The 109,383-nt window shown below is 44.1% G+C and overlaps 3 protein-coding genes and 1 pseudogene across 4 annotated transcripts; 1 reads left to right on the top strand and 3 right to left on the bottom strand.

The window, feature by feature from the left end:
- Positions 1-11,418: 11,418 nt before the first annotated feature.
- LOC121485285 (cytochrome P450 2C21) lies at positions 11,419-36,787 on the bottom strand. The gene is made up of 9 exons (XM_041745448.1): positions 36,595-36,787; positions 34,543-34,705; positions 32,691-32,840; positions 29,077-29,237; positions 27,109-27,285; positions 26,054-26,195; positions 23,059-23,246; positions 18,919-19,060; positions 11,419-12,794 (listed from the first exon to the last, which is right to left on the bottom strand). Exons 1-9 carry the CDS (start codon positions 36,760-36,762, stop codon positions 12,613-12,615), a joined length of 1,473 nt encoding a protein of 490 aa, XP_041601382.1. The 5' UTR covers positions 36,763-36,787; the 3' UTR covers positions 11,419-12,612.
- Positions 36,788-42,881: 6,094 nt separating this feature from the next.
- LOC121476932 lies at positions 42,882-43,976 on the bottom strand (annotated as a pseudogene).
- Positions 43,977-44,307: 331 nt separating this feature from the next.
- Positions 44,308-47,150, top strand: LOC121476921 (extensin-like). Its single transcript, XM_041731066.1, has 3 exons — positions 44,308-44,374; positions 46,137-46,579; positions 46,692-47,150. The coding sequence occupies exons 1-3, from the start codon at positions 44,308-44,310 to the stop codon at positions 47,148-47,150; spliced, it is 969 nt and encodes a 322-aa protein (XP_041587000.1).
- A 9,990-nt stretch (positions 47,151-57,140) lies between these two features.
- PDLIM1 (PDZ and LIM domain 1) lies at positions 57,141-103,531 on the bottom strand. Of its 2 annotated transcripts, none has more exons than XM_041745279.1 (7): positions 103,306-103,531; positions 87,213-87,364; positions 84,879-84,963; positions 80,058-80,257; positions 64,861-65,012; positions 58,093-58,210; positions 57,141-57,655 (listed from the first exon to the last, which is right to left on the bottom strand). In XM_041745279.1, exons 1-7 carry the CDS (start codon positions 103,399-103,401, stop codon positions 57,469-57,471), a joined length of 990 nt encoding a protein of 329 aa, XP_041601213.1. In that variant the 5' UTR covers positions 103,402-103,531; the 3' UTR covers positions 57,141-57,468. The 2 variants fall into 2 exon arrangements, with proteins under 2 accessions (XP_041601213.1, XP_041601212.1); XM_041745278.1 differs by lacking the exon at positions 103,306-103,531 and adding an exon at positions 102,674-102,880.
- Positions 103,532-109,383: the final 5,852 nt, after the last annotated feature.

The following is a 109,383-nucleotide window of genomic DNA, read 5'->3' as shown; positions in this document are numbered from 1 at the left end:
ACATAGACATCTAGACAGGTAAATATAGGATACATTTCCCTTAATTCCTAGCCCAGACTCTGGTGTTAAAATGTCCAGTAAATATTTACTGAATAAACATAGATGAAAGAGTAAGCTTAGACCTTTAAAGAGGGTTTTAGGATAAAAGAAGTTCCCTCAACTCCTGTGAGAAGTCCTCGTATATCTTTTTTTTTTTTTAAGATTTTATTTATTCATGAGAGACACAGAGAAAGAGGCAGAGACACAGGCAGAGGGAGAAGCAGGCTCCACGCAGGGAGCCCGATGCAGGACTTGATCTCAGGTCCCCAGGATCACACCCTGGGCTGAAGGCAGGTGCTTAAACATTGAGCCACCCAGGGGTCCCAAGTCCTTGTATATCCTAATTATTTTTTTTCTATAAGGAAAAATACCCAAATTTCAGTAAGCCTGTTTACAAAAGAACACAATAAACTACAGCCGCAAAATGGTGTCACTTAGGCTGAATTCCCAAACTGAGGCTAAATACATAATCTAATTGCAGTTTCAACCTCAGAAATGTAGTCTTCACTAGTCATCCAGAATTCTTCCATCAGCAGCAATGAGTCTGCCACCTGGGGTCCTCTCCACCCCCCCTCAAAGAAAGTGAATCCATCTGCATGGTCAGACTTCTTGCTTTTCTCCCTTTAGGAAGCAGCCACATGTTGAAACAATCCTTTTCTGCAGCTAGTAGCTCTCTTCCCCCACCCTTCCTCTAAGAAAACCTTCTATTTTGTGTATCTCTTTAGAGAGCCACCTATTTGGTAGATGGGATGCTGCTTGATTCATAAATCATTTAATAGGGGCAGTGGTTTAGCGCCATCTTCGGCCCAGGGTGTGATCCTAGAGACCCGGGATCGAGTCCCACGTCGGGTTCCCTGCGTGGAGCCTGCTTCTCCCTCTGCCTGTGTCTCTGCCTCTCTCTCTGTATCTCTCATGAATAAATAAATAAATTCTTTTTTTAAAAATCATTTAATAAAGCCAATTAGATAGATCCTCAAATTTCCTCAGTTGGATTTTGTTTTTTAACAAGGCTTGTTTAAACTGATTTTTTTTTTAAGATTTTATTTATTTATTTATTCATGAGAGACAGAGAGGCAGAGACATAGGCAGAGGGAGAAGCAGGCTCCATGCAGGGAGCCTGATGCGGAACTCAATCCCGGGACTCTGGGATCACACCCTGGGTTGAAGGCAGGCCCTAAACCACTAAGCCACCCAGGGATCCCCTAAACTGATCTTTTTTGGAGTTGTTCTTTAAAAAGAAACAGATGCAAATCACACCCAGACTTCCCAGTAATTACTTTCCCTAAGTTTATTAGATGTAGGATACCCATATCTTATTCTTCTGTTATATGAATATAATAGCATTTGGTGGTTGAGTCATGAGACTAATCTCAGAGTATCTAGGTAGACTTCCAAAACTAGAAGGTTTCGTTCAATCGTTTTTAATTTTATTAAAAATAATTTTAAAGACCTCTAATATGGTGTTTGCAAAGATCCAATTTCATCATTCAAGAATCTCTACTACTATGAAGTTCTAAATGAGGTCAAACTAATTTAATAGAGTTAGAAACCAGAGCAGTGTTTGCTTCTGAGGAGGAGGATTGCCATGAAGACATGTGAAAGGAGTTTTCCAGGGGGATAAGATTATTCTATACCTCGATAGGATGTGGTTACTTGGGTGTTGGTGTTTGTCAAAACTAAGCTGTAACATCAGTTCTTATCAGAAGGCCCCAGGGCCCTCCAAAATAAGCAAAGTGTTTAAGGCTATTTCTAAAAGGGAATGTGTTTCAAGTCCTTGAAATTAATTTCTTACATCTATTCTGATCTAGTCTATGTTTATACTTGTCCTTTGAGACACAGAAATTGAAGGGACCCCATGAAAAAAAAGCCATTTTTCCCTCTTAGCTGCTTTTCCTGCTTATACTCTTGCTAAGACCTGCACCCCTACCTTCCACATGCCTTAATGTGTGTCCTCCTTGTAAAGATCAAGGAGTTAATGATTTCCTTGGAGTCTTCCAGCATAATAGGTAACATCTAAGGAGTGATGACACAGGATCATCATAAACCTTCTCTAAGACCATTGACTCCAAACACCTTGACTGCAAAACCCCTGGCTTCAGGGAACAAGTGACATAGGAAGGACTCCTGGCCCCTGTCCTTCTTCTGAGCAGTTCTTGGATGCCTGAGAGGACATGTGCACCAGATCACAATCACCAATAAAAACTCCAGACTCCAAACAAGGACAAGACTCCTTCCTTTCCTTTCTGAGTCTCCTAGACACTCAATTTGTATCTGCTCTCTCTATATTGCCAATAAACTCTGCTTTCACCTCCTGTTGCCTCATGTTTGACTTACATCCTGAGTGAAGCCAAGGACCCTCTTGTCTGGTCCTACTGGATCCTCTCTGGGTCTCTGGACCCGGCCTGCTTGTATTACTTTCAAGATATAGTTTGGCTTCAGCTTTGCATTGTGGTTAAAATATTAATCTTGATAAACATGATTTCTGATGCCAAATAATAAAATATTTAAGACAAGATGGTAAGTGCATATGCAGAAACCTTTTTTTTAAAAAGTCTTTTAAAAAATCAAGCCATTCTTTCCAAGTAACTTACACTATTTTTTTCTTTTCAAATAAACTAATACATGTCCCAAGGGCACCTGACTAGCTCACTAGATAGAGTATGCAACTCTTTTTTTTTTTTTTTTTTTTTATGATAGTCACAGAGAGAGAGGCAGAGACACAGGCAGAGGGAGAAGCAGGCTCCATGCACTGGGAGCCCGACGTGGGATTCAATCCCGGGTCTCCAGGATCATGCCCTGGGCCAAAGGCAGGCGCCAGACCGCTGCGCCACCCAGGGATCCCTGCAACTCTTGATCTCAGAGTTTACATCCAAGCCCCACATTGGGTGTAAAATTACTTAAAGGAAATATTAAACTAATACATGTTCTGTGCTGAAAGTGTCAAAACATCAGATACTTAAAAAGAAGAAAAGTAAAAAAAAAAACTAAAAAAAAAAAGAAAAAAAAGAAGAAAAGTATCACACATAATTTCACCACCCAGTGACTTCTTTTAAAAACTTAGAGGAAAATCCCTTTTTCTTTAAAATGGAAGGTGTCTACACATTTGTTTGCAACATGCTTTTTGGCTTCGTACGTTCTGAACATTTTGTTGCTAACATAGTCCCCTGAGTAGAAAAGCAGTGAAGCCAGATTGGGAGCTGCTGGGAAGGGAGTGACAAGACAGGACTGACCCTGTAGCATGTTGCTGTCATTTGGCCTCTCCTTGCCACCATCTACAGAGAGGACTGTCTCCTGAGCTGGGTGCCTGGAGTTCTGTTAGACATGGAGGAAAAGTTGCTTTTTTTTTTTTTTCATAGAATCCTGGCTGCACTGAGCTATAGAAAGCAAAGTTTGCGTATGTATGGGGAGAATCTGCTTGCCTACAGAGTGTTTTAGCCAAATTTAAAATACTTTTTTTTTTAAACAAATTTAAAATACTTAAAGCCTTTGTCAGAGAGATAAGAAGCTTGAGTTACAAGCTGTTATAATCATCCAATGGGTGATGTTGTTATCTACACGAAATCTCTCTTTTTTTGGTTAAGATTTCATTCATGTATTTGTGAGAGAGAGTGAGCAAGCGAAAGAGCACAAACAACGGCAGGGGTAGAGGGAGAAGCAGGCTCCCCGCTGAGCAGGGAGCCAGATGCAGGCTCAATTCCAGGACTCTCAGATCATGACCTGAGCTGAAGGCAGATGCTTAACTGACTGAACCACCCAGGTACCTCTAAGTCTTTAAATATAAATTATTACAAGCCACCTGTGAAGGATAATTCCATGTCAGAGTTCAAGTTACCAATCCAATATGCTTTTATTTCTTTAAAAATCAGAGCATATCAAACAACAGCAGAATGATTCTCTACTACCAGCTTTTACTTTTATGAATTTTAGGGAGTGATGGAGATTGGTGCTGTCTTTTGACAGATTTCTACTTTAATTACTTCCTGATTTTTGTTCACTTTGTCTTCTGTGAATCTGTCCTTAAGTCTTATTTCTTTTAAAGAAATTGCATTGGAGCTGTATAACTGGTCAACCACTCTGTTTAGGCCTCCAGCTAAGTTGGCTCTTTGCACCAACTCCCCTCCCAGCATCATGACCTCTGTGATTACTGTGCCTGTGACCATCTCTCACTGGCCTGGGCTGAGTTTGGACTAGAGCCACTGAGTGGCTTCAATGGTCAGCTTGGCTTCTGAAGTGTCTCTCAGGCCTTTAATGAAAGGAAACCATTTCTTAGTGACTTTAGTCTTTTTCTCCAAAGAATACAAAATTCTGCTCCAAACTTAGAATGTGTATTATTTCACTTGAAAAGGAACTTTCTTTAGGAATTGGTTGACTCGGGCAGCCCGGGTGGCTCAGTGGCTCAGTTCCTGCCTTGGGGCAGGGCCTAATCCTGGAGACCTGGGATTGAGTTCCACGTCGGGCTCCTTGCGTTGAGCCTGCTTCTCCCTCTGCCTGTGTCTCTGCCCCTCTCTCTCTCTCTCTCTGTGTCTCTCATGAATGAATAAATAAAATCTTAAAAAAAATAAAAAAGGAGTTAGTTGACTCAAAAGATTTCCTATTATTTTTTTTTTAATTTTTATTTATTTATGATAGTCACAGAGAGACAGAGAGAAAGGCAGAGACATAGGCAGAGGGAGAAGCAGGCTCCATGCACCGGGAGCCTGACGTGGGATTCGATCCCGGGTCTCCAGGATCACGCCCTGGGCCAAAGGCAAGCGCCAAACCACTGCGCCACCCAGGGATCCCAAGATTTCCTATTATTGATAGTAGTGGTTCAGTAAATACACTTTATTTTATTTTTTAAAAAGATTTTATTTATTTATTCATGAGAGACACACAGAGAGAGAGACAGACAGACAGAGACACAGGCAGAGGGATAAGCAGGCTCCACGCAGGGAGCCCGACATGGGACTCAATCCCAGGACCCCAGGATCAGGCCCTGGGCAGAAGGCAGGCGTTCAACCACTGAACCACCCAGGCATCTCAGTAAATCCATTTTATTTTATTTTATTTTATTTTATTTTATTTTATTATTTTTTAGTAAATACATTTCATTGATGAGTTTTAACCATCCCATTTCATAAACTTTTCTTTGCCTTGGTTAAGTGACATGAAATCAGTGGAGGCCCTCTCAAAGTGTAAGCTGGAGGTTAATCTCAAAAGATAGTACTGAAATTTATACTGAAAACAATTATAAATGGCAATATACTAAAAAACCACAAAAGGTGGCATGATTTCTCCATTAAAACTGATCTTTGGGGGACACTTGGCTGGCTCAGTCTGTAGGGCATGTGACTCTTAATATCAAGGTTGTGAGTTCAAGCCTCACATTGGACATACTTAAAAAAAATTTTTTTAAATAGCTGAACTTTGGGGTTCTAAATATGATTTCAAGGAATCTTTCCGCATTATAGGACAAAAATCTCAATTTATTTTGCCTGTTGAAATTAAGTTGAAAGTCATTCTATAAATTAAGCTGAAAGGTATTCTATAATTTCTCTTTGCAATGTCTTACAGCTTCCTGTGTGTCTTTCAAATCATTTCTTAAATTATTTCTAAATCTTCTATTATTTTTGATGCTATTGATAGACGGAATTCTTTTTGAAATTTCATTTTTTTTAAGATTTATTTATTTACTTATTCAGAGAGAGAGAGAGAGAGAGAGAGAGAGAGAGAGAGAGAGAGAGGCAGAGACACAGGCAGAGGGAGAAGCAGGCTCCATGCAGGGAGCCCGACGTGGGACTCCATCCCGGGTCCCCAGGATCGCGCCCTGGGCTGCAGGCGGCGCTAAATTGCTGCGCCACCGGGGCTGCCCTGAAATTTCATTTTCTAGTAGTTTTCTAGTATGCAGAACATTTCTTGAGTTTTATACATTGGCCTTACATTTGCTGAGCTTTTTTTGTAGATTCCTTGGTGTTTCTTGCTTACAGGATCATTTCATCTATGAATAATGACAATTGTATCTCTTTCTTCCAGCTGAAATGCTATTTTTTCCTTGCCTTAATGAACTGATTAGGATCTCTAGTACAATGTTAAATAAAAATGGTGAGACTGGTATCTTTCCTCTATTCCTGATCTTTGGCAGAAAACTTGAGGCTTTCCTCATTTTATATTAATTGTAGGTTTTACATGGGTGCTCTTGACCAGGTTGAGAAAGTTTCGTTCCTAAGGAAGCTGGGACTTTTTAATCATGTGTTAAACAACAGAAAATCAATTGAGTCCCTTCCTTCTTTCCTTCCTTCCTTTGATTTTATTTATTTGAGAGAGAGAGAGAGAGAGAGAGAGAGAGAGAGAGGCCGTGGGGGAGCACAAGAGGGAGGAGAGTCAGGCTTCCCACTGAGCCTGATCCTGGGACCCTGGGATTATAACCTGAACTAAAGGTTAAAGCTTAACCAACTGAGCCAAACGTCCCTCCACTGAGTAATTTAAAATTCAAATTGGCTTTATCAAATGATTCATGATCAGGAGGCATCCCATCCAGTAAATAGAAAGGAGCTCAGTGGTGCAGCAGAAAAGTAAAGATTTGGGAGGCCTGGGTGGTGCAGCGGTTGAGCGTCTGCCGTGGGCCCATGGTGTGATCCTGGAGTCCCAGGATCCAGTCCCGCATCAGACGCCCTGTGAGGAGCCTGCTTCTCCCTCTGCCTTTCTCTGTGTCTCATGAATAAATAAGTAAATCTTAAAAAAAAAAAAAAAAGAAAAGAAAAGAAAAGAAAAAGATCTTTAAAGGCAGAGAGGGAGCTGGAAAAAACACATTGTTTCAGGCAAGGTACCCGCCTAAGGGGAACAGAAGCTGTTGATCAATGAATTTCCTAGTCATGACCAATCAATTCTATGTTGACTGATTAAAGATTACATTCTTGGGGGGGCTGAAAGTGCAGTTAGGCTAGGCATTAAGTCTCGAGTAGCTCATGTGAGACCTTAATGTAAGTGACTCCTTTTGGGGCCTCAGATTTTCATTTTCACACGGAAAAGGGGTTTTGAGCTTTGTTAAATGATTTTTTTTTCTGCATCCCCTGAAAAAAATCATGTACTTTTCTCCTTTAATATTTTGAATTATGTTGAATGATTTTCAGATGTTAAACCAGTGGTGCACACTGAAGGTAAACTCCACTCTTTCATGACATATGATTCCTTTAATACTGAACTCAATTTGATAATGTTCTGTTAAGGGTTTTTGCATATGGGTTCATGAAAGTTATTGGTCTGTAGTTCTTCTGCCTTGTTATGTCTTTAGTTCTGGAATCAGGGTATTAGTGGCCTCATAAAATGAGTTCAAAGTGTCTTTACTTCTTTTCTGAATGATTTTATGTAGTATTGATTTTTTTTTCTTTTTCCTTTACTTGTTAGTAGAATTAACCCATGAAGCCATATGAGCCTGGAATTTCCTTTGTTGGGAAGTTTTTATTTTTATTTGCTAATACAATTTTTAAAATTTGTATAGAGTTGTTCAAGCTTTCTATTTCTTGTTGGGTCAGATATGGGATTTTGTGTCTTTTAAGGAATTTGCCCATCTCAGCTGGGTTGTCAAAAGTGTTGTTTGTAATAATCTCTGACTCTTTATGTTCTGAAGGCATTGTAGTGATATCCCTTCTTTTATTCCTGATACTGGTATGTTTTCCTTTTTTTTTTCTAGCTAGAGGTTTATGATTTTTATTAATCTTTTTTTAAAAAGATTTTATTTATTTGAAAGTGAGAGAGAGAGACAGAGCACAACAGGGGTGGGAGGGTAGGGGGAGAGGCAGATGGAGAGGGAGAAGATTCCCTGCTGAGCAGGGAGCCCAGAAGAGGTGCTGGATCCCAGGACCCAGAGACCATGACCTAAGTGAAAGGCAGATGCTTAACTGACTTAGCCACCTAGGTACCCCTCCTTTTTTTTTTTTAAAGATTTCATTTACTTGAGAGAGACAGAGTCTCATTAATCTTAAAAAAAATCGGGCAGCCCTGGTGGAGCAGCGGTTTGGCACCACCTGCGGCCCAGGGCATGATCCCGGAGACCCGGGATCGAGTCCCACGTCGGGCTCCCTGCGTGGAGCCTGCTACTCCCTCTGTCTGTGTCTCTGCCTCTCTCTGTGTATCTCTCATGAATACATGAATAAAATCTTTAAAAAAAAAAAAATCTTAAAAAAAAACCAGCTTCTGCTTTCTCTAGTTTTTATCTTTTCTCTTTTTTATTTCATCCATCTCTGCTTTTATATTTTATTTCCACCTTTCTGCTTGCTTTAAATTTAATGTTCTCTTTTATATTAAGGTGAAAGATGTCATTGATTTGAGATTTTTCTTTTCTATTTTAGGTGTCCTAAGGCTTTAAGTTTTCCTCTAAGTGTCCTGGGTAGCTGCATCCCCATGAATTCTGATAGGTTGTATTTTCATTGTTATTCAATTAAAAATATTTTTCTTGTGACTTAATTCTTTTACCCACTGATGATTTAGATGTGTGTGGTTGAATTTTCATGTATTTGGGGTTTTCTTGTTATATATTAAAAATTACTAAAGTTTACTTGGTATGGTTTTCTTTCAACTTACATTAATTGGCTTATTATCTTTTAAACTAGTAATTTAGGCCATTTACTTTAAAGCACAGTTAAATTTTTTTGCTCTGAGTTACAGAGAAAAAAAAAAATTGCATTTAAAGTGTTAGAGAAGATTAATTTTTCTTTTCTAGAAATTTTCTTTTATTTTAAATTTATATGTTTATTCTTATTGTCAAAGTTTTGTTTAATTTAGGAAAGTTTATGATCTAATTCATTAGATTTCTAATTTGGAGATAAGGAAAAGTAAATTAATTTGTTGAGAAAATATTTCATACTCAGAACATGGAAAAATTTTATCAAACTCTTGAGCTAGCTAAGGAATTCATTGGGGATTCATAACCAGATTTCTATTTCCTTATTTGCTCTTATTTTATCTCACATAGGGTGTTGAAGTTTCAACCATGTTGTTTCAAATGGCAAGATTTTCTTTTTTATGGCTGAATAACACTCCATTGTATATACAGTTGAACCTTGACCAACATAGATTTGAAATGTGCAGGTCTGCTTATATGCAGATTTTTTGATAAAATACTGTACTGTAAATATATTTTCTCTTCCTTATGATTTACTTAATATTATTTCTCTATATTGTAAGAATACAGTACCTAATACATATAACATACAAAATAGGTGTTAATAGGGCTGAAGGCAGTGTTAATAAACTTTATGTTATCAGTAAGGCTTTTTGTGAACAGTAGGCTTTAATAGTTTTGAGGGGAATCAAAAGTTATACACAGAGGAGGCTTTCATGTTATCTCTGTATAGTATCATGTCATTTGCAAAAAGTCACAGTTTTACTTCTTCCTTGCCAATCTGTATGCTTTTTTCCTTTTTTATCTGATTGTTGTGCCTGGGATCTCCAGTACTATATTGAATAAAAGTGGCATGCTTATCTCTTTTGTGATCTTAGAAAAAAAGCTTTAAATTTCTCACCATTGAAAATAATGTTAGCTGTGGGTTTGTCATATGTGGCTTTTCTTATGTTGAGATATGTTCCCTCTAAGCCCACTTTGTTTTTTTTTTTTAAGATTTTCCTTATTTATTCATGAGAGACACAAGGAAGAGATAGGCAGAGACACAGGCAGAGGGAGAAGCAGGCTCCATGCAGGGAGACCAACGTGGGACTTGATCCCAGGTCTCCAGGATCACGCCCTGGGCTGAAGGTGGCACTAAACCGCTGAGTCACCCAGGCTTCCCTAAGCCCACTTTGTCGAGAGCTTTTATCATGAGTGAATGTTGAATTTCATCAAATGCTTTTTCTGAATTTATTGAGATGACCATGTGACTTTTTTTAATCCTTCATTTTATTAATGTAGTGTATCAGATTGATTTCTGGATATTGAACCATCCTTGCCTCCCCCAAAATAAATCCCACTTGATTGTGGTGAATGATTTTTTTAAAAAAGATGACAGATTGAATGATTGATTTGAGACACACAGAGAGAGGCAGAGACATAAAGAGAGAAGCAGACTCCCTACAGTCAGCCCAATGTGGGACTCCATCCCAGGACACTGGGATCATGCCCTGAGCAGAAGGCAGATGCTCTACCACTGAGCCACCCAGGTGCCACATGAATGATCTTTTCAAGGTATTGTTGAATGCATTTTGCTGATATTTTGTTGAGGATTCTTACATCTATGTTCATCAGGGATTTTGGCCTATAGTTTTTGTGTATTTTGTTAGTGTCTTTGACTTTGGAAACAGGGTAACATTGGCCTCATAGACTGAATTTGGGAGTTTTCCTTCTATTTTTTAGGAGTAGTTTGAGAATAGCTATTAACTCTCCTTTAAATATTTGGTAGAATTCACCAATGAAGCTATCTGGTCCTGGACTTGTGTTTATGAGGAGGTGGGTTTTTTTTTTTTTTTTTTTAAGATTTTATTTATTTATTCATGAGAGAGAGAGAGAGAGACAAGCAGAGGGAGAAGCAGGCTCCACGCAGGGAGCCCGATGTGGGACTCAATCCCAGGTCTCTAGGATCACACCCTGGGCTGAAGGCGGCACTAAATTGCTGAGCCACCCAGGCTGCCCTATTGGGAGTTTTTTGATTACGAATTCAATTTCCTAGTAATCAGTCTGTTCAGCTTCAGGCTTATTCTTGATCCTTGGGTGACTGTCATCAAGACCTTCAGGCCTTCAAATCAAGGGGTTTACTTGGTTCTTCTTATTTGGCCAGCTCTGAACGCATTTTTTTTTTTCTTTTAGCCCAGAGAATTTGCAAAAATTCTTTCCAGATTCTAAGGCTCCTAAATGATATTTTATATAGTTAGCCTTTCAGCCTCTCAGCACCTGATTTCATTTTTTTAAAAAGATTTTATGTATTTATTCATGAAAGACACACAGAGAGAGAGAGGCAGAGACACAGGCAGAGGGAGAAGCAGGCTCCATGCAGGGAGCCTGATGTGGGACTCAATCCAGGGACTCCAGGGTCATGCCCTGGGCTGAAGGCAGGCGCTAAACCACTGAGCCACCCAGGGATCCCCTCAGCACCTGATTTCAAGTCAGTAATCACCTCAATGGTAAAATCACACAAATATCAGGCTTCCAAATATGGATTTCCCAAGCCCTCTGTCATTTTGTCCCCACGAATCTTCACAGCTTCCATTGCCTTCCCATACTGACAAATATATATATGTACATTTGTGTGATAAGTCAGAAGGAGACACAGACATAGGTATAGATGTTATATTTGGAAAGTTCTGGTTATTTCAATGAAATGTTAACAGATGATAAGATTTCCTACTTGAAAATCTGAATTTTTAGTTAAAAATTACTAAATCTGTCAAAGAATTCAATCCTCAGTATAAAGGTTTGGTCAAATAGTCTTTTTATTACACTCATGATAGAAAACTAAACTGATACATAACTTTTCTTCTGTTATGCTTCAGTATCTATAAAAAATAAAGTTCACATATATGTGCAGCCACTTCATATCTATTCCTGAAGAATAATGAAAGATATATGCATATGGGACTTTTATATTAACAGAAGTTCAAAAATAATCTATTCTTGAATAAGGAGCCAATTTAAAAAATTATTATAGCCATTGCAACAGGGTATTATATTTATACCACTTGTAAAAATACCTATAATGTTATTATATAAATTTCACCACCAAATCATAGGTATATGATATATAAATATATAGGTATATACACATACATAAAACACATATTTCTGTATATGTATATTCAAATATAATCATATATACATATAATCCTCCCCTCTTCTTTGCCTTACTATGTCTATGTATGTATGTGTCTCCAATTGTGTGTTTAACCAGTAGGGGGAAGCAGGAAGGGCATCCTTGGACAGAGCAACAAATTTATATTTTATCACACATTATTGCCCCTGCCTGGAATGACCTTCCCCTGTTTTCTCCCTGCATAGACATACTCATATATACATACCTATACAAATGTGTATCACAATTATTTTTTAATAACCACTGGGAAAAAACAAATTACACATGCTAAACTATCAAGAGATAAGAGGAAGAAATGAGTGAATTTCATGCATTTAAAAAAAATTTGTTTTTAAAGATTTTATTTATTCATGAGAGACACAGAGAGAGAGAGGCAGAGATACAGGCAGAGGGAGAAGCAGGCTCCATGCAGGGAGCCCAATATGGGACTTAATTCCAGGACTCCAGGATCAGGCCCTGGGCCGAAGGCAGGCTCTAAACTGCTGAGCCACCCAGGCGTCCCAATTTTTCATTTTTAATGGAAGAAAATATGACATTAATAAAGTACCTTACATTGGTATACACTGCATATGAGATACAGCATGAAATCTTAGGACTGGATTACAAAAAAGAATTTTGTTTCATACAGGGAAATTTGAACTGAATCTTAAAGGATAAAGACAATGAAAAGAAAGGGTCAGGAATGTCCTTCCTGATGTGAAAGGAGAGGTGGATGGTGGCTGACACACAAGACAGAAAAGCATCTGGCTTGTTCAGGTGAGGTCAGTGTGGCTTTGCAATCTGACGGCCTGGCCTTTCTTCAGACTGGAACAAAACAGAGCTTATAGAAAGGTGGTGTAGCACCCAACCCATTGACAATTGGGGTGGTGTCAATGTCCTTTGGATCAACCAGAGGTTTCAAGGTGAAATGCTGTAAAATATTGGTCAGTAGCAAAAACAGCTCCATGCGGGCCAGGCCTTCTCCAACACAAACTCTCTTCCCTAAAAACAACACATAAATTCAATATTCATTTAATTCTGTTTCTGAATTAGCACACAGGGAAGCTTAAATAAATATGGACTGAGAAAATAAATATGTTAATAGACTAATTAATCCATGGCTTCTTTTATCTACACGGAAATTTGGCTTCCTTCACTTCCTCAGTACGTATTTTTGTGTGCACATGTAGGGGCAAGGGCAGCTTGCCCCTAGACGGGCCACTTTGGCATAAAGATTATTTTAAATTAAAAGCAATTAAAACCCAGCAAATTCAAAAAAGCTCCTTACCTCTCCTTCAACTGTCTGCCTGTCCCAGGAAGAGAGCAGTTAACAGATTGTTCTTTATCTAAGAGACTTCTCTGTATAACAGGGCAACCTTTGTTTTTGAAACCTCTCCTCTCACATGCTAATGGCTTCTTCCCCTGAATCCCCAGACTCCTGCGGCTCTCCTTAGCTCAGAATGTCCCAGAGGCCTATATTACTATCTTTGGAATTTCATGTCTTTATGGGTTCCCTATACCTGTGAAACTAAATTTGATTTTCTCCTCTTAATCTGGCTCATGTCAATTTGATTTTTAGTCCCAGTGGGAAGAATCTTAAAAGGCAGAGGAAAATTCCTCTTCCTAGAAAGCTGGCAGAATTGGTAGTATACTTTAACACACTGGACACTGCTTGCCACAGACACAGCTGCAGCCAGAAGATCCTTGGGACATCTGACATACAGCTGGCAGAAGGTAAAATTTCCTACCATGTCAGTCTTCTGGAATCTGAGGAGTCTGATGGAGCAAGAATGGTGAGAGTCCTTTTTCTGTCTTTCTGAATTTAGATTACCAGGAGAAAATACTTGTGGAACTAGTTCCTTGTTTTTAGCAACTCTTGGTTAATTTGGTAGAGTCCTCTTTGGGGGAAACAGATTAACCAGAGATGATCTTCATTTTCCTTTGTGTCTTTTATGTCGTTTGTAATAAAAAGCAATTACCATAGTGCAGAAAGTAGGCATAGGCCCTATAAGCCTGCTGTTTGAGCCAGCCCCACAGGCTGGTGAGTTCATGGTTCTCATCAGACTGGCACCTGTTTAGATAAAGTTTGCTGTAGGTTAAGGATTGTTGCCAAGGGACATCTTGGAAACCAAAGCTCCACAATTGATAGGCATGAGTGGAATAAGTTGGTCACAGAACAGGTTAGATTGACACTTGATCACTTACCAACCCAAGAAAATGAGGTGTGCAGTGAGGCACACTGTAAAAACACACTGTAAATCGTTAACCCTGTGGCACATCCCTCTTGGGTATTAGTGTGGATCCAAGAGACCCAAAGTTTAGCCAAAAGAAAAACTAGGTAAAGTTTTTCCTTTTGTCTTGTTCTATGTCCCAAGAGCTTAGCTTTGTGACCAGTGAGAATATTCTCTTTGGTCTCCACCATCCAGAGGATGCACTTGCCAGGGTGCACTTTGGTGGCCAGCCAAACAGAATGGGGATCTGAGTCTATCTCTCTCTCTCTCTCTGACCACGCCAGCTCTCAAGGGTATTTGTCATGAGAGGTCTCAGCCTATAGGAACCTTTATGTTCTCAATCTTTGTTAGTGCTGGAAAGTTCCATTACAGGAGCACATGCCCGGTGTCACAGATTTACTGAGTCTCTCTCTCTCTCTCTCTCTCTCTCTCCTCTCTCCTCTATCTCTCCCTCTCTTTCTCCAGAGAGAGAGAGAGGCAGAGACACAGGCAGAGGGAGAAGCAGGCTCCATGCGGGGAACCTGACGTGGGACTTGATCCCGGAACTCCAGGATCATGTCCCAGGCTGAAGGCAGGCCCTAAACCACTGAGCCCACCGGGCTGCCCAAGAAAAACTTTCTTAATAGAGACCTCTCAATTGTCCTACTTTTGTTTGTTGTTGTTTTTTCAATTGTCCTAGTTTAATGGCTAGCCTCAGGGACTCCATTGACAAGATAAAAGAACAGAAATTAGAAATAAGAAAAAGAGGGAGGTATTTGAAAATTGGGCCTATGATGTCCTCCCCACAAATATTAGTAAAAACCTAAGCTATAAAAATATTTTTAGGGCAGCCCGGGTGGCTCAGCGGTTTAGCGCCGCCTCTAGCCCAGGGCGTGATCCTGGGGACCTGGGATATATATATATAATCTTATTTGTGTGTATGTGTCCCATGCTGCAAATGTGAGATATTTTCTCTCATTTCAATTTGCTAAATTGAATTTGTAAAAGAGTTCCATTTAGTTGAAGGCAGCCCTCGTAAGGATTGGGCATTCTAAGAACTCAGAAAGATAGAAACTAAGATAAATGTTTTTCAAGTTTATGTGATCAGGGAAAATACTCAGTATTAAAACTAACTTAAGGGATGCCTGGGTGGCTCAGCGGTTGAGCCTTTGGCTGCCTTTGGCTCCGGGCGTGATCCTGGAGACCTGGGATCGAGTGCCACGGGCTCCCTGCACGGGGCCTGCTTCTCCCTCTGCCTGTGTCTCTGCCTCCCTCTCTCTGTGTCTCTCATGAATAAATAAATAAAATCTTAAAAAATAAAATAAAACTAACTTAAAGTTATTGGTTTAATTAAAATAGCTGTGTCTTTAGAGTTATCAGGATTAAATATAAAACTTGTAGCCTGCCCGTGTTTACTGAAAGTCAAATAAATTCATATTATCTCTCACAAACTTTATGAGAAAAAAATGATGGTTGACTTTGATGCCTCAAAATATTTTATACATAGTCTAAACTGTTCAGAACAAGTCAATTAGATGTAGATAAGATAAAAAGGTTTGTAGGCAAACTTTTATTATTATTATTATTTTCAAAGATTTTATTTATTCATTTGAGAGAAAGCGATCATGAGCAGGGGGCTGAGCAGGGAGCCCAACACAGGGCTCGATCCCAGGACCCTGAGATTATGACCTGAGCCCAAGGCAGATAGATGCTTAACCAAATGAGCCACCCAGATATCCCCTAAAGATTTTATTTACTTTTTAGAGAGCAAGAGAGCAGGGGAGGGAGGGTGATAAAGAATCTGAAGCAGACTCCACACTGAGCATGGAGCCCAACAAGGAGCCTGATCCTGCAACTTTGAGATCATGTGTAGGTAAAAATTCAGGTTACCAAAGATTTTGGTAGTTCTGTAAAAGTTTAAAGTTTTGCTAAATGTTAAGCTAAATTAATTGAATATCTAGATCATTTCCAAGTAAGATAAAATAATGAGACATTAAGTACTGAACATAAGTTTATCTCTGTTGGGCCGGCGGGATCAAGGGGGGTGGGGGATGGGGGGGCACCAACAAGAAAGCGGCGGACCCCCACCCCGTTGTGGCCCCCACCTCAGAACCTTCTGAGCAGCAGCGGACCGCCCGGAGGACACCGGACACGTCATCAGGGGAGCCAGGACCTATGCAGGAAGCCTGAACGTACTTTACCCAGACCCCATATAAGGGCACGGGCAGTCATCGCCCCAGGCTGATCTCACCAGTAATAAGCCTAATACCTGTCACCCCAGCAGACACCAACCCCTTAAAAAGCCCACTTGCCCTCCTGGCCGCCACTTCCCCGCTCTCTCCCCCTCCACTGCGGCTGTGGGGATTATGTGTTGTTTTACAATATATCTTACTGCCCAGAAGTTTTCCTGAGGCTGGCAGGTGACCTCCTGTCAATCCTAGGCAAGCGCTCATAAAGATTGGGCACTCTAAAAACTCAGAAAGATAGAAACTAAGATAAATGTTTTTCAAGTTTATGTTCTCTGACCAACTTATCCTATCACTGGAGCCTTCTTGAGGTGGTGAGTGCTCTAACAGCTTTTTTTTTTTTTTTTAAGATTTTATTTTTTAAGCAATCTCCATACCTAAAATGGGGCTCGAACCCACAACTCCAAGATTAAGAGTCACACGCTCCACCAACCAAGCCAGCCAGGTGTCCTAGTTCTAGCAGCTTTTAAGTGTTCAATCTGTGTCTGCCAGTTCTGCAGCTTTGGCTTCCAAGATGTCCTTAAGCAACAGGCTTTACCTCATGGGCCCATTAACCTATATTAAAGTTTGTATGACAAACAACATAAAAGACACAAAGGAAAACAAAGAGCATCTCTGGGAGGAAAAGAGATCAGTTACCAAAGAGGACTCTACCAAATTTACCAAGAGTCACTAAGCCCAAGGAACTAGTTCCACAAAAATTTTCTCCTGCTAATCTAAATTTAGAAAGAGAGAAATAGGACTTAGCATTCTCGCTCCATCAGACTCTAGATATTCTGAGAGACTGACATGGTAGGAAATCTTACAGTCTGTCAGCAGAAGGTGTATGGGGTGAGCAGTGTCCAGAGAGTTAAGGTATCCAGCTGACATAGCAATTGTTGGGAGCAAGAATCCCCTGTCCCTTTCAAGGTCCTTTTAGCTGGACTGAGAATCAAATTGACATGAGACAAATTAACAGAAGAAAATCAAATTTAATTTCATATGTAGAGAGAATATACACAGACCTAGAAATTCCAAAGACAGGCAAAATGAGGTATATATATCATCCTAACTAAGAAGGTAGGAAAAAAAGAAATATTACAAATTAGCCACAAGCATGTCAACTAATCACTTATCTCCAGTTTCTAATGTTATCTGGATTCCAGTCAGTCCTCCAGCCTTCCTCTCTGCTCTGCCTGTTGATATTTTCCATATCCTTCTAGATTTAGCTCAAATGTCATTTCGTCTACCCAAACTTATTTGATGTGCTCGAGTATATAACTCCCTTTTCTGTTTTCCACAACACTTGTTAATGCTTCTAAAATAGCACATTTCAGATGAAATTATAATTATTCATCTGTCTCACATACTGGAGCCTAAGCTCTTAAGGTAAGGCCTCAGATCTTGTAATAATACCCACAGTGTCAGGGCAAATGCAGGTCTACAAGCCCTGTGACTTGAGACTCCTTGAGGTTTCTCTTCATTATACAGTAATGGGCCCAAAATATAGGAAGAAAGATAAGGAGTAGTATAATAGTACCTTGCTTTGTGATCATCTCTGGGCATTGCTCATAATCTTGTGCAAGAGTTGCTTGATACTTATTTTTCTTTTCTTTTTTTTTTTTTTTTAAAGATTTAGGTAATTTTACAGATATTTTATTTTATTTATTTTTTTAATTTTTATTTATTTATGATAGTCACAGAGAGAGAGAGAGGCAGAGACACAGGCAGAGGGAGAAGCAGGCTCCATGCACCGGGAGCCCGACGTGGGATTCGATCCTGGGTCTCCAGGATCGCGCCCTGGGCCAAAGGCAGGCACCAAACCGCTGCGCCACCCAGGGATCCCTTATTTTTCTTATATATTCAATCAAAAGGAAATCTGTTTTTGTCTCGGTTTCAATTACTTCTACAGGAAAGGCCCTTTATCCTCCTCCCTCCCCCTTTTATTCTCCTTTGGAATGTGCTGAATATTCTCCTTTCTCCCACTTTCCAGCTCCATTTTGTGTTTAACTTTTGTGCCTACTCTGTTCAGGAAGCTGATTTCTATGGACTGCATAAACCGAAAAGTTAGTTCCCTTCTGGATTCTGAATAAATTCAGAGCATTAGATATTAACAAGGTCAGAGTATTTATTCCCTTATCCCACCCTGCCAGGCTACAATTTAGGCAGTGGCTATATTGCTCTGCTATAGATACATTTCCTGTTGAGGCATCCACTCCTTCTTTCCTAAAGTTCTATTTAGGTTCCAGTAATGCCCTCCTCTCATCCTTCCTGACCTAGGATGGTAACATCTTCCTGCGATGCTGGTCCTGAATGCTTTATCACACCTTGTCACCTACCTTACCTTGCCCATACCTCTGAAAATAGTCTCATGATTAAATTCTCTTTAATTAACTTTTGAATATGCCACCTGTTTCTGCCCAGGACTCTGACAAATTAAAGGGCGATACTCAAATTTCCCTTACCTTCTATCTACTCTACCCACTGCGCCTTCTTAGGAACCTCAGTGGTGGGTTCTGGAGCCAAACTTGGCAAGCGCCGCCTCCAATCAAACAAGAAATAACCTGGGCATTGGGAGTGATGCCTTTAGCCTCATGCAAATGACAATTTCTCTAGCCCAGAGTAGCCGCCCTGCAAAGCCCTTCCTCATCTCACTACCCTGATATATAGATAAAAATGAAACTTGCTTGCCTGCTGAGAAGGCCATGAAGTAGTCACTCTTCTTAAAGCTGCCATTTTCATCCAGGAAGTGGCCAGGATCAAACTGATCTGGGTTGGGAAATTCTTTCTCATCATGCAGGACAGAAGTCAGAGATGTTAATATGGTTGTGCCCTGATATGAAAAACAAAAACAAACAGATAAATTGAATTATAATGAAGGTCATGGAGCTTGAAATCCTTTTGTTTTATAGATAAGGAGAGAGGTACAAAAAGAACTTATTTACTCCATGTCACAGAACAAACTAATGACCAACTCTAACAGGTTTTAAATTCTGTAATGCCAATCCAAGGCACTATTAACTGATTCCAAAGTCATTCTATTCAGTTTGTGGCCTGACTCTAGCATGCTCTTTTAAGAAAATTAAGGGAGCTCCCTAGAATGCATTGTTCCTGACAAATAAATTGCAGTATTATCTAAAAGTGCTAATGCCACTGAAAATCAGCTCTTTCTCTTTGGAACCAAGTATGAGGTCTTCAAAATCATACTTGAGTATGATTCCCTTCACTTTCAAGGATAACAAACTGAGGGTGTCTGGCTGGCTCAGTCAATAGAGCATGCAATTCCTGTTCTTGGGGTCGTGGCTTCAAGCCCCACCATGGGTACATAGCTTACTTAAAAATAATTTTTTTAAAAAAAGATGACAAATGGTTAAGTATCCCCTCCTCCCATTGTGCTCTTTCAGTTGAATTATTGCATATCTTTATTGAAATGAGAGCATTTCTGGTTTCTAGTAGGGTTTTCTTAAGCTCACAGATACAGTGTAACATAACGATTTGGAGTTTAGTTTTCAAAATCAATCAAATCTTTCTATTAAATTAAGCTCTGTGATTATAGGTTACTTGTTTAACATTTCCATGCCACATTTTCATAACTAGTAAAATGTAAACAATAAATCTGCACTAGTAAACAATACATTGCACACATAAAATGATATAATACAAGAAATACTTTTGCACAAAGATTATTTTACCACATGCTATGGGTGCCTGGATAGCTCAGTCAGTTGGGCATCCTACTCTTGATTTTGGCTTAGGTCATGATCTCAGGGTCATGAGATCGAGCTCTGAATCTGGCTCTGGGCTTACATGGAGTCTGCTTGAGATTCTCTCTCCCTCTGTCCCTCCCCCTGCTTATGCCAGCTATAAATAAATAAATAAATTAATTAATTTTAAAAATCCTTAAAAAGAAAAAAAGATTCTCTCTCTCTCTGCCCCTCCCCACTGCTCACATGCTTTCACTCAAAAAAGATTACCACTATTCTCTATAAGTCCATGGTTATGGGTTGGGTGACACATACACAGGAGGGAACTCCATGAAGCCTGTCCCTGTATGACTGCTTGAAAACTGAAGCTGGATATAAGATGTTATGCAGAGATGGGGGAGTTGAGATTCCAACCCAGCTAGGGTGAAGAGAACTTTCTTGGCACCTCAGATTTTTTGTGGTAGCCCCCAAATTTGTAAATTGTTAGGTTAAAGAACCCACACTGGACTAAGGGTCATGCATAAAAACTAAATTCAAAAGTGAAACTAACCCACAATGAAAGAATTATAGTAAGCCTAACAGACTGAAAAACTTTTGTCAGTAATTTAGCTGCCTGCCAAAATAAGTCAATGTCCTTTAAAGGAAGATAGTATAATCAGATTCTCCACAAGGCATCATTCAAAATGTTCAGCATATAATAAATTTTTTTTTTTTTTTTTTTGTGAACACATCCCTGTTTAATGCGGTGAGGCGGGACTCACTCTGAAATAGATGAGTTTTGTTTTGTTTTTTTTAAGTAGGCTCCAAACCTAATGTGGGGCTTGAACTCACAACCCTAAAATCAGAGTTGCACACTCCTCTGACTGAGCTAGCTAGGTACCACAAGCATGCGAAAAATTATTAAACATGTGAAAAAGAAGGACATGTGACCCAAAATTAAAGAGCAAAAAACAAAAAACAAAAACAGAACAATAACTAAGATTGAATAAACAAAACTCTCTCAACAGACACCATTCCCAGACCAGATGGCTTCACTGGTGAATTCTACCAAACATTTAAAGAATTCTCAACAAAATCTTAGCAAACTAAATTGAATGGTACAATAAAAGGATCATATACTGTAATCAAGTGGGATTAATTCCAGGGATGCAAGGATGGTTCAACATCCACAAATCATTGTGATATGAAGGCTAAAAATCATATGATCTCAGTAGATGCAGAAAAAAAGCATTAAAGAAATGCTCAACAAAGTAGATATAGAGGGAATGTACCTCAACATAATAAAGGCCATATATGATAAGACCACAGCTAACATTATGCTCAGTAGGGAAAAGCTTTAGCTTTTCCTCTAGGATCAGGAACAAAAGAAGGATGCCTACTCTCACCACTTTTATTCAACATAGTATTAAAAGTCCTAGTCTGAGAATTTGTCAGGAAAAAGAAAGAAAAGGCATCCAAATAGGAAAGGAAGTAGAACTGCCACTGTATGAAGATGACATGATACTGTAAATTTGGTTTTTTTTAATATTTTTATTTATTTATGATAGTCACAGAGAGAGAGAGAGAGAGAGGCAGAGACACAGGCAGAGGGAGAACCAGGCTCCATGCACCAGGAGCCCGATGTAGGATTCGATCCCGGGTCTCCAGGATCGCGCCCTGGGCCAAAGGCAGGCGCCAAACCCTGCAACACCCAGGGATCCCTGATACTGTAGATTTGAAAAAACCCTGGGCACCTGGGTGGTTCAGTGGTTGAACGTCTGCTTTTGACTCAGGTTGTGGTCCCGGGATCCTGGGATTGAGTCCTGCCTCAGGCTCCCCACAGGGAGCCTGCCTCTACCTCTGCTTATGTTTCTGCCTCTCTTTGTGTTTCTCATGAATAAATATATAAAATCTTCTTTAAAGAGTAAAAATAAAAAAACCTTAAAGACTGCACCCAAACTGTTAGAATAAGTGGATTCAGGATAAAAATCAATATACAAAAATCTGCTGCATTTCTACACATTAATAATAAACCATAAGAGAAATTAAGAAAATAATCCCATTCACAACGGCATAAAAAAGTCTAGTGATAAATTTAACTAAGGTGAAAGATCTGTACACTGAAAACTATAAGACACTGATGAAAGAAATGGAAGACAACACATAATAAGTGGAAAGATATTCTATGTGCATGGTTTAGGAAAATTAATATTGTTAAAATATCTATACCACCCAAAGCCATCTATATATTCAATGCAATCCCTATGAAGATTCCTATGGCATTTTCACAGAAACGGAACAAACAATCCTAAAATTTGTATGGAACCACAAAAGATCCTAAATAGCTAAAGCAATCATAAGAAAGAAGTACAAAGCTGGAGGAATCACACTTCCTGATTTCCAATTGTATTATAGAGTTATAGTCATTAAAACAGCATGATATTGGTATAAAAATAGACACATTAGATAAATGAAAAGGAATAGAGAACCTAGGAATAAACCCATGCATAGATGGTCAGTTAATTACTAACAAAAGAGCCAAGATATACAATCAAGAAAAGACAATCTCTTCAATAAATGGTGTTGGGAAAACTGGACCATATCTTACACTCAAAACTTAACTCAGAATGAATTAAATAATTGAACACAAGACCTAAAACCACAAAACTTTCAGAAGAAAACAGGTAGGAAGCAGTCTTGCTAATGAATATTATGAAGAAAATCCTGTGGGAGTCTAAGCACTATTATTTATAAAGTTTTATCAAGAAAGTAAAAAGAATGGAGCATGTGGCCAGAGGGTAAGATGCCTGGGTTATGACTTTGTCATACCTGTACATGGTTAGGTAATCTATAATCCTACTGTTGTGACACTTGATAACCTAACATTCTTAAGGAGGGGGCCCTGGAGGGGCTCAGTGGTTTAAGCCTCCAACTCTTGATTTGGCTCAGGTCATGATCTCATGGTCGTGAGACTGAGCCCCTGGACAGGCTCCAGGCTGGGTGTAGAGCCTGGAGATTCTCCCTCTCCCCCTGTCTGCATTCTCAACTATATATATATACAGACATACATACATACATACATACATACATACATATTTTTAAATTTTTTTTTAAATTCCTTAAGTAGTAGCAATGAAATATCTCTCACCTTGGGAATAAGGTATTCTCTAAACTTGATGTCCTGAATCACTGAATGGGGCAGATTGTTGGGGACAAGATCAATGTATCTCTGGATCTCATGTATCACAGCATCTGTGTAGGGCATACAGCTCCTATCCTGCATGCAGGGGCTCCGATGTCTGCCAACTACACGATGAATCTCTTCCTGGACTTTAGCTGGCAAGACAGGAATCAGAATTTATGTGAAATGGAAATGTCTTTTGATTTGGTCTTCCTTTGTTTTTGTTTTTTTTCTGAAAGATTTTATTTATTTGAGAGAGGGAGAGAGCTCATGTGCACTTGAGGGGAGGGGCAGAGGGAGGAGAGAACCCCAAGCAGACTCTGCACTCAGTTCAGAGCCTGACACAAAACCAAATCTCATGATCCTGAAATCATGAGCTGAGCAGAAACCAAGAGTCAGACACTGAACTGACTGAGCCACCCAGGCACCCCTTGATTTGATCTTAATCATGGTTACATTGTTGGAGGATATTCGGAAAGGGGAAAATCACATATGGCTACTTCCACAGGGGAGAGAAAAAGAAATCTGTTTCCTGGGAAAATTGGAGTCTCATTAGAGAATTAAATAAATGTACATATAAAACAAACTATACCATGAGATCCAACTCTGATTTCTCTATTTTGTGTACTTTTGAAACTCATGGATATGGGGTCTTAAAAGCGCACTATAAACCATACTGTTTAACCACTTTGTATATGCCAGTTTTTGTTTTAAATAGGTAAGTTCCAAGAGAGTAAGAACTACCCAGTGCAATAAATGTTTAATAAATAGAACAACTAAGATGTTTGACTCAGCACATAGGAAGTTAACATTTATTTAGAATGCAAAATATGACAGGCATGCTGTACAATGTATTACATTACTTTATGATTCCTCAAAACAGTCCTGTGTGTTGGGTATTATCTTATGTGTCTCAAAAATAAGGGAACAGACTCATACAAGTAAATATATTCCTTAAGGCCACCCAGGTGATATGTGGTCTTTCTCATTGAGTAATATTACTGAAAGTAATTTTGTTAGCAAATTACAATTTTTCCTTTATTTGCAAAATATTGCAAAATATGCTCTTTTACTAGGACTGTTCAGTAGTTAAAATTTATTAGCTTTCTCCTATGAGGGAAAGATTCTGTGAATGTATCATCTCCCCTAAACAGATGAGAGACCAAGATATGCAGAGTAGTCATGAGTCAGAGATCACATAGCTACCTACTAATAAAGTCAGAATCTGAAGTCACTGTAGTTAGTCTAGAACCCATTTTCTCCAGTATCGTGTTGCTATTTGGTCAAATGGTATTTATCTACTACCTGAAGAGATGTCTTTATTAATGGAGCATGTGACAATTCTGTGGTTTGACAGCTATAAGGAAGACAGGAATTCTAGAGAAGTGTTAAACTTCTCGGATTGAGAAGCTGGAGTTTCATCTAGAAGAGAGTGACTATGTAAAGAGGTTTGGAACCTACTTATAAAATCAGAATGCTTAGAGAATGACGAAGGGAGGGATGAAAATGGGAAGAAAGAAAAAATATAAATGGATATGATGCAAGAAGAAATGAACATGGAAGCAATAGGGAGCTAGGACACAAAACGGGCTTTTGCAATGTACACAAAATGTAAAGGTCTAGAGACAACTGTCATACGGTATTTGTAGTCATAATCAACATGGGTCTAATAAGAGGGAAGTTACTTGACTTTCCCATTCAAAGAGTCTGTGTCACCTAAGGGAAACACAGTATTATATCCCATGAGTGAGAGCAAAGGAATTTCAAAGCTATGCTTCCAAATCGCACCATTTGGAGAGCACTTCTTACTTACCTTGGGAGGACAGGAGGACCTCACACAAAGGAGAGTAATGTGGCGCCGATGTCACAGGGATAAGCCTCCTGAGATATAACTGTGTTAAAGTGTCTCCGGGTGGCTCAGCGGTTTAGCGCCGCCTTCAGCCCAGGATGTGATCCTGGAGACCCCGGGATTGAGTCCCACGTCGGGCTCCCTGCTGGAGCCTGCTTCTCCCTCTGCCTGTGTCTCTGCCTCTCTCTCTCTCTCTGTGTCTCTCATGAATAAATACATACATTTTTTTAAAAAAAGTGTCTCAGTGTGCCAAAGCACAGAACATGATATAGTAGGAAAGGAAATATCCCCTTAGATGAGTACTCAATTTAAAAAAAAAGATGAGTACTCAATAAAAAAGAGAAGCAAAAGGGGAAAGGTTGCATTTGCAAGAGAAGTTATGTTTGTGAGGAAGAATTTATTTGCCCAAAAGGATATATTTGAAAATAATTTATTTGTATATAACTTTTTTTAGAGAGTGAGTCTCTTTGATAAAGACACTGTAATTTTTGTTGAGTCAATCCTTACATTGCAAGTGAATTTGAGTAGAAATATCTTCTGACAAAAATATACTTATCTGGACATGGAAAGTGTATCAAGTGGTATCTTCTTTTTTTTTTTAATTTTTATTTATTTATGATAGTCACACAGAGAGAGAGAGAGGCAGAGACACAGGCAGAAGGAGAAGCAGGCTCCATGCACCAGGAGCCCGACGTGGGATTGGATCCCGGGTCTCCAAGATCGGGCCCTGGGCCAAAGGCAGGTGCCAAACCTGCTGCACCACCCAGGGAACCCCCAGGTGGTATCTTCTTAGAGAAAGTGGAAGACTGATTCTTCCAGGCCCTAAGACAACTCTGCTATTTGCATCTGTTAGGAAGCAAATCAGGGACATTCCACCACAGCAGGGAAAATGGTGAGCTCTGCCCTTCAAATCTCTGCTGCTGCTTGAATATTTCATTTCCTTTTATGTACTATAAACGAATTTGAATTGATTTATCCAATGATGGGAAGATGTACCAAAGATAGAAAAATTTTTGTGTGTATTGTCAGGGCAGGTGAAGAGTGGGACAATTGTCAGTGTCACCTGTCACTTTCTATGTGGAATTGCACCCTGCCCAACACTTGTGACCATACCTGTGACCTCTGGGTGCTTTAACAGCACCAAGAGTCCGTATCTCAGGGTGGTGCTCGTTGTCTCTGTTCCCGCACCAAACACATCCCATATGGTAATGATCAAGTTGTCCATGGTAAATTCAGACTGTTTGTTGTGTTTTTCCTACAAACAATGTTTTACAATTACTTGGTAAATAAGAGTCTCAGAGGTGACTTAACTCAATATGACATAATTATTTGGTGTGAGTGCTACAGCTGCAGGTCAATTAGAAAGTTGTTAGGGTTCCTTCCAGTTAAAATATAATCAGTTATAAACTTTCAACAAGTCCTTTCCAATTCTTCACTTTCTCATCCCCTAGAATTGATCAGTTGCTCTACAATTTCTTTGAAACACAATTTTTATCAACTCCTCACTGCTACTCGTTGTCACTTCTAGCATCTATTGCCTATTTAATAATGTCTAATTTTCCCATTCAAGCCATCTGAACCACTCACCCCGCCAGTGCATCGTTATTCCCAACTCATCAATCATTACATCCATGACAATTCGTCAGTTACAATTAAGATCACCTCTCTGAAAATTCCACACACTTGATCACTGCGCTTATTGTTCCCTGGACCTACTATGTTGTCTCTGTTCATCTAAGCTAAAGTTTCTTCAAAACCTACCTCATCTGTGAAGATTTCCTACTGCTTTTCCAAAGTAAGCCTTTTAGATCCCTATCCATTCCTGTGTTACCTCTCTGGTTACATCTTCCAGTTGCTGAGCTTATTCAATGAAGGATGATGTGTTGTGTATCATTAATCTTGAAGTGTGTGAGTGTATATTTCAATCTGCCCTCAAATAAAGAACCAGCTTTAACATGATAAATATAAAACCTGCGAAGTCATTTTCAGTGAGAATTTAGCTATATCTCAAGATACCCAATATCGTTTGCACAAGCAAGAGGTCAGACAAGCAATTAATACATCTTTCGGAAGGACCATTTGTTTTAATATCGCAGTTTCACTGGGAAGAACAAATCTAATCCATGAATCACACACACCACCCACAAAGATAAAGGGTCACATTTTACCTTTTCCATTTTGATTAGGAAGTAGTCAATAAAGTCCCGAGGGTTACTAAAGTTTAGAGATTCTTCGTGTTCTTTTATTTTTTCCGAAATAAACTTAAATTGGTTAGCAATGTTTTTAAATAACACATGATGACTTCCTGGAAGGTAATGTATTAAAAGAGGGAAAGCATTGTAGAGCTGAAAGAGGAAAGAATCATTCATTAATTCACTCGGCAAAGTTTTACAGGCCTATGTTATGAATCAGACACTTAGTTTATGCTGAGGATATAAAGAGGAGTAAGATATGCTTCCTGTACTGACGTACTTGGAGTTTGAAGGACAGGGAACTGACACAATGTCTGGACTTACAGGATGCACGAGTCACAAAGTGATTTCAAAACCATTTAAATTTCTTTCCTAACCATAACTCTGTGAAGGAATCCAGGAGCATACCATCTTTTCCCAAAGGTGAATATTGAGGTTCAGAAAGGTCAGTTAACCTTCTGAGACATCAATCTCGTAATAGAGCTAGAACCTAGTGTTCATCCCAGTTTACCTACATGTATTTCTACAGAGTCACCTAAAAAAGTTTACAAGGCTTACAACCTTTTTTTTTTTTTTATAATGAAGAAACTGCACCAGAGAGATTAAAGAAATGCCCAAATTACTTAGTTATTTAGGGATTTTATACTCTCAGGAATATGCACACTGCCCTTATTCATCAGCCCATGGCCAGTCCTAGAATTTACAGATTCCACTTTAGACAGTACCTCATGAATTAATGCTCTTGGTGGCAGTGAAGCAATTTGTTCATTCCAGTAGCTTGTATCAAACTACGTAGAGAACTGAGAACTCTAGATTACAGGTCTAGCTCATTCCTTGTCTTGGCTAGGCTATTTTAGTGATAGTTTCTTGTTCCAAAAAATGAGTAGACTCTTTGTTCTCTAGAGTCCTTTCCAGGGGGAACACATCATGACCTTATGGTTCACACATGATTTTAGTTCTTAGTAACATAAGTTACTAACATTTTCTGAGACTGTACTGTAGTAAGAAACACATTTCATATCATCACCCTCTTCATCTATTGGATATAGAAAAGGTTTCTCAAAAAACACTTTGCTATAATTGATGTACTATGCTACATTTCTCTATCACTATATTTCATGGTTTTTTTTTTAATTTTTAATTTATTTATGATAGGAACACAGTGAGAGAGAGAGGCAGAGACACAGGCAGAGGGAGAAGCAGGCTCCATGCACCGGGAGCCTGACGTGGGATTCGATCCCGGATCTCCAGGATCGCGCCCTGGGCCAAAGGCAGGTGCCAAACCGCTGCGCCACCCAGGGATCCCTATTTCATGGTTTTTAAAATAATTTTTTAAAGATTTGTTTCATAGAGTGAGAGAGCAAGTGAGTATCAGGTGGAAGGGGTAGAGGGGGAGGGAGAATCTCAAGCAGACTCCCTGCTAAGCATGGACCCTGATGCCAGGACTCAATCCCATGACCCTTGAGATTATGACCTGAGCCAGTATCACCAGTCAGATGCTTAACTTGAGCCACCCAGGTGCCCCACTATATTTCATGTTTTAAATTTCATTTCAATACATTAAATTGATTTGATAACTCACTCACTAATTGGTTGCAAATGATAGTCTGGTAAACATTACTTTAGCCATTTGGAAACAGGACAAAGGGATGAGGTAAGCATGAGCAACAGATTAGCTAGAAAATTATTTTCCATTTATTTATTTATTTTAAAAGATTTTATTTATTTATTCATGATAGACACAGAGAGAGAGACACACACACAGAGGGGCAGAGACACAGGCAGAGACACAGGCAGAGGGAGAAGCAGGCTTCATGCAGGGAGCCTGATGCAGGACTTGATCCCGGGACTCCAGGATCATGCCCTGGGCCAAAGACAGGCGCTAAACCACTGAGCCACCCAGGGATCCCCTTATTTCCCATTTAAAGAGAATCTTGACCTTACCTGTATCCAGGGGGTGCTTGAAATTAGAAGGTTTTCATGAAAATACTTTAACAAGGTTAAAAAATCTTTATCATCATACTCAAAACGATTCTGGAAAATAATGGAGCAAATCACATTGCAGGGAGCACAGCCCAGAAGGAAAGTAGGATCACAGGGAGATGCTAAAACAACATAATTTAAAAGAGCACAATTTTAATATAAATCTCAAGGTGATTGTTTAAAATGATTGAGAAGGGTTGACTTTGGAGATTCATTTAAATATCGGAATTACTTGGATGTGTCATCATTGCCATAAACTCAACATGCCTAAAATTGATGGTTTGCCCAAACAAAGCTATCTAATCCAGCCAGCCCATTTATTAATTTTCTCCAAGTGTTCTATTTATGTTATTCTCCAAATAAGAGCCACTGGATAATTCAAAGGAAGGAAGTCACTTTAAAGTATCTTGAAAGCTGTAAAATTTAGCTTTTGGTGTGGATATTTCTTCATGATACCTGGAGGACGCTGAGCAACCAAATAAGAAAATCAGGAGCCTGGAGATACTTGAAACCGTATTTTATAAAACATAGTTGAAAAAAGTTGGGTGTGCATTTCTTGTAGAAGAGAAAAATAATTAGAGAAATTGGAGTTCCATTTGGATATTTGAAGAAATACATTATATAGTATTGGAACCTGGCTTCCTATATACAAAACATGACTCCATTTTTTTTTTTTTTTTTAAGATTTCATTTATTTACTCATGAGGGACAGAGAGAGAGAGAGAGAGGCAGAGACACAGGCAGAGGGAGAGGCAGGCTCCCTGCAGGGAGCCCGACATGGGACTCCATCCCCGGTCTCCAGGATCATGCCCTGGGCTGAAAGCTGTGCTAAACCGCTGAGCCACCTGGGCTGCCCAACATGACTCCATTTTTTGATGTTTGGCTGCCAATAACTTTTGAACCTCACCTTTTCTTCTTCTACTCACATCTGGACAAACTGATAAAAAAGCTCGTGTTCCTTCCTTTGGAAATAAGACATTTAAACTATACAACCACTGACTTGCACACAGAAACTCTCATTCCCTACCTCATCCCTTAACCACCATAAAAACATCAAAACATTTAGCGCCACCTTCAGCCCAGGGCGTGATCCTGGAGACCCGGAATCGAGTCCCACATCAGGCTCCCTGCATGGAGCCTGCCTCTCCCTCTGCCTGTGTCTCTGCCTCTCTCTCTGTCTCTCATGAATAAATAAATAAAATCTTAAAACACACATCAAGCCAGTACCCTTTCCCTGTTCTCTCAAGCTGTGGGTTGTTTGTTTTTTTTTAAGATTTTATTTATTTATCTGAGAGAGAGAGGGAGAGAGAGATAGAGAGAGAGAGAGAGCGCACCAGCATGGGAGGCCCTTAACCACCATAAAAGCATCAAGCCAGAACCTTTCTCTGTTCTCTCAAGCTGTGGGTTTTTAAAAAATATTTTATTATTTATTTGAGAGAGAAAGAGAGAGCACAAGCAGGGGAGAGGGGCAGAGAGGGAGAAGCAGATTCCTTGCTGAGCAGGGAGCTCACCGTGGGGCCAAGGTTCCAGGGCCCTGGATCCTGACTGACTGAACCACCCAGCACCGCTCGCAAGTCGTTTCTTAACCTGCTTAAGAGCCGCCCCGCTCTCCACAGAAAGCCTCACTTTGTGAGTCATCAACTTTTAACATCTAAATGGGGTATGTGTGGTACCATTAGTCTCAGCATCTAAACCAAATTGTGGATGGGAGGTACATCTTATCTGTTACAACACTAACTCCAAAAGGAAAAAAAGACTTAGCAGGGATCAAAAAGTCTAAGTTATAAGGAAAAATGTTCTGTCCAACATATAAAGGAAACTTTCGATAGTTAGGAGTTCCGCAGTGGTGAAATGGGTTACCCAAGAGTGTGAGGGCCCCCAGCTCAGTGGGGTCGGGCAGAAGCTGGGTAAGCATAGATGGGGAGCATCCAAAATAGTGGAATACTGCACTGGTCTGTTGATCATGCTCTTGACAAACATAAATTAATCACGTGAAAATAATATATTACATTGAAAGTGTAAAAAACAACATATGCTCCTATCCCTTCCTCTGCCAGGTCTCCCACCTATTCCTCAATAACACACATCAAAAGTCCAAATGAGGGATCCCTGGGTGGTCAGCGGTTGAGCACCTGCCTTTGGCCCAGGGAGTGATCCTGGAGTCCCGGGATCGAGTCCTACATCGGGCTTCCCGTGGGGAGCCTGCTTCTCCCTCTGCCCGTGTCTCTGCCTCTCTCTGAGTGTCTCTCATGAATGAATAAATAAAATTTTAAACAAAAAAAAAAAGTCCAAATGATAGTCACTGACACTCTACTGCCACTTCCAGAAATTTATTCCAAGGAAGAAACAAGAATCATGCAAATATTTGTAATAATTGCATTTTTTATATTAATAGCAGCAAAAAGAGGAGGGGGGACAACCTGTCGGGACAATACGTAATATTAGCTAAAAAACACAATGGCAGGGGCGCTTGGGTAGCTCAGTTGGTTAAGCGTCTGACTCTTGCTTTCAGCTCAGGTCATGATCTCAGGATCGTGAGATCAAGATCTGTGTCAAGATCCATACCGAGTGTTGAGCCTGGTTAAGATTCTCTCTTTCTTTCTAAAAAAATACATATGTGTATATATATTTGAAACAATGGCAATTCACCATATCAAAAATAGGATTATTTAGTTGGAAAATATTTAAATATTGAGGTTAAGAAACCACATATATCTTATTATCCTGATCTTCCTCCTTCCCTAAGCCTCCTGCCCACCCCATTCTCTTCCACCTCCTCTCACACTCCTGCATACACACACACACACACACACACACACACACACGCACACACGCACGCACGCACCAAGCCAACTCGTGCTACTGAAGCTCCCTCCATTCACGCTCACACTCCTCCAGGTGAGCTATAATGCAGCCCTAAGCACTGAGAAGGATTTGGCGTGAATCCTACCCCTGAACCACCAGTGCTTTCTTTTTCCCCCAGTTTTACGAATGTAACATTGACAGCCCTGAGTAAGTTTATGGTGCTCAGCATAACGACCTGACATACAGCTATAGTGAAATGTTTGTGATGTTCCCAAGAACTTACTAGAGAAATTACTTCATTTTGCAAGGTGTGGTGGCAAAAACTATTAGCTCATTACCAAAATCCATGTTCTCCTCATTGTCCTATGCACACAGATAACCACATTTCCCAGTTCCTCTTAGAGTTGGTGTGGCCCTGTGACTGAGTTAGAGCCCATGGGATGGGAATGGAGTTTGGTGTCCCATGGCCATACCTAGCCTACTGAAAACACAATTTACCCTTTTCTTGGGTCTTTGCTCCTTCTGCTACCATGCAAGGAGATAAATTCTGGATGACACTGGAATGCACATGTTGAAGAAAGACATCAGGTCTCTTATCAAGCTAGTGCCTGAAAAGGCTATCATGCCAATGACTTCACCTCTTAATACTGCTATGGGAGCAAAATAGCAACTTCTTTTGTGCTTGAACTGTCAGGTCGCTCTGTAACCTATCTGAAACAGCATATAGTCTTCCCAAACTATTACTGTTAACTACATAAAGAAATACACACCGTTGGTTTTTTTTAGTGCTTCCACTAGATGCAAAGCCTCTTCTTGAATTTTGTCTTCAATAGTCTTCTTTCCCATCCCCATATTCCGCAAAACCGTCAGGGAAAAACGCCGGGTTTGCTTCCATTTTTCTCCGTTGCTGAAAACAATTCCTATCAGAAGAAAAGTTGCGGGGGTGGGCACCTGAGTAGCTCAGTGGTTTAGCGTCTCCTTTTGGCTCAGGTCATGATCCTGGGGTCCCGGGATTGAGTACTGCATCAGGCTCTCCACAGAGAGCCTGCTTCTCCCTCTGCCTTTGTCCCTGCCTCTCTCTGTGTATCTCATGAATAAATATTTAAAAAAAAAAAAATTTTAAAGAGAATGACTTCCATTACCATGAATTCCAGCTGAGAGTCTTTATCTCAGCAAATAATAATCACTTGTAAACAGGGATGTAAATACAGTGGTGCCAGCCACAGGATTTTCCAATGAGCCCTGCTTTACCAGCCTCCTGTTAACCCAGCCTAGGATCTGTCAAGACTCTGGGTTTGACATATTGCTCAACCCTTCTTCATCTGTTGGCTCCTTCAAACCTCAGAATAACTGTGAACCAAATGTTTTGTCTGCATTTTACTGATGATCATGGAGACAAAATGCTCTGTGATCACACAGGTCATTGTGAATCCAAGTCATAGGGAAAATTTTCATGGCTGGTTTCTGTATGTTGTAAATGAATTGTAGGCGAGGCAACAAAAAGAGTCAGTTCTCAAGAGGAGGAGAGAGCACACTGGAAAGAAGTTCATGAAAATATATTCCTCCTCATTTTCACATTTCCTCTCTCTGTGTTGTCTTTTCCATGAAATATGGTTTCTTTTTTTTTTTTTTTTAAAGATTCTATTTATTCATGAGAGATAGAGACGTAGGCAGAGGGAGAAGCAGGCTCCATGCAGGGAGCCTGATGTGGGACTTCATCCCGGGATTCCAGGATCCAAAGGCAGATGCTCAACTGCTGAGCCACCCAGGTGCCCCCATGAAATATGGTCTTAATACCATGGAAGTTCAGTCAGACTTCCAGAGCCACGACAAAATCAGGAGAAAAAACAATTTTCATAGGAAACTTGTCCATAAAGATTTTAAAGAACAATGTAGAAGAGGAAGTGACCCCATTCAGGCCTTATCTCTTTTTGCAGAACCCAGTGACCCACCAGAGGGCCAGACAGCATAAGGCCAGCTCCAAAAACAAATGGAAGACAGTTCAATTACTTTAATTTAAAAAGGTTTTCCTATTATCACTTGCAGTCCATAGGTACTCACTATGCTGTTTTCCCTAAACCTCTTTTCAGAGCATATTTGTACTTTATGCATTGTATTCTATTGGATTCAAATATATCTTATGCCTTTTTTAGAAAAATAAAAGATTGAAGGCAAAGCTGAAAATATCTTAAACCTATGTTGGCTCCATGCATACTATATGAATTTCCTAAAATAGCCTCTTGGCCACCATGACTCAGGCCAGAAAGCAAAATGTTTCGTGACTAGGATAACTGAGTCATTTTCCTCTCTTCTCTTTTCTCTCAGTCTCTTATTATCTTAACTGAAATTAACATTAGCTTAACTGGCCATAATTTAAAATGAACACAAATTCATACAACACTAACAGTGAGATGATTTGCTTCCATTGCATCTACTGTTTCACGGAGACTTTGAGTCCCCTTCATAATCTAAAATATGGATTAATGATCCTTTACAGAAAAATGTTGGAATTATGACATTTTCATAAATTTCTCTAAATATTTACAATGTCTCAATCCCTTAGCCTGTTTCAGAGTCTTTGCGACATACAAACCCACATACGTTCCCCAAATTGAGACATACCTAATCCCTGTATGGTCCAGTCTAACAATGGGAAATGGCCTCTGCCTGAAAACTCTTCACTGCGATCAATTAGAGCTTCCTTCACCGCTTCATACCCGTACAACACCACGGTAGGCTTCATGCCAAAATACACAGTGAACACAGGGCCATAATTCTCTGCTAGCTGGGAAAGGAATAGGAGGTACAAGAGTAGTAGAATTTCAAAACTAGAAATGTAGATAAGTGAGGGAAATAGCTTTAATCTTACCAAAGAGGCATTTTAATATTCATTCACCCATTACAAAAGATTTCAACTTCTAGAAATAGTAATTTAATAAATCATATTAAGTGGTAATTATCATTATATTGTTAGAATGTTGCTATTATTATTATCATTACCAACAGTTATCCTTTATTCAGCTTCTACTATGTGACAGGGACTATATTATGGATTTTATTCATATTATTTTATTAGCTTTTATCTGCCAGACCTATAACTGCATCAGATTTTCTCCTTCCTTCCTATAGTTACAATAAATGATGTATTTTTTTGTCCTGTTTAAGGGAAATACCTCCTCTTGCCCCTGTGTAGACACATAATCATCCCTCATTATCCCCTCTCCACATCTTTTTAGTACACAGACTGCTACATAATAATACATAAGGATCTGACAATATAGTCATAGATATTTCCCAGCTTCCCTATGTGGCCATATGACTAAGTTTGCATGAACTGCTATTAACAGAAATGATGTGTGCAAATCCTACACTGGGTGTAGGGCATGCATTTAATGGTAAATGCATGCCCTCCATTTCTCCCCCTACCCATGGACTGAAATTTGACAGCAAGGAGATAGCTCCACTGTGTTCATACACATGAGAACAATAGCCCAGGCGCCCAGGATGGTAAACTACAAGACTGAGAAAAACTGGTTCTCTGAATGACCTCAAGGAAGAGAAGCACTCACCTCTATATCATTCTGTGAGACAGAAATAAGTTCCTGTTTTCTTTAAAGCCATTGTGTTATTGGGATCTTTCTGACATGGCAGCTTATTTGGTACACTAAATGATGTAGGACTTATACTTTTTCAACTTACCTTACAATTCATTCTCTATAAAGCAACCAGAGCGATATTTTCACAAGGCAAATGCTAACATGAGAGTCGATGACATCACACTGCTCTAATGCTAAGGACCAATATTCTTCTTTTTTTCTTTCTTTTTTTTTAAGTAGGCTCCAAGCCCACTGTGGAGCACAACACAGGGTTTGAACTCAAGACCTTGAAATCAGACCTGGGCTGAGGGATGCCTGGGTGGCTTAATGGTTGAGCGTCCGCCTTCGGCTCAGGTTGTGATCCCAGAGTCTGGGATTCAGTACTGCAGTGGGCTCTTTGTGGGAGCCTGCTTCTCCCTCTGCCTATGTCTCTGCCTCTGTGTGTGTGTGTCTTTTATGAATAAATAAATAAAATCTTAAAAAAAATCAATGTGTGCTTTTAGGAAAATTTAGTGTTGTGACTCTGTAAATCAGTAGAACTTTGTTTTTTTTTTTTTTTTAACTGAAAGCAGTTTCATTGCCATTAGAGTTTACCAAAGAATAATTATTAAATAATAATTACTAGTCACATTACAGACAGGGAATTCCTTCTTTTGGAAATTTCAACAATTATCTCACGGATTTATTTTCTGGCAGCCTTCCAGCTGTATACCAGTTAAAGTCACATCTGAATATACAAGGGACACTTGTCTTTCTTTCTTTTTCTTTCTTTCTTTCTTTCTTTCTTTCTTTCTTTCTTTCTTTCTTTCTTCTTTCTTTTTTAGATTTTACTTATTTATTTATGAGACACACAGAGAGAGGCAGAGACATAGGCAGAGGGAGAAACAGTCTCCTCATGAGCTCCCAGGACCCTGGGATCACGACCTGTGCCAAAGGCAGATGCTCATCCACTGAGCCACCCAGACATCCTGACACTTCCCTTTCAAACCACTTCTTTAAAACTGGTGTCTGGGATCATATTTTATTTAGATATTGGGCTGTAACTTCAAACAACTGGAAGGAAAGTAATCATACCTACCTTGCTTAGGGATTTGCTGACATTCTTAGTATTTATCTGTAGAATATTTCCAATGATTGGGAGAGGAGTGGGGCCAGGTGGCAGCTTCCCTTTGGTACGATTTTGATTCCATAGAAAGAAAGAAATCAAACAAGAAAGACATATCACCAGAACTATGAAGAGATCCATTGCTGAGCTTTGTGTAAATGCAGTTGAAAGCTTGGAATCCAAAGATTTTATAAATACAAGTTGATTATCAAATATGCACAAAGTCTTTGAACTTTTGGGTAAATAATTATTTTATCTTCAGTGGACTCTGACCCATTGGTAGAAATTAAAACAAAAACAGTCATCTTAGTGTTGATAAATATCTAGGTTTTCAGTAGTAATTTCAACTAAAACAATAACACTTCAGAGATGGTCATATTTTAATAGTAAAATTGAAAGCTATCAGATTTTCAAAGGGCTGGAATTCATGATTTTGACAAATGATGAAAGAATATCTTACGCCAAAATTTATCATTACATGAGCAGAAGAAAGAAGCACTCCTAGTGCCTTTTCCCAGAAAATCCAGGAAAAATGAGAATTAAGAGACAGAAAGGAGGAGGCAGGGTAAAAAAAAGAAAGGTATAGTGAGGTAGTCTCTCCTAGAGAAGAGGAGAGATATCCCAACTTTCTTGGCAGAGCCCTTTTCCGTATGTCAAGAGTTTTGACACTTAACTCCCAAAGGGGCTGCAGGATCCACAGATGGTAGATAGGAGACAGAAATCTACCAAGTCAAGGAAAGAAATCACTCAAACAGTGGCAAGTCCCTTCGGTGATATTACCCATCCTTCCCCCTGCACATCCATTTCCAGTGAGAGTCCTATAACCAGAGCCTACAATGCTGGTTCTCAGTTAGGCAAGGAAATATACTCTAGCGTTCAATACTATATTTGAAACTGTCTAGAAACTTACAGATATGAACAAAACTTCAGGACTCAAAAAAGTATTTGAGAAAATCCAATGAGGCATAACCAACATCACACTTAGAAATCAGAACACTAACTCCTGAAGAAGCTAACTTTGAGAAAACAGAAAAAAATATTAAAATAAGTTTAACATCGGAGGTATTAAAACTGTGCCTTCAGGGAGGAGTTAAGATGGCAGAGTATAAAAGGGCCCTGACCTTGCCTCATCCCTCAAACACAGATTAACATCAAATCATTTTGAACAACTAGGGAATTGATCTGAGGATTAAGAAAACAAATATACACGATTGAAGGGAGATGATGTAGCAGATGCAAGGCTTATCTTAACAAATCAAAGCACAACTAGTTAAAGTTCCAAACCCTCCCCACTGCAAACAAGGAGGAACACTGCGGAGGACTGACCTGTGGGAAAAAGCCATTAAAACGCAACAACGGGGTGCACACAGCTTATACCAGAACACTTCCTGAAGCCCCAGGCCCTGGACAGTGTATGACTCCTTCTTAATACAGTATTACTCTCAGGAGCAGGTAACATGATAAGCTTTCTTTTTTTTTTTTTTAAGATTTTATTTATTTATTCATGAAAGACACAGAGAGAGAGGCAGAGACACAGGCAGAGGGAGAAGCAGGCTCCCTACAGGGAGCCCGACGTGGGACTCGATCCCTGGACTCCAGGATCACGCCCTGAGCCGAAGGTGGCACTAAACCACTGAGCCACCCTTATCATGGGATTCCCCATGATAAGCTTTCTTGGTATACAAAAGACAGAAACTTAGACATATGAAAAGATGGAAGAATTCTCCCCAAAAGAAAGATCAAGAAAAAAATCACAGCTAAGGATTTGCTCAAAACAGATATAAGTAAGATATCTGACCAAAAATTTAGAACTACATGGGCATCTAGATAGCTCACATGGTTAAGCATCTGCCTTCAGCTAAGGTCAAGGTCTCTGGGTCCTGGGATTGAGGCCCACATTGGGCTCCCTGCTCAATGGGGAGTCTGCTTCTCCCTCTCCTTCTGCCTCTCCCTCTACTCATGAGCATGCTCTGTGTATGTGTGTGTGTGTTTCTGTTTCAACTGAATAAATAAAATCTTTAAAAAAAAATTTAGAACTATAGTCGTAAGAATACTAGCTGGGCTTGAAAGAAGCACAAAAGTCACCAGAGAAACCCTGGCTGCAGAGGTAAAAGACTTAAAAACTAGTCAGGCTGAAATTTAAAAAATGGTATAACTGAGATGTAAAACTGACCAGATGTAATCACAATGAGGATGGAAGAAGAAGATCAAATATATGATAGGGAAGATAAAATTATGGAAAATAATGAAGCTGAAGAGGGAAAGAAAACTATTAGATCATGAATATAGACTTAAGGAACTTAGCAATTCCATAAAGCACAATAGTGGGAATCCCGGGTGGGAAGGGTGGGGAGAAGGTTTATTCGAACACATTATAGCTGAAAACTTCCCTAATCTAGGGAAGGAAACAGATATTCAAGTCCAAGAGGCACAGAGAACTCCCCTCAAATTCAACAAAAACAAATCAACACCAGGACATATCAGAGTGAAACTTACAAAACACAAAGATAGAGTTCTGAAAGCAGTACAAGACAATGGTCCTTAACCTACAAGGGTAGACACATAGGGTTAGCAGCAGATCTGTCTACAGAAACTTAGCTGGCCAGAAAAGAGTGATATGATATATTCAATGTGCTAAATGGGAAAAACAGGCAGCCAAGGGGGGTGGCCCAGGTGGCTCAGCGGTTTAGCACCACCTTAGGTCTAGGGCCTGACCCTGGAGACCCGAAATCGAGTCCCACGTCGGGCTCTCTGCATGGAGCCTGCTTCTCCCTCTGCCTGTGTCTCTGCCTCTCTCTCTCTCTGTGTCTCTCATGAATAAGTAAATAAAATCTTTAAAAAAAAAAAAAAGGCAGCCAAGAATACTTTATCCAGCAAGGCTATCATTCAGAATAGAAAGAGAGATAAAGAGTTTCCAAGACAAGTGAAAACTGAAGGAGTTTATCAACACTAAACCAGCTCTGCAAGAAATACTAAATGGGACCCTTTGAGCAGGAAAGAGAGATCAAAAGCAACAAAGACTGGAAAGGAACAGAGACAATCTACAGGAACAGCAACTTTACAGTAATACAATGGCACTAAATTTATACCTGTCAATAATTACTTGGAATGTAAATGGACTCAATGTTCCAATAAAAAAAAAAATAGAGTATCAGGGCACCTTGGTGGCTCAGTGGTTGAGTGTCTGCCTTTGGCTCAGGTCATGTTCCCAGGGTCCTGGGATCGAGTGCTGCTTCTTCCCCTGCCTGTGTCTCTGCCTCTCTCTCTGTGTCTCTCATGAATAAATAAATAAATCACTTAAAAAAACAGCCAAAGTAATGTTGAAAAGAAAAGCAAAGTGAAAAAAGAAAGAAAAGCAAAGTGGGAGGAATCACAATTCTGGACTTCAAGTTGTATTACAAAGGTATAATCATCAAGACTGTATGGTACCAGCACAAAAACAGATACATAAATCAATGGAACAGAATAGAGAACCTAGAAATGGACCCTCAACTCTATGGTCAATTAATTTTCAACAAATCAGGAAAGAATATCCAATGAAAAAAAAGTCTCCACAACAAATGGTGTTGGAAAAACTGGACAGCCACATGCAGAAGAATGAAACTGGACCACCATAAACAAAAATAAATTCAAAATGGATGAAATACCTAAATGTGAGACAGGAAACCATCAAAATCCTAGAGGAGAAGGAAGGCAGCAACCTCTTTGACTTTGGCCACAGTAGACACATCTCCAGAGGCAAGGGGAACAACGGCGAAAATGAACTATTGAGACTTCATCAAGAGAAAAAGCTTCTGCAAGTAAGGAAACACTCAACAATACTAAAAGGCAACCACCAGAAAGGGAAAAGATATTTGAAAATGACTTACTGGATAAAGAAAGGGTTAGTATCTAAAATCTATAAAGAACTTACCAAATTCAACACCCCAAAACCAGATAATCCAGTTAAGAAATGGGCAGAAGACATGAATAGACACTTTTCCAAAGAAGATATCCAGATGGCTAACAGACACATGAAAAGATGCTCAACATCACTCATCATCAGGGAAATACAAATCAAAACTACTATGAAATACCACCTCACATCTGTCAGAATGGCTAATATTAACTCAGGAAACAATAGATGTTAGCAAGGATGCAAAGAAGGGAAACCCTCTTACACTGTTGGTGGGAATGCAAATTGGTGCAGCCACTCTGGAAAACAGTATAGAGGTTTCTCAAAAAGTCAAAAAATAGAGCTACTCAACAATCCAGCAACTGCACTACTATTTATCCAAAGGATACAAAAATGCTGATTTGGAGGGGCACATGTACCCCAATGTTTACAGCAGTATTATCAGCAATAGCCAAATTATGGAAAGAGCCCAAATGTCCACCACCTGATGAATAGATAAAGAAGATATGGTATATATATATATACACGATGGAATATTACTCAGCAGTCCAAAAGAATGAAATCTTGCCATTTGCAACAATGTGGGTGGAACTAGAGTGTATTATGCTAAGTGAAATTAGAGAAAGGCAAGTATCATGAGTTCACTCATACATAAAATTTAAGAAACAAAACAAATGAACATAGGGGAAGGGAAGGAAAATAAAATAAAAACAGGGAGGGAAGCAAACCATAAGAGACTCTTAAATATAGAGAACAAATAGGGTTGCTTGAAGGGAGGTGGGTGGAGGGATAGGCTAAATGAGTGATGGGCATTAAGGAGAGTACTTGATAGGATGAGCCCTGGGTGTTATATGTAAGTGATGAATCACTAAATTCTACTCCTGAAACCAATATACTACAGTCTATGTTAACTAACTTCAATTTAAATAAATAAATTTTGGAAATAAAAAAATAAGATTAATATCATAAAATAAAATTTAGCAGTATAAAAATAGTTATTAGAAAAGAAAAAGTTAATAGAAAAAGAAAAGATCTTGGAATTAATATGATTTCAAAAACATTTTTTTTAAGTAAATAAATACGCTGAGTAATAAACTAGAGTTAGCTGCAGTTCAATTTACTTAGCAGAAAGACATTGGGAAACCAGGGGTTTTCCAAGAATAGAGTACAAAATAATAATAATGAAAACTATAAACAAAGTTGGACAATAGTTCTAGAAGTACAAGTGAATTTATGACAGGAGTTTCAAGGACAGAAAATATAGTCAAATGTAAAAATAAGCAAAGGAAATCAAGAAAAAATTTCCTAAACTTGTGAAAAATCCAAAGGATCCACCAAGTTAGTAGCAGGATTAAAGTAAGACTCATGTTCCCATAATCTTTTGAGACCTTAGAACATTAAGAAATAAAAACAAAACCCTAAAAAAATTCTGGAGCAGAAAATAAGTTATAAAGGATAACACTCAGTTTAGAATAAGGCTTCCCATATATGATGCTTCTACATGACAGTTTACAGTGCGGTAAGGTCTTTGAAGATTCAATAGGAAATGATTTTCAAAATTGTTATTCTATGCCAAACTGGAATTCAAATATGAGGCACACCTGGGTAGCTCGGTGGCTGAGCATCTGCCTTTGGCTTAGGGCTGATCCTGAGACCTGGGATCGAGTCCCACATCGGGCTCCCTGCATGGAGCCTGCTTCTCCCTCTGCCTGTGTCTCTGCCTCTCTCTCTCTGTGTCTCTCATGAATAAATAAATAAAATCTATTAAAAAAATAAATAAAAATTAAAATAGGCTTGTTTTTCCAGAAATGCAGGGAAAAGAAATAACCATTAATAGGTTCAATGGTAATTTTGTGGCTTTTCCTTTTGCATCAAAAGCTATGTATCTTTTCTTCAAAGCACCTTCTAGCTAGGACAAACTAATTCCCCTCCACCCCCATCCCTCCTACTTTCAGCCATACTGTTTGAGTGCTGAGGACCCCTGAACTCTGACCAGTGAGTAGAATTGTCCTGTAAGCTAGTGACCCCAGGCAGTGGAACCTAAAGCCCCACTCCCAGTCCCCATAGCAGAGGCCAAAGAACTGGCCTTGTTTCCACTGTCTCAAAAAGAAGGAGCCGAAAGCTGACTGCACAAATGAAGGCCCCATATGGAGAGAAAACGAGGCTCCTAGGCCCAAAGGAGACTGTAAACTAGGGGCAGGGAAAGAGAAGTTTTGAGTCATTCCATCTTTAGAAACAAAGGGGAAACTGGACCTTTGTCCACTGCTCTCATTCTATAAGGTACTTTATTGCTCCTGAGCTGCAAGGGGAAGTGCAAACACAAAAGGGTCTAAATTAATCAGGAGATGCTAGGAACTCCAGCTCTTCACATGGCTGCCAGCCCTACAGAGGACAACACAGTGAGAACCAAGATAGCCACTCCAGACTAGTACAGCTGGGGAATCTTCAGTCCTCTCCCTGGGTCTCACATCAAGTGTCGGATCTCATTGCTGATATGATACGTGAGAGGGAAGAAAGTGCAAACCTGGCTGTGCAGATCGGTGACGGCCCTAGACACAGGAACTTCACAAATGAGACTCAAAGTTCCCAGGGGCCCTAAGGGATGACAAACCAAAAAGAGAGACCCCTGTACCCAAGGCCATCCCAGTATCACAATGACAAACAGATACCACTATGTGAAGAGACCAACTGTAGACAGTGATATGGGGAGACAGAGGACTTTTTGAATCTAAATATTAACTCATAATGTGGTAGTAAAGCTTAAAGAAATTAAGTTATTTTTTATTAAAAAGGAAGGGGCTACAATTCTAGATGTTTTAAATAAAATATTTAAGATAATACAGAATGAAGGGAGTGTCAGCATTCTGAGAGCTGTGTCCTGCCCTCAAAGTCAAGTTATATGTGGATTTTCAGCTACACAGGGGTTGAACTCCCTTGCCCCTGTGTTGTTCAAGGGTCAAACTCTATGACTTTACGAACTCTGCATTGGAAAGTATTTCAACTAAATTACCAAACATCTGTCGAGTAAATACCATGTATCTTGCAATCTGATTTTGACATTAAACAATTTGTTTAGTTAGAGAGTTGACAGTTTCACAGTGGGTAAATAAAAAGGAGAGTTCAGAAAAGTTTGTCCCTTTGCAATCTTTAGAACTCTCCCCCTCCTCCCAAGGCCAAGCATGAAGCCATGTGGGCACGTGCTGACAGCCAAGGCCTCTGCAGCTGCCCAGGTCAGCCCTGTCTCGTCCCAGACTGCAACACCATGTGCACCTGTAGCTAGCCCCTCCAGCCGTGCACCCACCTTCACTGCAGCGTGCACACCTGGTAGGAGAGTGTGCAGCCCTGGGACAGCACACACAGCCAGGGGCCCTGCAACAGCCAACGAGCCCTTCGTTGGCCTGATCCTTGCTGCCAGACCTTGCTAAGTGAGATAAAACAGTCATGGAAGGACGTACCGCATGATTTAACTGAAATGAAATATCTAAAATAGCCAAAACTCCTAGAAGCAGACTAGAATGGTCTTTGCCAGGGGCTCGGGGGAAGAGGAAATAGGGAGTTGCTATTCAATGAGCAAAGAGTTTCAGTTACCTAAGATGTAAAGTTCTAGATATCTGCTGTACAACATGGTGCAGATGTTGGGCATCTGGTCAGGGTGGCCATCTGGTTTGTCCCTGAAGATCACGGCCTTAACCTGTAAGATAATAGGTAGGTGGAAAGTTCCTTCACGGGGCCATCCCACGTCAAAGGTTGGCCATTCTGATATGCAATAAATTTGCAATCTCTCTCTCCGTATGTCTATGCTCAGAATACGAGCTCTTTCCCTAACATCCGAGAAGTCCGAGAGCATAAGAGACAAGGGTATGGTTTCCATCTGCCCCATATGTGCCCCGTCCACACCAAGGCACAGACAGTTATGACAGTTAACAAATAACACAGTCAAACGCACAGTTAACAAGAACACAGTAACACACAAACGTTCTACTGCGGCCACCGAGACAAGACAGAAAGTAATCCGAAGGGCTGGCAGCCGGCCCTCCATACAGACGAGGACCCCCGTCCTCCCTACAGACGAGGACCCCCGTCCTCCCTACAGACGAGGACCCCCGGCCTCCTTACAGACGAGGACCCCCGGCCTCCCTACAGACGAGGACCCCCGGCCTCCCTACAGACGAGGACCCCCGGCCTCCCTACAGTCGAGGACCCCCGGCCTCCCTACAGACGAGGACCCCCATCCTCCCTACAGACGAGGACCCCCGGCCTCCTACAGACGAGGACCCCCGGCCTCCTTACAGACGAGGACCCCCGGCCTCCCTACAGACGAGGACCCCCGGCCTCCCTACAGACAAGGACCCCCGGCCTCCTTACAGACGAGGACCCCCATCCTCCCTACAGACGAGGACCCCCGGCCTCCCTACAGACGAGGACCCCCATCCTCCCTACAGACGAGGACCCCCGGCCTCCCTACAGACGAGGACCCCCGGCCTCCCTACAGACGAGGACCCCCGGCCTCCTTAAAGATGAGGACCCCGGCCTCCATACAGACGAGGACCCCCGGCCTCCTTACAGACGAGGACCCCGGCCTCCATACAGACGAGGACCCCCGGCCTCCTTACAGACGAGGACCCCCGGCCTCCCTACAGACGAGGACCCCGGCCTCCCTACAGACGAGGACCCCGGCCTCCTTACAGACGAGGACCCCCGGCCTCCCTACAGACGAGGACCCCCGGCCTCCTTAAAGATGAGGACCCCGGCCTCCATACAGACGAGGACCCCCGGCCTCCATACAGACGAGGACCCCCGGCCTCCTTACAGACGAGGACCCCCGGCCTCCCTACAGACGAGGACCCCCGGCCTCCTTAAAGATGAGGACCCCCGGCCTCCATACAGACGAGGACCCCCGGCCTCCTTACAGACGAGGACCCCCCGCCTCCTTACAGACGAGGACCCCGGCCTCCAACAGACGAGGACCCCGCCTCCATACAGACGAGGACCCCCGTCCTCCCTACAGACGAGGACCCCCCGGCCTCCCGACAGAGAGGACCTCCCGTGCCTCCCGCTACAGACGAGGACCCCCGGCCTCCCTACAGACGAGGACCCCGGCCTCCATACAGACGAGGACCCCCGGCCTCCTTACAGACGAGGACCCCCGGCCTCCCTACAGACGAGACCCCCCGGCCTCCATACAGACGAGGACCCCCCGGCCTACACCCCTACAGACGAGGACCCCCGGCCTCCTTACAGACGAGGACCCCCGGCCTCCCTACAGACGAGGACCCGGCCTCCCTACAGACGAGGACCCCCGCCTCCCTACAGACGAGGACCCCCGTCCTCCCTACAGACGAGGACCCCCGGCCCTTCCCTACAGACGAGGGACCCCGGCCTCCCTACAGACGAGGACCCCCGTCCTCCCTACAGCTAGGACCCCCGGCCTCCCTACAGACGAGGACCCCCAGGCCTCCAACGACGAGGACCCGCCCCTCCACAGACGAGGACCCCGGCCTCCTACAGACGAGGACCCCCCTGCCCCTCAGACGAGGACCGGCCCTACGAGAGGACCCCGGCCTCCCTACAGACGAGGACCCCGGCCTCCACTAAGACGAGGACCCCCGCCTCCATACAGACGAGGACCCCGGCCTCCATACAGAGAGGACCCCCGTCCTCCTTACAGACGAGGACCCCGTCCTCTTACGAGGACCGGGCCTCCTACAGACGAGGACCCCGGCCTCCTACAACGAGGACCCCGTCCCTCCTACCCCCTACGAGAGGACCCCCCCTACAGACGAGGACCCGCTCCTAGGGCCGCTCTACAGAGAGGCCCGCCCAGAGAGGACCCGGCCTCCCTACAGAGAGGACCCGGCCCCTACAGACGAGGACCCCGGCCTCCTTAAAGACAGACCCGGCTCCTACGACGAGGACCCGGCCTCCCACGACGAGACCCCGCCTCTACAGACGAGGACCCGCCTCCTACAGACGAGGACCCGCCTCCTACAGACGGGCCGTCACGGAGGACCCCCCCTACAGACGAGGACCGGCCTCCTACAGACGAGGACCCGCCTCCCTACAGCGAGGACCCCGGCCTCCTACAGACGAGGACCCCCTCCCTACAGACGAGGACCCCGGCCCTCCCTACAGACGAGGACCCCGGCTCCTAAGACGAGGACCCCGCCTCCTACAGACGAGGACCCCCACAGACGAGGACCCCGCCTCCCTACAGACGAGGACCCCGCCTCCTACAGACGAGGACCCGCTCTACGACGAGGACCGGCCTCCTAAGACGAGGACCCGCTCCTCGCGAGGACCGGCTCCTACAGAGAGGACCCGGCCTCCTACAGACGGGACCCGCCTCCTTACACGACGGCCCGGCCACAGCGAGGACCCGCCTCCTACAGACGAGGACGAGCCCCCTCCTTACAGACGAGGACCCCGGCCTCCTAAGGAGGAGGACCCGGCCCTACAGACGAGGACCCCGCCTCCTACAGACGGACCCGGCCTCCTACAGACGAGGACCCGGCTCCTACGACGAGGACCCCAAGACGAGGACCCGCCTCCTACAGACGAGGCCCGGCCTCTTACAGACGAGGACCCGGGCCGCTCCCTACAGACGGGACCGCCTCCTACAGAAGGACCGGCCTAGACGGGACCGCCTCAAGACGAGGACCCCGCTCCACCAGACGCCTAAGACGGGCCCCCGGCCTCCTACAGACGAGGACCCCCGGCCTCCCTACAGACGAGGACCCCGGCCTCCTACAGACGAGGACCCCGGCCTCCTACAGAGAGGCCACAGACGAGGACCCCGGCCTCCTACAGACGAGGACCCCGGCCTCCCTACAGACGAGGACCCCCGTCCTCCTACAGACGAGGACCCCGGCCTCCTACAGACGAGGACCCCGTCCTCCTACAGACGAGGACCCCCGGCCTCCTTACAGACGAGGACCCCACAGACGAGGACCCCGGCCTCCCTACAGACGAGGACCCCGTCCTCCCTACAGACGAGGACCCCGGCCTCCCTACAGACGAGGACCCCGGCCTCCATACAGACGAGGACCCCCGGCCTCCATACAGACGAGGACCCCCGGCCTCCTACAGACGAGGACCCCCGGCCTCCATACAGACGAGGACCCCCGGCCTCCTACAGACGAGGACCCCGGCCTCCTACAGACGAGGACCCCCGCCTCCATACAGACGAGGACCCCGGCCTCCCTACAGACGAGGACCCCGGCCTCCTACAGACGAGGACCCCCGGCCTCCTTACAGACGAGGACCCGCCTCCTACAGACGAGGACCCCGCCTCCCTACAGACAGGACCCCCGCCTCCCATACAGACGAGGACCCCCGGCCTCCCTACAGACGAGGACCCCCGCCTCCTACAGACGAGGACCCCGGCCTCCTACAGAGAGGACCCCGGCCTCCTCCACAGACGAGGACCCCCGGCCTCCATACAGACGAGGACCCCCGTCCTCCTACAGACGAGGACCCCCGGCCTCCATACAGACGAGGACCCCCGGCCTCCTTACAGACGAGGACCCCGGCCTCCTACAGACGAGGACCCCGGCCCCTACAGACGAGGACCCCCGCCTCCTACAGACGAGGACCCCGCCTCCCTACAGACGAGGACCCCCGGCCTCCTACAGACGAGGACCCCCGGCCTCCTTACAGACGAGGACCCCCGGCCTCCATACAGACGAGGACCCCGGCCCCTACAGACGAGGACCCCGGCCTCCTACAGACGAGGACCCCCGGCCTCCTACAGACGAGGACCCCCGGCCTCCTTACACGAGACCCCAGCGAGGACCCCCGGCCCCTACAGACGAGGACCCCCGCCTCCTTACAGACGAGGACCCCGGCCTCCTTACAGACGAGGACCCCGCCTCCTACAGACGAGGACCCCGGCCTCCTTACAGACGAGGACCCCCGGCCTCCCTACAGACGAGGACCCCCCCCTTACCCTATAGTATCCACTTGAGCTGGCTGTTACTGTGGTCAGAATCGGCGCGCAGTTTTGGCGGGCACAAGGCAGGGTTACATTGTTATGAGCCGATTTCCGATTAGGGTGTGCCCAGCGGTTGACTAGGGTGGGGCAGCGCCTTAAGCAATAAGCAGGTCAGGTGGGGGTCATACAGGAGGCGGCGGGTGTAGCACAAAATGGAGTTAGTCCTGCTCTGCTTGTCCAGGGGTAGGGGATTTTTGTTAAATTTCCTGGGTCCCACAAAGGAAGGAGGGATTGAGGGAGGGAGGGAGAGAGGGGAAGGAAGGAAGGAAGGAAGGAAGGAAGGAAGGAAGGAAGGAAGGAAGGAAGGAAGGAAGGAAGGAAGGAAGGAAGGAATTAGCTATAATCAAATGACCAGTTGCAGAATCAAGGACTGTAGTTATTATGAACAGCTACACTTTGTTATAAGTGTGTGTGTGTGATCTTTGTTAGGATATCAATGAGAAGAATAAACATCACCCAAGGACTTGACATCTTCTTTTGTCTAAAGAGTTAGGTTTTGGTTTGGGGTTTTTTTTGTTTTTTGTCTTGTTTTGTTTTAGTATGCAGGATAGTTGTATCATGATAGATAGAAGTATGACTTTGTTATTTCTTTATTTAGAGATTACATATGATTTAAGGAGATGTGTATGGGTGCCAAATTTATAAGAGGTGGATTGTGATGGTTAGTATTGTGTACCAACTTGGCTAGGCTATAGTACTCAATTATTTAATTGAATACTAATTTAATATTACTGTAAAGGTACTTTGGAGATGTGGTTAATATGGACAATCAGCTGACTTTAGGTTGACACACTGATTCACTCTAGACACATAAACTCCCAATGAGGGAAATACTGTAATAATTCATTTCCTTGAAGAGATGAAAACATGGTATTCCAGATACTAACCAGTATGCCAATATCACATGGTTAGTAGGCGCCAGAGCTGGAATTTGAACTGATGCACTGGCTCCAGGGTCTGAGCTCTTAACCACCATACTATCCTGCCTCTGACTGAGGTAGATCTATGTGAACAGATGTGAAACAGTTTCCAAGTTATTCTAGTAACTCGAAAATCAAGGTGCAGATCAGGACATACAAGGTATTAACATTTATCATCAAAGATACCTAATTTAGTTTGACCATTATTCTCTCAGAATTTTATGCAGCTATGGCTGCGCTGTTGATATACCCAGTGATGATTATACATTCTGAAAGCACTCTGACTCCAAAAACATGATTGCATGTCTCTTTCTCTCTCTGGGAGCTTTTAAGATTTATTTAATCTAAGCAATCAAAAGTTTTATGATCGTTGTGTCTTGAGATTTTTCTTTCACTGTGCTGTGAGCTTTATAGTCCCTTTCTATCTAGGTATCAGTATATGGAAGTTTTTTCTCTGGGGATATTTAGTTTCCCTAGAAAAGAATCCTATAGTCTTCTGTTACCTGGCTCCTGGGTTACTGGAAGCAGAATGGAAGAAGGACCTAGGGATCCCAGAAATCAATATGTGAACCATTGTCCAATGCCCAGGTTTTCATCCTTGTACCTCATTCTGACTTCACTATGCCAGCTGTTCCAGGTCCAGGGGGTCTCGTTTTAGTTTCTCTAGAACAGATTTTAACCTGGGGTGATTTTTGTCCACCCACAACCCAAAGGACAATTTGGCAATGTCTTAAGATGTTATTTGTTGCCATTAATTTTGGCATCTGGAGGGTAGAGGTCAGCAATGCTGCTAAACATAGTACAATGCACAAAACAGCTCCCCACTACAGATACTTGTCCAAAATATCAAGTACTGAGGTAAAGAATCCCTACTCTAGAGAGTGAACATTCTATATCCTATAGGAACAAACATGATGTGCATCCTCTGCAAAGGATAGCGGAAAAATGGAGGTAGCAACAGCTATGAATGCAGAATTTCTTTTTTTTTTTTTTTTAAGATTTCATTTATTTATTCATGAGAGACACTTAGAGAGGCAGAGACACAGGCAGAGGGAGAAGCAGGCTCGTTGTGGGGAACCTGATGTGAGACTCGATCCCAGGACCCCAGGATCACGCCCTGAGCCAAAGGCAGAAGCTCAACTGCTGAGCCACCAAGGCGCCCCAGAACACAGAATCTTAATACACTGTACTCTTTTAGCTTCATCTATGCTTTGTCTTCCTTGAGAACTGGCACTTTCAAATCTTGAATCTCTGAAGGATTCTGTATAGGTAATTTGACTTCTTTCTCATGGGTAAACTTCATGAGAGATTTGGGTTGTAAATTCCTTCACTCTGCTAAATTACTTACGGTTCCGGGGCACCTTACGGTTCTTTTTCTTTAAGATTTTATTTATTTATTCATGAGACGCACACACACAAAGAGAGAGAGAGAGAGAGAGAGAGAGAGGGTGAAGCAGGCTCCATGCAGGGAGCCTGACATGGGACTTGATTCCGGGTCTCCAGGATCAGGCCCTGGGCTGAAGGCTGCGCTACACCACTCAGCCACCCAGGCTGCCCTCTTGCTCAAATTTCTATCTAATCAAATTAAAAATTTCTTCTTTTTTAAGATTTTTTTAAAAGTTTTTTTTATTCATAGAGACACAGAGAGAGAGGCAGAGACACAGGCAGAGGGAGAAGCAGGCTCCATGCAGGGAGCCCGATGTGGGACTCAATCCCAGGTCTCTAGGATCACACCCTGGGCTGCAGGCGGTGCCAAACCGCTGTGCCACCGGGGCTGCCCTCAAATTAAAAATTTCTAACTCTGTATTCAGGTCAGACCATAAATACCAAACTCCAATTCCTTGTCAGCCCAAAGTCCTCTTTCTCTCTACCCAGTCTCCTTCCCAGTCCACTTGTCCAGAGTTGAGCTTGTCTTTACCCCATCTGAAATTATCTTCCTTATCCTTCCTGGCCTATTTATGCCATCCCTAATTTCCTTTTAAGATCTATTTATTTATTTGGGGAGTAGACAGAGCAGAGGGAAAGAGAATCCTAAGCAGACTCCGAGCTGAGCACACAGCCTGATGTGGGGCTTGATCTCACGACCCTAAGATCACCACCTGAGCCAAAACTAAGAGTCTGACGTTTCACCGAACGCACCACCCCAGTGCCACTCTGCCATCATTTCTTTTAAGTACACTATGATTGCACTCTGGTCAGTCATCAATCACAGCTTCACCTTAGAACACGGTATTTTGTGTGTGCTGCTCCTTAAAAAGGACGATTATTTCATCCAAGATGTAAGAATGTATATATTCTGCCTTTCTTCAGTTACACCTTTACCGCTTACCAAACAAGGACCATGTTTTCTCTCTCTACCCTTACAAGACTGAAAGTCCCCCATGATGCTTAGTATAAGTCCCTGCACAAGGTCTCTGCTGCCACGAATGCTTTTCAAGTAGTAGTATTTGCCCACTCACCTCAATGACACCAGAAAGAACAAAAGGATGAGCCTCATAACCCAGTTCACATTTCCTTACACTCCTATATCATTTTGGTGTTTAAAAATCAATTCACAATTGATTTTTTAAAACTACATAAAATTATATATTGAAAATATGCCTCAATAAAAATGGCTATATAAAAAGATTTTCAGACATTCCAAAATGAAGTAAATTCATCACAGCAGACCACACTCATTAAGATTATGACTAAAATAAATTGTTCATGCTAAAGGAAAATGATCCCAAATGGAAGCATGGATCTGTAGGAAGGAATGAAGACCACTGGAAAGAGTCATGAAGGAATTACTTACATAAAATTGTTTAGAGTATTATAGACTAACTTTTAAATTTCTTTTAAAGACTATTGTTGGGTTTAAACACAGGTAGAAATAAAATATATAACAATATAAAATATGGTAGGCAAGAAATGACTATGCTACTGTAAGGTTTATATACCATGCTTGATAGAGTATGATGATATAAATTATAAACCACTAAAAAACAACAACAGAAAGAATAGATGGAGCTTATAAATAATTGAGATAAAATGGAACCATAAAAAATCAACAATTGATCCAAAAACTGCAGGTTAAAAAAAGAAAACAACAAAAATGACTCTGAGAAAATCAGTAGCAAGATGACATTTACCCAATGACATCAAAAAATTCAATAAAATAGGGGTGCCTGGGGGCTCAGATGGTTAAGCATCTGTCTTTGGCTCAGATTAAGATCTCAATGTCCTGGGATCAGTCCACATTGGGCTTCTGGCTCAGCAGGGAGTCTGCTTCTCCCTCTCCCTCTGCCTCCCCAACCTACTAATGCTCTCTCTCTCTCTCTTTCAAATGAATAAAATCTTTAAAAAAAGAAAAAGTAAAAAGTAAATGAAATAAAAATAGTCAAAACTAAAAAGTAGAGATCGCCAGGCTGAATGAAAAAGCAAGACTCAATCAAACAAATGCTTTCTACAGAAAATCAACTCAATACAAAGACTAGAAAAATTAAAAGGATGTGATATTCAAACACTGATCAAAGAAAGCTGGGACGGCTTTTTAATATCAAAGTAATTTCAGAAGAGGGAATACTACCTGAGATAAAGATGTTCACTTCATAAGCACAAAGGAGTTACCTCATTACAAAATAGAAGAATCTTAAATGTATATGCACCTAAAAAAGAGCTTTAAAAGATATAAAACAAAACTGACAGAACCAAAAGACATGATCATAGCTATAGATTTCCAGTGTCCCCTCTCAGTAAATGACTGAACGAGTAGATAGAAAATCAGTAAGAAGATAGAAGACTTGAGCCTAATTACCCTGAACCTATCAACCAATTTGACCTAATTAATGTAGTTTATAAAACACTTAATCCTAAATAGCAGAGTACACATCTTCTTCAAGTACACATAGAACAGTCACCGGTTTAGAGCATGATCTGGGCTATAAAAGAAACTGAGAGTTGATCAACTGAAAAGGATTTAGTTCCAATTCATGGTGGAATTGAATTCGATATCAGTAACAGAAAGACAGAAAACCACCAAGTATTTAGATATTAAACACAATATCCCAGAGGTCAGAAAAGAAATCACAAGAGAAATATTCCAGGGGTCAGAGAAGAAATCACAAGAGAAATTGGGAAACTATTTTGAAATGAATGAAAATGAAAACACAGCCTATCAAATTTGTGGCATGCAGCCAAAGGAGTGCATAAAGGGAAATATATACCACTAAACACTTGTGTGAGGAAAGAAAAAAAGTCTCAAACCACTGATCTAAATGTCTACCTCAAAATAACCAGAAAAAGATCATACTAACCCAAGGCAAAGAGAAAGAAGGAGATAATAGAGATGACTACAGAAGTCAAATAGAAACGAAAAAGAAGACTGATCCAGAGGACAGAAGACACAAATTACAATACAGGGCCCCTGCGTCAAGAAGGGGTAAGTGACTTGGCTAAGTTCTCATGGCTAGGAGTGGTGGAACTGGTTGCCCTGGGAGAAAAGCTTGGTTCCTTTCAGAGTGGGGTGAGTCCAGGGGAGTGAAAATCTGGCAGAGACAGGTCTCTCCCCATGAGTCCCCAGGTCTCCAGATCCCTCTCAGGAGGGAGGACTCTCCCATGGCAGACAGGTATAGTGGGAGAGGGGAGAGCAATAGAAACAGGACTCCAACGTGCCCAACACACTGGAGCACAAAAAGAACACGTCATCTCTTCAGCCACAAGGTGGAGCCTACAGCCCGGATTCATTCTGCTGGTGACTCGCTGTGCTTCAGTCCCTCCACTGCCCTTGGCCTTTGCTATCTGCACCCACCAACTACTGCAGGAAGGATAGACAGGCTCAAATCCAATCAAAGAGGGCCTCTGGGACAAACCAACAGAATCCCACCACAAAATAATTTACCTCATAATTTATGGTACACACACCACAGGAAACAGCCAGATGTGCAGCTTCTGTAACAGGCCAAGGCAAGAAGAACAGACCAAGATTACTTTATTTATCAGTGTTTAATGGCCCACATGGTTTTCTTTCTTCCCACTGCTAGGCTTTGCCCACCTGTGTTTCAGCAATGACTGACCCACATGCCAGGCCTTGACCAGCAGCCTCCGACCACATGCAGACTGGTTGCCCTTTCTCCTTGGACTCCAGGCCTTCCTGCAGAAGCTGGAATGAGGTGGACTACTTTTTAAGCTCCTGTTTCTCTTGTAGCATCTCACAAACCTCAGATTCTTGGCCTACACCAAGGTTGCCAAGAGTGTAATGCTTTCATCTGTGAAGAGTGTATGGAAATTCATGATGTGTCAGAAGTTAGAAACAATTCACCATGCATCTCCCTTCAGAAAACATTAAACACAAATCTCAGGATATATACATGTAGCCACAATGGAATAAACCTTCTCTTAATTCAACAGATGTTTTTGCCAAGGTTTTGAAGTATATTTATCACCAGAACTGGCTGTTGCTTCAATGCAGTGTCTTCTGCCAAATTGTTTCAGCAATTCAATTCCTTGTTGGCTTAATCCCATTGGCTAGAAAAGCTCTAATTCTTTTCCAATTGATTCAATGACATGGCACCAAGAGAATATTTAGAGGGAGGAGGGTAGTCAGCCACAACCTAACCACCGCAACAAATCCCCTGAAGCTCTCAGTCCTTGGCCACAGGCATTCTTCCAGAGCAGAAACCTCAGCGTTTGCTGTAACTTCCAGCACATGCTCATTCATGACTCAATACATTCTAATTCTCATTTGCACAGAGTCCCTGGTTCCCCACCCATGAAATCGCCTGTTAGTAGGGTTTATCATGCTCTCACAGCAACACAACAAATATAAGTGCATTTTGTAAAGTACCATCAGTGTAAGGGACCATCATACCTGATGTACTTTCTAGATGCTACTCTTTCCTCTAGAGCAGGGCTCCTGGAGGTGGATGATGGGGCAGCTGAGGGAGCGAACTCAGCTCATGCCTGAGGGATGGGGGACACCAGGCTGCACCTGCTACACTTCCTCCTGCCATTGTGCGCTCCTGGCATAGAGGAGTGGGGCTAGCAGAGTTGACAGGTCTCCTGCTCTAGGGGCCCACTGCAGAGGGAGACGCTCTCTGTTGTCTGGCCAAGGAAGGAGACAGGAGGAGGGTAGCCCGAGCCAGCCTGCTCTATGTTAAAAATCTGCCTCAGATCCAGTGATTTCTCCCCACTCCCGCCTCCACTACCCTGTGCCAGTCTTTCCATTCCCCACCTGGACCAAGGCAGTAGTCTGGGCCTAGTTTGTTTCCCTCTTGCCCATGATGGTGAGTTTTTGACATGGAATAAAACCATCCATTTGAATGGGTCAGTTTAAAGTATGCCCTTGTGAAAAAAAACCTCCAAATAAATCCCATCAAAGAAAAAAAAATTCAGTTTCTGTCATGGTTGTCACAAGTTGATTTTCCTAGGAAGCAAACTGTGACCTGGTGGTTAGTGTGAGGAAAGTTTACGAGGGGTGCCCTTGGGACCATGACCTGGGGTGGTGGGGGTGGGGAAGGGAGGGAAGTAGAATTGGGCAGGGGGAGAAGTTGGCTATGAGCAATACAGCCTGCATGAAGGCCTCAGCTGACACTTTCAAAGCTCTCCAGGGCTGGGGCAGGGGGCCAGGCCCAGATATGCCTGCTTCCCCAAGCACTGGACCACCTGAGAAAGGCGACATGTGCAGTCTCTTCAGCTCAGACATTCTGGAAGAAGCCTGATGGACGTGCCCTCTGCCGGCAACTCTCCTGGCACCTCAAGAACAGAGTCCTTGGGTTCTGAGATGGTATCTGAGTGATGCAGCAGGTGTCAACTTTCAGTGTCATGCAACTTCTGAAGGCAGCCCCGCCTACGTTCTGGTGGGCCAGCTTCTCCTGTGGGAAGCTTAGAAAAGGAAGATCACTGAGATACAGCCTCTGCCCCTTAAGACAGTTGGTAACTCAGGCTCGTTAACTCCAGTTTCCATCACACATTCTAAATTCCCTTCACCCTCACCCAGCGCCTGTGTGTCTGAGGCTTACTTGACAGTATGACCTAGAGCCTCATCCTTGCAGGTCCCTAACCACTGGTCCCATGTCCTCCTTAAGCTGTGACTGAAGAACTTGTCTATTTGCCATCAAAATGCTACAAGGGACTACCAAGAGGTGTCTGATACCATGTAGGTGATATCCATCCTCAGTTTGCTTCCCTTCACAAAGGAGAGGGGCCACGGTGGCAGCAACCAGCCTGGAGAGGGACTCATTAGGGAATATATATATATTTTTACACATTTTATTTATTCACTCATGAGAAACACAGAGAGAGACATAGGCAGAGGGAGAAGCAGGCTCCTGGCAGACAGCCTGATGTGGGACTCGATCCCAGAACCCAGGGATCACACCCTGAGCCCAAGGCAGACGCTCAACCGCTGAGCCACCCAGGTGCCCCTCATTAGGGAACACTCTAAGGCCAGCTGGTAAAACTCCCGTCCCAGAGCAGCCAGATAGAAAAGACATTGTTTCATTACAACATAATGAGGTTGATCTTATGTTAGCACCAGAGAAAGATCATCTGGAGCAAGCTTCTAAGAAAGGTGAGAATATGGCTCATTCAGATGTCAATCTTTTCACACCTGGAGAAGGCCTGTGAGGCTCAGAGAAGCGCAGAACCCAAAACAAGAGGGGAGGCCTCGGGAATCTCACCTGGCTTGAGACAGGAAAGAGGACGCATGGGGAAATGACAGAGACACCACACCGCCTTGGAATCTATAAATTTATTGAGTAAAAACAAATCAATGTCAGACATATTCAGTTCGGTTTGGTTCAAATGTGGCTGATGTCCATCTGCAGCAGAAATGAACTGAGGTAAAGAGAAGACCCAGGGATGCTGGCAAGGGGGCCACTGAACAAAACAATCCTCTGTTAATTGTAAAAGCAGGCGTCACACAGCCAGTGAGTCAGTTAGCAGAGGCAGGGAGACGTGGTGTTTAATGAGCAGGGATAAAACCAGAGTCAGCAAGAACTTTTAAGAGAGGAGAGGGCCAGAGCATTTAGAGATCGAGTTGCAACAGGTGTGGACCTGCCGGTTCACTTGGGGAACACTGTGACCACGTCGTAGCCTTCAGGGGGTGTGACCCGCTCCCGGGCATGCTTTTCACAGTAGATCTGATCCTCTACGAAGAAGTGGCCCTTCTGTTTCAGATTGGTGCCACAGTCAGTGCACACATAACACTCAGGGTGACGGTGGCGGTCCCGGAGCTTCACGAACACACCGCTGCAGGAGGGAGGGGGAGGCAGGAAAGGGCTCCGTTAGTGACAAGCACCTGCGAGAAGCATCATGGCCTTGGGGGCACGGGATGGGGGTCCTTCCAAGAGGCCCATCCACAAGTGGATCAGGGCCTCAGACCCGGTCTCCAGTCACAAAGCAGCTGCTCACTCCTGGGCTCCACAGACATTGCTCTCGAAGCCCTCCTGCTTCCACGGAGCAGCCCTTATTCTGGTGTCACATCATTCAACCCTTAAGGTTCCAGGGCCAAGGAAAACCTTCACACCTGGCTCTGGACAGAGGGCCTACGTGGCCTCCCTACTCCATTTTCCAGGCAGGAACTCTTCCCCATCACACCCAAAATGTACAGTATCTGGCACTTTCCACACCAGCATGGTTTACCAAGCCTGCAGGGCCTCCAATGCCTGGGCGAGGCTGATACTCACACAATGCCGGTGCCACATTTGTCACACATGGGCAACTTCTGGGCGTTTCCAATAGACGCAGCCACTTTGGTGACCGGAGCCTTAACACTTCTGAAACCTGATGGCTTGTTGGGATCCCCTATAACAAGGAAAACACTTGGGTTGGCCAGGAAGGGTGGGATTGCACAAATTTCATTTAGCTTTTTCCAGAGTCACTTATACTATATTCCAGCAAGTTCCTGGAATCCAACAGACCTGACTCTGCTGCGTGATCCTGAAAAAGTTACGTAACCTCTCTGGTCCCCAGATTCCTTTTATATAGAGGAGATTATTTTTCCCTTCACAGTGGCACAAAAAGATTAAAAAATACACAGAAAGCCCTCCCACAGTACCTGGCAAAAAGTCAGCCCTCAAAACACAAATTACATTTCATTCTAATTAGATGCACGCATATACGGATTTGGGAGCTTAAAAATGACTTATACAGTTGGAATAAATAAATAAATAAATTCTCTGATGATCAAACGACAGTGTATTTAAAAAAAAAAAAAGACAGTGTATTTAGACGCTGAAAGAAACCATATCACAAGAAGTACAAAATCATTACAGTTGAGCATCTACAAGCAGCCAGATAAAACTCACCTGCTCCACAGTAGAGAAAGCAACCTTCCTGCCATCAGCCTTGTATGCATAAAATAAGCTCCTAGTCGCTGGGTACTGAACCAAAGCCCAGTCCAGCACGTCTTCAGAGCCCTATATCATGGTAGCTATTAACAGTAGCAGGCTATTAAAATTATTGTATTTATTCAGCTGGTTAGCAGTACTGTTGTCAGCTATTTACACGTCTCTGTGACTGGACTGCTAATTCCCAGGACACCAGAACCCTGTTTTATATACTTCATAATACTGCACAGAGCCTAGCATGAGACTGATAAGCCTAGCATGAGACTTAGAGGCTAAATGAACAGTAAAATGCCGTGACAGATACTTGAGGGTCCCTACCTTAGTCCAACATACTGTGGCCCCAGAAGCCAGAGAAGTCTCTACACCAGTGGTTCTGAACAGGCATCTGTGAGCATGCCAGGCACCAGGAAAGATTTCCTAAAATTCACAGACCAGGCTCTTCCCCAATGCTGCAGAAGGCACATCTCCAGGTACAGGGCCTCAGGAGACCCTGCTCTATGTCCCTGGTTAAAACCCACTTCTTCAAACTGAAGCAGCAGTTCTAAAATTCATTCTGTGCATCAGAATGATGTAGAAGGCTGACTCAAGGCCCTGCAGCTTGCTAGGCCTCCCCACCAGTTTCTAATTCAGTCGCCTGAGGTAGGGTCCATGAATTTGCATTTCTAACAAGTTCTCAGGTGCCACTGATGCTACTGGCCCAGGAAACACACGTTGAGAACCACTGGACAAGAGCAAGAAAATGGTCTTCTGTATAAGGTGAGGGGGTGAAGAAAGTCATCCTGTAGCTGCAGCCAGGCTGGGCAATCCTGGGGCTGACAAATGAGGGGTCTGGTTCTCTTGTTCTTTTAGAAAATAAGTCCCCATATGTTGACCTAAAATTGATATGAATTCAAATAAGGGGCATTTATAATTGGTTAAGATGGTAAACTGTATATTTTGTCCACAATTATGTATACCGTCCCTACCCTTGCCACACATCCCAGTAGGATCGGTGATTCTCTACTGGGGGTGATTTTGCCCCTCAGGGAAGTTTTGGTTGTCACAACTAGAGAGCAGTGCTTCTGGCCACTGGGTGGAGGCCAGGGGTGCTGCTCAATGTCCTAAAATGCATAGAACAGCCCCACAACAAGGACTTATGTGGCCCCAAATGCCTATAGCACCAAGCTGAGAAACCTTGTTTGGTCCTGTCCCTATGTAGCTTCCAACCTCTGCCTAAAAACAGCAAGGCCCCAAGAGTGACACCTCCCTCTGCTGGGCTCCTGGAATGGGAAGACTCATGGAGCCACGCCCAGCCTTGCCAAACTGGGCCGATCCATAGCCCGATTGGCAGCCCCCATAGAACATGAACAAGAAATGCATCCTGCAGCCCACTGCTGGCTAATGCAAGCTGACAGCTCGCTGGGGATATTTTGATGCCTTATGGAGACTGGTAAGAGGGAATATTTAAAAGCAGCCCATTTTAAATGTCCTATCATGGATGTTGATGGCATGGTCTCTCAGGGTTCCCCCATTAATGCAGGGATGCATCCTGCGCCAAGAAACTGATCGACACAGATGTCCATCTGGAGACACAGGAGAATGGGCAGATGTCAGGAAGCTCCAGAGTTTCCATTGTTTTCAGCCAGAAGCTCTACAGTTAGGCTTAGCAAAGGCTTGGGGCCCAGTCACCATCCCGCCTCCCCCCATCAGGTGCCTTTGGTGCTTTGGTAATCCCAAGCCCAAGTACGTTTTTGCCTTCCCAAACCTTCCTCCCTTCCTTGGCCACAGTCCCAACTTTGTTACAGACTTTTTTGTGTTGTAATTTTAAAAAATATTGCATTGAAGTATCATTTTTGTCTTGATTATTGAGGTTTTTGGTGACTCCTTAAATTCTATACCCAAGGCAAATGCCTCCCTCTTTGTCACCCTAATCCTGGCTCCCTACAGGGATCTCAGAAAGGCCTGGGTGGCCAACATCATGACTCAGGCATCCCAAACAGTCTCATCCTCATGTGCGGGCTCCTGCTGCTGGAGCCACCCGGGCTGCCTACCCTGGGAAAGAAGGAAATGCAGCATCTCTGTGGCATCTCTGCATACCCAGATGGCTTGGAAGGGAAACTGACTGCCCAGGGAACCAGCTCAGTGAGGTTGTGGTTTCAGATGATGGGGCTGTTTTTCACATAATTCATTTGATCAGCAGAAAATTTATCAGGAAAGAGTTGCATTTGCAAGAGGGGAGGAGAGAAGGAAGGAAGAATATGAGAGCCCAACTTGGTAGGAGAATCCATATCCCTTCTTCAAATAAAGAGAAGTAACTGGATGAAACTGGAGCCAGAGGGCAGCCCCGGTGGTGCAGCAGTTTAGCAACGTGCCACCTGCAGCCTGGGGTGTGATCCTGGAGACCTGGTGGTGCAGCAGTTTAGCAACGTGCCACCTGCAGCCTGGGGTGTGATCCTGGAGACCTGGGATCGAGTCCCACATCGGGCTTCCTGCAAGGAGCCTGCTTCTCCCTCTGCCTGTGTCTCTCCCTCTCTCTCTCTCTCTGAATAAATAAATGAATATTTGAAAAAAAATTTAAAAATGACACACACACACACACACACACACAAAACGGAGTCAGAGCATGGTGCGGGGGGGGGGGGGGGGCGGCCACCTGGTTGGCTCAGTCAGTAGAGCATGGACTCTTGATCTCTGGTCATGAGTTTAAGCCCCAGGATAGGTGTAGACATGGTTTTTTAACAAAGAAAGAAAAACAAACAAACTGGGCACAGCTTGAGAAGAGGCAGCTGTGTGCAGGACACAGCCAACCAGCAGCAGTGTGTTCAGACCCACAGCTCCACCTGCTGGCTCCATTTTCTTTTCTCACTTATAGACAATACTGCAAACCCAAAGAAATTTCATTTTGTCCTTCTGAACAAGCTTAGAGTAAAAATATTAGCCCCCTTTAGACTTTGGGAAGCTATAAAAATTTCCAAATTTCTCTTTTTCTGTGGAAACTTGCACGTCAAAGCTTTCTGGGAAAAAAAGTGAAAATTCCTTCAGTAAAGCCCCCTTTTAATCCACTTTTTCTCTATCTACTTCACTGCTCAACCACCTTCCGTGGGTCCACATTATCAAAGAACCCAATTCATGGTCCTTAAGCAGCTGGTGGTCTTCCAGGATGGGACTCCAGGATGTGAGGATTCTCCTGCAGCCCTGGATACCTTGATACATCCTGAGCAAGTCATCTCAGAGCCCCTGGTGCCCACTGTGTTTTCTCAGTCCTTGATGCCTCCTTCTAAGTTTCCTCTTGTTAAAAGTCCCCTTAAATGGACGAACGGATGATAAACAAGATGTGCTATAGGCACATTGTAGAATATTTAGCCTTCAAAAGGAAGGAAATGCTGACACCTGTTACCACATGGATGAGCCTCCAGGACATGATGCTTAGTGAAACAAGCCAGTCACCAAAGGCAAATGCCATAAGATTCTACTCCCAGGAAGTGCCTGAAGTAGTCAAATTCATGGAAACAAAGTAGAATAGTGGTTTCCACAGGCTGGGGGTAGTGGCTCTGAGAAGCTAGTGTTCAATGGGTACAGAACTTCAGTTCTGCAAGACAGAGTTCTGTGGGTGGGCAGTGCTCATGATTGCACAATGGTATGGATGTAACTACTGCCACCAAACTGTACACTTAAATATGTTCAAGACAGTCAATCTTATGTTAGCTATAGTTCACCACAATTTAAAGAAAAAAAAAAGTATCCTTGTTCCCTGTAAATTTGGCATTTCATCCAGAGCAAGATGAAGTTTGAGAGACCTTGGGCCCTTTCACCTACTCCAGAGGCTGAATTTCACCCAAAATAAGAAGACCCATGTTTTCGGAGGTTTGTTGGCAAACCCTGCTGCAGCCAAGCCTCCCATGTGGGCCTCACTGACAGTGGGCCTGGTGCTTTCCATGCACCATTTCCCTTAACACTCTAAACTGTCTGTAAAGTAGCCATTATTAACCTCCCTCCTGGGACATGTGCAGAAATTAGGGCTAAGAGAGATGGGCAGCCTGCTTGGGGTCTCCAGGCACGTCACAGGCAGAGACTGGATGCCAGTGCTGCTGGAGCACTGCTGCTTCATGAACCCGAGGCCTTCCTGAAATACGGTAGCCCTCACTGAGTGCTTTGTTACGGACCAGACACTGCTCTGAACTTCGACCATTTCATCTCAAATAAAAATAGGCATTTGCGCTCCTTCCCCCGAGAGCCTTCTGCATGTATGTGATGGATGTATGGACTGGAACTTATACTGTTCTATTCGGTGAAAATTTACTGCAACTACATATTAAGAGGTATGGAAGAGACTATAAAATCCATTATCTCCTTTCTTTTTAGCAAAATTTTTATTTTCTTTGGAACAAGAAGATATCCATCCCAAGGAGGAAAGAACTATAATTCCCAGACTCTCCTGCAACTAGATGTGGCCGTGTGACCAAATTCTGGTCATGTGAAATGGAATGCTAGTGTGGGACTTCTGGGAAAGAAGCAGCTGGCGTGTCTGAAAGGAGGAATCCCTGCTTAGCTTCTTCCTTCCCAGTGCCTGGATGTGGTCATGACGGCTGGAGCACCAGCTGCCAACCAGGGCCGTGAGATAATCTTGAGAATGGAAGCCATGGGTTTGGTAGATGGAGAACAAGATGGAATGAGTTCAGATCTTGATGAGCATGGAACTGCCATATCAGGGCAGCTTGGTTGAGTCTGGGCTTTAGGTCCTTCTCTACGATATGAGGGCATTTGACTAGATGTGTTCTGCACTGTCTATGTCTGAGTTTGGGCTAGAATGGACTGACTTTTCCTCCCTTAATTGAAGGGTTTTGCACACACTGAATCAGAGTAGAATAAGTTGTGGTTTCTCATGTTTGATAAAACTGTCATCCTCCAGGGTTGGTCCCGAAATCACTTGACAGCCCTAATACTGGAACTTAATATAGACTATGACTCATTCCTTCCAAAATGCACAGGTACAACAAGCAAAGGGGGGAAATTGCTGGTAAAACAATATCCGTTTAGCATAAAAAGAGAACTTTTCCTGTAACTTCCTGTGCTTATAAATTGCCAATTTTTCTAAGGTACACCCACCCAAGTGGGGAGGAAGCCTGGGTCTGGGTTTGTTCAGTAGGGAACTCTCAGCTCATGAAGAACTCCCAGGAAGCCAAACCTGGAGCTGGGGGTCAGGGAGAAGGAGGTTCCTCTGGCAGGGGGTGCTGGGCTGTGGCTCCCACTGGCAGCTCAGAGCAAGCAAGTTGCTCCTTTCCTTGGGGCGAGGTGAAGCAGGTTTCACTGCACGTCTTGGGAAAGGGGGAGAGAACAGGGAAGGGAGGCCTCTGGGGAAGCACCTGAGCCTCAGGGAAGGCCAGAGACATGGAGGTCGGGGGTGTGCTGTGGGCCATGCAGAGCCGTACATCAGAGTGCACACTTGGGACAAGCTGAGGCTGGCCTAGTGCCTCTTGACAAAGTCTGAAAACAAAATCAGAGGCATGAAGCACCACCTGCGTGCTGGTCACGCTGGCAGGTGTTGGTGCTGTGTAGGACCTGGATCCTCATGCCAACTTTAGAGGAGAGTACTTCTGCCCCTGACTGACCAAAGAGAAAACAGGCCCAGAAAGGTCACACAGGGAGGATGTGGCCAAAATGGGGGTTCTCTGGCTCTCATCAGTCCATCTACCCCAGAGCAAGAACAAATGCACCACCCAGCAGCTTCACTGTGTTGCTGATTCCTTTTCGTTCTGCTTGCCACGGCCACGGCCTTCGCCCAGTCACATACATCAGCCACCACAGAATCATGGGGTATGGGCTCAAATCAAACTAATGGACAACAGACAGACGAACAGAATCCCACCATAGGGAAGCTCACCCTGACGTCAGCCTCCTAAACTCATGTAATAGGAAACAGCTGGCCAGGTGTATTTGGAAGCTCATGCGCTCTCTCTCTCTCTCTCTCTCTCTCTCAGAGCTTTTAGCATTTTAAAAGCCATGCTTTCCAACATGCTTCTTCCACCCACTCAGGACTGTATTCACCTTTGTTTCAGCTACAAATGACCCTGACCTGGGTCTTGCCCAAGAGTCTCTGACCTCATGCATGCATGCAGGGCTGATTACCTTTCTCCTCAGACTCTAAGATTTCCTGCAATACCAGGAATGAAGTGGATTGCTTGGGGGGCTCATTTAACTCCTGTTTCTCTTGAAGCATCTTGTAAACTTCAGATTCTTTGTCGATGACGAGTCCACTTGGAGGCTGAGAATGGTCTAAGCTGTAAAGAATGTTTGGAAATTCATTAGGACATGTCAGAAGTTAGAAAAATTTCACTCCCTTCCATGAAGACACCCCTGAATCCAAGGGGGGGGGGGCTAGAAATGATCCCATTGGACAAAGCCCTCTCTGAACGTAGCCACAGACTGCCTGCCACTATTATGAGGTGTCCGTAGTCAGGGCTGGCTGTTGCTTCAATGTAGTAAGAGGCCATTTTCCCCAAATAGTTTCAGTAATTTGATTACTTTTTGGCCTAATCCCATGGAATGGGAATGCTGTGCTTCTTTCTTAATTACATAAACAACATTACGTCAAAAGAAGATTTAGAAGAGGAAAAATGTTAGCCACAACCTGACCACTAAAAGTTCGGCTGGGTCCCCTCGGTATGGGCCGCACGCATTCTTCTCACGGAGCAGAAATCAGTGTTCTTCCTGCTGATATCAACGTGTTTCGACGTGATACCAGTGGGTTTCTATCTCCACAAACTCTCACAGATACTCTCTGGGCACCTCACCGACAACTCAGAGAGCAGCTCCCAGGGTTGGCGGCAAGGATGAAAAACACAAGTGTCCGGAAGCAGTAAGTGCTGTCCGATGGAAGGGAGGGGCTGAGGCCTGAGCTCAGGACCCCAGGCCAGGACAAGGCAGGCCGAGCGAGGGCCACTTGCCCCCAGAGCCCATTTTCCAGGCCATGGGCCTCTGCTGCCTGCTCTCAGAAGGGGTAAAAGGGAAGGAGACTCCAGTCAACTACTTGCACAGTGTGTCCTGAACCCCCCGGGCTCAGCACCACCACCTCCACCATGTGGCCAAGCTGCTACTGCTGACCAGCGCAACGGACCACCTTTGTCACCTGTCCCTGAGCTGCCATTCTTAGTGCCGAGACAGTCTTATTTCCAAACAGTAATCCATTAAACACAAGAATTGCACTGTGTCGTGATGTGCTTCCAAGGGTTCTCATCTGACTTAGAATCAAATACTTACAGTTTTAATAACAAAATGCAAGTTTAATCAATTTCATCTCCTTTGGAGTAAATACTCATTACAGAATGTAGAAAGGCCCTGAAGAATGTGGCTCTGCTTCCCTCTCCAAACACATGGCCTGCCAGCCCTTGCTTGCTTGGCTCTAGTCACATCAACCTCCGTGCTGTTTCCAGAACACAGGCAGCCTCAGAGCCTCTGCACTTACTGCTCCTTGTGCTTGGAGGGCTCTCTCTCCAGATTGCCCAGGGCAGCCGCATTCCCCTCCCCATCTCTGTTCAGATGTCCCTCTTCAGAGAGGACCCCCCTTCCCATCCCACCCCGCCCTCACTCTATGGCACATTCCCCTGTTGTCTCTCACCCCTGTCCCACTGACTCTACATGCATCTGACGGTTTCTTCACTGCCTTTCTCCCTTCAGACAGTGAACCCCATGAGGACAGGTCTTGGTCTGTCTTGTTCACCAGCACAGTCCCATTCCTGGATCAGTGCCTGGCACAGGGCCAGAGCTTAGCAGGTACGAGGGGAGTGAAGGGAAAAGGCCAAATATATCAATTTGCTACACCCTATCCCTACTCCTATGGCATCACAGGGTAGCCTATAGGGCAGCAGGACCTCCTAGGGGTGTGCCAGGGCTGGAGCGTAGGGTGGTGGGGATTGGCAGCCCGGCCTCCTGGGCCCAGATCTCTCCTGCTTCTCAGCCTCAGCTGCTTTTTCAGAAGCTGCCACCCTCTAGGGAAGAGGAACGGTAGGCCTGATGGGGCCAAAGAGCAAACGTCAGGGGGCGATGCAGTGTACCGATGCAGACAGTAGGTTTGTGCCCAAGCACATGGTAATCTGTGGGCAACAGAGCTCTGTGCTGCCCAGCCTGCCGGGCCACCTCCCAGGTTTAAGGAGGAGGAGGCAGCGGCCCCAGCAGTCTTCCTCAGCAAGCCTAACTACTCTGTCTTTGGAGCTGAAGCCACTTTTACAAGTGCAAGTGAATCACGCCACTGACATTTACTCACTCACTGCCCACCCACCTGCCCATTGTGTCATTTGTTCACGTTCCCTTTTAAAAAGAAAACAGGTATATGGATAATTATAGAGATAATTCTCCTCAGGTTACTTCTCCTTTTCTCTCTCTCTCTCTCTCTCTCTCTCTCTCTCTGTCTCTTTCCCGGTCAGCCTCCCTGGGACACTTGGGGTACTCAGGTCCCAGCTGGAAGCAGAGTGAGCTGCATCAGTGAAAGCTCAAAGAGTGGAAATGCTATGCTGCTGCCAGGGAAGGTCAAATGGAAGTAGGGAGACTCATCAGTGGGTCACTCATGCTAGCTGCGGTGGGGGGAAGGGAAGCCAGCCACCAGCCCCGTCCACTGCTGCTGGTTGATCCCTGCCTTTGTCTCTCTCCCTCCTACCCACAGGGGCCTGTGGGAGCCTCCCCTCCCCCAGGCAGGTGATGGGCCACCTGGATGAGTGGTCTGAGGTGGACTCGAGTAGAGTCCAGTGTCCCCACTCTGCCTCTGAGACACATGAGGTTACTCAAGGCTACTCCTCAGCGCTGGACAGGGGGAGAGGTCTGGCTGCCCACGTGGCCCCCACCGCCGTCGCTGGGGCTGAGTGGTAGCCTTGTTACTGCCCAGTGGTGGGCCGGGTCCTCTCTTCCTACCAGGCTTTTTCTTTTTCAAGATTTTATTTATTTATTCATGAGAGACACAAAGAGAGAGGGAGAGGCAGAGACACAGGCAGAGGGAGGAGCAGGCTCCATGGGCAGCCCGGGTGACTCAGCAGTTTAGTGCCGCCTTCAGCCCAGGTTGTGATCCTGGAGACCTGGGATGGAGTCCCACGTTGGGGTCCCTGCATGGAGCCTGCTTCTCCCTCTGCTTGTGTCTCTGCCTCTCTCTCTCTGTGTGTCTCTCATGAATAAATAAATAAAATCTTTAAAAAAACCTTAAAAAAAAAAAAAAAAGAAGCAGGCTCCATGCAGGGAGCCCAACATGGGGCTCGATCTCTGGTCTCCAGGATCAGATCCAGGGCTAAAGGCAACACTAAACCGCTGAGCCACCCGGGCTGCCCAGGCCACCAGGATTTTTCCGTCTCGGCTGCATAGGGCTGAAACCTGGGCCTTTTCCGATGCCACCCTGGCAGGTCCTCATGATCCTGGTCACAGCCTGGTGAGGGTGGAAGTCTGGACGGCCTGCTTTTCTTAGTTGGGATTTATAGACACATCATCGAGTTGCTGCACAGGTGCTGGCTCAAGTTTTAGAAAAATTAAAGAGCCCTCCCATCTCCATTCTGGCCACCTCATTGTTTCGACGGAATGGATTTTCATCCCAGGGTTGTTGTGTGGATCCTGTCCCAGAGCCAGGAGTCTGAGTCACCCAGGCATCCTGGAGCTGTCTGTCTTTTGAAGGAGTTTTGTTTGATTAAAAGCTTGTATCTTATTAAATGGTGAAGACTGGGGATGCCTGGGTGGCTCAGTGGTTGAGCATCTGCCTTTGGCTCCGGTTGTGATCCCTGAGGTCCCAGGATCAAGTCCCATGTCAGGCATCCCTTGAGGAGCCTGCTTCCCCCTCTGCCTGTGTCTCTGCCTCTCTCTTTGTGTCTCTCATGAATAAATAAAATCTTTTTTAAAAATGGTGAAGACTGAGTTCAGAAGAATGTGGTAACTTTCAGCGACCCCCTCTCCTTTTTTCCTGGTGACTCAGTCACATCCATTATATTTTTGAACCCTTATCACTAGAATCCTTTCTTCCATTGTTCTCACCATATGTGAAAAATGAGAATGATTTTCTTTTTCCTCCATTTCTTAGGCATGTTTTTGTTCTGGAATTACTTTTTAACATATTCAGGATATTATTTTTATTTTTGTTTTGTTTTTAAAGAAGATATTGATTTTTTTAAATCCCAGTATATTTAAGTGTCCCCTTAATCCCTATCACTTGTTTCCCCCATCCTCTCACTCCCCCACCTCCTCCCCTCTGGTAACCATCAGTTCCTTCTCTCTATAGTTATGAGTTTTTGGTTTGTCCTTTTTATTCTTTGTTTTGTTAATGATACTATTTTTTAAAAAGATTTTTTTTAATTTATTCATGAGAGAGAGAGAGAGGCAGAGGCACAGGCAGAGGGAGAAGCAGGCTCCATGCAAGGAGCCTGATGTGGGACTTGATCCTGGGTCTCCAGGATCAGGCCCTGGGCTGAAGGTGGCGCCACACCACTGAGCCACCCAGGTTGCCCAAGGAATGGATATTGAATGTGCTTTATAAATTGTCAAATGGTAGAGTAATATAATCAGTACTTGAAAATAAATAGTAAATTGTTTTCCTTTTTTTTAAATCACAGAAACATATTATAGGATTATTTGTTGGAAGAGTACATGATGACCTTATGGTTTGAGTTTTGTCATTTTTAGTGTTCCCCTGGTGGCTTCCAGACATAACAACATACACCAAAGAAGGGGAAGAATTCTCCGAAGAACATTCCAGGGTCTGATCTTGATTTTAAAATAGTTCTAAGTGTAATAGGAAAAATGATTTATTAAAAAGAATGTAATATATTTATATAGGGCAAGCTCAGAACTCAGGACCCACAGAGAGAGACATACAAATCAAATAACAGGGCTGAACAGGTGGTCCAAGAGGAAGACCATGGCCCTTGGTGGAGACCGCTCATCCAGGTAGCCCATCACCTGCCTGGGGGAGGGGAGGCTCCCACAGGCCCCTGTGGGTAGGAGGGAGAGAGACAAAGGCAGGGATCAACCAGCAGCAGTGGACGGGGCTGGTGGCTGGCTTCCCTTCCTCCCACCACAGCCAGCATGAGTGACCCACTGATGAGTCTCCCTACTTCCATTTGACCTTCCCTGGCAGCAGCATAGCATTTCCACTCTTTGAGCTTTCACTGATGCAGCTCACTCTGCTTCCAGCTGGGACCTGAGTACCCCAAGTGTCCCAGGGAGGCTGACCGGGAAAGAGACAGAGAGAGAGAGAGAGAGAGAGAGAGAGAGAAGGAGAAGTAACCTGAGGAGAATTATCTCTATAATTATCCATATACCTGTTTTCTTTTTAAAAGGGAATGTGAACAAATGACACAATGGGCGGGTGGGTGGGCAGTGAATGAGTAAATGTCAGTGGCGTGATTCACTTGCACTTGTAAAAGTGGCTTCAGCTCCAAAGACAGAGTAGTTAGGCTTGCTGAGGAAGACTGCTGGGGCCGCTGCCTCCTCCTCCTTAAACCTGGGAGGTGGCCCGGCAGGCTGGGCAGCACAGAGCTCTGTTGCCCACAGATTACCATGTGCTTGGGCACAAACCTACTGTCTGCATCGGTACACTGCATCGCCCCCTGACGTTTGCTCTTTGGCCCCATCAGGCCTACTGTTCCTCTTCCCTAGAGGGTGGCAGCTTCTGAAAAAGCAGCTGAGGCTGAGAAGCTACAACTGAAACAAGATATTCAAAAAAGGACTAAAAGATATGCCGATGACAAATAAACACATGAAGATGTTTGACATCTTTACCTACTAGGGAAGTGCAAATGAAAACCACAATAAGATAATTGCTATACTCCTATTTAAGAATGGTTAAAATAAAAAATAGTGACAACACCAAATGTTAGAGAGGATACAGAAAAACCTGATTATGCAGACACTGTGGTAAGAATGTAAAATGGTACACTCTGCAAAAACAGTTTAGCAGTTTTACAAAATTGAACATGTAACTATCTTATGACCCAGCAATTGCACTCCTGGGCACTTATCCCAAAGAGATAAAAATTTATGGTTGCACAAAAACCTATTCATAAATGTTTATAACAGCTTTATTTATAAAAGCTGAAAACAAGACATAATCCAGATGTCTTTCAGTGGGTGAATGGTTAAACAAACTGTGGTACATCCATACCGTGGAATAAAGACAAATGGGGATAGAACAGCTAGACAGAAGATCAATAAGGAAACACAGGTATTGAACCACACTGCAGATCAATTGGATCTAACAGACATATAGAACACTATACCTCAGAACAGCAGAGTACACATTCTTCTCAAGTGCATATGGAGTATTCTCCAAGACAGATTACATGTTAGGCCACAAAAAAATCCTAAATTTATGAAGACTGAAATCACCAAGTATCTTTTCTGGCTATAATGGAATGAAGCAAAAAATCAACAGCAGAAGGAAAACTGGAAAATTCACAAAAATTAGAAATTAAACAATGCACTCCTGAACAAACAATGGGACAAAGAAGGAATCACAAGGGAAATTACAAAATATTTTGACACCAATAAAAGTGAAAAAAAACAACATACTAAGACTTATGGGATGTGGCAAAAGCGAGGAGGGGACTTTATAGCAATAAATACCTAATTAAAAAAGAAGAGAGATCTCAAATAAGCAAATTTTATACCTCAAGGGAAAAGAAAAAGAAGAACTACATCGAAAGTTAGCAGAAGGAAGAAAATAATAAAGATCAGAGCAGAATGGGGATCCCTAGGTGGCTCAGGAGTTTAGTGCCTGCCTTTGGCCCAGGGCATGATCCTGGAGTCCGGGGATTGAGTCCCACTTCAGGCTCCCTGCATGAGGCCTGCTTCTCCCTCTGCCTCTGTCTCTGCCGCTCTCTCTGTCTCTCATGAATAAATAAATAAAATCTTTTAAAAAAAAAAGATCAGAGCAGAAATAAACAAAATAGTGAAGAGAAAAATAATAGGAAACCATCAACAAAACTGAGTTTTTTTTTCAAGATCAACAAAATTGATTAACTCTTAGCTAGACTAAGAAAAAGAGGGAAGACCCAAATAACAAAAAACAGAAATGAAAGAAGAGACATAGTGGAGATGACAGAAATAAAGAGTCAAAAGAGATTATTATGAACAATATACACAAATCGGATAATCTAGAAGAAACAGATCAATCCCTAGAAACACATAACCTGCGAAAATCAAATTATGAAAGAAAAAATCTGAACAGACCTATAATAATTAACAAGATTGACTCAGTAATCAAAAGTCTCCCAACAACAACAACAACAACAACAACAACAACAACAACAAAACCAGGACCAGATGGCTTTATTGGAGAATTCTACCAAACAATTAAAGAAGAACTGACATCAGGGCACCTGGGTGGCTCAGTCAGTTGGGCGTCTGACTCTTCATTTCAGCTCAGGTCATGATCCTAGGGTTGTGGGATTGAGCCCTGTGTCAGGCTCCCCATTCAGTGGGGAATCTGCTTGGGATTCTCTCTCTCCCTCCTCCCTCTCCCTCTGCCTCTCCCTTCCCCATGCTCATTCATGCTCCCTCTCTCTCCCCCCTCAAAAAATCTTTAAAAAGGAATTGACACCAATCCTTCTCAAAGTCTTCAAAATAACAGAAGAGGAGGGAATACTTTCAAACTCATTCTAAGAGGCCAACATTACCCTGATACCAAAACCAGGCAAAGATACCACAGGAATATAAAACTACAGACCAGTATCTCTAATAGTATTGATGCAAAAATCCTCAGCAAATGGAATCCAACATCACATTAAAATGATTATACACCATGACTAAGTAGGATTTATTCCTAGAATGCAAAGATGACTCAACATAAAAAAAATCAATCAATGTAATACACTTCGTTAGCAGAATGGAAGATAAAAACCACAAGATCATCTTAGTTAATCAAGAAAACACATCCCACAAAATTCAACACACTCTCATGATAAAAGCCCTAAGCAAATCAGGAATAGAAGGAAATTATTTCAACATAATAAAGGTCATGCATGACAAGCCCACAGCTAACATCATACTTAACGGTGAAAATCTGAAAGCTTTCCCTCTAGGCTCAGGAAAAAGACAAGGATCACTCTCATTACTTCTGTTCAACATAATATTGAAATCCTAGCCTATGCAATTAGGCAAGAAAAGGAATAAAAATCATCCAAATTAGAAAAGAAGAAGTAAAATTATCTCTGTTTACAGATGGCATGATCTTATATGTGGAAAATCCTAAAGATCCACAAACAAAACAATTGTTAGAATAAAGGGATTCAGCAAAGCTGCAGAATCAATTCTGATATCAACACATGAAAATCAATTGTGTTTCTATATATTGACAATGAACAATCCACAAAGAAAATTATGAAAACAATCCCATTTACAATAGCATCAAATGAGTAAAATCTGTGAGAATAAACTTAACCAAGGAGATGAAAAATCTGTACAATGAAAACTAAAAAACAGCAATGAAAGAAATTAAAGAGAACACAAATAAATGGAAAGACATCCATGTTCATAGACTGGAAGAAATAATAATGTTAAAATATACATATTACTGAAAGCAATCTACAGAGTTAATGCTATCCCTATCAAAAACTCAATGGTGTTTTTTGCAGAAATAGAAAAAAGCATCCTAAAATTCATATGACATCTCTAAAGGACCCCAAATAGCCAAAACAATCTTGAGAAAGCAAAGCAAAACTAGGGAGATCATATTTTCTAATGTCAAGACATATTACAAAGCTATAGTAACCAAAATGGTGTGGTACCTGCATAAAAACAGGCATATAGACCATGGAAGAAAATACAGAGCCCAGCAAAAAACCTGGTAAATATAGTCAAATGACCTTTGAAAAGGATGCCAAGAATACACAATGCAGAAAGAAAGGATAGTCTCTTCACAAAATGGTGTTGAGAAACTGGGTATCTGTATATAAAATAATGAAAATGGACCTTTATCTCATCAGATACAAAAATGAATTAAAATATGGATTAAAGACTTACTATAAGACCTGAAACCATAAAAATGCTAGAAAAAAACAGAGGTAAAGCTTTGTGACAAGTGTCTTGGCAATGATTTCTTGAACATGATACCAAAGGCATAGGCAATAAAATCAAAATTAGACAAATGGGAGTATATCAAACTAAAAAGCTTCTACATAGCAAAAGAAACAACAGGGTAAAGAGGCAATCTATGGAATAGGAGAAAATATTTACAAACATGTATTTGATAAGGGGTTAATATTCAGAGTATATAAAGAATTCCTACAACTCCAGGACAAAAAAAAAACAACAAAAAACCCAAATCCAAATAACCTGATTTTAAAAATGGACAAAGAAAAAAAATAAATAAATTAAAAAAAAAATAAAAATGGACAAAGGACTTGGACAGATATTTCTCCAAAAAGACACGCACTGGCCAGCAACCATATGAAAGGATATAGAACACCTGTGACAAATAAATAAATAATCCCCAAACCAAAACAAAATACCAATAAACCACAAATGTTGGTGAGGATTCCAAGAAATTGGAAGCCAGTGTACTGTTGGTAGGAATGTAAAATAGCACAGTGCCATAGAAAACACTATGTTGGGGTTCTTTTTTTAAATATTTTATTTATTTATTCATAGAGACACAGAGAGAGAGAGAGAGAGAGAGAGAGAGGCAGAGACACAGACAGAGAGAGAAGCAGGCTCCATGCAGGGAGCCCGACGTGGGATTCCAGGATCACACCCCAGGCTGCAGGTGGCGCTAAACCTCTGTGCCATGGGGGCTGCCCTATATATAGAAAACACTATGAAGGTTCTTCAAAAAATAAAAAATAAAGTTACTATGTGATCTAGCAATCCCATTTTTGGTAACTACACAGAATAATTTAAGTCAGGATCTCAAAGAGATATTTGCACACTCATGTTCAACGCATTAATCACAATAGCTGAGGCGTGGAAGCAGCCTAAATGTCCACTGACAGATGAAAGGATAAAGAAAATGTGGTACATACAGAGGATGGAATATTGCTGAGCCTTAAAAAAAATATCTTGTCACATGCTGCAATGTGGATGAACCTCGATGACATTATTGCCAAGAGAAATAAACCCTTCACAACACACCAAATACCACATGATTCTACCTATATGAGGTACCTAAAGTGGTCACTCTTACTAGCAGAGTGGAAGGGGTGCCTGGATGCCTCAGTTAACGTCAGACTCTTGATTTCAGCTCAGGTCATGATCTCAGGGTTGTGAGATGGAGCCCACACTGTGCTCCTCCCTGGGTAAGGAGCCTCCTTAAGATTCTCTCTCCCTCTCCCTCTGCCCCCTCCCTTAAAAAAAAAAAAAAAAGAGGGGAAGAGCAAAGGGGAGCTGTTCAGTGGATACAAAATTTCAGTTTTGCAAGATGAAAAAGTTCTAGAGATCTGTTGCATAATGATGTGCATATAGTTACCAGTCCTGTACACTTAAAAATGGTTAAGATGGGGCACCTGGGTGGCTCAGGGGGTTAAATGTCTGCCTTCTGCTCAGGTCATGATCCCAGGGTCCTGGGATGGAATCCCGAATTGGGCTCCCTGTTCAGTTCAGCAGGAGTCTGCTTCTCTCTCTTCCCCCTCCCCATTTGTGTTCTCTCTTTCTCTTTAGCTCTCTCTCTCTCTCTAATAAATAAAATCTTTAAGAAAATAAAAATAAATAAAAATGGTTAAGATCACATATTTTATGTTAAGTATTTTTTACCCCAACGAAAAAAATCCTTAGAACAGGAAAAAGAGGGAACTATTGGTACATGAAACAATCTGAATAAATCAAACAAATTTCCAGTGGATTATGCTGAGTAAAAAAAAGCCAATTCCAAAAGGTCAACTCTTGTATGATTCCATTAATAGGACATTCTTGAAATAACAAAATTATAGAAATGGAGAGCAAATTAGTGGCTGCCAGGGGTTAAGGTGGGTGCGAAGGTGGGGAGAGTTGGGTGTGGCTATAAAAGGACAACATGAGGGCCCCTGTGGTGAAGGAAATCTCTGTCTTGGCCTTACTGACCTCAGTATTCTGCTTTTGATATTGTGCTATAATTTTCAAGGTGGTACCATGAGCAAAGGGCATAGGGGACTTCTATTATTTCCTACAGCTGCACGTAAATCTACAATTACTTTAAAATAAAAAGTTTAGGGCGTCTGGGTGGCTCAGTCAGTTAAGTGTCTGCCTTCGGCTCAGGTCATAATCCCGGGGGTCCTGGGATCGAGCCCCATGTGAGAGCTCCCTGCTCAGTGAAGAGCCTGCTTCTCCTTCTGCTTCCCCCCTGCTTATGCTCTCTTGCTCTCTGTCAAATAAATAAATAAAAATCTTTTTAAAGTTTAATTAAGCTTAAGAAATCTTTTCCCCACACGAGGGACATTAAGTGCTAATTGGAAATAATGGAGAGATTTTGGTCCTTGATTGTTAGGTCAGCGGGGATGAAGGATGCAGGCTGACTCAGAAAACCTCTTCATGTTGGAGGTGCCTCAACGTGGTTACCCCATTGTTCACCAAAACACACAGCACTGAGAAACCCTAGCTAATCCTTTTTGGGAAAGGAGCCTAGCTAGAAGTCTCCCTAAGTTTCAGTCTTCAAAGGCCTAGATGAGGGACCTGTAATAAGAAACCAGAGGAGTGATTATGGGCACCAGGAGAGGAGGGAGGAACACCCAGACTCCAGAGCCAGTTCTCTGGGGGCCGTGAGCAAGTTTAGCTAGGGGGTAAACAGTCACCATCATGATGGAGATTTTCTTCTGATCCAGCTCTGAATGAGTCAGGGTTAATATAATCCCTCTGGTATCATTTGAATAGAGAACAATGCATCCCTTTATTCCCACTGCACCTGCTTAGCAGTATGCCTCCTGAGTATATGGGGGGGTGGGGGGGAGGGTTCAGCCTGAGAACACAAGTCGGAAGAGCTGGTATCCTTGGACTACTGTGTTGGTGAAGGGAGCCCACTCTTTCCACGCGAGGCCACCACTCCATCAGGAAGGCGATAGACTGTGCTGGTTAGCTGGACTTAAGCTACAATGCTGAAAAGAAGGCAGTCTACCATAAGTCATAGCAAAATCTTCCCCAGAACATTAATCTACGTGCTTCTAGCCTTCCAGAGCCCCCAGTACTCAGAAGTGATGGGTATGGAGTCCTCACAGGCAGTGAAATCAGTAATAACCGGCATTCACTGAGCACCTGCCAGAGGCCAGGGGCTGTGCTGGGTGCTTTTTTTGCACACCTCACTGCATTCCTTAAATGACCTGCTGATGAGGTAGAAAGTATTAGGTGTATGTCAGAGATGGGGAGGCTGAGTCTAGAGAAGTTACATGGTCTGCCCCAGGTCTGAGGCCTACCCGGAATTCACCTGCCCTCTGTCTATGAAGCCTGTCCCTTTAGGATAGTATAAAGCAGCATCACGTCTACAAGGAAGTCCAGGCCCTGAATTATCAGAAAATGACTAGAGCCCTTAAAGACAGTTAGTTCAAAGAGGTCAGAGGGCAGGTAAAAGCTTTCGGCTGACCTGAGCAATATTTCCTCCAGCCACGTGGTACACAGTAGGTACTCAATAGATGATTGTTAAGCTGAACTGCCCCCAAGGCCCTCCCACTAGGCTGTGTGTGTGTGTGTATGTGTGTGTGCCCGCGCTGGGAGGACAGGCGACAGATGGTGCCCTCTTGCCTGCCATCCCAGTTTAATTAATTTGGAAACAGCAATGCTGTCTGTATTGTCACATGGGGACGCCCAATGAGACAGGGAGCCACACACACCCTAGGCTGCTTTGAAGTGTATGGGACAAAGAAACTCAGAGTGAGCCCCAGGGAATCGGTGATGACCTCAGATGCAAAGTATGAAGTGAGCCAATTCTGGAACCTCAGTGAATTTTACAGACTAAACAGTGGGAGTTGAGTGAGTGCCTGGTACTTCTGCTGACTGAGCAAGCAAGCTACCCAGGGGCTGCTGGCTGCGCAGGAGTCTCTCTCTGCTGAGAACACACCAGTGGCCTCTCTAAAGTGGGCTGGTAAGCAGAGCCCCACGACGGGCAGCATGGCCCTTTCGGGTTCTGCCTCTGCCATGGGCTGCTGGTATGTTTCTAGATTTATCCTCAGAGTCTGGAATGAGGCAGAAGCTCGGCCCCCTGTGCTGAGAAAATCTGGAAAGAAAGCCGTGATACTAAGAAGACTCAGAGCCTGCTGTAGCCAGAAAGTCCATGACAGGAGGGGACAGGGGCTACAGGAAAGGCTTGCAAGTGCCCAGACAGTTTCAGACTTTATTGTTTCAGATTGGAAGGGGGGAGCAGGTGGGGAGCATGAGAGAAGAAAGAAGACATTAAGAAAGGAATAGCCACCAAAGCCAGACTAAAGATACGCCCCAGCTTCATATTTCTCCCAATGCATAGCAGCTCTTTCAATTAAGGATGTGTCATTTCCTGGGTTATTAAACCCAGATCATGGAACATTCCACTGCGGGACAGTAAAAGAGGGTCATGTTCTCAGCTTCCCCTGGCCCCAAAGCAGCAAACAACAGGGATCATAGCCCTTGGAGTTTTGGCCATTTGACTCCCCAACGGAGCTGCCTAAGAGAAAGCTTCCCTTCAGGTCATGTTCATGGAAAGCCCAGGGTTGGGGGCAGCATGATGCTCTCTCTCAAGTACTGTGTCACCTCGAAGGGTATCATCATCTTAAGCCATTAAGGCCCTGCGGAAATCAGAATTTGGGGGAAGAAGCACCCAAAAGCAAGGTAAGCCATTCTGCCTCGATTACTACAATGTCAGTAACCTTGAACAGAGATCAGACAAGGTTTGGACCACATGGTATTTTCCAACAAATCTGTCACCTACATTTAAAAATTAGGAGGTCTTAGATTTAAAAAAAAAAAAAAAAAAGGCTTTCTAGCTTCCGTTTCAGTGAAATTAAATCAGCAGAAGCTAACTGAGCAGAGCTGCGGGAGCCACTCTGGGCGTGTTGCACGTTCAGCTGCTTATAGGCCACTCTGTGTCCCCTTGTCTGCACTCTGAGCTCTGCCCTCAGGTCCTTATCTTCCCTCTCACCTTTGGGCACCTGATGGGGCAACTCATGACTTAGTCCATCATCTTTTCACTCACAGAGAACTGGTCCCACCTCCTATTTATTCTCCATCCTCAAGCCCAGATCCTTTGCTATGGGCTGTGGTATCCCCAGTATTCCTGGGTTCATTTTCAAAGAGTCTGGGAAGGGGCGCCTGGGTGGCTCAGTCAGTTAAGTACCCGACTCTTCATCTCAGCTCAAGTCTGGATCTCAGGGTTGTGGGTTCAAGCCCCGCACTGGGCTCCATGCTTGGTGTGGAGCCTACTTAAAAAACAATCCAACCAGGACACCTGGGTGGTTCAGTGGTTGAGTGTCTCCCTTTGGCTCAGGGCGTGATCCCGGGGACCTAGGACCGAGTCCCGCATCCGGCTCCCCGCGGGGAGCCTGCTTCTACCTCTGCCTATGTCTTTGCCTCTCTCTCTGTGTCTCTCACGAATAAATAAAATACAAAAACAAACAAACAAAAAACAACCAACCAAAGAGACTGGGATGGAGTGGAGACTGGGATGGAGCAGACACTGGGCCCTCTCTGCTGGGAAGCCAGAGGATACTTCGGATAAAGAGTCGGAGGCAACTATGGCCACATGGCTGGTGACAGGAGGGGACAGGCCTCCTGAGCCCTGAGGAAGATACTTCCTTAAACCTCTCTACCCTGTCCACCTGCAGCTCCCCCCACCCCACCTCTGCCCCAGATCAGAACCCATTCTGACTGACACACATTTATATCCTCACAAACTTCTCTTCTATTGTTTCCACTGGGCCACTCTGGAGAAGAAAGCAAACACTCGTTCACAAAAACTGCATCATGAAGTACTTGTCCCTTGCTCAGATCAGATGGTGAACACAAGCAGAAGCCCCAAACTATAAATACTAATGAATTTTCAAGAAATCAGTAGGGCTGTCAAAGAAGGAATATGATCACTGAGAAGATGGCAATGACCAGAGAAATCCAGAAAAGAACAACACAGGTCTCAGTGAATAACTGATTAGTTCGTGCCAGGCACAGTACTAGGTGTTTTCACACATTACTTCTTACGTTCACAGCAGACCTACAAGGCAGTGGTATTTGCCCCTTTATAGAAAGAAGGAAAATGAAAACAAATAAAAATAAAAGAAATAAGGAAAATGAATGCAGAGACAACAGCACTAAAGGAGACTTTTTTTTTTCCTCTCTGGACTGGAGACTCAACCTCCCTCTATCTGTCTGGACAAACCTGGTCCTGCTGCGAACAGCTTTCTCCAGGACTGGTCTGTGGGGGATTTCAGGGGCCTACTTACGCTCTGCCATTTGTCTCCTGCCCACTGGCTGCTGTCTTTGACTCCAAGGCGTTGTTGAAGTTGGATATGTTTTCAGAGGAATAGAGGCCAGCTGGGTTGTTGTACTGGTTTGTGATGACCCTGGGGGCAGAGCTGGAGGCTGGCGAGGCGGTAAAGGGCATGGCACTCCGGTTGTGGGCGCTTCCTATGTGCAGGACCTCCTGTCGGCAGAGATCAGAAGAGAAATCAAGGAGGCACTTGGTGCACACCCCTCGAGGGACAGTGCAGGCTGAGTGCAGAAAGAAAGAAAGGTGTTCTGATGAGCTACAGTGGCCCTGGGTCGCACACCAGCTCCAGCTTCTCCTTTTTCCCTGGGGCCCAGTCAGGCCTGATCTGCAGCTGGGCACCCCTGGGCACGACACCCCCAGGTGCCTTGGGCTGTCATGATTCAAGCTGGAGCTGATACACCCTTTCAGGGCACATTCCAGAGGGATTACGGTACAAGGAGAAGAAGAACAGGCAGTCGCTTGGGTCAGTGTGGAGCAGGAAACGATAAAATGTGGAAACAAATTAGCCAGGATCCAGTGGGTCAGACAAGCAAGATAAGAAGCCTGTGAGGCCACCGGGCAAAGCAGCTGCTGAGATGACAGAGGTGGCTTGGTGCTCTGGCAGGAAGGGGTAGAAGGAGCTCAGGGTCTACGGTTGCTTGCAGGAGAAGGCCACGGCTCGGCTGGGCAGGCAGAGGCTGGAGCTAGAGGCTGGAGCTACCGGTTAGAGGGGCACGTCCAGGAGCTCCTTGCACCCGGCCCCTCCCAGAACGTGAGCCAGTGCCCTCCACCCCTCCCCGGGCTGCCAGGAGCCCTGGGTAATTCCTGCCACTACAACAGCCCAGAGCTTCTTTGCAAACACTTACACACACACTTTTTAAACTAACATTCCTGTTCTTAAAAATCATGGCTTTTCTGACAATCCAACTGGAAAGATGCTTTCCGCACAAATATTCTGGACCAACCCGACTACACAGACGGTGCAGCTATTGAACTCGACATGCACCATGTTTTCTGTGTTCCCCGATACAGAACTTTCCTGAACCCTGTACTCTTTCTTAACACCAAGGCCGATAACAACCGGCCCCCAAAGAGTTCTGGTCTTCTGTTGCTCTTCCTTTTTTTCCCCCTCTCTCTTTTTTGTCAAAACTTCAAGTCTTTTGTGCCTTCCTAAAAACACTATGATGAAAAGTAATGGCCTACTTCACCATGTACTGATTTAAAATAAAAGACCACAAGAAAATATTTTGATTACAGTCTCTTTTTCACTATTCAGATAGGCTCCCCTTTTTAACCAGTTGGAAACAGTGAGGTTTTAATGTAGAAATTAAGGCTGAGGGATCCCTGGGTGGCGCAGCGGTTTAGCGCCTGCCTTTGGCCCAGGGCACGATCCTGGAGACCCGGGATCGAATCCCACGTCGGGCTCCCGGTGCATGGAGCCTGCTTCTCCCTCTGCCTGTGTCTCTGCCTCTCTCTCTCTCTCTGTGACTATCATAAATAAATACAAAAAAAAAAAAAAAAAGAAATTAAGGCTGAGTTCACTTTGTCCACCTTGGACAAAAGCAAAGTACACATAGATCCTTCATAAAGGGGGAAGTCTAATTAGTTAGGAGAGTAACTTCAGCAGTAATCAAAGCATGGTTAAGTGGATTTTACGGAATGACTACCCCTGAGGAATAGTCATTAACAGCAGGGGATTTGTAGATCAGCGGTGGATTTGTAGATTGGTGGTGGCTTCGGGACTTTGGTGCATGCACGTCAGGGCAGCGTGGGATAGACACACAGACACAGCCATAGTCGCAGTTCTATTCTCTCTCTCTGCAGCAGTTCCTCAGAGCAGGATGCTGAGCACCAAGGAAGATTCCTATTTTTCTGTCTCCACTCAATTTTCCCATCACTTCCTGTTTGGCTTTGGGCAAGTTCTAGCTCTCTGAACCCATTTCTCATCTTTATAATGAAGTAAATAAAACCTTGTCCATAAGGACTTGGTGTGACATACTAGCATACCAAGCACAGTGACTGGCACGTAGCAGACATTCAACCAGTGTTGGGTCCCTTCTCCCTCCCTAGAAACAAACACCTTTCCAATTAGAACGGACGTCAACAGAAAATTATTCCGGTTGGAAATTCTGAGTTTTCACTTTATAGAGAATCTTCTGAGAATGTATCTGTTTTGTACATAAAAGGAATATCTCTAACCCCATGTGAATACTGGTCTGTCCAGAAGTCAGGCGGTTAATTCAGGGCCTTTGGGAAGGATGATGTAATTGTTTGGGCTTTGTATTTATCAGTCTCCAAGGAAACTCAATAATGAGGAAATATAAACTAGGTGTGTAACTACTCTGACCTCAGATAAGCTGGGGTGGTGGTTGGCATTACATGAACTAACAGATCTTTTAATTATAGATGAACTCTGCTCTTACTCATTCCTTTATTTTAGAATGACTGGAAGTGGAAGGTTTTGGAAAAAGGAGAGTGGGAAGTTTTTCATAGGAATGAAGAATTACTGGAATCAAAAGAAAAATATACTCAAGTTAGATGCTAAAGTATTTGTAAAGAATTTTTTAAATTCTTTTTTTTTTTTTAAAGAAGGGAAGTACCTTCCAAAATATTAATACAGGGACCAGATTATATGTTTGTGATGAAAACTCAAGCATAAGACATATAAAAAGTATTAACTGAAACATTAAGTATTACCTTATTTAAGCGAAGATAAGATTTTAGGTAGACCAAATTAAAACAAAATTCCTTATGTATTATAAAATGTATGAGAACATAACACACTAAAACTTAACATTTATAGTAAATTCAGTGAAGTAGCTAAGAAAGAACTCCTTGGGAAATTGGAATTAATGGTGACATATTACATGAGGTGTGCCTGGCTGGCTCAGTTGGAAAAGTGTGTGACTCTTGATCTCGGGGTTGTGAGTTTGAGCCCCATGTTGGGTGTAGACCTTATTATAAAATAAATAAACTTTCAAAAAATAATAAAAAAATAAAATTAGTTTGTACAACTGCTGGTTTATAGGCTGAGTGCCATTCTATCAGCTTTCCTTACAAAGCTATATGGAAAAACATGTTTATGCCAGTTTTGAAATGCCAGATGCAAAATGGTCCTTAATATAACTCTTAGGATTTCCTGAGTATGACTTTTATGTATTACTGAAAAAAATTTTGTGTAACTACATTTCAGAAATTTTAACAGATACCTTTGAGAAAACTGGACTTATAAACAACTACTCAATTTATTCACACAATACACTCCATGATTTCATTTTCTTTTCTTTTTTTCATGAGTTCATTTTTTTTTTTTAAGATTTTGTTTATTCATTCATGAGGTACACAGAAAGAGAAGAAAGGCAGAGAGAAGGCAGAGGGAGAAGCAGGCCCCATGCAGGGAGCCTGACATGGGACTCGATCTTGGGTCTCCAGGATCAGGCCCTGGGCCGAAGGCGGCGCTAAACCACTGAGCCACCCGGGCTGCCCATGAGTTCATTTTCATAGAAGTTTCCATCATGTATAAAGGATAGCTAGCTACGTGCTATCTTTTTATTTTATCTTGAATCACCATAAAAAGTCATATCCCAAATTTAGAAAAAAAAAAGTTAAAGTTCAAATCTTCAAATGGGGTTAAATGTATAACAACAATCACAAACCACCCTAAGAGTAGTTTCTGTTTTTTGTTTTTTTACGATTTTATGTATTTACTCGTGAGATAGAGTAATTACATAGAGAGAGGAGCCTGATGCAGGACTCAATCCCAGGACCCCGGGATCACAAGCTGAGCCAAAGGCAGACACTCAACCTCTGAGCCACCCACATGCCCCTAAGAGTAGTTTTTAAAAGCCATTATCAATTTATTAACTTTAACTTTTTGTTTGTTTAAGTAATCTCTACACCCAACATGGGGCTTGAACTCATAGCCCTGAGATCAAGAGTCAAGTGCTCCACTGACTGAGTCAGCCAGGCTCTCCTCTTTATTAACTTATCATTAACAATTCATTCATGTATCCAAGACACAAACTTTGTAAAAGGGAGACAGGTCAGGCATGAGGAATTTTGCAAAAATGTTCTAAACATTATGAAGTTTCTTTTCCCCTTATTTCAAAAGAATACTCATTTGTTATAGATAATTTAGAAGATACAATTAAGGAATAAAGAAATAAAACCACTTTTGATCTAACTACTGAGATTTGTTTACAAATACGGGATCTTCAGATAGTCTACTTTGCTCAGAAATTCTATCTGGCTGACAAGCCGTACACTGACTGCCTACCACAGTGTCAGTCTGAACTGCCACTTTATTTTGTGATTTTAGGGTCTCACTTCTACAAAGAGGAGAGAGTTCCACTGGAAGGCTCAGGACAACCAGAGAGTGGGGCCCAGGGAGGAGAGGCAGGGTGACGACCACGTTTCGCCTCTCGGCTCCAGGCCTCAGGACCTACACTGGTCTTCTCCCTGGTATGATGGGCAAGTATCTGAAACCCACCGGGAGCCGAGCCAGCTCCTTTATTTCACTGCTGTCCTGCCACCCTGTTCCGCGCAGGAAGGCTTCGGCCCACTTCCTGTATCACTTCCTACACTCAGGCGTCACTGCCCTGGGGCTTTCCAGCGCCATCCTCCCGCTCCTTACTCCTTACGGGAAGAAGGGAACCAGAGCCAGGTCCCTGCGGCGTCAGCGCGGGGCTCTCCGGGCCTCAGCCTCGCCCAGGCCTTCAGGGCAGGAGAAATGGGAGCGCGCTAAGCCGTGTCAAAGGGGAGACCTCGGCACGCTGGCGGGCGACCGAGTACTTACTTGGGGTTCCGAGGCCAAATTCATCTTGTACGGATGACGTTTCCCTTCCTCTGTCACCAGGGGAGACCAGATTTTTTGTTCAGACCTGTGACAGATTGACAACGTGCTTGTTTCATCCATGTTAAATAACATATCCTGAAGTCAAGAAAATGTGCCCTCTTGCCTGACCCCCGCCTCCAAACCAGCACGGGGCCGCCCTCCCTCCACGCGCCCCCAGCAGGTCTTTCCAAAGCACCAACCTGATGACATCTCGTCTGCCGGCTGCCGCACCACTCCCAAGGACTTTCCCTGTGGCTCGGACCTCTCCCAGCCTCACCTGCTCTTACTACCCTGGGCCACGGCCCGGCGAACGGGCCTCCGCCTTGCTCCTGGGCAGCCTCATGCCGTCCCACCTCTATGAGGACGAGACGAGCTTCTCCTCTCCCTCTCCCAGGGCTCTTGAGCCATACCACATAACCAACTTATTTGTGAATAACAGGTCACCACGCTGGCCCAAATAACAGCAATGCCTCCCATCTTGAGCGGGAAAGGGTTTTTTTGTACTGATCACACAGCAACAACCTTAGTCTGGTCCCAGTTTTCAATAGTGTAGTTCTTTCCTCTCTGAGAAAAAGAACATTTATGTCTATCCTGTATGGTCAGAGTGCCAAGCACGGTGCTGGACCGATACAAGATACACCTGTTGAATTCACTGGCAAATGAGAAAAAAAAAGAATGAACGAATGAATGTCTTGGAAAGCATTTGGACTGAGGTAGAAAGGGAGATGAGAATGAGGGACAAATGTGCTTTTGAGGGGACAGGAAAAAAATGGTGCAAGGCAACTGGCTGGCTCAGTAGGTAGAGCACGCGACTCTTGATCTCAGGGTCATGAGTTCAAGCCCCATGTTGGGTGTAGAGCCTACTTATAAAAAAAAAAAAAAAAAAAAAAGGTGCACCTTCTATGGGACCAGGGCTCTGAAGTATACAAAGTATCCTGACCTCCTCCCCTACATTTGGTCTCCCTGTCAGTCCTACAAGGTAGAAAAAGCGATAAAACCTATTTCATAGATAACCTGAGCAAATGTTCACAATGAAGAACAGTAGAAGCAGGGATCCCTGGGTGGCTCAGCAGTTTCGCGCCTGCCTTTGGCCCAGGGCACAATCCTGGGGTCCCGGGATCGAGTCCCGCGTCGGGTTCCCGACATGGAGCCTGCTTTTCTCTCTGCCTGTGTCTCTGCCTCTTTTGCTCTCTCTATGTCTATCATAAATAAATAAAAATAAATCTTTAAAAAAAAAAACAAACAGTAGAAGCTAAGGTTAATGCCATTAAGCAGCAGGTTAACAGCGCTCCTAGATGGCTCAGTTGGATGAGCGTCTGCCTTCACGTCAGGTCATGATCCCAGGGGCCTAGGATCAAACCTCACATTGGGTTCCCCCTTAGCAGAGAATCTGCTTCTCTCTCTGACCTTCCTCCTGCTCAGGCTTTCTCTTAAATAAATAAATAAAGTCTTGTTTAAAAACCCACAACCAAACAGCAGGTTAACAGAAGATCAGAATAAAGAGTATGGACTTGATTCAACAGGAAAGAGGGAGCCAGTAAGGGTTAAACCAAAGCTCTCCTGAAATCATGCCCGTGTAGGACCCCTCCCAAGACCTCACCCCGTCACAATTCCCAGGGCCCTCTCCTCACATGGCAACCCCCTGAGAACATCCAACTCTCCCTCTCTGTAGCACACAGAAGCTCACAGGCAGCATTTTGTGTAAGCTGCTGCTGACATCTTTCTCTGCGACTATAACCTCTTGGCATGGTACCCCCTGCTTGGTGTGGGGTGGCATAAGCAGCACCCTCAGGAGATTCCCAATGGTTTCCAGGAAGAAATTTTCATTTATTTAAGCTAATACTTTTTAAAAAGATTTTATTCATTTATTCATGAAAGACACAGAGAGAGAGGCAAAGACATAGGCAGAGGGAGAAGCAGGTTCCTTGCAAGGAGCCCGATGCAAGACTCGATCCCAGGATCCCAGGATCACGTCCTACGCCAAAGGCAGACACTCAACTGCTGAGCCACCCACACATCCCTCACCTAACAATACTTAACTGATTTTACTTCCCCAAAGCTTTGGCTGGTTGTGTTGAAGCAAGTGAAAATGCAGAGCTCCTAGAGAATGACACCCACTCTTGGTCCAACTAGAAGCAGCACTGGGGAAATGTGAGAGGAAAATGAGCAACCTGAGGAAATTCCACTCCTACAGACCTGCCAGCCTGTCCGCGCACACATGGCACTGGACTGGGGGTGGCAACCTTGCCCATACACAGCCTCCAGCGGGTGGCTGAGCGCTTTCACGGGCCTCACCTGGTGACTGTGAGGGTCATGTTGTCCGTGCAGCCCTTGATTTTGTTCTGAGCTTCCAGGTGTGTCATACCACTGGTATTTTCCCCATCAATGGCTGTGATTACATCTCCGATGCATAAGTTAGCTGCCGCAGCCTTGCTTCCGGGAGTGACCTGGAAAAAATGAAAGAGCAGGTTAGTGCCTCTTTGCCACCAAGGAAACCACTGAGGAAGTCACTACTGGGTGAAGTATTCGCTCATGTGGATCAGAGCATTTGAAAAACAAGAGGGCTGAAATCATACGTTTCAATAATAACAACCCTTTACATCCACATCATACGTTATGGGTCACAGAGCCCCATATACCCTGTCTATATATCCTGTCATCAGATCCTCAGGACAACCTTCTAAGAAAGGACACATACATTAGAGACTAGGACACTGAGGCTCAGAAAAATCTGTGATGTACCTGGGATCATCCAACTAGTGTATCACTGTATTACTAGCCATCCAACTAGTATATTTACAGAGCCAGAACCCAACCCTGAAGCCAGACCCAAAGTTCTTCTGGCTGAACTTCACTGCTTCCTTAAAATAAGTTACCAAGTACATTAAAGACACACATACATGTAGAGAACATTATGTACAGCAACAGCCTATTTCTAGAAAAATCTTAATACATTATTTATGCACAGAAAAAATTGGAACACGGCAAACTGTTCACAGTTATATATTTCTGTAATGTTTTGTTTTTTACAATAATCTTGGATTACTCTTGTAATTAAAAAAAGGAACAGAAGGATGCCTGGGTGGCTCAGTTAGTTGAGCCTTTGACTCTTGATCTCAGGGTCATGAGTTTAAGCCCCATGTTGACCTCCACACTGGGCCTGCAGCCTCCTTAAAAAAAAAAAAAAAGCGATAAAGAATATTTTAAAAGGTGGTAATATGGCTTACTGGTCCATTTCCTCTCACCCAAGAAGTTGATTATGACTAGGATCATCCCCTATAGGTGTCTAGTTTTCTGCAGGCCAAATCTTCCAAACCAGCCAAATTTATGGGCTACCAATGCTTGGGGAAAGCCAGTCCATTACTACAGTGGGCCATCAAATCCATCTGCCAGCTGAGCATGACACGTGGATGGAATAAATATCATGCTTCACACACAGATGTGCTATTTTTCAAGTGAATTACAGAGGATATTGTAATGAATGAGGCACAAACTCATTCTGCAGTAGTACTAACCACAGAGCAATATTTTGCTACTAGGTATTTTCTAAACCAAGGTATACTAAAAATACTACTATTGTCCCAGTATTGGTCCATGACTTTGATATTAAAAGACCTTCCTTGGGATGCCTGGGTGGCTCAGGGGGCTCAGGGGATCCACAGGTGGATCTGTGCCTTTAGCTCAGGGCATGATCCTGGGGTCCTGGGATCGAGTCTTGCATAAGGCTCCTCATGGGGAGCCTGCTTCTTCCTCTGCCTATGTCTCTGCCTCTCTCTCTGTCTCTCATGAATAAATAAAATCTAAAAAAAAAAACTTAAAAATTAAAAAAAAAAAAAGACCTTCCTTGATGGGACTGCAAGAACTCCAGGTGCAGAATAGTGGCAACACACACAGACAGACCCCCAGCACTCACAGGGTCCTAGTCCCCGCCCCTACACCCCCACATCCCCACCCAACACCTATCCCCACCCCACCCCCACCTCCACTTTGGAGTCAACTGTGGAAGATCTTGTGAACACCTGAGTGTCTCCACAAGGCTGAACCATGAGTAAGAAGCCCCCTGAGGCACCAAACTAGAACACAAGGTTTTACACCCTAGGCCTCCATATCTGATGCTGTTTTCAGCAGCCATGGTTTCTAATCAGCCCTTGTGAATCTGAAAATTTGTCTGCCCTTTGCGCTGTGGTATCTCCAGGGACTGGCCCCTTCTGAGGTAGCTGCTGTGATGCTGCTGTCATGGTCCATCCCCCCCTTCCCCCACCACCAGCTCCTTGACCCCATAAAGTAAAGGGTGGATGGCTTGATACTTGGGGGTCTCTTCCGGTTCACATATGCTATGACTTTATCAGGCAAAATTCTTCTGGAATGTAGCAGGATGTGGAAGCCAGAGCAGAGATCTTGACCTCCTAACCTCCCTTTCTGGCTTTCCCATCATCTGTTTACTAGAGATCTGTCTTTGCAAAAAGCCCTTGGGGTGCCTGGCTGGCTCAGCTGGTGGAACATGTGACTCTTAATCTCAGGGCTGTGAGTTCAAGCCCCACGTTGGGTATAGAGATTACTTAAAAATGAAATCTTTAAAGAGGCGCTGGGGTGGCTCAGTTGGTTAAGCGTCTGCCTTCAGCTCAGGTCATGATCCCAGGGTCGTGGGATCCAGCCTTGTGTCTGGCTCCATGTTCAACAGGGAGTCTGCTTCTCCCTCCCCCTCTGCCCCTTCCCTCTCCTGTGCTCTCTTTCCCTCAAATAAATAAAATCTTAAAAAGAAAATAAAAAATAAAATCTTTAAAATACACAATATATAAACAAAAAGCAAGAGCCCCTGATCCAAAGTTCAGACATTCTTCTCATCCAGCCACGGGGAAAAGCTCTTCTATCTAGGCAAGGGCAGGCTGCTCTCCCCAAGTCCATATGGCAGAGTTGGTCCCTGGATGAACCTGAAAACAAATTCATTTTCTGCCCCTCTCCCTGAGAAGACTGATCTGGTGCGACTTCATGTATATTTCACTTTTTTTTCTCAAGAACCATATATATCCTCTTGTTTTAAAAATGGTCCTAGATGGGGCACCTGGCTGGCTCAGTTGGTACAGCATGCAAGCCCTGATCTCAAGGTCATGAGTTCAAGCCCCATGTTGGGCGTAGAGCTTTACTTAAAAAATAAAATATAAATAAATAAAATTTAAAAAAGACCTTGAAGCATTACTCTGGGACTTTAATAATTCTGTTGGCAAATTCTGTCTCCGGAGACAGCAGCCTGATGGAATCCATCTATCATGAAATCTAATAGTGTGAAATCGATTAGTATGAAATCTAAGAGCATTAAAAAGTCCCCTTAGGATAAAATCCAAAATCACTAACAAGCCCATAAAGACCATGCTTCCTTCCTCACCCTCCTCATGCCACCATCCTCCCCATCCTCCAACAAAGCTCTAGCTATAGCCCTCCTTAGTTCTTTCCCACTGCAGGGTCTTCGCACTTACTGTAACCTCTGCCTCATTAACCTTGACTCTTCCTCCAGGTCACACGTAAATGACCATTCGCAGGCCTTTCCTGACCTCCAATCCAAGGTAGAACCTCGCCTTCCTTTTAACACACTGTTCTTCTTCATGACACTTGTCACATTATGTTTACAAATCTATTTTGTGGGTTTATTTATTTAATGTCTCAGGGCCCATTTACTAAACAGTAAGGTGTGGGAGGGCAGGACTTTGCCCTTTGCACTGTGTTATCCATAGTAGATGCTCATTAAATATTTGTCCAATGAATGACTGAATCTAAAATATCTAGTGTTGTTAAATATATTATCATGCTGCTTCATTATACTCTTTCAGGAATGACTATTTCAAAAGGAATCAAATAATCATTTCCCTCAACATCACTATCCTGGAAGGTGACCACCCACAAAACTAAAATGATGAGACAAGGGTAGTGGGGGGGGGCGGGGAAGCTTGAGAAAATAAAAATAGAAGTTTCTTTTCCTTTCATATGCTCAGCTGCTAAGAACTCTGAAATTTCCAGCATTGATTCAAACTGTCTTGTGTGAGATGCAATTCTGTTAAGTACATCATCCAGACATGTCCTAGACAAGCTAGAACCAGCCTTAAGAGTCCCAAGCTGGAGTAACCGAGGCCTGGCCATCCCATTTTTTGGTCTGATTTTTTCTTTCTTTTCTTCCTTCCTTTTCTTTCTTTCTTTCTTTCTTTCTTTCTTTTTTTCTTTCTTTCTTTCTTTCTTTCTTAAGACAAAAGGGTGGGAAGTCAAAGTTAGTATCAGAAAGTTACAAGACAATATCATCAGCTGGGACTCAAATGGAATGACACAGAAACAAATGAAGTTCACATTCTCTGAGCCATCTACTATTGGGGGAAAAAATGAATTTAAACAATCCTAAAGCCCTTTTCCATACAATCTCATTTTGATGACCTTACCACCAACATATAAGATAACTTCACAGATAAGGAAACAGATTCAGAGAAGCTGTGACTGGTCCAAGTGCTCACAGCTAAAGACTTGAGCCTGAACCTGAAACCACATGCCCTCATTCCAAATCCCTTTCCCTTTCTGTTTACCAAGCAGATGCTCACAATCTAACTGACAGAGCCAAAGAGAAATCCAAATTTAAAGCCACACCTCTGTCTCCTCTGCTGTGGCCTTCCACTGGAGAAACTGGCGTCACAACCCCCTGCCGCTGGCTGGGTGTCTCCGCATAGCAGGACAATCATCTCAACTGCCCTCTACAGGGCGGGGCCCAGTAACCCCACCCTACTAAAATACCCAAATCAGAACACAACCCTGGAAGGGTCTCTAAGAAAGAGAAGAGCCCTGGTTCTCCAACCCTGGTTAGTCCCTATCCTGAAGAGTGGGCTCTGAGCCTCATGACATATAACTGTTATAATCATAATCAATCATAATCACGGCTGTCAGTTACAAAGTGCTTCTTGCCAGGCACAGTTTAAGTATTTAAAGGCAAGGCTTCACTTACCACTCCTCACACGGTGCTGGCGAGTACCAGTATCATTACAGATGAGGCAGTGAAGCAGCAGAGGTTAAAGCCCTCTGCATGAGGCTACACAGCTGGGGGGCTCCATCCACTTAACCCAGGATCCCACACTGTCTGGTTTAATTTCCTCCCGACCGTCAAGTGCCATTAGAACCAGCTCATAATGGAGCCAGCTTCAGTTCTGGATGTCCCTCCAAAGAAATAGATCCATTAGCTCAATGAACATCCTCGAAAACTCTCTCGTTTGGCTCTATTCCCCAGAGACCATACAACATAACTCTTGCTGCATGAGAAAAAATGGGTTTAGGCATGACAATTTCCACTAACGAACAACCTGCCATTTTCTGCAGAATTGACTCAGGTCTCTCTCACCCTTCCAGGCCCCCAAGGCAGACACTTTGCTCAGTGGCCAACCTGGACAACCACCCTGTACTGCAGAACTGAATGTACTGCATACCCTCTGGCCGTAAGTGAACTGATACTCTTGCTCCTCTGTGATAATGGCAGGTTTCTATTTTATCCCTCCTCTGTTCTTTCTTGTTCTTCCTCATTTTCTCTATCTTGTTCTTTCATTCACCAGCCATTCCTTAAGTACATTCTGAAAGAGAATGTAGCTTGTTGATTAAGATGTGGCTTCTGGGGCAGCCCGGGTGGCTCAGCGGTTTAGGACCGCCTGCAGCCCGGGGTTTGATCCTGGAGACCCGGGTTGGAGTCCCATGTCAGGCTCCCTGCATGGAGCCTGCTTCTCCCTCTGCCTGTGTCTCTGCCTCTCTCTCTCTCTCGGTGTCTCTTATGAATAAATAAAAATTTTAAAAATTATAAAAAAAAAGATGTGGCTTCTGGAGACAGACGGCCAGGGTTCGAGTCCTGTCTCTGCCAGTTGTGAGCTAAGTGTCCCTGGGCAGGATGTTTCACCTCTTCTCATCTAGGAAACAGGAGTGGTAACAGTCCTGGCATGGGAAGGCTGTTAGGAGGATTACATGAAATGATTCAGGCAGAGTACAATGTCAAGCTCTAGAAACACAAGCTACTGTTTATAGATTCTGGGAACCACACAAGGCACTGAAACAAAGGCCTGAAAAGGATGGTGCCTACCATCAAGGTGTGCACAATCTCCTGGGGGAGACAGGCACGTATCATGGCTGGTAAGTGCTGTGATGGCAAAAGCAAGAGGCTGTGGGAGCCTAAAGATAGAATCAGGGAAGACTCCCAAGAGAAGGTGTTGCTTAAAACCGTGTAAAGGCACTAGAGGATGTGGGGAATTGTGTGCCCTGTGTGGATAAAACACAGGAAGTAAAGGGAGAGAAGGGGATGAGGCTGTAAGGACTCTGCAAGATTGTACTTTGACAAACAATGGAAAACTTGCCAATATTTACATATTGGTAAATTTCACTGAAACCCCTAAGTTCTCAGCTTCTTGTGAAAAATCAGGCAATTCTGCACCCAAATAATCAGCACAGGCTGAGGAGCCTCTGCCCTCTTAGATAAGGCATAGGCTCTTCATTTAGCACAGTCCCCACCACATTGTACTGACCCTGACAGTACGGGAACGGGAACGTTGTACCAGTTGCCATTGATCATCAGAAAATTCACAGCTGGATGTAGTGTGCAATTACAGAAACCACTAACCACTCCTGCAGCTATTAATTTAATTTTCTTATGACCTCACCCTCCAGCCAAAACTCATTTGTATTGCTTTCTGACCCCTTCATGCAAATGTCCCTGTGACCACTGGCTTAGTTTTAAAATTATGTAAAGCAAAATTAAATGGAGAAATGTTTTATAACTAGGACCATGAAATGTCCTGGTATGCCCAGGACACTAACGTATTTTCCCAGCTTCATTATGAAAGGCACCCCATTTCACTTTTACCAGTCTTCCAGTCTGGATGATAAACTGAATTATAGGCCCTTTTGACAGAGAGGGGATTTTAGCCAACTATTTGTCAAATTGTTTAAACAGTTTTGTGCAGTGCCTTTTTTCCCTAAGGGAAAAATTATCTCTATTCAGGTTTTTACCCGTGGACAGGAATATAGGGCAATTTCCTGAATGTTCACAGGACACTGTTAACCTTGCCCCTTGGAATTGGCATCTACACTTCAAGCTAGAAACGGACCCAACTCACCAGTAATTCAGGAGAACTCTGATATTTGCAAGGATGAAGCAACTGTTCCCAAGCGGGTCAGTCATCAGATCCCCTGGAGTTTTTAAAAATATAAATAGATCTCTACATCCCACCTCAAATCTGCTGAAGAGGTTCTACACAGATGCCAGGAACCTATCTATTTTGTAAAGCTTCCCAGAAAATGCTGAAGCTCTCCAGGTTTGGAAACATTCAGAAGGATGGTGACTATCCTGAAGCTCTCTCCCTGAATGAAGTTGTAAGATAAAAATACTTAGACTCTAAAATATTAGCTCCTCCAGAAACAACCTCAAGGGCTTACACTCCTATTAAGTGATGTAGAAGGCCCTTGAAAGAAACATTAGAATAGTATTTCTGTATCTTACTAAAATAGAGTAAAAAAAAAAGTATATATATATATATGTGTGTGTGTGTGTGTATATGTGTGTGTGTGTGTGAACAATATGATAGGGGCCAACATATATATATATATATATATATGAATATATATGTATATTATGTGTATATGCCCCCTATATATACATATATATGTTGTATGTATATGGCCCCATACATAATGGGTGTATATATATATATGCACATGTGTATATACATGATCAATATCCTTGAAGGTGATATAGAAACTGCAAAGTAGGGCGGCCCCAGTGGCTCAGTGGTTTAGCTCTGCTTTCGGTCCAGGGCGTGATCCTAGAGACCCTGGATCGAGTCCCACGTCAGGGTCCCTGCATGGAGCCTGCTTCTCCTTCTGCCTGTGTCTTTGCCTCTCTCTCTGTGTCTCTCATGAATAAATAAATAAAATCTTAAAAAAAAAAAAAAGAAACTGCAAAGTGTAAAAGCAATTTCATTCCAGATGTTGAATCACTCAACATGGTTGCTATTTTGCCTTGGTTAGAACCTAACAGCTCAACATGCAATTACAGAAACCACCTGATTTAAAGGTCCTGGTGCATTTCTTTCCTTTATTATGTTCCAATTTTTAAAAAATATTATTATGTGTGTTTTTGTGTTGAAATATTGTAAATATGTGTTGTAAATCACCTTAAATTCCTCTTAGGTGCAATAGTATAAATACTGCTACAATTCACCATTATATAAAACAAGACTGGTATAAGGGAAGTTGGAATTCAAATTCAGTCTCAGTGCCATGTGTCTTTAGGGTCAACCTCCATTGATTTAATGGCTGTATCAAAGTAGAAGATAAATTTCTAAATTTCTTTTAGAAATTTAAAAGATTCTGAGCTGGCCAACAGCACAGCACCCAACCCTGCAGTATGCCATTTAGATATGGAATTTGAACTCTCCTGAGTCAGACTTCTGGCTCAATTTGTTTGTGGGCCCAGGCTATGGCACAGACTTTGAAGCTACATTATAGCCACAGAAGCTGTATAAGTTTATACAAATTCCCCTGAAAATCCCCAAGAATGTTTCAAAACAGTCTTGGTTACTCTATAACCATTTAATTAACAACAAAAAAAAGAGGTAACAGAGTAGGGATCAGGTGCCTGTAGATGAGCTGTGCCTTAGTCCTGCTGAAGCTCACTGTAAAAGGAAGCTACTCACACTAAGGAATGGTGGCAGTTCAGAGTGACTGCTGTCCTAGTCTGAAAGACCAAACATCATTTCTTAGGTAGGAACATAATTAAAAATGACTTTAAAAAAATAGAACACCCTAATTTGTCAAGAAATCACCAAATCTCTAAAACAAGCCCTTATGAACCCACGTGTTATTTATTTATTAAGATTTTTAAGTAATCTCTATACCCAACATAGGGCTCAAACTCACAACCCTGAGATCAAGAGTCACATGCTCTACCAACTAAGTCAGCCAGGTGCCCCACCCCATGTTTTTAAATTGCTCCAATAATTAGCACCCATAACCCAAAGCCCAACCATTGACCAAACACATAACCTTGGGCAAGTTGCTCTCTATACTTCAGTTTCTTCATTTATCAAATGAAATTCATAATTAGCATCAACCTCATTAGGTTGTTGGGAGGATTAAATGACATCATAGGTGTCAAGAATTTAGAACAGTGTCTGGCATGTAATAAGCACTCAATGCACAGATCACCACTGGTGTTTTTTTTAATAATACCATTGCATCCTGATGCCTTCTAGATGTTAGCCACAGCACTAGGCTCTCCGTATACGTCATCTTAATCCTCACCACAGCCTTTGAAGACAAGTACTATTATCCCCACCCTACAAGTGAGGGTGCTAACACAGAGCTAAGAAATGGACAAGACAGTATCTAAACCCAGAGCAGGCTGATTCTGAGATTGCATTTCTCCAAGACATCAAGATGTCTTTAACTCTTGATTTGCTTCAGTAAAAATAAGGCAGAAAGTACAAAACAGGGGCGCCTGGGTGGTTCAGTCAGTTGGGTATCTGTCTTCAGCTCAGGTCATGACCTCAGGGTCCTGAGATCAAGTCCCGCATCAGGCTCCCCACAGGAACCTGCTTCTCCCTCTCCCTGTGTCTCTGCCTCTGTGTGTCTCTCATGAATAAATACATAAAATCTTAAAAAAAAAAAAAAAAGCAAAAAAAACTGAACTTCCAAAGCCCCCTCCTGCTTTCTTCCCTTCACTAACCTCTGACCCTGACTTCTAACACATGGGTTAATTTTGCCAGTTTCATTTTATGCAAGTGGAATCACATAATATGTACCCTTTTATGTTTGAACTCTTTCAACACAGTGTTTCAACACAGTCTCATTCATGACATTGTGCATGGTTGCAATTCCTGCAATTGCTGTTGGTGTCTTATATCCTATAACTATACTACCATTTATTTTTCCCTTCTACTGTTGTTAGACACTGAAATTATTTGAGTTTGGGGCTACTGTGAATAGTGCTGCTTTGGAAATTCTTGCCATGTCTTTTGGTGCCCATGTGGACACATTTCTATGGAGTATTTAGCAGAATTGTTGGTCCTAGGGCATGGATATGTTCAGCTTTAGAAGCATGAGTATCTTTTATAATTTGTTTTAAAAAGAAATGGATATAAATCATTGTAGCACCATCTGAATTTGATCCATCTGATTACCTTTTAGACATCTTTATCTTCTATACATCATATCTAAGTCCTTATCATCTCATGTGGTATATGAGCAGTTATATCTGTAAGAACTAGGTCCTGAGTCCATGGTCAAGTACGCGGCTCCTTCAAGACTAGAGTTCTTCAGGAAATCATTTTTAATGTTTATCACATTTACCAAGAAGGTGGTGTACTATATCCATGAAAGTACACTGCAGGCCTCAGTACAGAGGAGTGTTCCAGCTCACCCATGATAAGGCTAACAACAATATCAACAATCACACAGGGTGCTAAGTGCCATACAGAAATTACCTTCTTTTCCCTTAGGCGTTCATGGTATATTTCATTCTGACTTTGGCTTGGCTAAAACTTTCCAGGCCCACTGGCTGGGCAGGCTGGATCTGTCTATCCCTAGTCATCTTCATTTGACACAAAAATTGTCCCCAAATCCCCTCTTACCCACCCTGGCAGCCTTCTCTCTAATCCTTCCAATCCTCTGCACTTCTGTTCTCCACTGTCCACGTGGGCATGGAATCCCACAGCTGGACTGTCAATTCTCGCAGGTGAGGCAATGGCTTCTGGCTTTTCAGGGGATTGGGGAGCAGAGGTACTCTCTGAGATGCTCTGAGCCCCAGGAGCCCCAGGGCTGAGGCCACAAAGCAGGTGGGAGGCCACCACAGCTAACCCTCATGGGTACAGCAGGCTCTGGGGTGAGGAGCCCAAGAGGGTCCTCTCTACCTCTCATATTATACCTGCACCATCATTAGCACTTTTTGGAGCAGAGCTGTGTGCCAAGATATCACCAATGAAATACCAACAGTTATGGGTTGTCAAGAGGCAGAATATAGTGGTTAAAGCTGGCCTGGGATCCAGTCTGTCTCACTTCAAATCCCAGCTTGTCAATTTACTGATTGCCCTGTGTGTCTGTGTCATGGGTTGTGAGGAGCACAGAAGACAATGCGAGTGCACACATAGCACAGGGAGAGCATTCAAGAAATGTTAGCCACTATTAAAATGGTTATTATGGGGATAACCTGGGTGGCTCAGCAGTTAACCATCTGCCTTTGGCTCAGGGCATGATCCTGGAGTCTGAGATCGAGTCCCACATCAGGCTCCCTGTGAGGAACCTGCTTCTCCCCCTGTGTCTCGGCCTCTGTCTCTCATGAATAAATGAGTAAAATCTAAATAAATAAATAAATAAATAAATAAATAAGTTATCATGAAATAGAGATTAAAGCCATGGGTTTTGAAGCCAGACCAGTCAGCCAATTCCAGCTCCATCTCTTACTCAGTCAGCCAATTCCAGCTCCATCTCTTACTACTGTATGGAGTAGGCCTAGTACTGAACACTTTCATTCTTCAGTTTCCTCATCTGCAAAATGGGTATCTTAATAATTATATCTGCTTCATAAGATATGTGTAAAGATCACTAAGGGAATATACTGAGCACACAGAACAGTGCCTGGCATATAAAAAGTCCTATATACATTTTAACTATGGTCATTATCACAAGCTGGTCAAAAAATATTTCTCACACAATCAAGTACAAACCAAGACTCTTGTGATTAATATGAGAATCTTTTTTTTTTTTTTTTTTTAAGATTTTGCTTATTTGACAGAGAGAGAGAGTGAGCACTAGGAGGGGGAGTGTCAGAAGCAGACTCCCACTGAGCAAGGAGCTCAATGCAGGACTCAATCCCAGGACCCTGGGATCATGACCTGAGCCTAAGCAGACACTTAACCGACTGAGCCACCGAGGCACCCATAATACAAGAGTCATCTTAACACGGATATTCATAGATGAGTAACGTAAGGTAAATCCATCTGAAAACATTCCTGAATTCATAATACATTTTCTTAATCAACTCATAGTTGAAGGCACAACCAATGCCATATGCTGGAACATTTTTTTAACAAGAATCAGCCCGCATATGCAAAGGGTAAAAACCAGTGGGCTTGTTTATTATTTTATCTTTACAGAGAACTGACCCCTAGAGAAGGTGTGCGACTTGCCCAGGGTCACCCGGTGTGGTGCTTAGGACTGGACTGGAGCTCAGCTTGACTCCTGGCCCTGGACACATTACCAGGCACCATACAAATGTTCTGGCAGCTTCCCCAGGCTTTCCTCTGAGACACACTGAAGTCAAATCATCCTTTAAAAATTAATTTTCTGACATAGCTGCTTTTGCTCATTTTTAATCAATTTCTACCCTTTCCTTTATAAGGAAGTAGTTCAGTCAATGAAAAATTATGTAAATTCAAGCAAATTTCCTAACCTATGGGCACCAAGCTTTCCCTCTTTTCCTCTCCGGGAGTAAGGAGATGGTGTAGGCAATGAGCACAACTTGGAAGCCAGTCCCAGCCTGCCCCGTGTGCAGTGCTCTCAGTGCTCTCCCGAGTCCTGATCAGCTGAGGAGAGTGTGACCTCAGCGGTTAGGTGATAATCTCCTCTTGGTCATCTGCCTTGCTATAATACCGGAGAGCCATTTTTCTCCCCTCTCCTCAAAGACAAACCCTGACATCTGGGAGGTTGGGTAAGAGGAGAATATTTGTCCACAAAGTCCCAACACAGCTTGGTGGATGTCATGCCAGCAGGCTCAAGTATTCACTTAAGTGCTATTGCAGGGGCACCCACTACATTTGGCATAGAGATTACTTAAAAAAAAAAAATTCTTTGGAAGCACTTAAGGGCTATTCCCTTTGATTGACCCTCTTCCTCCTCTGTTCATAGATCAACCACAATCAGTGGGAGCAGCTAATATTTCCCAGGTGAAAAAGTGCAGGGCGAGGGCTATTAATACATAATCGGCCTTTATGGACGTGTCTTGCCTTTCACAATTTGACACACGAGCCCCGTCTTTCCACCTTTAGGACATGATATAAATCTACTTGAGTATGAAAATAACACTCTTAAAAATCTGAAAAGACCCTTTGGCTACAAAGTGTCCATTATTGAGCTTTCCTTAGGATGTCAGAACAAAGGGTAAGGCATTCCCCCATAAAACCACACTGCTCTTAGCAAAGGCTTACTCAAGAGGCAAATGACAGCTCCTCCCTTGAAGAGCACCCCCTTATCTCTGGCCCCACCCCTTCCTGTCTTTTGTCAGTTGCTGAGAGAGAAAAACAGTCAACATAAATTGAGCAGCAATTTTGGCCTGGGTGTGGATTCTCTGAAGGCTTCCCTTGAAAGCAACTAGAGGAAATAAGAAATTGATATGGGAAAAAAAAAAAAAAAAAACCCACACACAACCTCAAGGAGATGGACAACTGTAGATCTGGAGCAAGAAGCAACAGAAAAAAAATCTCAGGGGACAGAAACAATGTGTGGCTAGATCATCAGGGAATCCAAGGTAGGGGCCCCAAGTGAAAAACTGGGAAAAGGAAGAAAGTTGGCTCATGTCCATTTAAAGCTGAAAACCTGGATTGAAATTTTAAGCTTATCACAATAGCACACATGAAAACAATGAGTGAAAGCAGCTCTTCTCACAAACACAGCCTATGCTCCATAGGATTCTGCTCAGAAACAGGTCAAAATTAAGCTATGGTGTTCAGGATGCACATTTAGGTGGTAAAACTATAAAGAAAAACAAGAAAGTTGGTTACCGTAAGTCAGGATAGGATTATGTCTGGTGTGCTTGTTCTATTTCTTATTGGGGTGCTGGCAACGTTCTATTTCTTGATCTGGGTGGAAGATTATACAGGTATTTACAAGTGTTGGCCATGCAGCTATATTTTATGACTTTTTTATTTCAAAAAAGAAAAAGAAAACAATCTCAAGTACACACAAGATTACAGTTACATTCAGGAGCTTTAGCAGTTTAACAGAAGATTGGAGCCAGAACCAGAATAATTCATGCAAGAGAAAGCAAACATTGTTACCTAAATGAAAGGCACTCCTTTCCTCCCCTAATTTTAGCATTTGCTTTGGTGTGGAGACTCACAGGCTACACACATAATACCATACTAACAAAGTGTATCTGCCCACAATGATAAGTGTAGCACACCTACCAACCAAAAGGTGTGTGTACCTCTTTGCCACTGCTCACACCTCCTCACTCCTGTCCGTTGCTTCCAAAGCACTTTCATCAAAAAACAACAACAACAAAGCACTTTCATCTTCTTTAACTCACAGCCAGTGGTTGGGGTCATCCCCATTTCAGAGACCGAGGGGGAAGCCTCAGCTAGTAGAATGCTCACATCCAGCTACGGCTCAAGTAAGCAGCAGAAACCAGACCACCACAGGCCCCTCTATGACCACGTTCCTGTCCCCAAGAGGTGACGAGGCACACATTCCTTCCGTGTGGAAATAATGAGATGAAAAAACAAGTGAATTACCTTGAGCACGAGTGTCACCTCCACTGAGTCACTTTCACTTTTCAATAAAAGCAACTGCCAAGGGCATTGTAAAGATTAGCTTCCCTCACTTCCCCATGAACACCTTGAAAATGGAGCTGTGTCCTCTCATATCTGGGGACCCCTCCCCTGGCTTTGCACAGTATATGCTCATTAAACATGTGCTCATAGAGAAATGAAGAAATACATGAAGGTACAAACCAATGAATTCAGTGCTGTGCTTTCCACGCCACGTTGTCATTCCTGCACAGTGCCACTAGCGCTGACTTTTTAAAGCACTTAAAAAGATAGGTGGTAACTGCCCTTTTAACAGATTGGCAATCTATCCTCCACCTCTTAAAAAAGGGTTTCGTGTCCTATATAAATTCAGAAGTGGAAAGGGCTGACAGGTTAATTATAGACACAAAGAGCAAGGACAAATGGACTATGAGGTAAGCAAGTTTAAATGTGCCTTCCCTGGACAACACTTATTAGTAAGCCTGCCAGCGTTTACTGGGAGCTGCCAGGTTCGGCTCTATGCCAGGCTTGGGGGGCGGGAGGGGGGTCTACAGTATCTACGCTTGAGTAATTCGCCTGGTGGCTGAGCAGACAGCATGTACCTGCAAGGATAATCAAAGAAGTCTCCTCAGGACAGCAGGTGGAAGAGATGGGGAATACGGCCTAAGAACCCAGGCATCTGCCCCTTAGGGGATGGGATGGTCAGAAAAGACCTGCTTACTGGGCTAGACCCACTGGAAGGAAATGTGGCCAGGACTGTGGCTGGCAGGGAAGCCAAGTCTTTGCCTCCTGCACCCCCCACCATATTCCTTCAGCTACTGGAGGCAGGGATTCAAGCAAAAAAACAAAAACAAAAACAAAACAAAACCCCACAGGGATCTTCCCCTTCGCACTCCATCCTCCCTACTAAAGAATAAAGAGATGTTCAGATAGCGGAGGAGGCAAGTTTAGGGTCAGCTTCAGCAAGCAGATGGCCCCAAGAATGGAACAGGAGGCTTCTAGGCAGGGCGTGAACACTACAGAATGCTTTTTGCTGTCCTTTTTCTTTAGGTCGGAAAGTATTTATTGGCCACTTTGTAGGTGCAGGCAGTGATTAGGGCAACCCCCACCTGGACATCACAGTTAGTCCAGCCCAGGTGACCAAAGCCTGGGCCCCCAAACCCTGAGTCTGAGTCTCCCTGGGGTTTCTGCTTTATTGAGGGGGGTAATGGGCCTGGTGGTCTCAGATCGAACCTGGGCGCTCCCAAAGCAAGGGGGCTCGGCCGAAAAAGTCTTCGAGTACCGGTCCCCTCGGGCGCGCAGGGTGGGGGCCCCGCCCCACGCAGTACTCCGGGACCCGCGGCTCTTCGCCTGACCCTCTGGGGACGCGAGGCAGAATACGGCGCGGCCACCCCCCGGCGGGAAGGGAATGCCCAGGGCGCCCATCTGGGCTTGTCGCAAAAATCTGGGCTTTTCTGCAAAACGTATGAGGGAGGTGCGATCTGGCCAGTGCGCTAAGCGTTCACCGGTGGTTTCGGGAATTCACCACACCTGCCCGGGCACCCTTCCCGCCCACTCCGCCCCGCCTCGGGGCTGTCCAGCCGCTTCCAGTCCGCTTCGCGCCACCGGGAGACCCGCGGAGGAGCGGGGCGGGTACCTGCGGGCGCGCGGGGTCTGCGGGGACCCTCCCGGGCCGCGCTTCGGGGCCAACCAACGAGCAGCGGCGGGGACCGGGCTGCGGGGTGGGGTCGGGTCGGGGCTGGGGCCGAGGCGCACCTGGACGCGCGCCGCCGCCGGCTCCGCCCGGCCCTCTCCGCCGCCCCCGCGCGCCGCCGCCCAGCCCGGTGCGCCCCGCGCCCCGCGCCCCGCGCCCCGCGCGCCCTTACCCGGGAAATGGCCAGGGGTTGTTCGAAGTCCTTGCCCCCCACGAGGCGGAAGCCCCACGGCCCCGGGCCCTGGAGGACGATCTGCTGGGTGGACATGGCGCGGCGACCCGCGGGAACCGACGCGGCAGGACGCGCTGCCTGGGCTCCCCGCAGCTGTCGGAGGAGGAGCGCGCGGCGCGGGCCCGGGGAGCCTGGGCGGGCGGGAGCAGGGAGCGCGCGGGGGCGGGGGCGGCTCCGCCTCGGCCGCCCCGCCCGCCCTCCGGCCTCCCGCCCTCCGGCCTCCCGCAGGCCCGCGGTCCGCGGCCGCGCCCCGCCCGGCGCGCCCGGGGCGGGGCGGGGGGGGGTCCTGGGTTCGCCGCGGCCCGGCCCCAGCGCGCGCCCGGCCGCCCCCTCCCCGCCGCCGCCGCGGGTGCTCGGGGACAGCCCCCCGCCCGGCTCGGCGCTCTCAGAGGGGAGCTGGGAAGTGCCGTGCCAGCGCGACCCCCTGAGGCCAGCGCATTTCCACGTTTGCCGCCTGTAAGGGGCAATGATGTTTAAAAGGTCCTTTCGAATGATCTCATTTGATGCGATGTAGCAGTCAGGGCATTTAGCCCCATTTTACAGATGAAGTAACTGGGCCCGCCAAGTTAGAAGACTGGTGGGTCGGGGGCCACACAGCTGGCCCGGGACGTGACCGTACCGCTGCCGGGGCTCCGCGCGCTGGAGAACCTCAGCCTGGAACTTTTCTAATGCTGATAAGACCATCGCACGCCGCTGGAACTGGACTTCAAAACTTTCCCAGAAACTGCTCCTCCAGGCTGGAGTTCCCTGTAGGTTCTGACCTTCCCAACAAATCAGACCTCGGGTCTGGGGTGGGCCAAAAGCTAAGTGCATGGAAAGACCCCTGGGTTGAGGACAAAAACCTGAGTTCCCAGCTTGCTACCAGCCTTGTAACTGGGCTCCCTGCCATCCTGGCCGTTGCGTGCATTCCCCACACCAGACCAGCCAGACCAGACCCCCGCTGTCCCCTGGGTCTCCCCACTCCAAGTAAAGCTGAAGTCCTTAAAATGCTTATAGGGCCACCCACAGAATGGCCCAGCCCCCTCTCTGATCTCATATCCTCCTGCTGCCCCCCACCCCACACAGGCCTGGCTCCTGCCTCCAGGCGTGGCCCTCCCAGTAGGGCCTCTGTCTGGAATGCTCTTCTCCCAGCCGTCCATGGCTTTCTCTTTGTTCAGATGTCATCACACCAGTGAGGCCATTTCTGAGCACTGTATTTAAAACCTTCTCTCTAGACTGCCCTCTCACCTTCTCTACATTATTTTTCTCCACTGTATTTATTACCACGTGACATAATTAATATTTTACTTGTTTGTCCCATTCCCGTCCCTAAGCATTACTTCCATGAGGGTAGCAGTATTTAACTGTTTTGATCACTGCTGTATCCCAGTGTCTAGAATAGTGCCTGACACCTAGTATCTAACGAATGCAATACACTGGCCAACCTTATGATCACTGGCCCTCTGTGGGGCCAGAGTCTTCATAGATTTCTTGGCACTTCATTCATAGTGGCACCCAGGCCCCAGCTCGATGCTTGCCACAGACCCCATGCTCAACGCATTTTGTGTCTCCCTGTAATCCTGGCATACCTGCCAAGGAGTCCTGTGCACAGATTTACACATAAATGGATTACCTCCCTTGTCCAATTGTGTCATGGCACAAATGCATATATCTGGGAGTGGTTTGCTTGTTTTTAGAAATCAGAGTGGATTTATGTTATCTACACATCCCTCTCATTCCCTTGCATCCTGGAATTCTTTCTTGAATCTGAGAAAAAGGGATGGAGGTACAGCCAGGAACCAGTCCCCTGCTTTGTCAAAGCCAAAAAGATACCCTCTTTGATTGGATTCTATTGATTAGAAAACATGTTGGTGTTTTGAGTCCACGCAGACTTTTGGAGAATCGCTAAATTCTGAGTCTGCCCTGAGATGTGCACCCAATTTGAATATTTTGTATCCTAGGGGGAGAAGAAGGTTGAAAAGCCACAGCTTCTGTGCTCCCCAAAGGTGGGGGCTGCCTCTTATTACCCCCAGGTATTATGCTAGCACAAACTTGATACATCGCAGGTGCCAATAAGTGCTTATTCTATATAATATTCTTTACACATATAGGGCACTAGTACTTCTGTGAGCACTTGGGAGTCAAGTTGCTTCATTTAGCTGTTAAATGTTCTCAGTTGCAGTCTGGCTTTCCATAGTGAGAGCTATAAACGTCAACCCTTTGACCCACTCATCCTCTTTCTGGGCACTGATTCCCAGGACATAACTTAAAAGAAGAAAAAAAGCTATATGTACAAAGATATTTATAGCCACATTATTTATAATGACAAAAAACTGGAATCAAGCAATAGCAGAAAGTGGCTAAATATGGTATGACCATGAGGGAATAGTACACAGCATGAAAATGAGAACAGTGACGACTATGCGCAGGCAAGGAAATGTGCTTTCAAAATAGGTAAAAAAAAAAAAAAAAAAAAAAAAAAAAAAAACTTCTTCATACTTGTAAACCCAATATTTTGATTTATAAACAAAATTATTTGTAAATTTTATGTTAAAAAATAAAATTCATGGGGGCGTCTGCCTTTGGCTCCGGTTGTGATCCTGGGGTCCTGGGATTGAGTTCTGCATCAGACTCCCCGCAGGGATCCTCCTTCTCCCTCTGCCTGTGTCTCTGCCTCTCTCTCTATGTCTCTCATGAATAAAGAAATAAAATCTTTTAAAAAAATAAAAATAAATAAAAACCATGTCTACCTGTTGTTAAAAATTAGGAGAAAGTACAAAAACTAACTTTGTATTGGGGGGTGGAACTGGGGATGTTTAAAAGATCATTTCCTCTAATGAAGATGTAAAGTTTTCAAAATAAAAATCAAGGTCCTTAGATGGAGACTAAAGGCTAGTCTAATCTTTGTGTGGGGGCTAGGGACTTCATCTGCTATCTTTTTTATCTTTCTTCCTGTGCCCCAGAAGGAGCTCTGAGCTGGGCACACAGCTTGTATTCAGAAAATACCCCCTAACAGACTGACAGCTCTGACCCCAAATGCAAGCAACCTTGTCTTAACTTCAACACTATTACTTATTTATCTATACCCTCTAGTTCCCTCTGACCCTTAACTCCTGCCCAATACTAAATGAATGGCCTTAAGCAATCTCTCTGAAATTCAGTTGCGTGGTTGTTGTTATTATTATTATGCATTCCATAAACGTTTGTTGACCTAAACAGCCTCCATCAAATATCTGAGTATGGAGGGAGCAGGGTTGCAGAATTCAGGAGAAATGGAAGCAAGGAGGGTAGGAAGAAGTGGTCTAGGAAGTCGAGGGGACAGTGGGCCTTCCCAGCTCTCAATTTTACAATGTGGACCCGGTGGAAGGTCACTGCGGTGGGGTCCCGGCTGCCTTCTGCAGAGCTAGCACCCCCCATCCAGGGTGCCCCTGCTAGGACCCTCCAGAGCCTCTCTGCGGAGATTTTGCTTCCTGGAACAACAGCCCTAGGTCTTAAGGACTGGGAGTCCAGGACTGTGCCCCTAGGCTTGACATACGATGATTTTATTTAATCTCCAGGACAAGTCCTGTACTCGGCCAGAGGATGCAGAGCTGCCATCCCTGGGGTGGCCACGCGGCCCGGCCCGGGCGGGGCGGTTCTTGCAGGCTGGAGGGGCTGCGTGCGCGGGGACCCGGGGCCGGCCCCGCCCTGGGGCAGCCGAGGGGGACGCAGCAGCTCCCGGGTCCCCAGACAGGGGCAGCTGCCTGGGGCTCCCTAGTCAAACCACATCCCGGCCACTAGCTCCTCTGTTCTTTCAGAAGATCCGAAACCCCCGCTCACGGGCTTGGCAAAGGCAGCTTTCCCTGCCCCGTCCGAGCCCGGCAGTCGTCTCCTCCAGTCCCCAGCCCTGCGCCGAGGGTCAGCGGGACCTTTCACTAGGATCCGCGCTCCGGGCGCTCCGGGCGCTCCGGGCGCCGGGCTGGGCCAGCGACCCGCGGCGGGCGGTCCTAACGCTCGCTCTTCTCCCACTTCCTGCTGCAGCCCCGAGGGAAACCCTGAAGTGGCCGCTTGGGATTGGGCGCCCCGGGATTCCAGCCCGCTCTGAGCATGCCCCGTGGCGCCCCGGGCCGTAAGGACACCTCAGCAGCGACCGGCGGCAGCCTCCGGGGCCTGGGGGGGTGTAGACAGGTGGGCTGGTGTCCGGGTTGGCCTTGTGCAGAGCAGACAAGCAGCGCTTTAGTCCACCCGCCTCCTGGCTCCCTTGACATGTGGCACAAAAGTTGCCAAAGGCAGAGAAGATGCCTGGACCACTACCATTTTTCAAGCATCCCTGCATAGTAAAAGAAGAAATTCCAGGGGCGCCTGGGTGACTCCGTCGGTTTCATCATCTGCCATTGCTCAGGTCAGGATCCCAGGGTCCTGGGATGGAGCCCCTCGTTGGGCTCCCAGTTCAGCAGGGAGTCTGCTTTTCCTTCTCCTCCCAGCTCCTGTCTCTCTCACCATTTCTGTCCCCCTCTCTCTCAAATAAATAAATAAAATCTTAAAAAAGAGAAGAAATTCCAAAACTGGATCATAGATAGGTGATTCACATTAAAGTCTTATATTGAAGAAGTTAAAACAAAAAGACAATGTCATGTAATAGTGTTGTTCACAAGATAATTAATGGATTAATAATGTAATTTATCTGCTAATGGGACCTGAATTTATAGGTCCCATTTATGTGTGATGAACATATTTCATTGCTGTGTTCTGTATTTCTGTGGCTTTATATGTAACCTCATCTAGACAAATTTCCTGTCTGAATTTGAGTCTTTAGCTCACCTGGAGCCACCTTTCTGCTCCTCCCCCTTGCCAAAGAGGAAAGGTAGCTTGGGGTCAGAGTTACCCAATCCCAGGACTCTAGCCCTATACCCAGACAATAAACATTGTCCTCGTTACTAACAGTGACTATGAGTCAGAGTGTGCGCTAGAACTTGACATACATCCTTTCATTTCATCAGGACAAGAGAAGTGTCTTGATGCCCTTATTATGGGAGGAAGCAGAGGCACTGGGCCACTGCCCAGACCCCCTTCATGGGAGGACTTGTTGTTCCAGCTCCTGGGAGGTGAGCAGCCTCAGGCGTCCAGCTGCCTCCAACTGTCAAGAGCAGCCTTGCCCAAGGGCATGCCCAGCCCCAGGCAGCCTGTGTCTGGTGACTGATCTAGGTGGGGATGATGAAGTGACCGTTTGGCCCAAGATGGGACAACTCTGATGGATCATTTGGCCCCAGAGCTCCCTGTGGAATAGGTCGAGTCTGTCAGGTCTAGGTGGCAGCTCATACACCGTCTGCTCAATCCAGTTTCCTCCCCACTCTCTTCCACAGACATATAAGGACGCTTCTTCTTTCTTCTTTCTTCTTTCTTCTTCTTCTTCTTCTTCTTCTTCTTCTTCTTCTTCTTCTTCTTCTTCTTCTTCTTCTTCTTCTTCTTCTTCTTCTTTTAAGATTTTATTTATTTATTCATGAGAGACACAGAGAGAGGCAGAGACACAGGCAGATCGAAAAGCAGGCTTCGTGCATGGAGCCCAATGTGGGATTCAATCTCGGGACTCCGGGATCACACCCTGAGCTGAAGACAGATGCTCAACTGCTGAGCCACCCAGGTGTCCCTATAAGGACCCTTCTTCATAAATATCCTGCATGCTACACACTGTCTCTGGGACCAGTGAACCCAGCCTACGATAGGTCCAGAGAAGTTAAGAGACTTTCCTAAAATCACTCAGTAGCCAAGTAACAGGGCAGAGTCTGGGCTGGAGAAGTAGAGAGGAGCAATAGGGTCTGAAGGGCTTTGTGTTAGAAGAGGGAGGGGCAGGAGGCTATTCAGAGGTTCCTAGGATCCCAGAAAGATGCCTCAGGCCCAGAATTCATGAAGGGCCAGATCTTCCTGTTTTACCAGCAAGGACTCCCATAGCCCAAATGCCAGCAAATCAACTAGACTAGATCCTTAGGAATGGCTTTTTGGACTTCCTACACGGAGGAAGTGGAAATTGCAATAAGCTTTTTCTTCTTTTCTTTTTTTTTT

Source organism: Vulpes lagopus, chromosome 2 (assembly GCF_018345385.1).
Source record: "Vulpes lagopus strain Blue_001 chromosome 2, ASM1834538v1, whole genome shotgun sequence".
NCBI classification, from domain to species: domain Eukaryota; kingdom Metazoa; phylum Chordata; class Mammalia; order Carnivora; family Canidae; genus Vulpes; species Vulpes lagopus.
This window is presented reverse-complemented; position numbering and strand designations above follow the sequence as displayed.

What these genes read in the sequence shown, in the direction of transcription:
- LOC121485285 (XM_041745448.1), bottom strand. Translation starts at nt 36,762, where the DNA reads ATGGATCTCTTCATAGTTCTGGTGATATGTCTTTCTTGTTTGATTTCT. An exon ending in CTGGACCATACAGGGATTAG is followed by an intron (nt 32,841 to 34,542) that starts GTATGTCTCAAT and finishes TTCTTCTGATAG; the next exon opens with GAATTGTTTTCAGCAACGGA. An exon ending in CTTCATGGCCTTCTCAGCAG is followed by an intron (nt 12,795 to 18,918) that starts GCAAGCAAGTTT and finishes TGTTGTTTTTAG; the next exon opens with GGAAGAGAGTTTGTGTTGGA.
- LOC121476921 (XM_041731066.1), top strand. Translation starts at nt 44,308, where the DNA reads ATGTCTATGCTCAGAATACGAGCTCTTTCCCTAACATCCGAGAAGTCC. An exon ending in CGAGAGCATAAGAGACAAGG is followed by an intron (nt 44,375 to 46,136) that starts GTATGGTTTCCA and finishes GCCTCCATACAG; the next exon opens with ACGAGGACCCCGGCCTCCAT. An exon ending in CGAGGACCCGCCTCCCTACA is followed by an intron (nt 46,580 to 46,691) that starts GCGAGGACCCCG and finishes CGCCTCCTACAG; the next exon opens with ACGAGGACCCCCACAGACGA.
- PDLIM1 (XM_041745278.1), bottom strand. Translation starts at nt 102,865, where the DNA reads ATGGGCGCCCTGGGCATTCCCTTCCCGCCGGGGGGTGGCCGCGCCGTA. An exon ending in CTTGCTTTGGGAGCGCCCAG is followed by an intron (nt 87,365 to 102,673) that starts GTTCGATCTGAG and finishes CATTTTTTCCAG; the next exon opens with GTCACTCCCGGAAGCAAGGC. An exon ending in AAATGTGGCACCGGCATTGT is followed by an intron (nt 57,656 to 58,092) that starts GTGAGTATCAGC and finishes TCCCTCCTGCAG; the next exon opens with CGGTGTGTTCGTGAAGCTCC.